The sequence below is a fragment of the Nyctereutes procyonoides genome, unplaced genomic scaffold (genome assembly GCF_905146905.1).
Source record: "Nyctereutes procyonoides isolate TBG_1078 unplaced genomic scaffold, NYPRO_anot_genome, whole genome shotgun sequence".
In the NCBI taxonomy this organism is placed as follows: domain Eukaryota; kingdom Metazoa; phylum Chordata; class Mammalia; order Carnivora; family Canidae; genus Nyctereutes; species Nyctereutes procyonoides.
Genome location: NW_026575043.1, coordinates 19,618,180 through 19,762,358, shown reverse-complemented (window position 1 = coordinate 19,762,358; position 144,179 = coordinate 19,618,180). Strand labels below are relative to the sequence as shown.

At 41.7% G+C, this 144,179-nt stretch overlaps 1 protein-coding gene across 2 annotated transcripts; it reads left to right on the top strand.

Annotated features, from left to right (window-relative positions):
- The first annotated feature begins 34,951 nt into the window (after positions 1 to 34,951).
- On the top strand, positions 34,952 to 107,818 carry LY86 (lymphocyte antigen 86). 2 transcript variants are annotated; one of them, XM_055321881.1, is made up of 6 exons: positions 34,952 to 35,095; positions 66,190 to 66,276; positions 67,861 to 67,989; positions 88,640 to 88,692; positions 106,739 to 106,778; positions 107,720 to 107,818. In XM_055321881.1, the coding sequence occupies exons 1-5, from the start codon at positions 34,966 to 34,968 to the stop codon at positions 106,769 to 106,771; spliced, it is 432 nt and encodes a 143-aa protein (XP_055177856.1). In that variant the 5' UTR covers positions 34,952 to 34,965; the 3' UTR covers positions 106,772 to 106,778; positions 107,720 to 107,818. The 2 variants fall into 2 exon arrangements, with proteins under 2 accessions (XP_055177856.1, XP_055177855.1); XM_055321880.1 differs by lacking the exons at positions 106,739 to 106,778; positions 107,720 to 107,818 and adding an exon at positions 92,670 to 93,080.
- The last annotated feature ends 36,361 nt before the right edge of the window (positions 107,819 to 144,179 follow it).

The window sequence follows — 144,179 nt, the reverse complement described above, 5'->3', positions numbered from 1 at the left end:
AAAGAACGCAGCATAGAAAATGCATATAACATGCAACATATGTTAGTTGACTATGTTATTGATAAGGCTTCTGGTCAACAGTAGGATATTAGCTGGTACATTTGGGAGGAGTCAAAAGTTATACACAAATCTTCAACTGCCAGCACCCCTAACCCTCACATTGTTCAAGGATAAACTGTAGTGTTTCGTAAGGATACATGGAGCATATTGTTTTAGTCTTTGGCAAAGCCAAGATTGTTAGATAACTTTGAAATCTAAGTCCATTCTTTGAAGCAAAATTATATCTGGATAGAGATATTGACTGCTCACCGTATTACCCACATTCTTGTCATTAGGTAGGACCATGTGACGTTATAGCCAATAGGCTATGAATGGAATAGATTTGTGTCCCTTCTGAGTCAAAGCATTTAGGAGCTAGTGCTTAAAGTTTCAGCCCTCTCCTCCCTAGCTTTGGTGATTATTGAGGAGAATATTACAAGATGTTGGCAATATCTTGAGTTGCTGAGTCACCACGTGAAGGATGGTTGCCCTACAAATCACCCATCATTCAGTGGATGTTGTGTAGTTGAAAAACAAACCCTTATTGTTTTAAATGCCTGAGATTTTTTGGCATTTGTGTTAATGAGACCTAACCCAACCTACCCTGACACAATGTTCTCTTGTATTATTTCATTTACTGTATAATTTTAAAATGTGCTATATAGAGAAATAACTTACTGATCTACCATCATAAATCTATCACTAGATGTATTTAGGCCATACTTCTAATAGGAGCAATGGGCTATACTGAGTCCCACACGCTCCCTTATACAAGGATCCTAAGATTACTTTCTTTACAGCAATCACTGGAAAAGAGGAATGCAGCAGGTGGTCACATAACAGACCTCTCCTCCGTATGAGTTTAACTCAACTTTGAGGGAACAGAACCCAGAAATGAATGGCCACTGTGTTTTACCTGACAACTCACTAAGAAAACAGAATGAAAGAGGTTGGGCTGTAGACTGAGTCAAACATTTCAATCAGTCAATGCATCAGTGCAGAGCCTGCTGAGTTAAGTGTGTTGAGCCAAGTACAACATGAGACTGAAAATGAATGGGAGATATATTTATTCCCCCAACACAGGAAAGAAGAAACGCCATGGGAAAGCAACGTTAAACATTTATATGAAACAGCATCTCAACAAATACACAATACTGTACTTCAAATTGCATGCTTGTGCTGGGGCCAAGGCATAAAGGAGATGATAGAAGTCAATCAATGGAGGGTGGTGTTTCCAGCTGGGCTTTGTAGGAGGCAAAGACAAGAATTAGTAGAAAAGTGAAAAGGATATATACCAGATGAAAATATTGGCATATAAGGAGGTACATGGAAGAGCAGGAAATGTGAAAAAGACAAGATCCATGTGGACAGAGGGAGAGTTCCCACAGGGAGACAAGAAAATGATATAGGGGTAAAGAGAAAATAGTGAGGGACTTGGAAAGCCAGTGATACACAAACTGTTAAAAAGCATTGTTTGCATGTCTTGTATTAAATGATCTGGAAAAGAGAGACACTATTGATGGGAAGAGAAGATGTATTAGGATTTAATGCAATGAGTCAACTATGAAATTACGAAATAATAGTTTGGGGTTTAGAAGGGAAGGGAAGAATTCAGAAGACGAACTCTGAAGGATTTGAAGATGGATTCGATGGGAGGGTTAAAGAAAGAGAGGCGATATTCCAAGTTTGCAAGTTTGGGAAAATGGTAAGTGGTCTGCTTTGGCGTAAATAAGGAGCCTCCAAATTCAACACTAGTATTCTCCTAGAATCCCAAGGAGAATAAATTAGACCCAAGGGATAGATAGAAAAGAGCAAGTGGGGAGGAAATGGACCCTAATATCGTTAGCTTTTTGAGGTCAATGATCATGCTTACTTATCTTAGTATCCTCTTCATGTATCTATTACAAGAGCCAGTACCTGAAGCCAACTAAAGACTAGTTAATGAGTGAAAGAATAAATTGGTTTAAAATGTATGCTTTAATTTAGCTTTCCCATATACCAAACATGTCAGCATAATTTCTAACCTCTCACTACACAGCGTGGGTTGAGGTCTCTATTCAGGGATTACCAAAGGATTTCTTACGAGAAACCCGCCCTGGGAAAGGAGCCAGGCTTGCCAAGATTGACCTCATATTAACACCCAAGTAATCAAAGGGAAGTTATGATTCAGGGTAGATGGTTAAGTTGTTTCTTACAATTAGCTGCAGACAGCTCTGAATCCTGGACCTTGAGTGACTGAGAAATGAACTCTTATTGTTTCAAACCCCTTGAGATTTTGGCATATGTGTTTCTGAAACATAACCCAACCTAACTTTATACAATGTGCTCTTGTGTTGTTTCATTTACTACATAATTTTAATACGTGCTATTTATGAGAAATCACTATACCACCATCATAAATCCATCACCAGATGTATTTAGACTGAAAGGGCTATTTCCCCATACAGCATAAATACAGTCTGTGATATTCATGTGTAACTTCAGTGGCTCAAGTCCTGGACTGGCCATCATGGAGGCATGAGAAGCTACAGTACCCAGAAGAGCAACCAAAATGAAAATATTCTGGCCACTTGGAAGAGTAACACATCAGTAGCCTTGTCATGGAAATATGGAGACCATGGGAATATTCATAAATCCATTTGAAAATTCTTCCACGACCTCCCAGAAGTACTTGCAGAGGTGGGAGATCTTGCAAGGAGTTGAGGTCCAAGCATCAGTAAACTGAGGTCGCATTGGACAAAGTCAGGACATAGAGCCTTTGGCCGAAGTTCATGAGACTGTGATGGACGGCTGCAAAGCTAGTGCACATTAAAAACACTTGAAGGCGCATTCCAGCCAAGAGGGGCCCCCTCTGACCTAGGAAAGGAGAGGGATGCATTAATGGCCCTCCAAAGCTTCTGATTGGTAAAAGGTACCCCATACGTCATTGCCAATCTCTTACCAAAATAAAAGGAAATATGCACAGAATTGGAAAACAATGAACTGCACCACACAGAAACTATTGTACAGACTTCTACTCCCACTTCAACTTTAGCCTCTCAACATGCCTTGCACTTTCTTTCCTGTGCCTGTCCCACCATCCAGTCTCAGCCTCTTCTTTACCAATAGAGCCTCTGTTTTGTTCTGGGTGGTAATGTGCACAGCTAGTGCTTCCAGCTCGTGTGGGTGGGAAAGGCTACATTACACATTTCTAGGAGGATGCAGAAGTCTCTGAGTGATGCTTCCTTAGCAGCTTCATAAAAGTGGAGACTCCACTGGTATGTGCCCTTGCCCTTTGTCCTACCCCTTCTTGCTCTGAATGTAGGTCCCCAAGCTCACCTGAAATAATCTTGTGAATGCAAGACTAAAACCCATGAAGACTAAAGCCTTGTGCCTAGGGGGGCTGAATAAAGAGATAGAAGGAGAATAGGACCCCAGTGACACTATAGAGCCACTATATCAACCATGGGTTGTCCACCTCAAGATTCCAGGCTATGAGAGAAAAATAATACTCCAATCAGATTAAGCCACCTGCTGGGTTTCGGTCACACATGGACAACACAGTCCCTAACTTATCACTGCCTTTCCCTCTTTCTTAAGGCAGTCACTCCAACTGTACTGCTCTATTTCCTCTTCTCAACTGATGACTCCTTCATATGCCACTGCAAACCCCCTCCCTCCCTGGCCTTCAGTAGCAGAATGATCTCCCTCTGCACCTGTTCACTGATTGTGGCACATGAGTCGCATTTCTACTTCCCTGTATTTCTATTAACATTTCCTTTGTACATGATGCACCTTCCCAACTACATTCTGATGGCAGAGATTATGTCACACCCGTTATTGTTTCTTTTTGGATTTTTTTTTTGAACTTCTCCTTTTTGGATTTTTAAAACTTTTTTCACTTTACACTTAGCAGAACTTGGTCCAAGTGCTACCCTTATGAAATTCTGGTTAGCAATTTTATACTTGTTTAAGCAGTGTAGAGGGTGGGGGCAGGAGTGGGAAGCTTGTTTAAAATCTTTTAAAAATGTAATTCCAGAGGACTTTTGCACTAAAGTTAGTTCATGGGCTCTTTGGTCTCAACTTCAAATTTATAGTACACTAATTATGATTCATTCAGCATAATAATGCCAGACGCTGGCCCACACACACAGCACTAGACACAGCCAGCTACTACCAAAGCTGCTCAAAACACCATCTCGGGGCGGGCGGGGCGGGGGGCGTCCTTTATTTGAGCACTGCTAACTATTCCTGAGGAAGTGTTGGGTGACTCATCTACTCCCTTCCAACACCTCCACCTCTCCATCCTGTGCCAGGTCCATCTGGCTTCCTATGGTCAAAATAGCATCCTGGGATGACTGTCCTAGAACGCACCAAGATGGATAGACAGAATGGTGAAGCCTCCTCAGAGCCACTCAGGTGGTGTCCTGGAACAGAATCTTTGGTTTGACAGTGTCATAAAGTTTCCCTACTGCCCCCACCAGGTCCTCTCCACTGCATTATTTCTCAGTAACTGTAAAGTCTGTCCAATGTCCATCAAACATATTGGTCAAGAACTTCAATTTGTCTCTTCAGATGTTCCTCTCCAAAGTTGAATGGATTGCCATGGTGCAAGTTGGCGAGGGTATTAGATACCTCCACTCATCTATGCAGCAACACAGCTGCTACTCAACTGAGGAGAATTATATGGGGGCCTCATCAGCCCTGACATGTGCAGCAGCAGTTCCCACTGCCCCAGATGCAGAACAGAGCAGGCTCCCACCTCAGGACATCAGCTAGCAAAGCCAGCCAAGCCTGCCTCTTGGTTCACCCTGGTGTCCCACCCTACTACATTACATTTGGACTCAAGTAGAGCCTGCATTAAAAAGTCTCTAAATTATTCGGTATGTGGCCCTCCAGATATTTAGATTGCTGAGATTCTAGGGGCCTTGCAAGCAGCTGCAGACCACCCAGATAGCCACTAGGGGGTTCCCCACTAGCATCTGCCAGAACCAGAGGGCTGAGTCCCTGGAGCTTTCTGGTATATTAGAACTTACCAAACTGCTATTTTCTCCTTCCATTAAGATTCAGAAAGCAATAAGAATGTGTAGATGCCAAATGTGGAGGAACTTTAATTGTTTTACTTTCATTTGCTCTTGGGAAAAAAAAATTAACTTTGACCAGCAGTATCAAAGCAGGGTGGGGGTAGCAAGAAAGCCACCAGAATGGCCCTCTGATTCTCAAAGTGTAGGGCACAGGGATTTCTCTGTCTTTGAAGAAGCAGGAATCATGTTAGAGCTACCCAAACACAAGATTTTAGTAGGGAAGTCTACATATCCTTTTTTTTCTAATTCAAGTTTTTACTGAGATAATCATAGGTTCACATGCAGTTTCAAGGAATAATACTAAGAGACTTCACGTCTGCTTTACTCCAATGGTAACATTTTTCACAACTATAGTAAACACGACAACCAGTATGCCGACACTAATACAAGCCATTGATCTTATTTAGATATTCCCCAATTTTACCTGTAATCCTGTGTGTGTGAATGTGTGTGCCAGTGGTGGGGGAAGGTGTTTAGTTCTATGCAATTTATCATCCGTAGGTCCATGCATCCATCACCCCAGTTCAAGACACTGAATATTTCCACCACCACAAGGTTCCCTTATGTTGTCTTCTTAAAAGCTCACCCACATCTCTCCTGAGCCCATGACAACCACTAATCTGCCTCCATTTTTAAAAATTTGTCATTTCAAAAATATCATATGAATGGAATAATACAGTTTGTAACTCTTCAGGATTGGATTTTTTTCCCCAGTATAATTCCCTGTAGATTCATCCAAGCCAGTGTGTGTGTGTGTGTGTGTGTGTGTGTGTGTGTGTGTGTGTGTATTCCAGTAAGCTTACTCATTCACTCGTTGAAGTACATCTGGGCTGATTAGAGATTTGGCTATTATAAAACTACTATGAACATTGGTGTTTTTAGCAGAGATGCTAGCTAATGGTGTTAAACATTTTTACATGCTTACTATTTAACTGGACCCCCTCTACAGTGAAATCTCTTCATGTCTCAAGACCATTTTGTAAGTAGATTGTTCATTTTTCGACTGTCTGGTTTCGAGACTTCTTTGTATATTCCGGTTGATAATCATTTGTCAGATATGTCTTTTACAAGTATTTTCTCCCCATCTGTGGTTTATCTTTTCATCTTCTTTATATGGACTTTCCCGTAACAAAAGGTTTTTAAGTTTAATGAGGACTAATTTATCAATATTTCCTTTCATGATTTATGCTTTTAATATCAAGACTAAAAATTCTTTGCCTAGCCCTAGATCCAGAAAATGTTTTCCTGTTTTTTCTAAAGGTTTTATTATTTTATACTTACCTTTAAATGCATGATCCGTTTTGGTTAGCTTTAGGATAACAGATTTAGGTCAGTGTGTGTGTATGTGTGTGTGTGTGTGTGTGCGCGTGCGCGTGCACACACCACGTATGTTGTGCACCTTGTTGAAAAGCTGTCCTTCCTCCACTGAATTGCTATTGTACCTTTTCCAAAACCACTTGGGCATATTTGTGTGGATCTACTTCCAGGTTCTGCACTCTGTTCCGTTGACCTATATGTTGAACTCTTCACCCATTCCACGTGGTCTCGATTATCGTGGCTAGACAGTGAGGCTTACTATCAGAAAGATTGATTCCCCCCTCTTTATTCTTCATCAAAGATGGTTTTACCTAGTTTTCTAAAGTCAGTTGTGCTTTTCCACATAAGTTTTAGAATAAGCCTCTTTGTTTCTATAAAAAGTTACATTGCTGATTTTGATAGTATTTTCAGTTTAAGTAGAATTAACAACCTTGCTCAACCTTGTTGAGTCTTCTAGTTCATGAACTTCTTTCCTTAGCATTTTTTTTAAATTGTCAGCCTTTCCAATAGCATTTTTTAAATTGTCAGCCTACAGATTCTATACTTATTTTTTATCACTAACCATTTCATTTTCTTCCAAATGATTGTAAGTGATACTGTGTTTCTAAGTTCAGTTTACACATGTTCATTGCTAGTATATAGAAATGTGATTGATTTTCATATATTGATCTTATATCTGGTGGCCTTGCTAAATTCACTTATTTGTCTTAGGAGTTTGTTTTTCATAAATTCTCCAGAATTTTCTGCAGAAACAATGATGTCATCTGCAAATAGTTTCTTTTTTTTTTTCAACCTTTTTCCTTTCCCTTCTTTTTCTTGCCTAATTCCAGTGGTTAGAACTCCCAGTACTATGTTAAACACGCATAGTAAGAGCAGACATCTTTACCTCATTTCTGATCCCAGAGGGAAAGCATTCAGTGATTTACCATTAAGTTTGATGCGAGACATCGACTTTTTGTAGATGCCCTTAATCAAGTTGCAATAATTCACCTCCATCCCTACCTTGCTAAGAGGTTTTATCATAAAAGGGGGTCATTTTTTTCTACATCAATTGATGCGATCATATGATTTTTTATCATGGCGTGACAGATTACATGATCGATTTTCAAATGTTGTACCAGCCTTGTGTACCCATAATAAATCCTACTTGGATAGGGTACATAATTCTTTTTCTACATTATTAGATTCAGTTTGCTAATTTTTTGTTAGAATTTTGCATGTAAGTTCATGAGAGACATTGGTCTATAGTTTTATTTCTTTTGTACTATCTCCCTGGTTTGGGTATCAGGAAAATATTCACTACAAAAAAATGAACCAGGAAGTGTTCCTTTCTCTTGTGCTTTTTGGAAGAGATTGTGTAAAATTGGTTTTAATTCTTCTCGGTTGTTTTGTAGAATTCTCCAGCGTGCAGGAAAGAGTTAACATCACATACCTGAGATTGTGTTCCTTAATAAGACCTGCTTGCAAGGTTGACCCTTGACTGGGTCTAGAAACTTGGGTGGTAAATAGTTTCCTAAAGTGATAATACCACTTTCCCTAACTGCTAAGGATGCTACCTAAACTCTTCGTGTGATATGGCTTGTGTTAAACCACTGCTTTCCTTCTGGGCATCTGGAATTTTAGTAACCATGCTCACTCACACAGGCACTATGTGTCTAGATGAGCAACCTCAATAAAAACCTTACTCCTAAGCTCAGATGAACTTCACGTGTGTTGTCATAACTCTTTGTTGGAGGAATTAAAAACTATTTCACTCCACTGAGAAGTGACTCGTGGAAACTTGCATTTGGATTCCTTAAAACTTCACCCCATGTGCCTGTCCTTTTACTGATCTTATTCTATATCCTTTTGCTTCAATAAATCTTAACCATGAGTATAACCAAATGCTGGGCTCCCGGAGTCCTGCTAGAGAACCTGGGGTAGTCCTGAGGATCCTAAATACATGCTGTGAAACCATCTTGGCCTAAGCATTTCTTTTTCAGGATGCTTTTAATAGAAAATTCAATTCATTTAATTATTCTAGGTATATACAAGTTAGCTGTTTTACCTTGGTTGAATTTTGGTAGTTTGTTATTTTCAAGGAAACGATCCACTTAGGCCAGGTTTTCCATTTATGAGCACAATGTGTTCATAGCATTGCCTTGTTATCTTTTCAATGGCTGCTGGATTTATAGTGATGTCTCCCATTTCATTTCCAATGTTGGTTATTCACTCTTTCTATTTTTGCCAATCTTGCTGGAGATTTTTTTTTATTTTATTGAGTCTTTTTAAAAATACTAGTTCTTTTAATTCATAGATTTTCTCTATTATTTTCTTATTTTTTACTTCATTGATTTCTGTTTATTATTTCCTTCATTATGTTTCTTTTGGGTTTGTCTTGCTCTTCTTCTAGTTTCTTAAGGTAGAAATATAGATTATTGTTTCAAGACCTCTCCTTATTTCTAATGTAAATATTTAGTGCTATAATTTCCCTCACAGCGCCATTTTAGCTACATCTCACTTTTCTTTTTTCTTTTTCTTCTTTTGTATCTTGTATTTTCATTTCTACCCAGTTCTGTGTTTCTAAAATTTTCCTTTGGAACTTCCTCTTTGACCTATGGGTTATTTAAAAGTACTGTGTTTAATTTCCATTTTCCAATTTTAGGGATTTTCCTGGTATCATTCTGTTATTGATTTCTAGTTTTATTCAATTGTAGTCAGAGAACTCTATAATTTCTTTTAAATTTGCTGATACATCTTGGTGAATATTCCAAGAGAGTTTTTAAAAAAATGTGTATTCTGTAGTTGTTGTGTGAAATTTTCTATATATGGCACCTAGATTCCGTCGATTGAATACCGTGGTTCAGATGTTCTACATCCCTACTGATTTTCTACTAGTTCTATCAGCTGTTGAGAAGGTGACGTTGAGGTCTCCAACTATAATTGTGTATTTTCTATGTCTCTTTTATCAGTTTTGATTCATGTATTTTGAGGCTTTGTTTTTGGTGCATGCGTATTTAGGATCATTGTGTCTTTTTGGTAGATTGATTATTTCATCATTAATGTCATCTTCTCTAGTAAATTTTTGTTATGAAGTCCACTTTATCAAACAATAACGTAGCCGCTCCTGATTTCTATATTACTGTTTTAATGATGTATCTTTTTCCTATCCTTTTATTTTCAATTTATGTATTGAATTTGAAGAAGTGGCCTTCTCAGAAATAACATATAGATTGGTCATTATTTCTTTCCTTTACTCTACCAACCTCTGTCTTTTGACTGATATGTTTGGACCTTTTACTTTTTTTCTTTTTTTAAAGATTTTATTTATTTATTCATGAGACACACAGAGATACAGGCAGAGGAGAAGCAGGCTCCATGCAGGGAGCCCGACGTGGGACTCGATCCCAGGTCTCCAGGATCACACCCTGGGCCAAAGGCAGCGTTAAACCACTGAGCCACCCGGGGCTCCCTGACCTTTTACATTTATAGTAAATATTTGTATGTTAGTGTATAAGTTTGCCATTTAGTTATTTATCTGTTTGTTTTCTTTGTTTCTTCTCTCTCTCTCTCTCTCTCTCTCTCTCTCTCTCTCTCTCTCTCTCGTTTTCCTGTGGGCTATGTGAACATTTTACAGTTCCATCTTTATTTCTAGTGTCTTTGAGTGCATCTCTTTATCTTGTTTTCATAGTGGTTGCTCTGAGAGTCATACATATATGTCTTATAACAATCTACTGCTGTCAGGATAAACACTTGGAGTGAAATATAGAAACCTCATCACTATTTATGCCCCTCTGTCTTCCTCATTTTTAAATATTATTGTCTTGAGTATCAGATGGTATTATCATTTTTATTTCAACCCTCTACTATGGTTTGCACAGAGTCAGGAGTCCCCATCTTCTCACACTGACTACAAGTTTGGGGATTCCTGAAACCACATTTCCTTATTACACTAACTTCTAGTTTGGGCATCTCCAAGACTGTAGCAGACCTAAAAATTTTCTGGAAAGACTCACAGAACACACTGAAGAAAGACTATTATACTCACAGTTAGTGTTTATCAGAGCAAAAGGATACAAATTAAAATCAGCCAAGAAAAGAGGTATATGAGTGGAGTCCAGGAGAGTTCCATGTGCAGAGTCTAGTTGTCATCTCCCAGTGAAGTCATGGAGAACTCTTAAATTCTCCTAGTAATGATCTGTGTCAACATTCAGAGTATTGCCAGAAAGGAAGGCTCACCTGAGTCTTAGTGTCCAGAGACTTTTTTGGAACTTAGTTATATAAACTGGATGGCTGCCCTCAGTCTCCACCCCTTGCAGAAGTTGAACTAATACCAAATGTCCCAAGGCCTCTGCCACAAATCACTGTGAGCATCGGCTATTTGATGTGAACCAAGGTCCCAGGTAAACAAAAACACTCTTGCTAGTTAGAACATTCCAAAGGCTTAGAGAGTACCTCCAGGGGCCAACTACAAAGGCCAGACTTCTCTTTAGGTAAGGTATATACTTTACCACATAATTTGCAAAACTATATACTAAACCTGTACTAGAAGATTACTACATACTCTTTACTACATAATTTGCAAAACCTTGAGAAAAATAATAGTCTGTGCAAGTATTTATATTTCTACTTTTTCCATTGTTTCCTCTTCCTTCCTGATGATCCATGTTGTTTTTAAATGATTTCTACATGGAGAATTTTCTCCAACCAATCTTTAAAGGTGGGTCCAGTAGCAACACATTCCTTTATCCCTCCTTTGTCTCAGAATATCTTTATTTCTTCTTTATTCCTGAAGGATACTTTCATCAGGTAAAGAATTTGTGATTGACAGTTCTTTCCATTCAGCACTTGAAAAACATTATGCTACTTCTTTCTGGCCTCCAAGGTCTCTGAAAAGAAGTCCACTCTCATTTGAATTGGTGTTCCCTTATAAATAATCTGTTGTTTGGTATGCTTTCAAGATCTTTCCTTTGTCTTTCATTTTCACAGGTTTTAATTATGGCATGTCTTGACATGGATTTCTTTTGGCTTATTCTGTTTGGGGGTTTTCTTATCTTCATGAATCTGTTCCTTTGTGCCCTTTGCCAAATCCGGGACATTTTTAGCCAATATTTCTTCAAATCCTCTTCCAGTCCACTCTCTTTCTCTTCTTCTTCTTCTCAGACTCCAATGGTAAAAATGTTGAATCTTCTTTTAAAGTCCTATACTTGGAATCCCTGGGTGGCTCAGCGGTTTAGCACCTGCCTTCAGCCCAGGGTGTGATCCTGGCGTCTGGGGATCAAGTCCCATGTCAGACTCCCTGCATGGATCCTGTTTCTCCCTCTGCCTATGCCTCCCTCCCTCCCTCTCTCTCTCTCTCTGTGTGTGTGTGTGTTTTTCTCATGAATAAATAAATTTAAAATCTTAAAAAAAATAAAGTCCTATATTCCCTGAGGCTCTGTTCATTTATGTCAGTCTGGTTTTTTTTCTTTGTTGTTTGTATTGGGTGAATTCCGCTTTTCTGTCCTCAAGTTCATTGATTCCATTCTCCATCAAGGAAGAATGTTACCCCTGTCTGCTTATCATAGGTGGAACTCCTAATGGCCAGTAGTATTGAGCACATTGAATCTAGTCAGAGGGACCCTCCTTTGATGTGGGTGAGGAATCAGCTTCCTGAGTTTGCCTTCCATTGCTAGGATGGGGGATAGGAAATGCCAGATCTGGATGGCCTTCTGTTGGCCCAGAGACATAAGATGCTCTGTCTGTTTTGTTTTTCCAATCCTGGGACCTCTAACAAATTCATCTTCTCTCTTTCAAAGTTTTTCACTGGCGATCTTTTGCATTATTTCCAGAGCTTATAATTGTACATCAATGAGGAGGACAGGGAAAAGGGGATTTGATCGATTTTTGACATTCCCTTAAAAACCTAAGAAGGGCTAAGCAGAGATGCCCAGAGACCAGATTGAAGACCTGTTGGTCAGAAGAGTCACTATAATTGTGCTTGTGTAAGAAACCAAACATACAGAAGAAATTTGATTGGGTAAAGAAAGGAATTAGAAGTGACCAAATAGCATAGCATGACCTATGGGTTACTGGGATGTATTTGTGCATAAGGAGACTAGTGGGGAAAACTTATTTGAATGGGAGAAGAGGGGCATCATATTTTTACAGTTAGAAACTTCAAAAGAAATTATTATACTACTTTACTATTTATAAATAGGGAAACTAAGGCTCAGAGAGGTCAGTTAGCACTTCTAAAGAGGCAGAGCTGGACTTTAAAGCCAGGTCTGCCTGTGTCTGGAATGCATACCTCTTTCACTGCACCTTTCCACCTCCCGCGAATGGGTCTAGACCTCTGTTTTTGGAGTCAAAAGGTACTTCTAGAGCTAAATGAGCCTTGGTTCTTACTTTCATTATTCTGTCCCTTATTCAGACTTGGCAGCAGTGAAGCATTTGGGGTAAAACCAGCATAAGGAAACCGTAAACTTTCTTTAAAACAGCAGGGCTGAAGCAATCCACCTGAGCAGTATTGACCCGCAGTCCTTCCTCTCTGCCCATTGTATCCTCTTCTCTTTCAAGCACATGATGGGACCAGTTCTGGAGCAGCATGGGATTCTCTTCACTGTCTGCCTGCCAGCCTTCCTTAGTAAGGACTCTTCACCTTTGGTGCAAGCAAATACAGATAAATAAATGTGTCTCAAATTGGAAAAAAGCTGGATGGGGTGGGGTTGCCATGAGGAAATAGCTTAGACTGGCATGAATACAACCTGGCGAGGAGGAAGGAGAGGCCTGATTCCTTAGGATAATTTGTTTTATTTCTTATAGTTAAAGTCTGAAAAGGCTGAGTTCACTGAGACAAATTCTCCTCCCTTCTCATCTCCACTAAGCCCAAATTGAGACATTTATTAGAACTGAATTTTAAAAAATTTTAAGTCTCTTTCATCCTAGAGAGAAATAATTGTGTGTAGTTTGTGTGCCCTATAATAATAGCTGCAATTAATCTGTTGAAGGTCTGTACAATTCAAAATGCAATAGATGGGAGTTATGGTTGCTCCTTGGTTTTGTAGCCTTTGGCTTTGAAACAAAGACTGCAGGTTTGAGGGGAGATGATACAGCATAAAACCCAAGAGCCACCTCTGTCAGCAACTCTGCTACATCTTCATCCACAATGTCCTGCAGATGTCAACTTTGGGGGGAAATGTTATGGTTTAAAAATCAACTCTCTCAAGTTTGACTATAAATCTCTTATGGAAATTAAAGATGAAAAACACATTTCTTTTTCACTGGTCTCATTTGTCTAATAAATGCCTTAGGGACTCACAGCTCAATCAATGCTTCCAATCTCCTGAATTAAATTATCTTCTTTTCGTGAGCTAGATAAAAATGATTTAAGTAGGTGGAATAATCTGGCTTTTATCTTAGTGTTATTGACTGAATGACAGTATCATCAATGTTTCTTCCCTCCTGTGTTATTTATTTCAAGAACACCCTGGAATTGCTGAGGGGGGGTGGGAGATTGTTTCACTGAAGATTATGTCTCCAAATTAGTCAGACTCAACAAATAAAGAGTGTTCCCATTTACCCTTTGGAGTAAAAGTCCAAACTTGAGGCCAGTGGCCTTCCTCAAACAAAAGAAGATTTAGTGCTCTTCAAATCAGAGCATTCATAATACATTTAAGAGCATTCTTATATAAAACAAGAGAGACACAAATTAGAATTACAGAAGAAACATAGGAAAATGTCTCCATCCTTCAATAAGAATAGTTTATCTTGGTATATTTCACTTATTTGTTTATTATACAAACATTTGTTTAGCAATCATTATGTACTAGACTCAAGACCAGGCTATGTGGGTGTAAAAATGAATAATGCAGGGCCTTGGAATTCATTTACTTTACAGATGGAGAAGAACCCATATAAATAAATGATGTTGATATAGTGTATAAATGCTGTAGCTGAAATATACAACTGTGTCCTATGTGGTTGGGAGTTAGGATAGGAGCAAACCTTCATGACATATAATTTAAAGCAACTCCATTCAATAGAAGTTTCTGTGATGATGGAAATGTTTGATTTTGACAATGTGCAATAGGACAGCCACTAGCGGCATGTGGCTATTGAACATTAGACATTTTTAGTTTTATTTCATTTTAACTACTTTTAATAGGCACATGCAGCTAGTACCTACCATCTTAGATAGCATAATACTAAAGCAGAGTTTCTCAAGCCTTCAGTCTTCAGCAGAACCACCTAAAGACCTCAATTCTAATTCAGTAAGTCTGGGGTAGAATGCAAGAATTTACATCCCCAGAAGCCCAAGTGACCCTGATACTTCAGGTCCATGGATCTCACTCTGGGAAGCACTGTTCTAAAGGACTCGAGTCCCAGGAAATCAGCACAGGGCAACACTTGTCCTTTGCTAGATAGACTTATGAAGTTAATGAGGTGGGTTCTAGGACCCTCACTTTCATGGCCCCTTTCAACACCTATGAGAGGTTTCAGCAGTGTGTCCCTCAGGTCATAATTTATAAAATTTATAAAACCCAGGATTGGTTAAGACCACTCTGACAAACTCTCCACATTACCTTTCCTTTTCTGTTGGGTCATGTGAAGGGCTCAATAGCATTTTGGGGATGGTGCTAAGGGGAGATTGAATTGGACATCTATTTTTTTTCACTAAGAGGAGTATATTTTTGTGGTTTCCAGCCATGTGCATGTATGGAATTACTACAGGTGGTTCTGGAATACAAATTTTATTAAGAGTGCTCCTACCACCCACTCTGCTGACCTGCTGGCACTGAGCAGGAGGCCCAGGCCTATAGGTTGTTGCCTTATGTCATCTTTGCAGCACAAAATAGAAGTATGTGAATCATGGGGGGAAACAGGTTAGAAATAGAATCTGAGAGAAATATTTTCAATCATCAGACATTTATAATTGTAACTGGAGGGTTCAGTTCTTAAAGGCACCTAGTCAAAATGGAAGCTCCCTCCAGAGAAATATATTGATGACTCAGCAAATACAACTAAAAACAAACCATTCTCTTTTGCTTTCTTTTTGAAAAGAAAACAGTATTTTGATAAAGCTTGAAGATACTGTTTTATTTGCATTGTGGCAAGATGTTTTAGGGCAGATCAACAAAACAAGTGAAAAATTAGAGTCCCAATATGGATATACAAAAGGGATATTTGTTTTGGTCATCATCACATTTACTTATTAAGAAACTAAAATCTAAAAATCCAACCAAAAATGAATGTAATGTAAAATTTATAAAGATAAGCAGTGTGTTTAGTAAGGATTATTATGATATTGAGAAGTGATTTGTAGCAAAAAAATATTCCTTATATTAAACCAAAAGTATAAATTCATTTAGAGAAAGCAATACATTTTGAGTGGAAAATCAACTATGAAAGCTAAGAATACCAGACCAAGAAGCTTGGTACCATCCTGAGGGCAGAAAAGGGCACTCAAAGTGTTCTGTGCATTGTTATCATGATACTGAGAAGTAATTTATAGCAAACATACATATATCTCTTATATTAAACCAAAAGTAGTAATTCATTTAGAGAAAGTAATACATTTTTGAGTGGAAGTAAAGTATGGGCTCTTTGGGTTGTTTGATATTCTAATTAATTAAGAAGAGCAAGTCCTACAGAAAAATGGGAAAAGACTGAACTCTTACTGATTTGGCACAAACCATGGATATTACCAACAAGAGCCTAAAACTCATAAGAAGCCACTAAATAAGAACCTTGGTGACAAAATATTCTATGAGTGTTGCCAATTCACAGATTTTTTAAGAGATTAATCTCTGTACCAAAAAGAGTTTAAAATTTCTTACATTTCAGTTATTGTATGAAAAAACCCAATAGACGCTTTTCTAAATTTGACACTAATTCTAAAAATTTGCCAAAACAAATTGGGAAAATAAATAATCTTTCTTTTTTTGGTATACTCTCAATCATTCAAAACAACTTCAATCAACAGTGCTAGAGGAGAGACTGAATTATCTTCCTAGTTTCTTTATAGGAAAATATTACCAAATTGCCATTTGAAGAGACTGAAGCACAAAGAATCTAGGAGAAACAAGTACTAGAGGAGAATCAGCTAATTAATTAAAAAGTTATTTTTATTTTTGTAGTGTTTGTGGTATTTGTCCACATTTTAAATTTAATGATTTTAAATTTAATGGTGCATTATTTCCTTTATCATTTTAAATATTTAATTTAAACATTCATTTTTATTTGCAATTTTGTATTATTTTTTTCTTCAAGCAGACCCATGAATTATAAAAGCTTTAGGCCCCATGAAATCCGAATTTAACCTGCCTTTTCCAAATATCTATGAAATGAGTTGAAATAACACTTCTATGTAAATAGACTTAGGAAGAGCCTTCTTCACTACTTCAATGCTTACCACAGTGCCTATCACACAGTATCACAAAAATTTTTAAAAGAATAAATGAAGAATAAAATTTATGTTCAAATAGTGATAAGCAATTATCTGAGACAGAGCTATGTGCATCGAGAGGGGGATAAGAGATGGGTCAGGGGAAACTTTTTTTTTTAACATCATATTTTGATGCTCTTCGGGAATTCAGACTTAATGATCTTGTGAAGGGGACTCTGCTAAATTTTGTAGGTCTAAAGCTATATTTGACAGTTCCTCAAGGAGCTCTAAGTCCAGATGAGGGAACAGGACCTATGTAAAATAGAACTTACCCTTCATTAAGTGTCATTGGGGTGGTAAGATAGTGCAATGGGTATTAGAGGAGAGAGACCACTGGGAGATGATGTATTTGGGACAAGTTCATGGAGAAGTAGCTCTGAAGCCGAGAAAAGGCGAGGAGGTCAAAGGCTGGGAAAGACAAGTGATGGAGGTGGGAACACATGTGGTCTACTTAGAAGAGGACAGAAGGCAAACCACTTGGTTAATAGGGAGATTAGACAGGAAAGTCCTGAAGGGGAAAGCTGGAGCTATTTTGAGAAAACCAGCTATGAAAGCCAAGAATCCTAGACCAAGAAGCTTGGTACCATTCTGAGGATAGAAATCACACACAAAGGAAAACAAGTGTCTAGTGCAGTTCAGATCACTTTGTTGCTATGGCATAGAGGCGGGCTTGGAAAGAGAGACTCTAGTCATTGAGAAGACCAGGTGGGAGGCGACCCCAGTAGCTCGGGCAGGAGGAAACACAGGCCAGGACTGAAGAGTAACACAGCCAAGGAGGGATGAAACTGAGAAATGGGTCTGGGGGTTTTACAACCCTCACTGAATGTCTAATGCACAGCAGAAGCTTTTTCCTGGACCAGTTCATTTAATTATTAACAACTATCAGAAATAAAGGCCATCATCCCCACGATAGGGGCGAGGACACTGGGGCTCAGTGAGGTGAAGATGCTCATTACTATGTAGGTAGATCAGGCTCTGTATTCCACAAACGTGTCCTTTCCATATACCACATTGCCACAAAAGGAAAGAGGGAGGTAGAGTCAGTCACAGTTTCTAAGTTTGCATCATGGAAACTGGGATGAGTGGAAATAAAGAAGCATCTGTTGGAGAGCTGGTGGGGTTGAGAGAGGAGGAGAGGAATGGCCGGATTTAAAGGAAATCTTTTGTAGGCAACTATTTCTATGATTTCTATTTGAACAGCTGGAGGACAGTTTCTTTCTCCTTGTTCTCCCGGCCTGACAAGTATTTGGAGCCCTGGGACTTTGAGAGAATCACTCTGCAGCTGTCCCTGACATTTGAAAATCTGTTCCCAGTTTGAATTAAGTGGAGTCTTCAGTCTTGGTTATGAAAGCTATTGCAAAAAAAAAATGCGGTAGAGAGCAGTTTATTTAAGCTTTTCTTCCTTGTTGCAACTGACCTTCTAAATAAAAATACGCAATCCAAACAGGCCTCTCTGTCTCTAGGGAGGGAAGGGCTAGGAGGTAAGATCCAGAGCCAACCAAAGTTCAAAGCTTCGTATCTAACTCTGCATTTCTCCCACACCGTGGTCACACTTGAGGTAAAACTAATAATATATGAGTACTGCTTCCATGTTATATCCTCCATTTTCTCTGTCTGAAGCTCTGTCCTTGAGGAGAATTCAAATGCTAGGGTATGCTCATGAGAGATGTGTTCCTTCTGTTCAATAAAGGGGTAGGTATTTATGTATTTCCACAATTTACATTTTAACAAAGACATGTTGATTCATTTGAGTGTTTCCTGACTGGTCAGTTTTCTGTTTATCTTGTGTTCATCTTCCAAGGACAACTCACCATAGCAGCAAAACATCCCCCTCTTAACAGAAATTTTTAAAAAGCTGATCACTTTCAAAGTTCCTCTTGCTACTGAAAGTGTGAAAATCAGAGAGAAACACCAGTGCTTCTACAACAGGAAGCTGAGTTTGAAGACACTGTAGATATCCTCTTTGGTTGGAGGAAAAGATATTAAAAGTGAAAGTAACAATCTCTACTTGCACCAACTAGTCAAACACTGTTTTAAAATGTTCTTCTTAAATTGCACTAGTGCTATGTGGTCACTGTAAAAGACACAAATGTTATAGAAATATTCTCCTAGAATATTCCTTCACTGCTTATCACAGTTGATTAGACTGTTGTGAAAATGACATATACACATTTCAACATAAAATGTATAGTATGTATTCCAGGTATAATGCAAAGAATTCAGACAGTGTTGTAATCCATCACTCTGGGCTCTGTGCTACTATAAAATCACCCTGGAATCATCAGCTCAGCTCAAAAAACCTTTCTGAAGTGATGGGCAAGGATTCTGATATATCTGTTCATAGACATGAGGAAGTGTAGAAAACGAAGCATTTTTTCCAGGCCCAAGCAGAATAAAAATAATATAAAGTCAGTGTGAGGTTGCCAACTGTCTTGATTGTAAAGAGCTCTTTTTAAATCTGCGAATGTGTCTTTCATGTTTTGCTGTTAAAATATCCTTTCTTTGAAATAATTTATACCCATAATAGATGATAATTTGGGATTTTTTCTAATGTCATTTATTACAAAATAAAAAGTTAGCAACATTAGTTCAGTTTTTTAACCATTTTATATTTTTTAAGCGTACAATTAAGTGCCATTAAGTACATTTACAACGTTGTGCAACCATCACCACCATTCCCAGAATTTATCATGCCCCCAAACAGACAGACTGTACCCATTACACAGTAGTTCCCCATTTCCCCCTCCTCAGGGCCCTCGTAACCTCTCTTCTATGTTCAGTTTCCATGAATTTGCCTATATAGGAGACTCATAAAAGTTAAATCACAAATTTGTCCTTTCCTGTCTGACTTATTTCACTGAGCAAAATGTTTTCAAGTTTCATCCATGTTGTAGCCCGTGTCAGAATTTGGTTCCTCCTTTAAACTGAATCATACTCCATTCTACAGATGTTCTAGTTGGTCTGTCTATTCATTTGTTAATAGACCTGTGGGCCGCTGCTCCCTTTTGGCTGTTATAAATAATGCTGCTGCAAACCTTAATATACAAATATTTGTTTGAATCTTTCAAGTCACTGGGCTGTATACCTAGAAGTGACATCACTGGATCATATGGTAATTTTACGTTTAACTTTTCGAAGAAATGCCAAACTGTTTTCCACAGCATCTGCACCATGTTACATTCCTGCTGGTGTGCACAAGGGTTCAAATTTCTCTACATTTTCACCAACACTTGTTATTTTCCACTCTATCATTTTATATATACATAATCTCATCCTAAGTGTGTGAAGTGGTAACTCACTGTGGTTCTGACCTAAATTTTCCTAATGACTAATGATGAGCATCATCTCATGTATGATAGATCTTCTTTGGAGAAACACTTATTCAAGTCCTTTGTCCTTTTTTGAATTGATTTGTATGTTTTGTTGTTGAGTCACAGGAGTTCTTTATATATTTTAGGTAGTATTCCCTTATCAGATATTTGATTTGCAAATATTTTTCTCCCATTCTGTGTGTTGTCTTTTTACTCTATTGTTAGTGTACTTTGATGCACTTTTTTTATTTTGAAGAATTCTATTTGTCTAATTTTTATTCTTACCTGTGCTTTTGATCTTATATCCAAGAAACTATTGCCAAATCCTATGTTATGGAGATTTCCCATCATGTTTTCTTCTAAGAGTTTTATAGGTTTTGACCCTACATTTAAGTCTTTGATCCACTTTGACTCGATTTTTAATTTTTTTTAATTTTTAGTTATTTATGATAGTCACACACAGAGAGAGAGAGAGGCAGAGACATAGGCAGAGGGAGAAGCAGGTTCCATGCACCGGGAGCCCGACGTGGGATTCGATCCCGGGTCTCCAGGATCGCGCCCTGGGCCAAAGGCAGGCGGCAAACCGCTGTGCCACCCAGAGATCCCTCGATTTTTATATATTATATAAGGTAAAGGACCAACTTCATCTTTTTCCATGTGAATATCTACTTTTTCCAGCATAATCTGATGAAAATCCTGTCATTTCCCTATGACTGGTCTTGGCACTCCTGTCAAAATTCACCATGTATGGGAGGGGATTTTTCCTGCAGTCTTTATCCTATTCCACTGGTCTAAATGTTTGTCTTTATACTAGCATCACATTGTTTTGATTACTGTGGCTTTGAAGAAAGTTTTAAAATCACAAAACATGGGATCCCTGGGTGGCGCAGCGGTTTGGCGCCTGCCTTTGGCCCAGGGCGCGATCCTGGGGACCCGGGATCGAGTCCCACGTCGGGCTCCCGGTGCATGGAGCCTGCTTCTCCCTCTGCCTGTGTCTCTGCCTCTCTCTCTCTCTCTCTCTCTGTGTGTGTGCCTATCATAAATAAATAAAAAATAAATAAAATCACAAAACATGAGTCTTTTAGCTTTGTTCTTCCCTTTTAAGATTGTTTGGCTATTTAGGTCTCTTGAGATTCCATATAAATTTTAAGATGGGTTTTCTATTTCTGCTGAATATGTCATTGGGATTTTGACAGGGATTGCATGGAATCTGTAGCTCTGACATCTTAACAATATTAAGTCTTTTAATCCATGAATATAGGATGTCTTTCCATTAATTTATGTCTTCTTTAATTTCTTTTGAAAACTTTTTGGAGTTTTCAGCATACAAGTCTTGCATTTCCTTGGTCAAATTTATTCCTAAGTGTTTTATTCTTTTTATGCTGCTGTAAATGTAATTAATTTTTAATTTTCTTTTCAGGGCATTAATTGTTAGTGTCTAGAAATTAAACTGATATATGTGTGTTGATTTATATCCTGTAACATTGCTGAATTCATTTATTAGTTCTAACAATTTGGGGGGATATATTTGCATGGAATCTTTAGAGTTTTATACACTTAGGAATATTACCTATAAACAGATAATTTTACTCCATCCTTTTCAATTTGAATGACTGTTATTATTTTGTCTAATTACTCTAGCTAGAAGTTTTGGTACAATGTTGGATAGAAGTGGTAAAAAGTGGGAATCCATGCCCTATTCCTGATCTTAGATTAAAAAAAAAAAACTTTCAGTCTTTCACCTTCGAGTATGATGTTACCTATGGAATTTTCATATATTGGCCCCTGATTTTTACAAATTTACTGAGCTATGGAATCTACCATCCTGGAACTACTGGTATAGGGAAAGTACATCAGCTTGGAAGTCAGATAGACTTAGATATAAGTAAGCCAATCTTCCAAAGCTTCTAGGGGCTTTTTGCGTTGATGGAATGATGAACATCAAATTTACCAACTACTCTAAACAATTGTAAAGCTAGATAAGATATATGAACCAATTCTTTTCAGGAATTAGACAACAGGCAGCATGGCACTGTGGTTCTTGAAACAAAGAAAACACAAATAAGATCACATCACTCTGGTTTTCTATTGAGGAGGAAGGGGAATACTTTCTGAATGGTGGCACAAGAGAACAGCACTGAAAACAGAGAAAAACCGTTTCTTTGGCATAAGAAATCAGAAATCAGAATTGGGGCATGCTGAAGTACTAGATTTTCATGGGATCCTCCTAACTTTGTGGCCAAATACAGGGAAAATTTTACAAAGCCTGGCAAAGAAAAGCTAAGGAGAGATTGAGAACTGATACAGATTCTGGTCGTCTCATTGTTTTGGGAGACATTAAAGTTTGACCAGCCAGAGTGGAGAGACTGTTAGAATTCAACTGAAACCCTAAAAAAAAAAAAAAAAAAATGTCAGCGACCAAACTTCCCTAGCCCCTGCAAGCCCACCCTTAAAAAAACCTAAAGCCAAATTTTGACATGATCAAGCTGAGCTGCAGTGAGTTACTTGCTCAACATGGTTTTATTAACAAGTTTCAGTATTATTTGAAGGAGGTCAATGTAATTCAAACTCTCAACAATATAGTAGCCACAATGCCCAGCACAGATTAGAAAGTAATTAAACACTGTAAAGAAGCAGGGAAATAGAACATATATATATATATATATATATATATATATATATATATATATATATATATATCAGTTAGTAGAAACACCTAGAAATGATTCATATATTAGAATTAGCTGGGAAGGACTTTAAAATAGCTATTATAAATATGATTAGGGACTTTAAGGAAATTATTAACATAATGAGATTAACAAGTAGGTAGTCTCACCTGAGAAATGGAAATTGTAAAGAGGACCAATATGGAAATTTTAAAACTGAAAAATATGTTACTGAAAATAAAAAATATTAGATTTTGAATTTCAAATAGAAAATTCCTCAACTAAAAGAGATAAATAAGATGGAAAAAATACACAAAGCCTCAGTGATCTGTGTGGTAATACCAAATAGTCTAACATATAAGTACTCAAAGTACCAAAAAGAGAGGACAGGAGGAAAAAACATAAAAATATTTTTAAAATTAATGGCTTGGGATCCCTGGGTGGCGCAGCGGTTTGGCGCCCGCCTTTGGCCCGGAGCGCGATCCTGGAGACCCGGGATCGAATCCCACGTCGGGCTCCCGGTGCATGGAGCCTGCTTCTCCCTCTGCCTGTGTCTCTGCCTCTCTCTCTGTGTGTGTGACTATCATAAATAAATAAATAAAAAATTAAAAAAACCAAAGATAAACAGGAAATCTTAAGTGCATTCAGAATAAAAGAAACATTACACAAAATGAAACAATAATAAAAATAGTCCCTAACTTTTCATCAGACTCAATGTAAACCAGAGGATAATGGAATGACATCTCTAAAGTGCTATAAGGGTAACTGCTACCTAAAATTCATTTTTTTTAATTTAAGTTCAATTTGCCAACATACAGTATAACACCCAGTGCTCATCACATCACGTGCCCTCATAATGCCCATCACCCAGTTACTCCATCATCCCAGTTCAGGTATCCTTCAAAAATAAGAATGAGGTACACCTGGCTGGCTCAGCCCATAGAGGTTACAACTCTTGATCTCAGGGTTGTAAGTTCAAGCCCCACTTTAGGTGTAGAAATCACTTAAAAATAAAATCTTTAAAAAAAGAAAAGAATGAAATAAAGACATTTTCAGATGAACCAAAACTGAGTGAATTCATTATCAGATCTGCACTTCAGGAAATACTAAAAGAAGTTCTCCAGTTTGAGGTGAAATAATAATAGATGGAATCTAAGATTCTCACAAAAGAAAGAAGAGCACTAAAAATGGTAAATGGGTGGATAAATGTAAAAGATCATTTTTTTTCGCATTTCTTCATCTTTCAAAGACACCTGACTGCTCTTAGAAGAGACAATCTGCCATGGGTTATGAGCACCCATGGAAGTTCCTACTGCATGTGCTAGATGGCAAGGCTTATCTGCCTTCTGATAAGGAGTAGCTAAGGTAGCTAATCAAAAAGGCAAGTAAATAGGTCATGGCAATGGCAGTAAATACCAGAGAATTGCTCACCCTACCAGCAGTAGGAAGACTGGATAATTATGTTTTCTACGTCTTCTGCAATATTTACCTCTTGCTCAAAATGTGCTAGGCCCTTGACCATGGGTCCTCTAGCTGCATCACAAATACTCTGGATGTGTCGCGTGAATCTGGGCTCACCACACTATGTGAGACTTAGGGACAGGAGGAATCAATGAACATATGCTGATGCTAATACCTTATACTATGAGTGATAAAGTCCTAGATCTCTGACCCAGAAGTTTCATGTCTTCTGCCAGCATTCATGAAACAATAGCAGGTTAATTTATTAGCTTGCAAGTAGGGTGATATCTCTGAAACTTCACAGTTCTTAACATCTGTTTAAGCATAAAATAGAGATTATATTATGAGGTTTATAACATATGTAAAAGTTAAATGTGTATTATAGAATAAAGAATGGTAAGGATTGAATGGAAATGCATTAGTGCAAGTTTCTTACAGATGCATACTATAATCCCTAGAGTAGCACACTGTCTAATAGAAATATAGTAAGAACAAATGCAAGCCACATATGTAATTTTAAGTTTTCTAGAAGCCACATTAAAAACATATGATAAATTGAGAAAGCTAATTTTGGTATTTTATTTAACTCAGTATCTTAAAAATATTATCATTTCAACATGTAGTTCAACATAAAAATCATTACTGAAATATTTTACATCCTTTTCTTATATTCATTTTCCAGAATAGTGTGCATATTAAACATCAGCACATCTCAGTTAGTATAGCCACATTTCAGTTGCTGATGGAGGCAATGGCTAGTCTGTTGGATGACGCCAGTCTAGCACAACTACTAACAACACAGACAAGAAGGGATAACTGAAAAGCCAAAATATTAGATAAAATGGAATACTAAAGAAATGCTATTTTAATCCATAAGAAATCAGGAAAGAAAAAAAAGTCAAAGAATAGACAGAACAGAAATCATTCCTAGCTATGGTAGGTTAGTCTCCCATCACCTCCAGCAGGAACAGCGTACAGAAAAGGTAAGCAAGAAAGCTCAGGTAGTGCAAATAGTTTTGGTCCCAAACCCACCATAATAAGCTTTGTGAATTTATTCCTTTACTAGAGAGTTTGTTTATCTGTTTACTGCAGCAGCAGAGTGTTGTAGTTGAAAAGAAAGATTTGGATCTTAGCCCTAGATTTGAGTGTCAGCTCGACCATTATACAAATCTTAGACAAATTACTTGATTGCTCTAAACGTCAGTTTCCTTATCTGCATGATGGATATTATGTGAGAACTACCTTATATCCATGTAAAAAATTTCCTGGAAGCTCTCAAAAATATTAGTTGTACATTGTCATCATTATCCAGGCAGCTAACTCTAAGGACCAAGAACTATGGGCTAGACACCATTCAAGACAGCAAGGATTCAAGGATGAATGGCAAATTGTCTTCTTCAACACAGAAGTGGAACACATGATAGCTGACAGCCTACTTAAATGGCCATCATGAGGTGGAAGTGAGAGGTAGGGGGAAGCAGTAGAGTAAATATACAAATGTTGCTATGTCAGTGCTCACATTATAATGTGTAATGTGTTTTCCTTGACAAAACTCAGTAACCAAGGAGCCTGGAAAAACCATGAGTACAGTTCTGTTACAGTCATCCTTTCCAAAAATTAGCAGGTTTTATTCTACCAATGAATGGAAAATAAATCATTCTCATTTAATTTAAAAGAACAGTTTCTACTTGTTCACCAAAAAGTTCAAATATTAAAAAAAAAGATTCAAATATTTTTTATCTTATTATTAGGAACTAATATTTTATTGATCGTTGTCTCCAATAGAATCTTTTTTCAAAAAATATATTTGTGCGCACTATGACCCAACTCCTAATTTATAGAGGGTTATTCCATAATGAGTACTACTAGGCTTTTAGTGCCAAATGTATAACAAACATTTTCCATGCACATTTAACCTAGTTTTGTGTTCAAGCTGAAACATGGTGTTAGAAAGCTGCATTTTACAGATGACAGTCTGTGATGTGCAAAGGTCACATAGTGGTCAGTGTTGGGGCCAGAATGCAGTTGGTCCATCTTAATCCATTCACATCATACAACCTCTCCCTTATAGAGGTTCCTCTTCTGGTGGGTACTTAGGAGAGAGCAGTTGTTGAACAATAGTATTTCCTATTTGTTCAAAATGTAAGGAATTGGTCACACCTCTTCCACCGTTCTGACACAATTTTCAGAGGCTCTCCAAGGAGACTACACTTTCCAGGTGGGAGCAGCAGCCTGGAATCATGTGTTCACTGTCAAGAATGGCAGCTGAAACAAGGTAGCTGAGAATTCCTCTTTTCTCACATGACTTCTAAGTTAATCATCTACAAATATAAAGAAATTATCTGAGCTAATACAATATCTTATATCAATACTCCTTTTTATGTATTTCTCTTTTTTAATTATTTATTTGTGTGTGTGTGTGTGTGTGTGTGAGAGAGAGAGAGAGAGAGAGAGAGAGAATAAGCCGGGTAGAGGAGAAGAGGGAGAGGGAGAAGCAGGCTCCCCACTGAGCAGGGAGCCTGATCCCAGGACCCTGAGTTCATGACCTGAGCTGAAGGCAGATACTTAACTGTACCACCCAGATGCTCTTGTATTTTTATATTCCAAGCACCGTATATTTTACTAAGTCTGTGTCATCTTCTAAGTAAACTTAAGTCTCCAACAAATCTCATGGCAGGATCTCTACCTATACTATCTCGTAACACAGTTTATTCAAGGATAAAGAGCACCATGCAAAAAGGTACCAATAAATGTCTGTTGATTGGATTTTCACGAAAGCCTAAATTCAACTGTCTCTTACTTTCAGTTTCTTTTGTTTAAATTTGAAATCATAATAGAAAGATAGGCAATAGTCATGTGCAGGCATTTACAAAAGAAGAAATACAAATGACTGATAATAATGTGAAAAACACTCAACTGTATGAACTGAATGAAAGAAACATATAAATACAAGGAAAAACCATTTTTATCTACTCAATTGACAAGAACAATTTTAAATGATACAGCCCAGCTGCTGATAAGATGGTTGTATTGTTCAATGTATCTGAAAAACAATACAGTAGCCTGTATAAAAAGTTTTCAAAATTTGGTAGTTCTTTACACCAAGCATTTCACTTTTAGGAATTTGCCTTAGGGAAGTGATCATGGCTGCACAAAAGTATAACAATAAACAAATTCACTATAGAATTGTCTCCTATTACTTAGCTATTAATAGTCTAAGTGTCTAAAGTATAAATTGATTAAATAAATCATGGTCAATCCATACAGTAGAATATGATGCAGTTTTTAAAAGTTGTGTCTTGGAAAAATTCCAAATGATCAGTATGAGTACTGTAGTATGTGACAGTAGGTATGGTTTGTACAATATGACCGTGTGTGTGTGTGTGGACTCAAAGAAGATCTCACAAATTATCAGTAATGTTTATCTCTGGGTATTGAGATTATGTATGATTATTTTTCCTTTTTCTTTTGCTTTCCTGCCCTATTTCCCTAAAAGGGAGAGTTATCCTTCGTATCCCCAAAGTCCTTCAATTAGAATATATTCCTTTAGGAATGAGAAGCAAAAAGAAAGAAAAGGAAAATGTGATATACTTTTGGAAAAAGATGGCATCATACTTTGCTAACTTCTTGAGGATCATAGCCTCTCAGCGGAGGCACAGAGCTCCTTGCTTTGCCTTACTTGTGAGAGCCCACTAGGTCCAGAAGCCCAATCAGCAAGGCCAAAAGGACAAGCTTTCTGGGCCATCCCCCTCCTCTTCATTTCATCCATTCAGTCTAAAATATTTTACTGAGTCCCTATTACGTACTAAGCCCTAGATGTATTATTATAGCCAAGGGGGAAAAGAGAGAAGGAGAAAGAAGGAAAGATTCACCTACACTGAATGATGGCCTATGAATAGTGCAGTGAAGAGGTGAGGTCCACAGGCTTCAAGAGCCTACCTCAGGGACTTGCAGGAGCAGAGAAACTATCTCCAGGAAGCCAGCATTAAGCTGAGTTCCAAAGGAGGCATAGACATTAATTAATTAATTTAATTTTTAAAGTGGGGGAGGGACAAAGAAAAGGGGAGAGAGACTCTCAAGCAGACTCCCCACTGAGCATGGAGCCCAACATTGGGTGTGCCATCTCAGAACCCTGAGACCATGACCTGAGCTGAAATCAAGAGTTGGAAGCTTAACCAACTGAGCCACCTATGGAGCTCCAGAAGCATAGGCATTAAGACCAGGAAAGGGGTAAGAGAATTCCAGGGCAAGGTAACAGCATGTACTGGAAATGTGGGACAAGAAAGAGCCAGGTTGCTATAGGAACTGAGAGAGAGCAGGGGCTGAGTAAGGAAGACCAAATCAGGCAAGACCTCATGGACATATCCAGGGGGCACCACTGAAGGGCCTTGGCAGGGAGTCTCTTCACAGAATTGCATCTCAGCATGAAAACTGGGGGCCAAATGGAGCATGGATTTGAGGGGGGGCTGGGGTGGAGACCATGAAGAGCCTGTCTAGGGTGGCAGCAGTCAGGATAGACAGATACATATGGGATGAAAGATTCTCATGCAGTCAAATGGAAAGCCCTTGGTGATGGACAGACTATTTTTAAGTGACTTCATCTTTGACTCCCTGATGGGGAGTCTCCAATCTTGTGGTTCAAAAGCTTGAGCAAAGGAAAGACCAGCTTTTTGAACAAAAAGTGACAACTCGGGGCCATGGCTTTTAACACAATTAAATTCCAGGTGTGCAGAGGCCATAGCCATGGAAAGCACTGTTTTGCCTGAAAAGTACAAAGTGCCTTTTCCCCCTGCTTTATTCATCAATAACCTTACAATTGGAGCTGACATATCCAGGCTTCAAAGAAATAGCAAAGACCTCAATTTCTGAATATTAAGGGGCTTGCCATGAAATCATCTGACTCTTTGTTTCAGCAGTGTCCAGTGGAGAGAGGAAAGGTGCCATTCATTAGATTCTTTCAGGAGCTTGCTATTTCACTGGTCACCTTCCATGTCCTCTCTCTTCTGGACTTTGAAGGTCCTGCTTTCTATTGTCATGTCACATTTCTAATGGGAAGATATTCTTCTTATGAGAGATATTTATGTCCCATATAGGTCCATCCATTTAGTCACTGGCCATACAGGATAGGGCCTGGCTTTGGCTGAGGAGCAAAGTCTGCAAGCAGTTTCCAAGTAGTGCAGATCATTTGTTTTGATATCACTAGAGGGAAAGATAAGCAAACATAAAGGCACAATAAATAGTAAAGAGGCCTTTTTCTCAAGGGTCAAGAACTTGGGTTCTGGATCCTGATTGGCTTTCAACTTGGCCCTACACATGTGTGATTTTGAACCAGTTATTCACTATGCCTCAGTTTCTTCTCCAGAGAACAAAGATCATCATAGAACAAGTCCAGAATCCCTTAACTAAAATTTTTGTGTACAGATGTATTTTAAAATTCAGAATTTCTTGTAGAAAAGTAGTAAGATTTATATTTAGGAACACTTTCAGTGGGGTCTGGTCCCTGCACCCATCATACACTAATCAATCACATTAATGTTTCTGCAGTGAAATCCAGGTAGGATAAATTAAGACTTTAAATTAAGACTACTGAACTGATGAGTCTATAAACTCTCAGTTTAGATCAGATATCTTACCAAAAAAATTTAAGAAGTTTTTCAAGACGTTGAGACTTTCAAGTTGTGGATGAGGATCATAGAACTACAGCTACTCCTTAAAGCTGTTATAAGATCAAATAAGTAAGAAGGATCATATATTCAAGTTCTTAGCAGAGTACCTGGCACATAGGAGAGGTCCAGTACATTTGGCTATTTTTATTTGTTCCAGAGGAGAAAAAAAGCACAGGTTATCTTAAAGATTATTATTAAAGTTACTGCTGAGGAAGCTTACTAATTTAGGGAACAGAAAGATCTCCATGATAACTTCTCCAGAAGAATTTTAGGTGCATCTAGCAGCCAGTGCCAGGAGAGAGAAGTCAAGAAAATCTCCAGGGATCTGATACAAAGATAGGCACATTATTTTATTCCTATTACCACCTGCCAGTTCAGCAAAATGTACTCTCAAAGAATTTGGCTTAAATGTAATGAGTGTAAATCCTATAATGATCAGCAGAAAGTTCTAGAACCAGTCACAGTTGGAGGTACATATTGAAACCTGAGCCTAGGGGTCAAGCTGTAGCAGCAAATCAGGACTTCTCTTCATACTAGGTAAAAGAACTCCATCCCTCACCACATATCTGATTTCCTCTCTAATGCTTTTCCTTTGGCTTATTAACGTCACTTCCATCTTAGTAGAATGAAATCTTGAGTGTATTCTCAATTTAAGGACAGTTTTAGCTACAAGCTCTTCATTTATCTCATGCTGTAGAGAATTTAGGGGCAAGGTGCATCAGCCCTTTCAGACTAGACTTGACCTTTGTGGATCTTGGACCAATTTCTTCTGCCTTAAGCAGACATTACAATTTGTTGACCTTTCATTATTGGAAATTGATCAGACTGACCTAGAGAGCCCATCTTTTCCTGCGCCCAATGTACATGTTCCTCAGACAAGCAAAAATCATTTCTGTTTGTACTTTGTCATAGAACTTAAAAACCCATTTAAGAACCAAATGCTTTGTATATTATGTCCTCAGAATAGTTAAATAGTAATAATGATAATACATGGGACAATACCAAGGAAACTAGTGAGGGAAGGGGCAGTATTTCAGATAGGTTTACTACACTTTGTCTGTGGGAACAAACAGTTATTGAAAAGCCTTGATAAGCTGCCTCATTTGTCTGGGGCAAATTAAACAAAAACAAAAAAAAAAACAAGAAAAACACAAGGCTTAATGTATATATATGTAATAGCTGGAAATACTTCAGAAAACTCAATCCATTTTTTTATGTTGAAATCCAAGCGATTTTTCAAGAAGCAAAGTCTCTTTTATTAAACAATAGTACTATATTGTCTCCTTCCACTAGAAAGCAAGCTCACTGATAATAGAGACTGTGTTTGCTACATTCCCAGATCTTAGAACTGTATCTGGGATGCTGGTGTGCTTAATAAATGTTTGCTGAATAAATGAGTGAATGAATCTGAAGCAAGTAGACAAATAGATGAATTTTCCTCTGCTTTCCATAGAAAGCAGGCTGTCTCTATACTTTTCTACCATACACAAAATGCATGAAAATAAAAATCCAATGGGGTTTCATGGGGAATCTCATACTTTCCCTGGGATGAGTCTTCCAGAAGTCCGGGAGACTGTGGAAGACTACCAAAGTTCAGTTGGCTGGAATCAACTCTTCAGCTTTTATGTAGCCCACATAATGATGGGTATGAAAATAGTGAGAGAGTAAGACCTCAGCAGGCAGCTCAGGAGGCTGCTAAGTGGTGTTACACAGGAAGTAGCTTCCCGACTTCTACACACAAGCCATTTCTAGTCTTCGCTCAATCTGGAAGACAAAAGCAAGAAGAGATGAAACCTGACTCGTCCTGCTATAGTGTGGCAGAAACACGGATACAGGCCACAAAGAAGAGGAGCAAAGTGGCAGTGCAATACAATGGGGAATTGTTGCCTAATGGAATGGATATTGGAGGGTCACTGAAGGAGAGCAACCATAGTTGAATACAAGTGTTGATGAAGACACATTTGCCATTGGAGGCAGTGCCACATTATCAGTGCTCAATGGTAAAGGACAGGTAGGGCTCTCTGCCATCTGCTGGCACTTGAAATGTAGACAGAATAGCCCGGGAGCCCTTTCTGTGTACTGTGGAAGTGCAGTGCCCACCCCAAGATTGAATCACTATTCCCGTGTCCTCAGAGTCTTAACTTTTACTCTTCAAATCCCTGCTTAACCATTAAGGGTTTTCTTCGGAAGACCACTTACAGTGATAGCCATCCTAATAATAACATTTTACCTTTCAAGAAAAGAAAAGCATCATCCCTAAGTAAGCCTCTATGAAAAAAAGGAGCTGGAAACACAGAGGAAGAGGATTATTTATTTATTTTTTTTAATTTTTTTTATTTATTTATTTATGATAGTCACACAGAGAGAGAGAGAGGCAGAGACACAGGCAGAGGGAGAAGCAGGCTCCATGCACCAGGAGCCCGACGTGGGATTCAATCCTGGGTCTCCAGGATCGCGCCCTGGGCCAAAGGCAGGCGCCAAACTGCTGCGCCACCCAGGGATCCCCCAAGAGGATTATTTAAAAATAAAAAAAAAGTATAGCTTCTTTAGCTACAATTGATAAGGTGTTGGAAGTCAGTATGAAAGCCTGACAGTATATTTGGTTACCATTTACACATATAAAACCATATTTTACATAACTATCATAAACAGGTTCTAATTTCATTTAATAGTTAGGAAATAAGATATTGTTAACAAGCTCTTTTGTGGTCTTTATAAAGCTTCTAGTTAAAGAATTCCTCATGACATTTTGGATTGCTTGAACTTGGTGAGACAGAGCTGTTGATTTCAGGAAAAGCATTTGATTTCAGGAAAAGCATTTCCTGAAGAGTAGAGTAAGTGGCTCACTCTATGTTGGGTGTAGACTATGTGTTATACAAAATATTGTCTTCCATTTAGCACAAGATTATTTTGATAAGAACTAAGATGATTTTAAAAACAAGGCAAAATTGTATACTCTACAACAGACTAAATCTTATAATCTGGAGTAGCAGCGGTTCTCAGATTATGGCCCCTGGACCAGAAATACTGGCATCACCTTGTTAGAAATGCAGGTTTTCAGGCCTCACCCCAGACTTCCTAAATCTGCAATCTAGAAACCCTGGGGAGGTGTTAACATGCCCCCCAGGTGATGCCCGCTCAGGTCTAGCCTCCACTACTGTAACATTACCATGCCTCAAGAGCCTCGCAGTAATCAATTTGAATATTTCCAAACACCAATACAATTTCTGAATTATGCTTCTTTTCACTGCTAGGTCCTTTTATTCACAATTTAGAGCCAGGTCCTCAGATGCTATGGTTTCCCTGTTGGCAGCCACTCACAACTCTCTGCCAAAATATCTGCTCCCTGCTCTGGGGTCCTCCTGGGTCCTTCCACTGGTATGTTGGTCATGCTGTGCTCTGCAGGGGTGGAAGGGTTTATTCTCAATTACTCTGTTCATTCACTGTTCAGAGCTCTTGACACCTTCTGGGGCACCCAAAGGTCCCTAGAGACAGCTTCCATGTTCCTATCCTAGAATTACCAGTAGGCTTATTAAAATCCAGAGCCAGATCAGGGAAATAAAAATCTAAACCACAATGAAATACCTTATGCCTGTTTCACTTATAAGTGAAATTTAAGAAACAAAAGAGATGAACACAGGGGAAGGGCCTGGGCCCCACTCCAAAGTTTTTGATTCAGTTGGTCTTGTATATAGCCCAAGAACTTGCATTTCTAACAAGCCCCTAGGTGAAGTTGATGCTGTTGTCTGGGGACCACATTTTGGGAATCAGTTGAAGGCCAACATCACTGAACTTATTTGTAGGGGAGTAAAAAAAAAAAAAATCAATCAACCTAGACCTGCCCCTTCCCCCAAATGACCACTCTGTGATGTTTGCTAAGAAATCCTAAGTATTCATCACTTAAGTCAGTTTATTTGCTTTCACTGGTAATTAAGTTCCACTTACTCCAAAAATGTTCTGAGGTAATGAAAGTTACCTCTCAGCAGAAACAGTCAATTTACCCAGTGAGCTCAGAGAAATGCTTTTCCTCCCAGGGGAAATAGTGTTGCTATTCTGTTGTTCCTCCAATCTGCTGCCCTTGGCCCTGACTCTGATTCTCTTAAGCTAAGGTGAAGTGGGGTGGAGGTGGGGAACCAGGGCTGAGAAATTTTGTTTTGTCATGATGCAGGTGACAGAGGTAATGGAATAGGGGGACAGATTCTTAGCTTTGAAAAGCAAGTGGGATGTTAATTAACAATCCTGCCAATGACTAATACAATTAACCCCACACACACATATATACCATCTTAAAAGGGAGTCCCTCACTTCCCCATCCTTCCCCACCCCTTCCACCAAGCCAAGGCAGAAATAGAACACAGCTCTCCTCTCAGGGACATTCTCTCCACCTCAGCTCCAGAGGCCACGTCTGCTGCTCCCAGAACAAGCTCTGTTCTCACAGCTGCACAATTCACTGCTGAAACCCTATTCCTGAGAGTGAAGCTGGAGCCAGACACAAGAATATGCCAATAGGGCAAAAGCCTCATTCCAGATCCCAAATGTTATTCTGTAGCCCTCAAAATGGCAACTGCTGTCTCCTGGCCCCAGCCAGGTCCCTGGTCCACAGCCCACATCAGGAGCCTACAGAGACATGGGGAGCTGCTGATGAAAACCACAGGGTGGCCTATGGTGTTTTGCTTTCCTGAGTTCACGACTCCACCTGGGTGTGGGGGCTCTAAGGAGGCTGTTTGGAGGAGGCCCACGCCATAAGGTCTTGCATCACTTACTGGTTCCTCCCTGTGAAAACAGAAAGTTAACATCAAGCCTGCCCTAGACATAGGCTGTCCTCACCCTACAGATGCAAGGGTCAAAGGTCCTGGGGGAACAATATTCAAATGTTTCTGCTAACTGCCTTTTGCATCTCACAGTGGTTCCTCAGGAGCATAAAATTCAAGAAGTGAAACTGAACATTCACCCCTGTAGCCAGAGGAGAGGAGGAGCCCCGAAGGCCCGTTGTATCGTGCCCATTACTTTTCTGTCAGTCACACACTAGGCCTGGCCATGGAGGGTTTCACGGTGGCCCTCCTCATCTGGACTCTGATTTCTCCCACCAGCAGCAGCAACAGCAAAGCCTGGCCCACACACACGGTCTGCCGGGAAGGGAACTTGGAAGTGTTCTACCAGAGTTGTGGTAAGGTCTTTCAAAATGTGGTCATTTGTGTTTATGGGGAAATGAAGGCCACGGATGGGGGCTGAAACGTTTAGTTGGGGTGAGGAACCGGTGAGAGGACCAGGAGCCAAACACTTTCTCCACTTGCAGTGGGTCTGCAAGGCCATTGAGAGCCCTCAGGAGAAGGAGAAGGAGAGGTACAGGGTGGAGAGTGAGAAGGAGCCTGAAGAGAGCCATAAAGAGGACACGAAAAAGGCATTGAGTCTAAATGGAGCAATTCACTAATACTGCAGTCAGAAAGCCCCCAAAATGACCAGGGAATCTACCAAATCATGACACTTCGTTAGCTCCCAATTAAGGAAAGGTGCTTCCAAAAGTCACCACCTCCCTAAACTGTACACCTGGGCTGCCTTTCCGGGTTACTGAGTTTGCAAATTGAGCGAAAAGTTCATGTATGTCAGGAGAGAAGCTTCCTGTCCTTCCTATGACACTCTTAGGGCGACATTGCTCTTTAATTCAGCACTTACTTTGTGGCTGTCAATGCCAGGGTTGTTTCTAGGGCCAGACATAACCAAAGGGCATAAGCCACGTTATAACCCCAGTGGGCCCAACATCTTTACAACAAACAGTGCGATTAATGAACAGAATGCAGGCAACTTCTATAGTCAGTGTCTGAACCAGCACTTTAGGGTATATATTAGTCTACAAGGGCTGTTAGAGCAGAGTACCACAGACTGGGAACAAAGATATTTATTTTTTTCACAGTTCTAGAGGCTAGAAGTCCATGATCAAGGTGTCGGCAGAGTTGGTGTCTCCTGAGGCCTCTCTCCTTGGCTTGTAGATAGCTGTCTTCTCCCTATGTCCTCACGTGGTCTGTCCTCTGTACCTGGCTGTGTCCTGATCTCTTCTTGTAAACACACCAGTCCTATTGGATTAGGGCGCACCCATAGGACTTCATTTAACCTTAATGACTTCTTTAAAGACCCTATCTTCAAATAAAATCATATTCTAAGGTACTAAGAGTTAGGACTTCAATATATTAATTTGGTTATGGCAAGGGGGGGGGCAGTGGTTTGCACACTTCAGTCCACCACAACGAGGGCCTGCATGGGGAAAAATGGGCTCAGCTTCAGGATCATATCTTGAATGAAGATTAGAGGAATGGCCTCATGGAGAAACATGCCAGTGTGAAATGTGACATTCTGGAGATAGGCAGGAAGCAAAATGCACTTTGGATTGAAGAAGTTGGAAAAGTGATGCCCTTTAAGTATTTAAATTGGCTGCAAGATAAACTGGAGAGCAGTGGAGATATTGCACTTGAGCAGATAGATGACCTTGCAGCTGCCACCCAAGGAGTTGCCTTGGAGAGGCTGGGATGGTCAGGCTGGTCCAGGGCCATTTGTCCAACTTGATTTTACTCTTTTAAAAAGAAGGAACACTGAACATTGAAATGCACAAAAACTTTTTTTTCCTAATGTAAAAGAGAATGAATGGCTAGATGCTGTAGATATTGATCTCATTATTCTTGCTCTTCCCATGGGGATGGGATGCTTTCTGCTGGCATCTATGCATTGTAGGTGCAGGATGAGAAGCAAAAGTTGAGATGAATGGACTGCTCAGGATTTGTTTTTCCAATTCATCCTCCCATAAAAGGTTGCCATGGCTGGTCCCTCCCCCAGACCAGCCTGCAGCCTGCAGCCAAGCCTGGCACAGTCTTTCAAGTTGCTGCCAAGAAAGGCAAGAGAAGCGGATGCATCAGGAGAAGAACAAAAGCATATCACTGCCTCTGGGGCTAGCTCCCTGCTCTGGGTAGCTGCTCCATGGAGTCAACAAATGTCTGCACAAGCTCTGCTCTGGGCACTCAGAGAAAAAGGATAGAGGAGACACAGTTCTCATCGAAGAGTAGTGGGAAGATCAGACAATTGAACAAGGTAAATACTCTGTGAAGGGCTGAAATAGAGCCACATGTCATGCACCAGTGCTCATGGTGGTTGGAAAGGGTGAGGTTGGGGTCTTAACCTACCAAGGGAAGGGTCATAAGGTTGACCTCAACCTCAAAGAAGATAAAAATGGTGGGACACCTGGGTGGCTCAGTGGTTGAGTGTCTGACTTTGGCTCAGGGTGTGATCCCAGGGTACTAAGATCAAGTCCCAGTCGGGCTCCCTGCAAGGAGAATGCTTCTCCCTCTGCCTCTCTCTCTTCTCTGTCTCTCATAAATAAATAAATAAATAAATAAATAAATAAATAAATAAATAAATAAATAATCTTTAAAAAAGAATGATAGAAATGGTAATTATAACACCTTATGCTATGTCCATGGAAGGTTTATATATGCCAGGTGCCATACTAAGTACTTCCTATGCATTATTACTTTATGGATGTCTAAATGGGAGTTAGAGATATCAGGCGACTCTTCTGAGGTCACACAGGTAATAGTAGCAGAATTATATCCTGGGAGTGCAAAGAAGATATGGAGTAAATATCTGTGGAATTGAAATGACTTGATCACAAGGCCCAGCTGACTCCAGAGCCTGTGCTTTAATCTGCTGCTATCTGGAGTTTTGTCAGAAGGCAGGTGGATAGAGGTAAGGAGTGGGGAAGACACCACCAGCACAGAGAATGGGACACACGAGCCTACATAGGGTTCAGGGCGCTGCCGAAAGGCTAGAACACAAGAAATGGATGAGAGATGAGGCAGGGAATGTGAGGAGAGCTCAGGGTGATGGTGAACTTATGTGTCCCTTTGGGCCATAGGATGCTCAGTTAGCTGGTTAGACACTTTCTGGGTGTGACAGTGAGGGTGTTTCTAGAGATTATATTGAATTCAGTGGCCTGAGTAAAAGCAGGTCACCCTCCCCAGTGTGGGTGGTCACCATCCAGTCTGTTGAGGGCCTGAACAGAACAAAAAGGTGGTGGACAAAAGGATTCACTCTCTCAGCCTGACTGTAAGCATGGACTTTGACCTCCTGCTTAGAGTACTCTAGGCCATCTGGCTCTCTCATATCCTCAGACTGTACCACCAGCCTTCCTGGGTCTCCAGTTTGCAAATGGCAGATCATAGGGCTTCTCAGCCTTCATAATCATGTGAGTCAATATTTATGATAAATCTTTTTTTATTATATATATATTTTTTTCTAACATATGTATTTCCATTGGTTCTGTTTTTCTGGAGAACCCTAATTAATACAGTAAGAAACAAGGTTAGGCTGCATGCCTTTGGCAATGAGGAGATTGCATGCGAAGAGATTATCTCAGGGAATGGGTGGAAGCATGGGTATTAGATTGAAAGCTGTTCGAGACCATAGCCAGGGTTTGTAGCCTATAAAATCAATAATCCAGGAAAGAAATGATGGCAGGCCAAACTAGCATCATACCAACAGTCTCAACATCAGAAAGAATCTTTGGTTTTACCTTGGGGTTGGCAGAAAAGAAAGCAGTGGGTGGGTCCTTCTCCAAAGGTGAGTCCTGTCTCATCTTTTGAGAGCCATTGAGTGATCAGGGACTGAATGGTCCTCCCCAGATTGAGGTAGTCCTCCCTGTAGCTGGTAGATTCACAGCAGGTCAGCTCCCCCTCAACCTCCAAGGCTTTCTCATTGATAACATAGAACAAAGGCCATGTGTTGAGACCCTCTATCCGACCCTGGTGTTCGGATTTACTTAGTGCATGTCAGGGACTTCTAGAATCCCAACACGCGCCCAGATATGGGGGCATCATCTGACAAAAATAAAGGATCTGCTGTGTCCTGGGTTTAGTGCTTCATTTTTTCCTTCCTGTGTTGTTTTATAATTTAATGGGAAGGGGAGCTCTTAGACCAGACACTGTTCTAAATAAAACAAAAATCCTGGAGGAGAAAGAAAGAAAGAAAGAAAGAAAGAAAGAAAGAAAGAAAGAAAGAAAGAAACTCACAAGCAGTTGCTGGGCTCTGAATATGGACCAGGAAGTGAGCACAATTTTCTGAAAAAAGCAGAAGTCCTGCTCTGTCCAACTGTTAGTGCTACAGTAAAGAAAAGAGTAACAGTCTTTACAAAAGCAGAAGGGGGAACAAAAGCAGCCTGGGGCCTTTCTTTTGTTAAATCGTAGAACAATTCCCAGGGCTAGCAAAAGCCCAGAGACCTCAACCCTTCACATGACACAAATGTCCAACTTTATATGCTGCCTCTATCACACCAGCTCACAGGGTGGATTACAAAGGTCCACAGGATTGGAGGAGGGAGGAGGTAGTAGGAAAGCAGGGTGAATGGAGGGAGGGGAATAATAAATCCAGGAGAGATCAGGACACGTACAACAGAAGAGCCAGTGTGAGAAATAAGATCTGGGGGTCTGAGGTCAACAAACCTCATTCCAGCCCTTGGACAATATTCTCTGTCTCCTACCCTTGATTGCAAAGTGGGCATATGAGTTTCCTATGGATGCACTAATGGCTACCACTTGATGGCTTAAAATGACACATGTGTATTCTTTTAATGTTCTGGAGGTCAGACATCTAAAGTCAACTTCACTTAGTGAAGGGCCATGCTCCCTTGGGAACTCTAGGAGAGAATCTCTCTTCTAGCTTTCTCCAGCTTCTACAGCTGCATTGCTCGGCTCGTGGCCCCTTCCTTCATCTTCAAGGCCAGCAGCGTAGCATCTTGCTTCAACATCTTGTTATCACGTTGGTTTCTTCTGTGTCTACTCTCCTTCTGCCTCCCTCTGATGAGGACACTAAGATTAGGATAATCTCCCCATCTCAAGATCCTTAACTTGATCCCATCTGCAAATTCCCTCTTGCTATAAAAGGTGACATTTGCAGGTTCTGGGGATCAGGATATGAATATCTTTGTGAGCCATTATTCAGCTCACTATAATAGGAATAATAATTTTACCTACCTCCCAGCACTAAGTAAAAAGGACTGTATGAAAAGTATTTAGTACATACTTAGTATATAAATCTTTACTGCTGAGGACTTGCAAGGTGTTTTCTAGTCAATAGAGATATATTTGACTATGAGCTTCCTTGAAGCCAAATCAAACAAGGAAATTACATTGCTTGCAAAATAAAATCAATTTTTCGGATATCTAGTCTTTCTTAATATTGGGATGAGCCTTGAAAGGAATTTCTCCCTGGAGGGATGTGACTCCCATCCATAGTTTATCATGGAAACAAGGAGCAAGGTTTCACCACCAAAATGCAGCTCAAGGTCAGTTTTGCAAAGGGCTGCAACAAAAACTTCTATGAATGGAGCACTTGCAGGTCTGGATAGCTCAAGGGAAAGTTACATTGCCTATAGGACTGAATGAGTCACATGTACTCCAGGCAGCCATCCATGAATAATGTTGTTACCATTTGCTGTTTTGTTTTGTTTTCTTTTTTTTTTTTTTGATAAGGATTAGAAAGCAGAGATCTAGGTTATATTTTTGACAAGAGCCTTGTGTGAACCTCACTGTTGTCATTTAACATACTTTGATATGTTTCACATGCTTTGACCATCAACCAGGAGTAGAAGAGGGACATAAAAAATAAAAGACCAATGCCACATGCCTAAATGACTTCATGTCTCCCTTTTGATATCTCTGATATTGTCAATCTGCCCTTACCAGTGGAGTAGTCTAGGACAGGCATTGGCAAATGAAGCCCACAGGCCAAATCCCAAATGCGGCCTCGTTTTATATGGCCCATGAGCTAAGAATGGTTTTTACAGTTAGATGGCTAGAAGATTCAAAAGAAAAATTATATTTGTGACATGTAAAAATTACAGGAAATGCAGATTTCTGTATTCTATGAAGTTTTACTGGAACAAGGCCACACTCATTTGTTTCTGTATTGTTTATGGCTTTTCCCATAATTAATTCAATAGTGATTATATGGCCACAGATCCTGAAATACTAACTATTTGGCTCTTTATAAAAAAAGGTTCCTGCTTCCCTGGTCAAGGTTTAGGATAGAATCTCTCAAGCTTTTCACTGGATCAGAGCAGCCAGTTCTGTGTCTTTTGGATGATTCTAGCTATAGACAGGTTGTAATCTTGACACCAAAACTGTCATGAGTACAGGAATTTGTAAGATATCTTTGAGAGCATCATCATTTCCATAATAATCTCCTGCTTCTGCATAACATTTTATAATTTATAATGTCCCTCTGTTTATAAGGCCTCATTCAATAGTCCTATGAGGTGTGTAGAATGTTTATCTCCATGTTCCAGATGTGGAAACTGAAGCACATGCATATTAACTATCTTATCCAGTAACATACCTGAGCCATGATACAGCCCTAAGTGTCTGACTCCATGCCCAGTGACCGAAAACTACATTGTGGAATTCCAGTATGGAGCAACCCAAGCCATCTGTTCCCAGAAACATAGGGTAGGGATAGGGAGAAGAAACAGCTCAAAAACTAAGACTTTGGGTGAAGAAGTGAAAATGCTACACTAGCAAAAGAAACGGGAAGAGGAGGAAGGGAAGAAAGAAGGAATGAAGGAGGAAGAGGAGGAGAAGGCAGAAAGAGATTTGCCTTCTGGTTCAAGGATTGTTCCATCTTCCCACACCCCAGCCTCCTCTCTCTGCATGCATTCAGAGCTGGGCCAGTTTGGTGCCTCCCAAATATCCATCAGGGACCTGTAACCATAGAAGAGAAGGAACACTCACATCTACTTTTTCAGCCATGCGTGCCAAGTTCACCTGGCTGTGAGGTGAACAACAAAGTGAACTGGAAATGACATCTATCAATTTTTTTTAAAAAGCAAATGAAAGGTCATTCTCTTACCAGCGTATTTTTCACCTGGATCCCTCCTGTGCAATTAGCTTACTTATTTTATAGGGAAACCCTATTTCCCCCACATTTGATAGCAATTTTTAGTGTGGAGAAGTTGGTGAGTGGGGAGGGGAGGGCTCCGGAGGGCTGGAGCCCTATATCTCCAACAATAAGTTGAGGGCTTTGGGTGGTTCCAAGAGACCAGGGTCAGCCACCTGGGAGGTTTCAGGGTCAGGGGACCATGGCATCTGGTCACCATGCTTCACACTTAATCAATACTGGCTCTTCTCTCTTTGACAGCAATCAGTCTTGTCCATATCTCTCTGAATAGGTTTTGCATGTGTGCTGAAGTTGGCAGCAGGACAGGCACTTTATCTGACCTCCAAAAAAATCTTTAATTACAAAGTCAAAATCAGGTCACATGCATCTGAATAATCCATCAAGATAGTCAAACAAGACAACTAATCAGACTTTAAAAATGCAAAGCAATGCTGGCAACAACTCCTCCAAAATAAAGCGTAAGCTGCAAATGAACTGGCTGCAGAGCAAAGCATGTTGATAAAATGTTCGTAGAAAAGTTATTTTGAAACTGCCCTTGGAGGAAAGGGAGGGAAGGGAGGGGGAACTGCTTTCCTCAAAGCCTAATAATTCTGAAATAAATGGAGCATAAAACAATACAAAAGAAGAAACATTATTAAAAAAATAATAATAGTAATGGAAAATATCACCCGCCACATAGTCATTTAACAGTACTTTAAAATATTGTACACAGAAAGCAATTTCTCTCTTAGTTTATTTTCCTGGATTCATGGGAATATAAATACTGTGTAATTAGAGAAAAGTAGACAAATAGGCAGGGAGACAAGAATGCCATTTCAAAGGGATAAACGGGCCCGCAAGATTAAACAGTTAGCTGTTAGAGACATAGCGAGGTCTTTTTGCTCATACTTAAAGACAGAAAGTTGATTTTAAAAATATATATTTGTAAAAATATATATTTAATATATATCATATATAAAATATATAAAACATTTTAAATAAATATATATATATGAGTGTCAAAATTGAGACACAGATATTTAAACATGCGAACAGAAAAAAGTTGAAAGTGGACAGCAGCTAGAAGAGTGCTTGTAGGTGTGCTCCTGCCACCAAGCCCCTGAGCTCCCCCCACTGCTGTGAGGTTGTTCTCGCCAGACCTCCCAAGGTGTACTAATTCTCCAAGTACTTTAAAGAGATGCTGAGTCCCTTAGTGAATAGGGACCAATAGAAGGGAAAAAGGCCAAGAGCCTGTAAGTCTTGGAGGCTCTTCTGTGTGGGCAGGAAGTGCCTTCCTGGGGGGTGTTCATTGTTCTTTCCACCTTCAAGCAAAATCATGAGAAGCAGCTTTGCCCACGTTTTGGAGTGGAATCTTTGAAGAGGTAGAGGTAGGGGAAGACTGTCATCCAGCTCTGCAGCTATTTTTGTGCAAACTTCAACACAGACAATATACTCCCAAAGTCCCCACAGTGTGGGGTCCCGGGCAAGGCTTCAGACTCTGGATGGCAGAAGAGGGAGCACAGGGGACCAAAGCAGCTTGTTTGCTCTGGACCAAGGAAGATGAAGGTGAAAGACTCCCTCCCCCCCTTTTCCAGCCCCAAACGGTACAGCTGGAGAACCCGGCAGAGGCCAGCAGGAATCAAGCTCCTGGTGATGAAGGAGCACCCAGCTGGCAAAGCCCTCTGCAACGCAGGTAAAAGCAAGCTAGAAGGCACAACACAGGAGCAGCGCTGGTCACACATGCTGGGGGATCGAGAGGCAGGTGCTCCCTTCCATAACTCAAACAACAGGGCTGGCATTTTAATGGAAAGAGAAGGGTGACCCACACAGGAACTGTGTGTGGTGTGAGTTGGTGTTCGTTCTTTATGGGATGTTTTGTAAAGTAATACTCCGGGCCCCTGATCCAGTAGCTTTGTTCTGGAACCCTAGAGGAGCCAAGTGAGCATTGGAAGAGGTGGCCTGGGGTCCACCAGAAACAGCGCTTTGATCATCCATCTGGGTGCAGCCGATGGATGACTCATGTGCAGTGGACAATGTGCAAGTCGCATCTGCCAGCTTCCTCGTGAGATCCAAGAAGGCATCATTGTGTGTCCCTTCTTGAAATTCTGTACCACTTCCCTCCGTGGCTCTCTGCCTTCAGGACAGAAGTGTGTGGTAACCAGTCCAATGGCTAGCAGGAGAAAGAAAAGATCCTCAGCCCAGAAAATGCTGCTGCGAAGCACAATTTACAGTCGAAGAAGCGCTGCCAATGGGCTCCTTATTTGAAGCCTGACATGTCCCCTTATGGCCAGGTGGGCACTGAGCCAGCCCCAGTGAGAAATCCAGAACAGAATGATTAGCGTTCCCTCTGCTTATTAGCCACTAGAATCTTTCCCCATAGCTGCGATCTTTCCTATTCAAGGGTCCTCCATATACCTTAGTGCTCAATTTAATCTTCCTATACCATATTATAAAATCCCTTTGAGCCATTAAATACTATTTATACAATTAAGTCAAAATTTTGTAAATTAAACAAATTAATTTTATTGCAGACATACATACATTGGTCACACTTTTATTAATCGAATTATCTTGAGCATATAACCTAAAACAGATTTCCTTAAATGCTTTAAAATCTGCAAAAGCAGGCAAAGCAGACACGAATTATCACAATGATTATTCTACTGACTATCCTTTTTTCTTAAACTACAGTATCTTTCAGAACATTGGTAACATGGGTTTACATTTATGTCTTTAACATGGTTACATTGCTGTTTACTCTTTCCTGCATTCTTTTATCTTCCTGGGGTTATAGTCATACTTAATACATCTATTTTCCTAGGTGTCTAGGATGCCCCAGACCAAAGATATCACCTCAGACTAGCCAAGGACACAGGTTCCAAGTTACCAATCCATTGATTCTGGGATTGATGTCTGGTCAGCAAGCCCTCTTTACTTAAACTTGACCTACTACATCCTTAAGCCCCTTCCTTGCACAAAGTTCCCTGTATCCTGGTGCATTTCCCTCAAATGATGTGTGTTTTCCAGGGTCATTGGAATGTTCTCCCTGTCCTAGCATTACTATACATTAATCTAGTCTGTCAGCATTGCAGGAAACTTACACCACCCATGTTAATGTCAAATATATAATTAGAGGGGTTGTTTAGAGGAAATGATGGATTTGGTTTGCACAGTTGAGACTCATCTGCACAATGTTTAGCTGACTCACCAGCTTAGAACATAGCACTGAATTGTCCTTCTACTTGTATCTTCTGTGCTGATTTTGTATCTGGTGCTGATTTGATTGTCGTCCAGCTTTCTATCCAAATTTTATATGAGGCCCCTTGAGCTCATCAGTCCTTCTGTTTCATTTTTTTTTTTCTGGTTCAGTCACAACTCCTGATCCTTACTCTTACCTACTTCCAAAGGTAGAGAAAAGTGCATTGTTTTCTCTAGTTTATCCATATGGGTGGAAACACTGAATCTCCAAAGAACTAAGAATGAGGCTACGTGCTCATCTAGTGCTTGGGATGTGACCCGACTTCCTTCCTGCCATTGTTAGCGCTGCAGCTCCCAGACATGCTTGCTAAGTAATTCTCAAAGACAGAGTCATGAGAGACAAGGTCTTCAAGTGCTCAAAACAACACTCACTGTCTTTCTGCCTCTTCATGGAAACCATCTAGTATTGCTAATTGCGTTTTCCCAACCAGCAGAGAGCAAGTCCTCCCACCCTACCCCCTCCTCAAGGACAAACATGACAGGCCACAGTAGCACTTCCTTGCTGTTTACAGTTCTGTGGCCAGGGTAGCTAATCACAGTTTAAACTAGTGGGACAGCTACAAATAGAAGAGAGGGACATACAGGGTGAGGTTCCTGGAGTGGCTCTACTCCTCTGTGAGGCCAAGGATCAGTTTCTAAGAGTCTGCCTTATGGCATCTACTGTGGTCATGGATGTCATGTGACCATCTATCTCTCCACAAGCCTGGCATTTGCAGGCACAAAGAGAGAGCTCAGCACTTTGCCACTCTTTGTCCACAGGCTCAGGGTAGACTGGGGACCTCTTACAGATTTGGGAAATATCCTGGCCAGACAGAACCCCAGGGCTTCAGTGCAACTGTCTCTTTGTTCGGAATAACTTGAACTAGAGAGGCAATGCATCCTAACCATGGCCACAGAGCTTCATGGCCACTGAACCCAACAGGACCTCCCAGGTCAGCTCTGCTTTCTCTTGCAACATAAAGACCATGATGGGTGAACTCACCCAATTTCAAGTCAAAGATATCACATACAGCAAGATCAGACCTCCCTTTCCTCCTTTCCTATAGATTCCTACCTATATCCCCAAAGTGCAAAAGATTCTCTTCCTATGCAGCCCTTCTCTTAATGCAATTTTTCCACACCCTTTCTTACCCGGGATCCTATAAGACAAGAGACCTATGACCTATGATGGCTCACTTATAATACTAAGACCAATAGCTCCATAAATGTACTCTGGTTGCAGATCCTACATAGAAATGACATGGTTTTATGAAACAGTGAAAGCAAGAGAATGTTTAAAATAGGGCTGCCTTGTTCTGCGGTACGAACCTCATAAGGAATCTAACAACAGTTAGTAAACGAATAACGGGACGGGGTGACATCTGATTAAACTATTATAGATGACTTGGGCCCCCAAAGCCCTAAACCCTGATGCCAGCTTCCTGCTTCTTCCAAGTCTTTACCCATATATAGAAAAACTTGCTAAGTGCAGCTGACTTCAGCCATCAGGCAAATGCCTAACTGCCCAAATCCTTCTGCCCCCATTCCACTGAAGTCAGCTGGTTTGGGTCTGAATCATGAGTAAAGGCTATTCCAAAAGAGATGTCCTAGGAGCCTTCACTTCCCCCAGAGAGTCTCATTTCTAGCCTCTACTACCTCCACTGAGCTGTTTGGGATCCAAGTAGTAAGGAGAGTAGGCAGGAAGATAATTTTTCCAGGGTGAACAATAGCTTTTCTGCCTCACACTTGGCTTTGTTTTTAACTAAAGTAAAGAGCGGTTCTTATGAGTGTGTTCATTGAAAAAGAAAAGAAGAAGAAGAAGAAGAAGAAGAAGAAGAAGAAGAAGAAGAAGAAAAGAAAGAAAAGAGAAAAGAAAGAAAAGAAAGAAAGAAAGAAAGAAAAAAAGAAAAGAAAGAAAGAAAGAAAGAAAGAAAGAAAGAAAGAAAGAAAGAAAGAGGAAGGAGGAGGACGAGGAGGAGGGAGAGGGAGAGGGAAGGGGAGGGGAGGAGGAAAGACTTGAAGAAAACTTGTCAATGGTTCTTAGTTTATTTGAACCAGCAGTTGAACAAAGCACAGGCTTGCTAGCGAGTATCAAATGCTCTGTTTTTTTAATGCATAACTGGTCTTGCAAGAAAATGTGGGAAGTCTCCAGGAATGAAAACAAAGAGAAAGCCCAAATGCAGAGGAAAACCAGCACTGAAGCTATGTCCGCCCTCAGAAAATTTGTCCGTCTCCAGGAACCAGAACTCAGGCTTCCGTGGCTGTGTGGGCGTCTGGCAGCATAGTCCTGTGCTGTACAAGATGGGAAATTGACCCCTCCACGAAGCTTGGTCCTTCAAAAAGTTATATCCACAATTTTAAAAAGTGAGTAAGAAGAATTTCAGGAAAAAGCAGAAGACAAGAAAACTTATCTAACTTACCTGGCCTCTGGAGAAATAATTTTTCCCTGAGAATTAGTAGCTGCAGACCAGAGAGCCTATAGGTTTCGAACCAAAATATATATTATCTTCATGACCCAGGAAACTCTAAGCCTAGAAATTAAATTATAGACTTTTTTTGAACAAACAAAATCTAGAGTTTGCCCCCAAAACAGTCTCAGTAAAGAACCTTTCCAAGGGATACTTCAGAAGGAAATAAAATGATATCTCAGAAGTTAAGTTCGGACATGCAAGATGGAATGGCAAGCAAAGAATTAGTAAATTTGAATAAGCAATGAATGTAAAGATGATGATCATGTCCAATTTGCAAAGGGAATGTATTTGTTTTCCACTGTTGCATAACAAATTACTCTAACACTTAGTGGCTTCAAACAACAAACATTACTAGCTCATGGGTTTTCTCTGCAGGGGTTCAAGTGTGGCTTAGTTGGGTGTCCCTGACATAGGGGTCTCTTGAAAGGCTGAACAAGGTGTTGGTCTGGGCTGCAGCCACCTCAAGGAAGATCTGCTCCTTAACTCCTACGAGTATGCGGCTAGAGTCAGGTCCCAGAAAGGTCACTCCACGCTCACTCACATGGCTGTTAGCAGGATTCAGGTCCACAGTAGCTGTTGGCTGGAAGCTTCGGTTCTTTGGGATGCTCGGAACATGGTGTCAAGCTCCCAAAGAGCAAAGACTCCAAGCAATAGAATAAGAGAGGACAAGAAAGGTGGTTTTTTGTTCTGTTTTTTTTTTGGGGGGGGGTTGTTGGGTGTATTTTTTTTTTTTTGTAGCCTAATTTCAGAAGCAACATCCCAACACATTTGCCATACTCTACTGCTGAGAAGCAAGTTGTTGAGTCTCAGGGGAAAGCTTCACATAATGGCGTGAATTAGGAGCAGAGACCACTGGAGGTGGCATTGGAGGCTGCCTACCACAAAACAATAATTCAGCACATACTCCAGGATAATAATAGCACAGGAAGGAAGGAGCTGGGGATGGGGCAGAAAGCATTCTAATGTCCTTGTCCTCGAATTTCTCAGGGAGAAGATTAAAATCATGTTTACTTTTGCAAAATGAAAAAGTTCTGTTGTCATCTGGTTATACAACAGTGTGAATAGACTTAACATAACTGAACTGTATGCTTCAAAAAGATTAATATAATAAATCTAAAGCCATGTGCTTTTTTTAACCACAATAATGAATGAATGAATGAATGAATGAATGCTAAGAGAAAAAGTAAAAAGAAAAAAAGGTAATGTTTCATTTTAAGCTTTATTAAGTAAAATTTTCATGTTAGAAATTCAAAGGTCACTATTTAAAAACCAAGCAATATAGTATATCACTTCCAAATTAGGAAAAGGAAAAAAAAACATTTAAATACTTGAATCAATTCGAAGGAATGTTGGGAAGAAGGGGGAAAAGGATCATAGAAAGATCAGGGCATTAAGGAAAGAAAACCCAAATATAAATGAGAAATAATTATAAATGCATCAAAGACTCTATTTTATATGAATTGACTAAGGTAAACAGATTTTTTTTAAAAAAAAAAAAGGAATACTAGTCTCAACTTTAAAAATCAGCTTCTCTCTCAGAGCACCTGGATGGCTCAGTCGGTTAAATGTCTGACTCTTGATCTCAGCTCAGGTCTGGATCTCAGGGTTCTGAGTTCAAGCTCCATGTTGGACTCCATGCTGGGCATGGAGGCTACTTAAAATAAATGAATAAAACATGAACCTAAAACATACCTTAAAATATAGACCCACAGCGAACATCACATTTAATGGTGAAACACTGAAAACATTTCCTTTAAAACCAAGGAGACAAGCAAGCCTACCATCCCCACTTCTATTCAGCACTGCACTGAAGGCCCCAACCAGCAGCATCAGACAAGAAAAATAAAATATTTAAGGGCCTAAAAGGAAAAAACAAAAATGTTATTATATGCATACAATAGGACTGGCCATGCAGAAAAACCTAATCTAAAATTATTGGAATTAATAAACGAGTTGCCCGAATGATTTCTTTGGGGACCAATGCATGACATTATTCCAGAGGATAGCTAGCATGTGTAGCTTTGGTTAATTCATTTTCACAGCTGCAGAGTATATAATTATTTGTATAGGCTACAGTTGTATCCATTCTCCTTTTGATTAATATTTTGGTTGCTTCCAATTTTTTATAATTACAAGCTGTTGGCAGCACCTATTATTTATTTCTCTTTGTGTCAGCTTAGGACTTTTCTTTCCACTTCTCGCAGGTTTAAGCCCAGGCAAAGGTATTTGGAATTGCTCTAGGTTCACCAGTCCTGCCTAGCAATGTTACCACACAATAGCGGTTTTCAAATGTTATTTTCTGAAAACACAAGAGCAGATGGCAAGAAAAGGCTGAACACTATCCAAATGGTTACAGCAATGACGTGAAAGAGAAAGGTGAAGTGCTGAGTCAGGGGTCTACTTAAATCATTGCTGTGAGTGATCAACATGTGCCACATTTAACCTGAGTGTTGGGGGTGGGAGGCAGGAAGGCCGTGGGCATGCGGCAGGTGCCCTGTTCTCATTTATTAATCTGAAGTCAGGTTTCTCATCTTATCTTTCTTGTCAGTTTGCTATTTTCCAATATAATTCTTTTTTTTATTTTTAGCAAAAGTATTTTTAATCCTCAAACCAGGAGGGAAGTAATAGGATTGTGTTGATTTGGGAAGCAGAGAAATGAGCCCTTTCTTTGCTTAGGGGGTTTATTGTGCCTGCAGAGGGGCTGCCAAGCCAAAGGCAGCTGGTTCTCTTCTCTTCTGGCATCGACCTGTAAGTGCTTGTAGTCCTATATTATTCATGCCATGGGGTCTTATTCCCAGGGTGGTCTGTGTGACACAAGCGACAAAGTGCTAATGAGAAGTTTCCCATAGAAACGTCTCCCTCCTCCCTCTCAGGGAGAGCTCTATTGCAGAGCTGGGGCGTGCAGCAGACCTATTCTGGCTCTGTCTCACAATGTGGGGGATACAGGAAGAAATGATGAACTGGCTTAGGGGATGGGGAATTCTGCTTTCCCGATTTCAGTACAAGACCCTCTGGTAGAAATGCCAGGACCCACTTTACAATCTCAGGAAATCTCCATGGTATCTTTCGGAAGAGTTGATGCCATGTCCTGGAGACAGTGTGTCTCTTATTCTTTGATGAAGAAGGAGCCGGTGATCCTCCTTGAACACTTCTTCCTTCAGATGCTTCTCTGTGAGGGCACCATTGTCTTCATTCTAAATCAAGGTGGTCACATCTGCAGGCAGTGTCACTGAATGGCTCCTTTGTCAACCTGCTAAGTGAAGAGGAGGGTCTTTACACATGTTATAGATGGAGTGTTTGCGTCTCCTCAAAATTCATAAGCTGAAGCCCTGAACTGCAATGGTATTAGGAGGTGGGGCCTGGGGGAGTTGCTTAGGGTTGGATGAGGGGAGTGCTCCATGATAGGACTAGGGTCATTATAATAGGAAGAGACCAGAGCAAGCTCACTGTCTCTCTGCCACACCAACACACACTGAGAAGGTGGCCATCCGTAAACCAGGAGGAGGACCCTCACCACAAACCGCATCAGCCAGCATCTTGGTCTTGAACATCCAGCCTCCAGAACTGTAAGAAATAAATGTCTGCTGGTTAAGCCACCCGATCTGTGATAGTTTGTTACGGCAGCCCGACAGACCTAAGACAACGCGTCAGCTCTGTCGATAGGCTTGCTTCCTAGGAAAAGTGTAAATTGATTTTTTTTTCTCTTGCGGGTCTGATGGGGGATTGGAGGCAGCATGGACTATTCATTACCACATGTGGGGAGAGCAGTACCTGAGGGGGATGAAAAAATCTATCAAGTTGATCTCATACAAGAAAGCATTAGGGAAACAAATCTCAAGAATTAACACTTGTTCTGCAGACCTCCATATGATGGAGTGTGAGCCAAAACTGCCTCAGGGGTCCTGAGTGTACAGCACTGAGAAGGGAGGCTGCTGGCTAAGGAAGGAAGCTCCTTGCCACAATCATCCAACCCGACCCACCCCATTCAGGCATTAACAATAATTCACCATGGCCACCTGCGCACCTCATGGCTCCTAGTATTTGAACCATTCCTGGGATCATTCTTGTCCTGTCACTGAGGGAGTCTTGTCACACTCTCCAAAGCTGAGGAGGTATAGAGATCATTGACCTCCTACGGGACTACAAGCTCCTCCTCTGATTTTTCCCCCAAGAAACAAGCTTTTCTAGCAAGAATTTTTCTTTAAGAGGACTTGCCTACATTGCTGGAGAGAATGTAAAATGGGCAGCCACTCTGGAAAACAGTGGGTCTGTTTCTTAGAAAACTAAATATTTACTATATTACACGGCCATCCCAGTCCTGGCTATTTATCCCAGAGAAGTGAAAACTGTGTCTATATAAAACCTGTATGTGAAAGATCATAAAGACCTTTATTTGTAATAGCCCCAAACTGGCCAAATGTCCTTCAGCAGGTGAATGGTTAGACAAGCCATGGTTCATCCATACTGCAGAGTACAGCTCCGCAATAAACACAAATGAGCTATTGATACACACCACAGCCTCAATGATCTCAAGGACAGTATGCTGAATAAAAAAAAATACTATCTTAAAAGGTTACAGACTTTTATATTATATATATTTATTTATGTATATATATACATATATAATATATACACATACATATTTATTTATAGAACATTTTCAAGATGACAAAATGATATTGATGGAGAACAGATTAGTGGTTGCTAGGGGTAGGTAGGAGGATAATTTTCAAAGGGAGCATAAGAAAGATCCTTTGTATCTTTTTTTAAAGATTTTATTTATTTATTTATTTATTTATTTATTTATTTATTTATTTATTTATGAGAGACACAGAGAGAGGCAGAGACACAGGCAGAGGGAGAAGCAGATTCCCTGTGGGGAGTCCGATGCGAGACTCGATCCCAGGATTCCAGGATCATGCCCTGGGCTGAAGGCGGTGCTAAGCCGTTGAGCCCCCCAGGCTGCCCTGTCTCTGTATCTTGATCGTGGTGGTGATTACATGAGATAAAATTACATAGAATCCCACAGGCACATGTGTGCACATGGATACACACGTGAGTACCTATAATAATTGGTTACATCTGAGGGTGGTCTGTAGATTGTACGAGTGCTGACACCTTGGCTTTGAGATCCAGTTGTGTAAGATGCCACTGTGAGGGGAAGCAGGTGAAGGATACACGGGACTTCTCTAACTCTTCTTTGCAGCTTCTTATAAATCTATCATTATTGCAATATAAAAAGTTAAAAAAAAAAAAGACCTGGCCTCTAGGTTTGAGCCCAAAGCCCCACATCCCACTTTCATGGGTTCTGTCCGCAGTTGAGATTCCATGGCCCCAGCCTCTAGGGCATCTGAGAAACTGGTACCAGAAGAAAGTGTGAAGCTGAAAATGGAGCCAAGTTACTCCTCCAGGTGAGGAAAGAGAACTCAGTGAGGGGGGTTGATGGCTAGCTGTCACCTTGACTTAAATTCTGAGGTAAGTAGAAATAGCTATTCCTAGTACTTCTAGAAAGAATCCCCTACAACGGTTAGCCTAGGAGGCCAAAGTGATACAGAGATGGGATTTTTGTTTTTGTGGAGTGTATGCATGGGGGGGGGGTGTTTAAGGGCTGCAAAGGGTAAGCCGGTTTTGTGTCAAACTGGACATCCACAGCATCGTCATTTAGTTCCACATGACAGGCAAGTGTCCAGCAAAGTCAGAGAAAGGGTGAAAACTCAGAGATTACCTGCAAGACACAGGCCAGTGATTGACAGTAGCGACTCTTCTTAACCCGAACAACCCCAGAAACATGGGCTTCATTAAGGTTGGCTCCATCTTGGGAATGATATGGGAAGAAGACAGAAGTCTATCTTTCTGGTACCATTCTAAACAGTAGAAGAAAGAAAATTATGTCTTCTGGCCTTGTCAGGATCCTTCCAGAGGTGACTCTAGGATCTTAACGATCTAGAGTGTGCGTCGTGCAAACATCACCCACGTCTGACCTCAAGTCTTCGAAGAACCTAAACAGACTTCATTTACCTTCTTTTAAAGATTTTATTTATTTATTTATTTATTTATTTATTTATTTATTTATTTATTTATTTGAGAGAACAGGGAGAGGAGAAGAGGGAGAGAAACAAGCAGACTCCCCACTGAATGAGGACCCCGCTGTGGGGCTCTATCCTACAACCCCGAGATCATGACCGGAGTGGAAACCAAAAGTCAGATGCTTAACTGACGGAGCCACCCAGGTGCCCCGGATCTGGCTGCATTTATAATATTCAAGGTGAACAGGGGAACAAATGCAGAACAGGCTTGATTACATGAAGGGCTTTGCTGGCAGATGTGACGTTCCCAGAAATCACATGCTCTTTGGGACTTCAGTTTCTATATATGTCATTCTCTCTAGCCCGAGTTTCTTGGAAAAGAGTACCCACAGACAGACAATCTACCTGGGTTCATACTCCAGCCCCTTCCAGATGTGTGACCCTGGACACTTTCCTTAAATCCTCACCTCAGTCCCCTAGACTCTAACATGGAGATTATAAGTCTCTGAATCCTTTGCAAGGATTCAAGCTGACACATATAGTGCTTCGAACAGCACCTCGTGTGGTCAGAGCTACAGAGGGGACCGCTGATGACACTCGCCTTCAGATTCTATGGCTAGTTAGTCTCAGCTCTGACATCATCCCCACTCCATGGCCATCGTTGACCACCCATGCTGGATTACACACACCTCCCTTGTTCTTCATTGCACCTTCTAGCTATGCTGTGTGGAGATTGTCTATTTACCTTTCCTTTCTCCTTCTATACTCTGTGTTCTAAAAAGTTGGGGGTTTTGGGGCAGCCCGGGTGGCTCAGTGGTTTAGCACCACCTTCAGCTCAGGGTGTGATCCTGGAGTCCCGGAATCGAGTCCCTCATCAGGCTCCCTGCATGGAGCCTGCTTCTCCCTCTGCCAGTGTCTCTGCCTTTCTCTGTCTCTCTCTGTGTCTCTCATAAATAAATCAATAAAATATTTAAAAAAATAAAATTTAAAAAGTTGGGTTTATACCTAAAACTAACTTGTCTTTGTATCCCCACTTCTTGCCCAGTGCTCGGCCCATGGTAGGAACCCCAAACATGTTTGTGATTGGACCAACAGATGACTACTATTAGGTTTCATGTCCCCCTGTTGAAGTAGCATGTCTAACTCTATTCTCTGGGCATCCACCAAAAATAAGAAAAGTTCAATTGCTAGCAGGTTCTACTGGCTGCTCTGACTTCAAGTATGTGCCCTGAACACAGTCTCACTGGAGTAATATTTACACCCCAGTTCAAGTACTGAGAACTAAGGGAGGAAAGTGATTTTTATGTCCTTACATTAAGAGAGGATGAACTGAGATTGAGGCTTATTAAAAGGGAAATGTGTTAGCAAAACACTTGAAGATGTAAAGGAGCAGGTGAACCATTTCCAAAATCACTTCGATCCCTTCTTCCCCCTGTCTGATTGTGCATCAACATTCTTTTATTCACTCAACAAACAATTATCCAGTACTTATTACATAGTGCAATCAGATGAACACGTTGTTCTCGGGGTGGGGAATTCAGAAATAGCAAAGGGACTGTGTGTTTGGGTTGTGTCGCTGTGTTCTCAAATTCTTATGGAGATATTGTCTGGAGAGTTTATAACTTAAATACTACGTCTCTTCTGAAAATGAAAAGGCTGTGCTTTCTGTGTAGCCTGCATTTGTGCCTGTGTCCCAAAACACAGGCAGCCTCTTAAGGAGAAAAAAAGTGCTCAGTAAAATGTAAGTGGAGGAGTTGTCATTCCACCCCCAAAGGTCACGGAGGTTTATGGAGAGACACCAAACCTGCACAATGTGACACACTCTGCCCAGAGTGACATTCAAAGCTTCAGAGGCCGACCGTGAACCTTGGTCACCTCTATGGACACAGAGGGCAGAAGAGAGTAATGCCAATCAGGCCACAAAAGACACAGCTGATCTCTTAATCATTTCCTTAATTAAGGCCAGAAAGTCTTTTATTCACATCACAGTCTGGTTTTTGTTTTTTAATTTTGGGGATCGCTTGGATCCCTACCCACGAATGATTGCTCCCACCCCAGTGCAGAGATCTGAGCCCCAGCAGGTGGCCCACCTGTCCTGATGGCCAGGCTTCTCCCAACCCACGCTTCCCACTTCTCCTCATGTGCCCTCCACCTTATGCTCCCTCTTCCCCCAACAGCCCTCCATGTCCACCTTTTTAGCTCTATCCTCTTAGTCCCTGAACTCTCAAGCCTTTCCATGCCTCGGTTAGTGCTTGGCCTTGAGTTGATGTTCCTGAATTAAAATAGAAAAAATTCTCTTAGGGGCTGTTCCAAGATTTCTAACTGAGCAGAGCCCTGCCTTTCTTGAAAGAATTCCTTTACAAGTCACTGGGGTAGCTGCTGAGGCCCGGGGGTGCCTGCTGTGCTTCCAAGACATCAAGACTGAGGTAATGGGAAATATTTTGTTGTTTCTCTAGAGAAAGAAGTTAGAGAGATGAAGACAGGGAGGGAAGTAGGGAGGAAGCCAGGAATATGGTGAAACCCTCCTCCTGCTATTTTCACAAAATCTGTAAAATTTCTTAGGAAATTTTCTTAGGAAATCCATGAAGAGGTTAAATTTTCAGCCTGAAGTGATACATTGTAGATCAAGAAGCCCACCCATGTGATCCTAAGCTCAGGGAATGAGCACAAAACTTGGTGTGGCTTATGACACTGGTTTTCAAACGAGGCTGGACAATAGAATCACCTGAGGAGTATATGACTCGTGATGCCCAGGCAGTATCCAGAATGTCTAGGGCGGGAACCAGGCATCGGCATTTTTACAGAGCTCCCCAGGGGATTCCAATGTGCAGGCAAGTTTGAGAACCCAACGGCTAACCGTGTTCAATGCAATCCTATTAATATCTCAAGGGCTGAGAGGTCCTAGCTGACACCTAGGTTTTATTTCAGAAATATCTATTGAACTTTACTAAATTATTTTAAACCTCGAGTGCTCTTAACATGAAAAAGAAAATTTTAAATAGAAGTTGGTTTCATTTTGTATGGTCACAAAAAGTATAGTCAACATTGCCCTCCTAACAGAATCCACCTTTTTTCCCCTCCAATGATTGAATATCTACCATGTAGCTACCGCTGGTCTAGATGCTTCATGAATTGTGTTTCTTAATTCCTACAAAAACCTTCTAACGCCCTGCTTTGTCATCTGTGCTTTACCAGTGTCCTTTAGGTTGGGAAACAGCCGCCTCTTTGCCAATTAACAGTGACCTAGGCAATCCTAGCAAGCAATCCTTGCAAGCGAGCCTACCCAGCAAGCCCTGCAAAGCTGGAGAGTTTGTCCCCCTTTGCTATCAACCTGAGACATAAGAGGAGCAGGGTCTTGGTGCATGTGTTTGCACTCATTTTGCCTCTGTCCAAAGCTCTCTTTCCTTCTTTTAGTAGTTGACCTTCCTCGCTGTGTGTTTATCTGTCACACGGTGTCAGGACGGAGTCACAGCAGGCTGAGTCTGGAGACTCAGTCACTTTGCTGCCCTCCCTCTCAGCCTCTTCAATCACTAAATGGGGATATTAATACCCGAAGTCCTGGTCATCCACAAGACAGGGGACAGAGTCAATGATTCATATATATCTTAGAACCTCCTGATACTTTGGGTTCAAATCAAATTCTATAAATGAACAAAGACAGGGCTGATGTCAGATGTCACCTCTCAGCCAGTCAGTGAGCCACTACTCACTAATACATCATATTCCACAGCACCAGATACCAGGGACAAACTCCTCAGCTTTTTCTTTTAAACCATACCTAGATCATGACTTCCAGAAGCAGGAGTAAATTCCTCTCCAATGTGCCCAGCATTTAAAAAACAATCCCAGAGTTCATCTTCATAGCCACAGACAATCAGATAAACCACCTGTACATCATGGCCTGGTTATTGTTCCATGTCAGAAAACAGATTTGCAGGAAATGCAGAAATGAAATATGAGGCGTATCCTGGTTGTGTCTCGGTGTTACCGAACACTGCCATGGTTCCCAACTTCCTAAATTAAGGAGTGTGAAGCCTTCTGTGGCCTCCTTCCCTGAGAAGAGGTTTACCTGTAGTGAAATGCAAATCACCACCCTTGCAGTACAGTGGAGATGCATGCTCTGAAGTCTAATTTTCCATTAAAAAAAAAAGAAGAAGAAAGGAAACAATCTAGTTTTTTTTACCTTTCTATCCCATATGGGTTGACTCTACATTAGTAACAGAAAGTTAAATAATTACCCATACCAAATAGAACAGGCAAGTTCTTTAGATACTTCTAGACTTGGGGAAGCCCTGGCAATTTGGTCACTACTCAACAATAGTAGGGCACTGGGTAAACTGACCTGGTCAAAAGCTTCGTACTCCACCCTAGTCCCATAGCAGCTAACAGTGTCCAGCACATATTAAACAGTTAATAAATACTTTTGAAAGAATGAATGGCAACACTACCAGTAAGCCTGAGTTTTAAATGAAGAGGGACCAGGCCAGGTAGTATGGAGTGTGTCCATAGGAGATGTGGTTTGCACACAGAAGACCACAAAATGATGACCATGCATTGACTGTAAAGTAAGAGATTTAGAGTATACGTGTATCTTTTATTGAGGCTATTTGGTCTTGTAGTATTATAATTAGATGCTGGAAGTGTTATCATTCAGATGAGAGCAGAAGCATTTTCTGATTTGCTTTGTATCCTCAAGATCAGGCCCTCTTCCTGCCATATGACAGGTACACAATAAAATGAATGAGAAGCTAAGAAGGAATTCCCATTCTCAAGCCACTAAGATGCACTCTCTGTCAGCTAGGAGGCAGATTCAAGTTCCTCTCATCTTCAGGTTAAGATACTACACTATGGGATGCCATGCATAGCACACAGCAAAACTGTGTATTTAGGGTTCATTGTTGATCTATCCCTAAGATACAGAAGTTCAAGCAGAACAGCTCCAAATTATTTTTGTATGTGTGTGTGACATTGGTCCAGGTCTTTTGGGTCTAAGTTCATCCTCATTACCATTTATCTCTTTACGGGGTAAGATTTCTATTATGGCTCAAAAACCATTGCCTCCTACTGTGACGGAAGCCAACCTCAGGCTATTCCAGGGGAGTGTGATTCAGACATCAAGGCGGCAGTGCAGGTTCACACCCCTTTTCCGTCAATAATGAATTTCCATGTGAGTTTCACAGAAGCACCTAAGTAAGGGACCCAGAGCTTTAAATTTGGCAGCACAAACACATCTTCACACTCAAGAACATAATCACTAAGGTTCCCAGGCAGCTGCAGAGTGTTGCAGTTCTTGGCTTCTTATATTACAGTCGATGTCCCATGATGATGATGCTCATTCCATTTTTGTTATGTTCCATATCAAGAGCCATGTTTAAGCATTTTGAATACACCATCTGCATATCCAAGATAAAACAAGAAGCCAGATCATGTATCTGACCTTGGCATGTGGATCAATTCCCAAGGAAATGCCACCAAAGGCGCTGGAACAGGGTGGACCTGCTATTATTTGAAATAATGTCCTGACATGGGGGCCTCCCTGTGCTGTCCTCTAGTAACAAGATTTGAAAGGCAGAAACCAGAAAAGATCAGGAAATAACAGAGCAACATAGCCAGAATACATTTACCACATTATAAGTCACTTCTTTATCTTCAAAGGCAAGGAAGGAGTCTGAGGGAAGGGGTAGAAGGAAGGCACCACGGTGGCATCAAGGACAGAGAGGAGGAAAGTTAATTTTATGTTGCCATGGTAATGAGTTTCCAGCAAAAGCATCTCTCTTACACATGAAGCCTTACACACCATCCTCTTTTTAGGGATCCCCAGTGACCCCGTGAAAGTTGTCCTACAAATCACATAAGCCTATTAAAACACCCCAATCAAAATATGGCTGTGTAAGAAAAGGAACTCCCAGATCCATGTACAGGTAAGCCTGTATAGTAAGCAGAATACAAACTTGCAGAATTGGTAATCATCTAACTTAAGTGAAGAAGTCAAAAGCAAGGTCGGTTTGTTATTTTGGTTTTTTTTGAGAAAAGAATTTAAAAAGATGACAGAGGAACATCTGTTGCTATTTGGCCTGGGCCTAGATTTTTGACTACACTCAGAAACTCCATCCTAGGGATCCCTGGGTGGTGCAGCGGTTTGGCGCCTGCCTTTGGCCCAGGGCGTGATCCTGGAGACCCCGGATCGAATCCCACGTCGGGCTCCCGGTGCATGGAGCCTGCTTCTCCCTCTGCCTGTGTCTCTGCCTTTCTCTCTCTCTCTCTCTCTCTGTGACTATCATAAATAAATAAAAATTAAAAAAAAAAGAAACTCCATCCTAAGTGCCACAGCAAAATTCCCATTATTGTGATGACCTCCCAAGCGAATCTCCCAGATATAGGGAGAGAGAGAGAGAGATTGATACCACTGGCCTCACAACTCAGACTTACTCAGTAATTGCTGGTTCCCACCAAAGCTGGAAGTAAAAGCTCAACTTTCCTTCTCCTAACATCAAACTATCTTTCTCTCCTTTCCATCTATGTATCCAACCATCTAGTTGGATAGTTATCATGCCCATTAGACTAGATGCTGGTTATCTGATGATGAATAAGCACAGCATAGTTCCTGACCACTCACAGCTTGTACCCTAGTGCAATCTACTAGGTTGCAAACTAGTGACTATTGCCACACTTGCAATGAAGGAGCTACACACAGACTTCCATGAGATACCAGGGAAAGGACAGGTGAGGGAACCTGAGCTGGAATCCTGGGTGGGGTCAGTTGAACTGGATAGTGAAGATACAGGAGACCAAAAGAAAAGGCAATCAAAGGTTTCCTATATGAGGTCTTAACCTCATATATTCATCCCAGAAACATATGGAACCACTCAGAGAAATTTGATTCCCAAGCTAACTACAGACCATATAAGAGCATTGAGGATTGTGAACATACAATTGGAAGGACTATTGAGGATTCCAGCAACACAACACAAAAGGCGCCCTGTGATGATGAATTCTTTGCATTAATTGGCTAGGCTCTGGTGCCCATCTGCTTGGTCAAGATGTTGTGATGAAGGTATTACCTGGATGTGATTAATATTTACTTTGATTAAAGCTGGTTATCCTTCATAATGTGGTGGGATGCATCCAATCAGTTGAAGGCCTTAAGGGAACATACTGAAGTTTCCAGAGGAAGCAATTCAGTTGCAAGACCACACCACAGAAATGCAACATGAGTTTCTAGCATGCTGGCCTTCCTGCAGATTTTAGACATGTCAGCCCACACCCACCCACAGTCACTCAAGGGAGAGAGAGGAAGAGAGACAGAGAAAGAGAGAGAGACATTGCCTTCATGCAGTAGAAAGAACATGGGGAAACCTAGGAATGGGCTTGGCAGAGACATGGCTAGTGGAGGTGAGGCTTGAGGAATGTCAGCTCTGTTTCAGGGCAGCACTGCTGTAAGAGCAGGAAAACCAGTGCTTCACCCATTTTGCAACAGTTTGTAAAATCTTTTTTTTTAAGATTTTATTTATTAATTCATGAGAGACACACACAGAGAGAGAGGCAGAGACATAGGCAGAGGAGAAGCAGGCTCCATGCAGGGAGCCCAACATGGGACTCGATCCATCATGCCCTGGGCTGAAGGCAGGCACTCAACGGCTGAGCCACCCAGAGGTCCCACAGTTTGTAAAATCTAAGCAATCAAACTATAAAGGCATGCACATGCACCCATGCACACACACACACACACACACACACACACACACACGCGTGTATAAAACCTGGTACAGTCTGAATAAGCTCTGTTCACTGGACCAAAGTCGATGTCCTGGTTTTGATATTATACTATATTATACCTGAGATGTTACAATGTGGGAAAGCAAAGTGAAGGCTAAGTGAATCCTCTCTGTATCTTTTTGAACTTCCTGTGAGAATAGAATTATTCAAAATATAAAGTTAAAAAAAAAAACCTCAAGCAGACCCATGAGATACAAAAAATAGTAGCATGAGAGTTGGCCCCTCTGGTAACCCTCAAACCACCCAGCAAACAGGCTGCAGGGTACCTGCCAGGTGATGCCCATGGACTCCAGGATTTAGCAACCCAGTCCTGAGAACACACTAACAGGGAACCAAGCAGAGGCCACCCCTCGACCCGGCAAAACCCATCAAGCTTGTGTCCCCACCACCCTTCAATGAGGAATTACATATTCAGAGCCTGTGCTATTGGGTTTGGCATTCTATTCCCTGGTTCCAGTTGAGGCCCGCAACTGGCTAGAAACTACCAAGACAAGTTTGCCCTCCCCTGGACAACTGCCCAGTTCCAGCCCAGACCAGGAGAGCACAGCCCACTAACAGAGCTTAATGCACAAACATTGCTCTGGAGCTGAGATTCATTAAGACGCTGCCCACACTTAGCCCCACCTGTTCATCTAAGTCTATTCCACCCTATGAATGAGCAAGGAAATAGCTCCAGGATGCACTGGACTGTCACTGCCCTTGATACTGCAAGGCAGATGCAGCTGGCTGCTCCCCTGGATCCTATTCCTCACCCCCAGCATGATTTGCTCTCAGCTGTTTAGAGGAGCCTACCCTCCACACGCACACGTGTCCCAGAGGCAAGGGACTGTGGGGGCAGTTTGGGAGCTTGCTGGGCTCACCCACTGCAATCACTACCCTCCCTTGGTCAGAAGCCATAATGCATGTTGACAGAACAAATAGAAGGGGGTTATAGCACAGAGGCTAAGGAAAAAAAATGTTTAAAATGAAAAGATTGTATATTGCACGATGAAGCTTTATCTTCTTTCCTCAGCTCATTTGCTGCTCGACAATGAAGTGTCTAGAGGAAACATTTATCTCTGCCCTCACAGCCCGGGAACACCAACTCTCATTAACTTTCCAATTTCATTTCTTCAGAAGATCCAAGTTCAGATAATCCAATTTATATGTATTAAAAATTACTTGTGGCCAGTGTCCAAGGGAGTCCCCCCACTCCTCCCCCCTCCAGCAGTTCTCATATTACATAAGAAGGACTACTTAAAAATGCAACCCATCATCTTTTATTTTGGTACAGGAGTCTGAGGCACTTGTCTGGTGATTGAGCAAGTCTTGAAAGCGGCGGCTCTCCACCAGAGACGGGTTGGTCCCCAGGGGGGGCATTTGGCGACATCTGGAGACTTCTTTGGTTGTCACAACTGGATTGTGGGGGAAGGAGGGGTGGCCTGATGGTATTTGGGGGGGAGAGGCCAATGATGCTGTTAACATCCTACAATGCATAGGCCAACCCCCACAAAAAAGAGAATTATCTGCAAAATGTCCATAAGTGCCAAGGTTGAGAAAACCTGCCTTAACGTTCTCTACAATTTTCTCTACAATTTACTATATATGTAACCTTTATCATTGATTCCACAAACAGTCACTTGGAACTTAGCATAATCTTCAGGCATTGTGCTAGGCCCCGAGGCTGGGAGCCTGTCTCACAGCATCTAGTAGAGGAATAGCAAAGGTATAAGGCAAATACAACACAATTTGGAGCCAGAGTGGAAATACGTATTCACACTGGGAAGGACATGACTCTGTGAGGATGGGACTGGGGGACGGGAGGAACAACAACAAACTGCATATTCAGTCCCAAACATAAAATCTGATCTCAAATATGGAATAAAAATAACTGCTAGGAAAGATCACCAAGCCCCAAGCCCTTTGAAGCAATCTGCCTTAATGCTTTTATACGCACACGTATCCTCAGAGAGAAGCAACCTACTGCTTTCTCCGTGACTTTATTCCCTATTAAGATTATTCTCCTAAGAATATTTTCCCAGTACCGATGAGATGTTTTATTTCCTTCTCCTGCCCTTAGTTTATGCTTTCTATCTACACGTTTAAAATATGGATAAACATGCAGTGTGATACTGTAACTGCTAATCAGCTAAGGGATACATATGTAGCCTCCCCTATCTTTCCTCAGACAGCAATCTGAATCGATTCAGAATTCTGAGGATGCACTTTCCTGAATGTCTGTCTAGTTGGCCTCACTTTTTTAATACTGAGTGCCAGATACGTCGCAGGGACCATTGTCTCCAAACCTCCCGCTCCCATTTCCCAAGCTGAAAGAAGCCCGGGACCGCACAGAAGCGCTTATGAAGAAGTAAAATGAGCATACGGGAAAATGGCCTTTCCCCAGGAAAATTAACAGCCAGATCCAAGAGGGTTTGATCAAACAAAAGCACACCTTAGATTAGATTTGCAAGGCAAAATAGGCTAGTGATCATTTCCACGGCAGATACCACAGACAATTGCATATCTTCCAGGTCAGCAATGTGGATGATAAAACTGTCTGGAACACCATCATTGACAAATGTGAGCTCATAGCTAAGCTGAAATTAAAACCAGTTATGAAACAGAATTATCACATGCCATATGCCCGCGCACAAAATATTCCAGGCCATCTTACAAATTAAATCACTAACATACAGCTTTGAGGCTCAACTTTGTGAATACTTCTGCACAATCCTGGGGGGTTAATTTTTGGTCTGTTGGTAAGTCTGGGTTCGAATCTTGACTCTACCACCTTATAGTTCTGGGACCCGGAGAAGTTAATTTAACCTCTTGGAGTCTAAATTTTCCCATCTGTGAAAGGAGGAAAACCATAGCTATCTCTCAAGATTGTCGTTGGTTAAAAAAAAAAAAAAAGATTGTCGTTGGTTGTAGCAGTCTGGGTCCCACAGGGAAAATGCAGACCTTGTCAGTTATTCTAACTGGACAGCGAGGAAGCTGCGACCACACTCAGGGTTAGGAGAGCAGAGGGCAGAGGTTGGACTTCTCAGACCCTGGAGGCTTCAAAGGAGGGCCTTGTGGAGCGAGGCACAGACTGCAGGGGAGAGGAAGACAGTGTCTGTGGCAGAAACTGTCGTAACAGAAGCTTAGGAGCCCACACAGCTTAGCCTCGGCTGATTCTGGGAAGGTGCAGAAGAAAGCTGGACGCTGGAACCAACTGCCACTGCCAGGGTGACAGGCCATCTCCAGGTGACACTCTCAAAGACCAGCAAGCATGCAAGGAGGAGCAGGTTCTCTCCCCTGCTCAGTTTCAGTCTCCCACTGGCACCTCTGCTGGCAGATGGCAAAGGAGAAACGTGATTGCGGAGAGCCCCTGCTGACACAGCAGACTTTGGAGGCTGGATTAGGAGCTGGGGGACAATAGCTTAACCCACTACCCATTCATCCATTCCTTACCTACACGAATGGGGTGCTTTCTGCGTGTCTGACTGCGGGGCTCTGCGCTACACACTGGGGAGTTTGGGGTATTAAGCAGGAAAGTCTTACAAAGCGCACAGCCTGGTGACAAGGCCGCACAGTTAAATATCAGTTCTCTCTCAGGGCCAGTGGGAAACATAAAGGAAAATGAAATAGAGACCAAAACAAACTGAACAAAAACCCAGCTCCTGCCTTTCAAGAGTTTCGTGTTTAGATTAAGTGTTATAGGATGAGTCCAAGAGCAGAGTACAAAGTAATACGTGCTTATTTGCTTTGAAAAAATATTTCAGACGTAATTCTTTTAATAATTCAGGGAAGCCCTGGTGCCCAGGTGGCTCAGTCAGTTAAGCATCTGCCTTTGGATCAGGTCATGATCCCAGAGTCCCAGGATGGGGTCCCAGAGTCTGGCTCCCTGCTTGGCCAGGAGTCTACTTCTCCCTCTACCCCATCCCCACTCGTGCTCACTCTCTGTCTCTCTCTAATAAGTAAATAAATAAAATCTTTTAAAAATAATAATAATTCAGGAAGCCAGAAACTATGCGAGGGGTAATCAGCGAAACCCTCACAAAAAAAAAGATAGGAATGAGCAAAACCTTACTTAATATTTAGTCCATAGCCAAAAGGATAAGACCATTGCACGTTAAAGAAAGTGCATGAGCAAGTAACCATGGTGGGAATTTTCTGGTTGATTACCTGATCTCAAAACATGGAGGATGGATTCATGATGTGGATGATGGATTCATGATGTGGAGTATGGAACATGGGGTCATCAGTAGGACATTTCCTGACTGTATTCTGAGGCATAGATGAGTCACCAAAGCTTTCTGAATGAGCAGAAGGTATGTGTAAAAGGCATTACGTTGCAGTCCTTATCATATCTAGCACAATACCTAGCATATAATGGAATATTTGGGGGAAAAATATTACATTGACTGAGATGGGATGGGATGAAATTATAAAGGCAAGTCTTAACTATGAAAATCTGCATGTATTTCCCTGTTTTAATTATGATAATAAATATTTGTGAAATGTTTTGAATAATCAATAAGCAATGTTAGAGCCAAAAGTTCAGGAACTGAAATAATTCAAGCAATGATAAAAATGTTAAGTAATGGTGTAGCCCACCCATCAAGATGCTGTGCTCATTTCAGATCGAGAGCCTGCCATTAGAACATAGCCTTGACCAGCACTGACTTTGGAGAGACTTGGAAGGAATCTTGATGGCATCATGAATTTATGCAAAAAAAAAGTGCTGGTCAATAAGTTTTTGAATCGATTTTAGTGATTCATGTAGAAAAAAATGATATCGTTGGTATGAATTTTTAATGGAAGTTTCCAGAGCATACAATGTACTCACACCTAATCTGTTGTGTTCTTCTTGGCAGATCCGTTACAAGATTTTGGCTTTTCCGCTGACCAGTGTTCTAAACATTTAAAGCCAAAACTCAACATTAGATTTGGAATGATCCTAAGTAAGTAAAGAGTACTGACATGAAATAAAACATTGCATAATTTCTTCCTGGTCCACACCCCCAAATACTTACATTAGCTACATTAACTGCAGTAGCTGGCTAAGTGGCTGGCTAGGCCACTGTCCCCACCACTCTGTGGAAGCAACTCTATTTCCATCTTCATTTTTACTTCTCTCTTGGTGACATCTGGATACAATGGAACTCTCACTGAATGCTGTGCTCTTATACTAAAAACACTCTAAGCATTCGTTTGGATGATATCAGCACCTGGAATCAGTATATCCAACAACAAAAAGAGATAATATGGCAAGCCTAAATATTGATATCTCTGTGGGAGAGAGCTTTCGCTTTGTTATCTCAGCAACAAACAAGTCTACCACGAGTAGCATGGCTTATCATTTGCTTTATATCATTTCCCAAACAGCTGATGTAAGTTCTTAAACCTTTGACAAAGGCAAAGATATGTAATATCTTCTCCCTCCACCCCAGTCAATGAGGTAGGATGCTGATTGTTTATTTTTATTTGGCCATGCTTTTACAGTCAGTCATTATATAGCTATAGCTACTAGAGTATCTCCCTTCTGAAGCAGTTTTATCGAAACCAGAACTGAAGGATTTAATAGACTTAGCGTGTGGAATCATTCCAGAGAAGTGGAGAGAACACTGCTGGGGACAAAAAAACTCTCATGCATCTTCGTATTTTCAGAACCTTGCCCAATATCTGGATTCTACAGCAGGAGTTGAGTAAAAGGGGAATGAAAAAAGGAGGAAGTGGAACTTGAAAAGGAGGAATAGAGAAAAAGGCAGCGCACCCTAAAGCTTCCTGTGTAATATGATACAACACCTAGCAATTGTGGGGGGCTGACCCCACCCCACCCTCTCAGGGGAAGCATGCAATACTATGCAGCCAAGAAGTTGTAGAACCCAGACTGTAGCCATCACTTCGAGGGGCAAGAGCATCAGGGCAAGGGAGCACAGCAGAGTGTCTACCTTGCTCCAAACAGATAAAGTTCATTAAAAGGGCTACATTCATACCTAGAGCAGTTGCCATTATCCTCTGTAGCACTGCCTAAGTGCTGTTTTACCAAGAAGAAAGAAGAAAGAAGAAGAAAAGAAGAGAAGAAGAAGAAGAAGAAGAAGAAGAAGAAGAAGAAGAAGAAGGAGGAGGAGGAGGAGGAGGAGGAGGAGGAGGAGGAGGAGGAGGAGGAGGAAGAGAGAGTGGGTAGGAAGAAGGAATGAAGGAACAAAGGAGGGATAGAAGAGAAAGAAAAGGGAAAAAAGAAAGAGGAAAGAAAGAAAGAAAGAAAGAAAGAAAGAAAGAAAGAAAGAAAGGAAAGGAAAGGAAAGGAAAGGAAAGGAAAGGAAAGGAAAGGAAAGGAAAGGAAAGGAAAGGAAAGGAAAGGAAAGGAAAGGAAAGGAAAGGAAAGGAAAGGAAAGGAAAGGAAAGGAAAGGAAACTGTCCCCATACAAGGCAGGTTTCTGGAAATAAAAGGCCATTTGGCTCAGGCCTCTATAAATGTTCAGTGCTTTGATACGAGGCAAAATCCACCCCGATAATGAAGCTGATCTTTTCCTTCCCTTTAGGAGAGGACATCAAAGAGCTGTTTCTTGACGTAGCTCTCTTCACTAAAGGATCATCCATTCTGAATTTCTCCTATCCCATCTGTGAAGAGGATCTACCCAAGTTTTCTTTCTGCGGAAGAAGGAAAGGGGGTAAGCTGTCTGTCTTGCTGCTTGTTGAGGTCCAGAGAGGAATGAACAATGGCTTCCAGTTGAGGCGGGAGCCCTGGTTCCATCTCTCACCTTTGGACAAGCTGAACCTTGCTTATCAGCATGTGTCACATAAAATAACCATGAATGGGGCACCTGGGTGGCTCAGAGGTGGAGCATCTGCCTTGGGCCCAGGGCGTGACCCCAGGATCCTGGGATCGAGTCCCCCATCAGTGTCCCCACAGGGAACCTGCTTCTCCCTCTGCCTGTGTCTCTGCCTCTGTCTCTCTCTGTCTCTCAGGAATAAATAGATAAAATCTTTTAAATAAACAAATAAATAAATATAACCATGAAGCCCATTTCCCAGAACCTAACTCCTATAGTATGAAAATCAAAAGAAACATGCACGTGAGGCACTTTACAAACAGAAAAATGTCACTCTTTGTGGTTGGAACCATGTTAAAAAAAATTTTTTTAAAGGCTAGGAGCAGAAAGAACCAACGGCTTCCCCAAATCCACGGAGACTCAAAGTATCTCCAAGTTTCTCCTCTCTAGTGACAGGGTCTACTGGATATAGCAATGGTCCCTGAGGGGGGGAAAAAACTTTCTAAGTGTTTTCTGTGGTCTTGCCCATTGAGTTATTGACAGATGAGGACATTGGTAGCTAGACTCAGAGCACAAAGCGTAAAACCATGACATCATCAGCTCCTTTTTTTCAATTTGCTAACCATGTGCCCCCCTACTACATACACCCCAGGGAGCACAAGAACCCCACTCTAATTGGTCCTCACCTCCCTCACCACCTCTGTGCCTTGTCCTCCTGCAGAATCTTCACCAAGGCCCTGAGACACTCTGCTTATTTAACTCATGGTTCTGATCTGTGACTGTCCCCCCAGAAGTCATTTTCCTCCTCCTTCCCAGGGCCCCCTTCTCTGTCCCAGTGACCAAGGGGCAGTGCACCCCTAGCCCCACACACCAGAAACATCCACTTCCTTATTTCCTCATTCAAGGAAGGCAGAGTGAGATCATCCAATTATGCTTTCTAAACAAAGGATCTAGAAGGAATTGGGGTTCCCTTCCCACAACTAAAGGGTGTAGACAGAGGAAGTTTGTGCAGGAAAAGAAAGCAGGGAATTTAAAAAATCTCAGGTCCCCTGAAACTGAGTGAGCCTTGCTGTGACACATAGATGACAGGCCTCAGCTCAGCCCTCCCTCCTCATCCTCTTCTCTGTTCCTCAAAGTGTGGGGTGCAGTACCATATTGTAGCACTCTTCATATTAGCCTTCAATTATTTACTCCCAGTTGTCATCTCCAGTAGACTATGAGCTTCTTGAGGTTGAGGTAGGAGCATCTTAGTCTTTATGCCCAGGACTTCAAATGTGCTCAGTACTGAGCCCTCCAGCACACATCAGTAAGCACTCATGCCAGGCACTGTTCTAAGAGTTTCACACCCAGTAAGTCATGTATGTACTTTCTACCCCAACCTCATGAGTCCATACCATTAATACTCTAATGCACAGAGAGTTTTAGCAAATTGTGCCAAGTCACAGAGCTGGTGAGGGAGCCATGGCTCAAACCCAGGTGAGCTGGCTCTGGGATCCATAATCTTAGTGGCTGAGGAATGAATAAACAGAAGAAGAAACAAGGAATGGTGCCTTTTGGCCAAGACTTTATTTAAAGTCATCATTTAAGAACTCTTTCTGGCCAGTGATCTGACTTTGTTTCAAGCAGGGACATTTTTTTCTTCCTAGCTAACCTACTATAAACTGATGAGGCAGTTTTCATCTCTGAACTTACTAGAAATATTTTTGATGGATTGGGTGCGTGCAAGTCTTTCCTCAGCATGGTAAATTCTTTGTTATTTGGTCCCTAGTTAACCTTTTCTATAGCCAATATTTACAGTTTTATTGTCTATCGCTTGCTTATCTTTCCATTTTTTCCCCAAAATAAGTGTTCTTGAACCCAAATGTGAAAACAAGTATACTTGGAAGCGCTATGAGCTTAGTAAGAAAGAACATATATGGTGCCAACCTTCATTCCTACTTCCTTGTATTCCCTGAATCAAGTTCTCCCTCGCTCCCTCCTGAATGATAGAAATGGGGTCCTACCTGATTTTCCTGCCTCCTTACGGCTGCCAGGTAGTCTTCTCAAACACAGATATGGTGGGGCTGGAAAAGCAGGCTAGACTCAGCCAAATGAATCACTCCCTCTGGATGTTCCTGGAGCATCACATTCCTGCTTAGTTAGAATCATATCCATGTGTGTGTGTGTGTGTGTGTGTGTGTGTTTCTCCTTCCTTAAACTGAGAACTCCTTGAAGGCAGGGAATATCTCTTGCTCCTTTCTGTTTCTGGAGACTTGACAAAGACAGCCTGGCACAAAATAAAATTGCAATAAATAATTGTTTTATTGGATTTTTATATGACGGATGAACGCACGTACACCAGCTCACCTTAAAAGCAACTCTCTAATGATGCTTCTACATACTACAAAGATACAAGTGCATCCAATCCCAGAAAACAGTGAATTATCTTGGTTCTCCAAGTTCAATAAAACCTGGGGGTTTTCCCCCCATGAATAGTTTTAATAGAATTAATAAAACAGAAGAGATACTATTCCCCCAAACTGAGATATCCAATTCAATTCAGCCGCTCAAAAGGCTGGTGCTTGCCTCATCGGAATGCCAGGCAGCCCTATAGCCATTTATTTGCTTTATTGCTGCAGGGCTAAAACCTGCCGAGGCAGCCCGAGAAGCCGGCACTCAGGGAATTGCCAGGAAATTTCATATTGTATAAAGCAGTCGCAAAACTGATATACAAATGCTGCATGAACAAATAATTATGTAAATTATATAAGCCAGAAAAACCAACATCTTAAATTGAGAGGCTTCTTGGGTTATTGCGTTTTTTGTAACCCACCCATAAACCCATTGCAGGAATGATTCTATTGAAAGAAGTGATTAATTCTAAGCCCGGAGGGGGAGAAAGTGGAGAGCTGTAGCCAGTTCAAACCCAAGCACAAGCTGCTGTTGACATATTCGGCAGGAAGCAGAGCCCCTCTGGGGTTCGCAGGTCCTTCTTAGCAGAGCAGTGAGAAAACTTGGTGTCTACTGCAGGTGGCGCATGAAGGTGTTTCATATCATTCGTTTGATATCATTTCCAAAGCATTACTATGCATTCCCTTGCACTCTGCACCCTGCTGGCTGTTCTCCAAGCAAGACAAACTACAAAATGGGTCAGCCTTAGTGAGGCTGTGTGGATAAAATGTGTCCTCTTGCTTGCAAAGGTGCAGAGGATCTTTCCTCTTAGAGCAAGCTCTAAGTCAAGAGCCCATTGGATTGAAAGACCAAGCAATTTTCTTTTTGACATTAGCACTTATGGTGTGAGTAGCAAGTCTGAGGGCAATAGCCTATGTGTCCAGTTATAGGGCATTGATTAAGCAGATCATTGTTGAGCCAAACACAGTTTCAATATGCTGTGCCTTTAAATGATATTGTAGGAAATTATTAAAGTGCTTGAAAATATACTCAAAAATTTTGTGAAGTGACAAACAAGCTTGCATGAAAGAGTGCTTTACTGGGATCCCTGGGTGGCTCAGCGGTTTAGCGCCTGCTTTGGCCCAGGGTGTAATCCTGGAATCCCGGGATCGAGTCCCACATTGGGCTCCCTGCATGGAGCCTGCTTCTCCCTCTGCCTCTCTCTCTCTCTCTCTCTCTCTCTCTCTCTCTCTCTCTGTCTCTCATGAATAAATAAATAAAATCTTAAAAAAAAAGAAAGAGTACTTACTACTGGTCTATGTTTTTTAGTAAAATGTGTGTGAGTGTATGCACCATAGCATTCTGAAATAGCATTCACGTGGGTGCTAATTGTGGTTATCTCTAAGTGGTGGAACTACAGATCTCTGTTCTCATCTTTTTGGAAATCTCTTTTGCTTTGTAAATAAATTTACAAAGTTATTCTATTAAATGTTAGTGAGTATTGTAGGATGGAACAGAGAGGATGAATTCTCTTCTTCCTCTTTTTGAAAAAAATCATAACCCACTTAATATTCAATGATATTCAGAGTTAGAACATTCTGAGTCAACGTCTGGCATAGGATGTCAAGGGATCTTTCAATATCCATTCCATATTTTTTTCTGGGATACCCACATCCCCTTTTACCTAGCTGTGGGTTCATTGAGAAGGAACCAAACAGGTCACTGTTTTACTTTGTTCTCAGTTATTTTTCCCTTACTGCCTTTCTCGTTCTGGTAACTTTGGGTCATGTAGATTCATTTGCTTTACTTGATCTTGATGCTTTCAAACTGACATCAGTTTTTAAGACTAAACTGGTATTAAATCAAATGTCCTGATGACCATCCCTGATGGCTACCCCTAAGGAAAGAGGAGTAATGTCAGCAGAAGTTCCATAGCTTTGGGGCAGGTCTGCCCTTACCCCAGCAGATCTCAATCTTGGTTGTACATTTTAGTTAGGCCCACACTTATCTTTGTGGTGGCTACACGTGGTGACCCGGCCACGGAAATGTAGCCAGTCTAAACTGAAATGGGCTATAACTCATCAAGTACAGACTTGACTTCAAAGACTAAATATGAAAACAAAGAAAGTGAAATATCTCAATCATTTTTATATTGGTTGTACGTTGAAATTATAATATTTTAGATGTATTATGTTAAAGATATAATTACTACATCATTTATTATTTATCAACAATAAAACATTGTTGTTGACATATTATTAAAATTAATTTCACCTTTTTAAACATGGCTACTAAAAAATGTAAAATTATACATGTGTCTGTCATTATATTTTTATTGGGTGGTGCTCCATTATAATTTCCATTTACAGTTGTGAGGATCCTAACACCCCACACCCCAGACCAGTTAAATCAGAATCTAAAGAGGTATGGCCCAAACCAGGTGATTTCAATGCTCTGTCAAGGTTGAGGTGAACTACCTTAGCCCTGGGTAGGGATGGCTCGATGACAACTGGCATTATTACAGCATTTAATGTATGTCAGGGACCTTTGCGGGTATGTTATGTGTATTAACTAATTTACTGCTTGCACCAACCTTGTGAAGGATTGAAACTATTGCTATGGTCCTTGTGTTAACAAATGAGGAAACCGAGTCCCAAAGGGGTTAAGAAACTTACCCAAGGTCGCAAAGCCAGCAAGTGATAGAGCTAAGTTTCTCTCCAGGAAGCTGAGCTCCAGGAACTTGCTCTAAACCTGTTATATATCCTCTTTGAACATCAAGAAAATACTGCTGGAGAAGTATGACTCATTACAGCCCTCCACTAGAATTGGAAACAAGGATTTTAAAGGCACAACAAAATTATAGGGATCAAATAATCATTTTGGGCACAACCAGTCATTTTATAAGGCAGTGGTTCCCAAAGTGTGTTCCCTAGACCCGCAACATTAACATCATCTAGGGAATTATCAGAAATGCACATTTTTGGTCACCACCCAGATTTATTGAACTAGAAACTCTAGGGTCGGGGCTTAGCACTCTATTTTTACCTTTTGGGGTCACAGGTCAGCAAACTTTTTCTGTAAAGGGTAAAAGGTAGTAAATATTTTAAGCTTTGCAGGTCATATGTTCATATAGTCTCTGCAGCACAAAAGTAGCTATAGACAATATGGAAATGAATGGACATGGCTCTGTGTCAATAAAACTTTATTTATGGATGCTGAAATGTAAACTTGATGTAATTTTTCTGTGTTGTTAAATATTATTCTTCTTTTGATTTTTTTTTATCCGTTTAAAAAATGTTAAAGCCATTCTTAGCTCATGGCTGCTGAAAAACAAGCACTAGGGGTATTTCGCCCACAGACCATAGCTTGCCAGCCCTGCTCTAGATGGTTCTGTTGCATGCTGAGGCTTGAGAATGACTGCTATAAGGAAAAGAAAAATTCAGTGCTCTTCACCAGAATTACTGAGCGCAGGTATACTCTGGCTTTCCCTGTGGTAAATACTCACCTGGGGTTCAGCATAAATTCTGATTAGGTTACTTTGGAAAATGTTAACAACTTTGCTTTACACGGTGCTTTGCCAGTGCCAACAAATGAGATTTGGGGCGATGAAAAGGGACTTAACATAAAGACTGATGTGAGAGGCTGATAGCAGGGAGAAAAGAGCACTGTTTGAAAAAGTCAGAGAGCAGGACTGATGGTCTCCTCCCCTCCCATGGCTGCCATTTACAGGCTGGGGACAGAAGGCCCTTCCTTCTGGAGGATCATGATCTCTCTGGTTCTCAGTTGCTTCATCTATAAAACAGGAGGAACCATACTTCTTTTTTAGGTAATAGTGAATACTAAAAAAGAAAAGATGCATAACATGCCTGGCACATTAGAAAGCAATAACCATGGCAATGACATATCTCTCTGCCTCCTCCCCTACCTGAGGGACCTTGAGGCAGGGGCTGGGGCAACTTGAGGGACCTGCAGCAGTTTTACACACCCAGGCTAGGGTCTCCCACAGAAACAAGCCTAGTGAGGATCTTTACTCAAAGCAGCTTACCCAAAGCTGGGGGCAGCCGACCTAATGCTCTGTCTCCTGCTTGGGATCCCAGGATTTCCTGAGGAGTGAATGAGAAGTCTCCTCTTGCATCTTTCTGTTCTATTTTGTTTTCCTATCTTGGTCTAAGGTCAGCCTCTAAAGTTATCACTTTCTGCCCCTGGTTTGACTTCCTTCCAGAATGAGTGGCAGTGGAAATGTCCACCTCCTTCCTAGAAGTGTGATATCTGTCTACAGAGGTTTGGTTTGTTCCCAGGGCCCCAAAAAGACTATCCCAAGTCGTCTGACATAGAAACTTGTTCCAAAATTTGGATTTGCCGGTGTTAAGCTCCACCACAAACGAGACCTCAGAGTGCTGTCTGGCTTGGAAATGAGTTGGGTTCCCCAAAGTCCCTTTCATTCCCTTCTGATTTATCATGAGGCCAATGTACTTTGATGTCCATTCTCAGCAGATTGGGGTTCATTTTGTTCAGCGCCTTTCCTAGAATATCCTATCTCAGGAAGATGAGGATGAAACAAAAAACAGAGCATAAAACTGATTGTGGGACTTTACTGTTAAACATGAAAGTGAAGCATCAATCTAGGAAGTAGGATGAAGCCCCTTTAGGACACACTCCACCCAAATAGAAAGTGGGGTGGGAGTCCTCAAAGCAACAGATCAACCCATGCTTTGGCTGTCCAGAACATAGTGTGGAGGGCTATGTAGAAACAAGATTCTCAGTTGATAATGAATCTGGAGATTTGGGCAAAACCTAGATTAAGACCATAAGGTAAATAGAATGAACACAGGATTTTCACTCTTGATGACAAAGATACATCAACTGTCAGACTAGATTCTGGGCAAACCTCTAAGAGTTCTGGCCAGCTGTAGGCCAACCCAGGCAAAGGGCATTGGTTTCACAGCCCTTCGCCTGGATTGACCTACATATTTCAATAGGTAATATTTGGCTTTTAAAAATGATTTCTTTGTTGTTTCACAGGTTAACTTGTGAATATTGGTTGTACCCAACCTCTTACCAAAAGCAACTGAAATTAAAATGAAAGCTTGAAAGAGTTAAAGAAGTACATGTCCTCTGTGTGTGTGTGCACGCACGCATGCGCATGCATGTGAGTACACTCAGGATATATGATTTTAAAGTAGGAGACAGTAGGTCAAGGACTTCCCTTTGAGACCTTGGCAGGTAGGATTGACATGGCTGAAACACAGTGAAAAACTGGGAGGACCTGATGTCATATGCATGTCGGAATCCCATGGAGGTACAGAAATCAACAGTCTCTACAAAAGCTGCTAATGATGGTGCACCTGTCTCAGTATGTGTAGCTAACCACCTTGCAGGAGGAGCATAATCTGTTCTGAGATACACACAATAGATACTGACACAGTTCATGCAATATGTGAGCTCTAGAAAAAAATTAGTTGTGGACTTAATTTTAGCTGCATCTGGAAAGCTTGTAATTAAAATAAATATTACAGTGACACCTTTTACAAGCTAAAGAACCCTTTAGTCAAGGAAATAATTGCTCCCTGGCTTATCTTTTATGTAAATCTGAATGTTCCTGCTTTAAGTGTTTGTCCAAAGTGGGGAATGCATTGTAATTAGATGAATTTCAATATACAGCAGAGTAGATCCCCTGGGAACTGTATATAAAGTCTGACATGACATTTCCCACAAGGCAGATATTATCTCTGACAGCAGCTGTGGGACTCTGCTATAATATTCATTGATTTTACACATACAAATAAGACAAAGGCAGAAGCATAGGGGATGCTCATGTTGGCTACCTGTCCTTCCTCCCCTTTGTTATCTCGGGTGTCTGTCATCTGTCCTGGTCTATGCTGAACAAGTGCACCTGGCCATCTTCCAAGCATCATTAATATTAATTGCAAAAACGTCTCATCTCCACTGCCTATAACGATTCAGAATTTGGTCTGAACAGTTTTATCTAGATGAGCAATTCAGATTCCATCAGCTAGATTTCTATTGCCCCAGCGCTCTCTGTTTCTACGTGCTCCTTTTCACATGTCTGTAAAATGGAGGAAATTTGGAAATTGGCTAGTTTTGGAAAAATCCCCATAGATCCTTTCCGCAAAATGCCTATGCCTTGCACTGCTACAGTAGAAGACCTTCCAGGCAAGTGCTACCTTCAAGAGTTGCCACATTAATCTATGCCGATGGTCCTGACAGTCTCTATAAAGCACGCCCACAGCCAGGCACCCCCACCGTGAGCCTCACTTTTCAACTGTTTCACATTCACTACACATGCACAAAGGAACACAAGTCCCAGGAATGCGGTCATTGATTTCTGCTGTAAGGGAAGGGGAACAAGCGGCTTTACCTGAAGACTCAATTTTAAAATATGTCTTCTCTGGGATATGACCTCCGCCCCACTTGTTTTCTTACCTTTGATTTCTGAGCCATTTTAGTCCACCTGCTTCTACGAGTTCCTTTGCTTCAGGCTTTCTGCTATGCTGTCCCTATAACTTCCTTCTCGATCTCTCCCGATCCCAGCTTTTCATCCTCTTTTCCCAGATGACAAAGTGGCTTAGATGGGAACTCATATGTCCTGGTTCCACTTCCATTGGATGAATCAATAGACCCATGGATGGTGTGCTGGTTCTCGGCCACCTGGGAAATTGCAGTTTCTCCTGCCATTACCATCCCCACTATCATTCTGTCGCTGCAGAAACCCAATATTGTTCTCCAAGAAGTTTCTGGAGCCTGCCCCCATCACACTGCCAGTGCTGCTTAGAGAGCAGGAGGCTTAGCTCAATCCAGTGGTTCTCAAACTCAGACATATATCACATCACCTGGAGGACTTGTCAACCTCAGATTGTTGGGCTCACCCCCAATTTTCGATTCGTACATCTAGGGAGGAGGCTTAAAATTTGCATTTCTTACAAGTCCCTGGATGAGGTTGATGCTGATCCAGGGACCATGCTTTGAGAACCACTAGTCTAGTTAGGGATAAGCACAGAGTTTGAGGCTAAACCTGCACAGAGTTGGACGATCACTGCCACTTGTTTTTATGTGACTTCAGGCAAATTACTCAATCTCTCTGAGCATCACTTTCTTGTGTACAATAAGGAAAATACGAGTGACCTTGTGGGACTGCTAGAAGGATGAGATGGGATAATATATGCAAAGCCCTTAGAACAGGGTCTGGCACAGAGTAAGCATTCAATGCATGATAAATGGAAGCTACTCCATGCAGCTGATTAGGGATTTCTCGAGCAAGGGCTCTGGGCCCCTGAGGTCATCCATCTCAGAGTGGAAGTCTGCACTGTAACAAGGCCTGCAGGGGCAGTAGAGCCTTCGAGGCTTGGAAGTTGAAGACCTCTTTCCTCAGAGGTAGCAAGAACATGACTCCAGTCCAAGCTGCATACCCTCTGGTGGCCAACACAGTGGAGTCTCCATGGCCCCCTCACGACTCTCGGGAGAGACTGCCATTTGCATTTCTCCTGGAATTGGACATTTGAAGCATCATCTTCTTAGCCTTTGGCCCTCCTTCTCTTTATGTTTTATTCTTTGTCTGCATCCTTCAAGCAGCTGTGAATTTGTTGTCCAGGCACCACTGCTGTAAACTAATGGAGAGTCACTAAAAACACTGGCACCTTATGGACTAGCAGAAAACCCCCACTCTTAAACCGCAAAAAAAAAAAAAAAGAAGAAGTAGGAACAATGATCAGTAACAACCAAGCAAAGGAGGACTTTTTCTTGAAAAAAAAAAAAGGCAGAAAAAGAAAGGAAACATATTGCTTAGTAAGGAATCTTACAGCCCTGGGAGATTTCTCTCTATCCACAAATTCAAGCCCATCTCTAAGAGGCAATAATGTGTTGGAACTGTCCTTTGACATTAGTCACATTTTTGCTTTAGCTGAACCCAGCATATTTAGATTAATTATGACCTAGGACCAAAGCATTTTTAATTTTCTAAGACAATACAAGCTCCGTTACAAATTCCCAGCCTGTTGTATATTTTCATAAATCTGGCTTAATGACTCCTACCTTTCATGTAATAATCATTTACAAAGCCAATTAAGAAGGCCAGCTCCCAGCTCCCTGGACCACTCCAAAACTCTGATCCCACGGGTTGCTGGTATTTGCATTTTAACAAACATCCTGAGAGTTCTGATGTACATGGACCTCAGAGACCCCGAATCTGAGAAAGGCCACCCTCTGCAATGTCTATTCCATTATTTCCCATCACAATTGCTCTTTCCTGCGTCTGCCCCAGGTTTCTGGAGATCAATTCAATTTCTCCTCTTTCTCTCCAGCACTGTCTTCTTCATTTCCATTTCTGGAAATCCAATCAGCCCACCAATTCACAAGTTATATTTTGAGAGTTACATTAAGTATTTATCCACTGAAATTCAGAAATAAGTTGGTAGAAAAGAAAAAACTTAAATTTTCTTTCCCTCCTCATTGCCAGAAGTTATGTATCTCTTGGAGGGAGCAGCAAAGACTAAAAGGTCTTGCAGGAGGAATAAACTTGGAAACTAATCATTTCACTTTCTAGTCCCCAATTCCTCATCAATGACTTAATAATTGGCACTGTTTCGGGGGCATCTGGTTGGCTCAGTCAGTTAAGCGTCCAAATCTTGATTTGGCTCAGGTCATGATCTCAGGGCTGTGGGATCAGGCCCTACGTTGGGCTCTGTACTCAGGCAGGAGCCTGTTTGGGATTCTCTCTCTCCCTCTCCTCTTGCCCCTCCCCTGATGCATGGGCACACGTGTTCTCACTCTCTTTCCCTAAAACAAATAAATACATCTTTTAAAAAAATAAATAATTGGCACCATTTTGTACAGCAGCCACTAGCCACATGTGGCTATTGAGCACCAGAAATGTGGCCAGTCCAGAGTGAAATGTGTTTTAAGGGTACAATACACACTAAATTTTGAAGACTATGTAAAAAAAGGGGGGGGGGGATGAAAAGAAGATGTCTGAATATCTTGTTAATATTTTTGTTAATATTTTTTATATTGGTTACATAGTAAAATTATAATACTTTAAGATGTGGGTTAAAATATATTTATATTCTTAAACCAATTTCACGTGGTTCTTTGCCCTTTTTGTAAAATGTGGCTACTAGAAAATTTTAAATTATGTATGTGGCTCATGTTATATTTCTATTAGACAGTGCTGACCTAAAACTATCCAATATGGTAGCCAGTAGTCATATGTGGCTATTTAAATCCTTTACATTTAGATGAAATTAAAAATTCAAGTCGTCAGTCACACTAGCCACATTTAGCTAGAGGCTACCATATTTAATGATGCAGATATAAAACATTTCCATCTTTGCAGAACGTCACTAGACATCACTGACCTAATAGTTTCTATATTGCTCTAATTTTGTTTAACAGTCTGTCTTGAATTCATATGAATATTGATGTTGAATGTAAATTGGAAATTTCACTCTCTAGCCCAAGCTGATTACCCAAGTACCTTCTCTTTTGCTAAAATCTTATGCTGGTGTGATGGTTCTGAAGGGCCTTTTGTTGGGAACCCAAATTCAAACAAGCCGTCACTCCTGGCCCCTTCTCAGGTCAATCACCCGGAGCCTCCTCTCTTAATTCAAGACCACCATGTTAGTTTCCTACTGCTGTTATAACAAATGACCACAAATACAGTCACTTACAATACAAATTTATTTCTTTATAGTTTTGGATGTCAGAAGTCTAAAATCAAAGTGTCAGTAGGGCCATTTTCCTTCTGGAGGCCTCAAAGGAGAATCCATTTCCTTGACTTTTTCAGTTTCTAGAAGCATTCCTTGGCTTGTAACCACCTTGTGATCTCACTGACTCACCCAGAAAATCCAGGCTAATCTCCCCATCTCAGAATCCTTAACATAATTACATCAGCAAATTCCCTTTGCCATGGAAGATAACATATTCAGAGGCCCTGGGGATGAAGACATGGTCATCTTGAAGGATGGGCATTAGCAGACTGCACAACTCTCAAATAGAAAACCAATCCCTATCCATCTTGTCTGACCTCTGCATAGCGTGTAAAAAGGCCAAATAATTGTGCATAATCCAAACTCTATGCTTTCAATGAAAATGCCCTCACAAATGTCAAGCAGTTTGGAAAACTTCACAGATGATGCAGTTACTCATTCCTGAGAAGAGATACAAGTTTTTCTGCTAAGGGATCATATCATTGCTCAGAAAATATTTGCCTCGTTGAACCATTACTGTCTGAGACCCATAAAGTTCCCACCTGTTATGGACCCTACTCACAAGAAAAGCTATTTGGCTAGAAGTCAATTCCATGACCCAGGCGTTGGAATCATTCCAGCAGAGAAAGAGGGAAAGATAGCAAAGAGTCTTTTATAAAAGTTTGTTGTAAAGAGGAAGTCAGCATGCTACTGGGGAAAAAAAAAAAGGATAGAGATAACAAGTGCATCTCTGAATCACCAGAGAGGTGTAACTAGAGGGACCATGAAAAAATAAGCCCTGGAAAGATTCTCACTTCATAGTTTTATAAATGCTCCATTGCAATGACACAATGAATGCTTTCAAGTTGTAAATAATATTAAGTTTCTCTAGCAGTCAAAGATCAAAACAAAGATCTCATAAGCCCGTTTGAATGAACAGTGAAAGATAATCAAAATACTTCAGACAAAGCTGAGATGTAGTGATCTAAACTCTAATCGGATACTTATGAGCTCCGAAGTATGGTGGTAATTCTGAAAAGGACCACAGCTTTGATGCCTGGAACGGACCAAAGGGGCCAAACAACATGCTTGACATCTTAAGATACATTTAGGAATAAAATTGAACATGTTCTAACTACTGACCTCCCAGTAGCAAGAGGAAAAATTCTCCCAATGAAAGGGTCATCTGAATAAATAAATAAATAAATAAATAAATAAATAAATAAATAAATAATAAGTCATCTGATATGCCAAGAAATCCCAAAGCTTCAGATCAATTTATAGAATACACTTTATTACAGATTAAATAAAAAAAAAGGGGGTCCCTGGGTGGCGCAGCGGTTTGGCGCCTGCCTTTGGTCCAGGGAGGGATCCTGGAGACCCGGGATCGAATCCCATGTCGGGCTCCCGGTGCATGGAGCCTGCTTCTCCCTCTGCCTGTGTCTCTGCCTCTGTCTCTCTCTCTCTGTGACTATCATAAATAAATAAAATAAAATAAAATAAAATAAAATAAAATAAAATAAAAACAGATTAAATCATATTAGCCCACACTGACCCACTGTTCCGTGATAGTAAGAGTCCGTACACAACTGAATGAAGAAACTAGAAACCAAGAGACCAGCTGTGCACCCCTCCCCCTCCTTCTCTGCCCCCTCTTTCCCAAGTTTGCTGATTCCCTCACAGCCACCCACCCAGTGTGGCCTTCACCTCCTCTCTCAACTCCTGTCTTCTCCAAAGTATGAGGCTCTGGGCCTTCTCAAGGACAATCCAGGACATTCATTTTCTTCCTGCTCTTTGGTGCAGAAGTCAGCTTCCAGGGTGTTCAGATTTATCTTCTAGGCTGCATGGCTCCATGCTCACAATCAAGTCTAAATATATCAGCAGCCAGCTTCCTAGGACCATCACTAGCTCATATGTGGCCTTGGTACAAATTAGGAGAAGGTTCACTTTCTTCTAGGAAGCATTCATAGTGTGAGGTCCCCTTGCAAAGCCAGAGACAAGGACTTGGGGGTGGGTTGTTATTAGGAAGCGATGCCAGAAAGCAGGCATGAGAGGAGCTCAAGGGACTCAGGGCAGGAGGAGAAGCAAGGAAGGGAGAAATGGGCAACCGATTCCAAGAATGGGAACTAGGGCTCGGCCCCACTGGGATCCTTGAGGAACTACAGCATGCAAGTCAGATTTGTCCCTCTGAAGGTCAGAAGGTTGTGGAATTTATACCCAGGATCCAGTCCACCTGGGTTGGGAGCTTGGAGAGGATAACATCCCGGCACTTCCCAATTGTCCTGTGTGGGCCACTGTGCAATGAGAAAATATGGAGAGGTGACAGGCTCTTGACCTGGGACAATGTTCGAGGCATGGCTGATGCTATCAAGGCTGCCCTGATTTCTCTTTTTTTTTTTTAATTTGAATTCAAGTAATTAACATATAACATATTGTTAGTTTCAGAGGTAGAGGTCAGTGATTCATAGTCTTGTGTAACACTCGGTACTCACTACATCACCTGCCCTCCTTAATGTTTATCATCCAATTACCCCATCCCTCCACCCAACTCCCCTTCAGCAATCCTCAGTTTGTTTCCTATGATTGAGTCTCTTTCCTATGATATGAGTCTCTTATGGTTTGTCTCCTTCTCTGATTTCATCTTGTTTTATTTTTTCCTCTCTTCCCCTATGATCCCCTGTTTTGTTTCTTAAATTCCATATATGAGTGAGATCATATGATAATTGTTTTTTCTCTGATCGACTTATTTTACTTAGCATAACATCTAGTTCCATCCATGTCATTGCAAATGGCAAGATTGAATTTTTTGATAGATGAGTAATACTTCATTGTATATCTATACCACATATTCTTTATCCATCATCTGTTGATGGACAGCTGGGCTTTTTCCATAGTTTGACTATTGTGGACATTGTTGCTATAAACATTGGGGTGCAGATGCCCCTTTGGAACACTACATCTGTATCTTTGGGGTAAATACTCAGTAGTGCAATTGCTGGTCATAGGATAGCTCTATTTTCAACTTTTTGAGGAATCTCTATACTGTTTTCCAGTGTAAGGCTGCCCTGATTTCAAAACTGGCAAGGGATGTGGCCAGGACACCAGAAGAATCTGCAGGTGGGACCCAGTCCGGCCTCAGTCTGCAGAGTCTGGCCCTGTGGAGCTGGATTTATGCTCCAACCCACCCACTTGGCCAGTCAGCCTATGCAACTGCACGCAGGAACTCAGATCACTTCCGAGGTGGTACAGGCATACTCACCACACTGAAGTCCTCTGGTGGCCAGCCCTCAGGAGAGACATAAAGAATGCATACACAGGCTCTGGAAAATAGAAATGCCCAGGAGATGGAGAAGCTGACAAAGTTGAACACACACACACACACACACACACACACACACACATAAATATTTGGGCCTGGGCCTAGCCTGGAGCTACCTGCCCACACTGCCTGGAATCCATCCATTGAAACCAAGTTGAAACCTCAAGGCTTTCAGGCCCACGGGGAGTCTGTCTGCAGTCACACTACCCCCAGAGGCAGGGCACACTCCTCTAAGTCCCCACACAGGCAAGCTCATTATGTATTTAAATAAGTGCCCTAACCGGCAACTAGCTCAGTGCCCTGTGGGACCAGGAAGCATTTTCTACACCCTGCAGGGTCAGAGGCTGAAAAAAAGCAGAGCTAAAATCAGGAAAGAGATGAGCAACAATGCCCAGGCCTTTGCCATCTGCCAGACTTGGGTGTCTTAAAGGAAATGCCCAGAGGCAGGGAGATGACTGAAGAGTATATTTAGAGCTCACTAAAATGAAGTAATGTGCTCACTCCCTCTCACTCCAGAGATGAGGCTCTTGGTCTGCTTGGAACACTCTCCCTATTCCATCTTCACTGTGGGACCACTGCCTGGGTCCTCCTAGTTCAACACAGCTCTCAAAGAGCCCCCTCAATTGGGCCTGGCAGGCAGGAAAAAGGCTCAAAGCTGAGAAAATAAATAAATGATCATTTTTTAAAACTTTGTTCTGAATATACTAATTGGCCTATTTATGATAAATTATAACTCTCAGTATTTTTACACTGTTGAGCACCCTCATAGTGCTTAAATATTGATGACATTTTTGTAATAAATTTGGAAGACTGGAGGCAATTGCAGTAAGATACTCGGAAGGGCTAGGAAATGGAGAGAATGCTTCCTCAGAACCCACGCATTCAGGGGGCACCTCCGGACTGGCATCCGCGCTGCTCCCCAGAGGATAAAAGGCTGTAAGAGCAGGAAGGCAGCCCTGAGTCTCACCTCCATCTAATCCAAAACCTTTGGGGACCTTTTATTTCCACATTTTAAAAATCAATTTCCTTTCTGTAAAAGACATTATGTGCCAACCACACAAAGATCTGGGTCAAAACAAAGCCAATTCGCAGAAATGACTTCATGTGTTCAGAACCGGGGAGGTGGATTTCTTTAATCCACAGCACACTAAAAACTGATAAAGATTTCAAATGGAAGAAAGGAAGGAGTGGGTACAGATATACTGGGGCTCTTTTTATAGTACTGGAGTGTGAGAATGTTAATTAAAGGAATCTCAGAATCAGGGAGGATCTAAGAATGGAAGGGGCGAGAATTTAATTTTAGGTGTTATTTCATTAGGTTAAAAAAAATGAAGAAGAAGAAGATAGTTTCATGAGCTACCTGAAGCAGTTCTCAGGAGCTTCATAGACCCCTCCTCCAAAAGGTCCAACTGAAACTGTAAAGTATAAGAGACAGATTGAATGAAAACCTCTCTGCCCACTAAAGAACCTCTTCATTTGAAACAAATTCGCAAATCTTGGAGCATAAAATGAGCATAGTAGAATGTTAGATATCATTCTAATGCTATTCTTCAAAGAGCTATCCTCATCCATTTTTTTAAAACAAAAGACACCAGTAGAACCTACCAGCTGTTGCCTCTGCTCAAAGGTTCCAAAACCTAGACCTGATATGTTCCTCAGCATCCAAGTGGGTCTTCATTACATTAGCCTTCTTCCCATCCACTGGATAATAATACAACTAATAACTACTGGCTCTGCCCTGACTGGGGATGCCACTATTTTCAGCAAGTTTGCATATAGCCCTCTGGTCCTCTCAATGCACTGCAGGAGAGACATTCCCATTTCTATCTTGCAAATGCAGAAATTGAGTTGCAGGATGGACACTCGGCTGGTGAATGGAGAGCTGGGTCATAAACTCAGGTCTTTCTGCTTCCAACGTCAAGGCATTTGCGCTATGCCAGCTTAGAACAATCAGTAGAAGCATGAAGCAGGGGGAAAATGTGCCCAAGGGAACCCACCCACACCCGACATGCACAGACACACTCCCCATTCTTGGGTTCTGCTCCTGAGCCACACTGTGTCCCATACCTTGATGGCCAGCGTGAGTGATTTTGACTGGTTCGTGCCCATAGCATTCAATAGCCCTTGAGTTGTGAGCATCAGAAATCCATTCCTTCCAACGAAAGCAAGGGGATTTTCTGAAAGGCTATCTGAGAGTCACAGAAGCTGCAGCACCACACAGAAAGTGAACAGCCCTAGATACTGATAAGTTGAAATAAAACAAGCCATCTCTTGCCAGAATAGATTGGCCCTGGGTCTCTGTCTTCCTGCTCAAATTGTTCTGGCTTCGGTCAGAGAATATCCACTGGAGAAGACAGAATTTCCTCAAAAGGAATGGTATACTGGTAGCTGGGCCACTGCCTTGCACAGCTCCAGGGGCCACCACTCACATAGATTATAACATGAATGGTATGCCCTTGGGTGGTGCAGCACTCCAGCACTCCAGCTGAACCCCAGGCAGCCCCCTCTGAACTCTCTGCACTTGTTAGGTACACTGCCCGTGGGATGCCTGGGTGGCTCAGCGGTTTAGCGCAACCCTCAGCCCAGGGCATTATCCTGGAGTCCAGGGATCGAGTCCCTCATCGGGCCCCCTGAATGGAGCCTGCTTCTCTCTCTGCCTATGTCTCTGGTTCTCTCTGTGTGTGTCTCATAAATAAATAAATAAATAAATAAATAAATAAATAAATACATAAATACATAAAATATTTTAAAAAAATACATTGCCTGCATACACCACTCACTTACACAGTTAACTTTCTGTATAGCTAGTCACTGGATCTTTCCCAGTGGCACTGGAAGATTCTTAAGGATAAGATCCAGAACTTCAACATGTCTCTTTTTAAAATCACGTCATACAGAAGAATATCTTTGCATTAAACTTTTGCTTCTATCCACAACCAAATATATATTTCCTTTCAAAAATAAATGGATCATTTAGTGCAATGAAATAGGGACGTTGTCCATCTGGCATCCACCATGTTTGCACATTATCCTTGCAAAGTATGAGAAATTGACCATGGGAAGGAAGGATAGATATGTTGGGGGCATGAGCATTTAACAGAAGCCAAAGGCCATGCTAAGGATGGGTCTCCTGGTTAGAAGTTGAGGTTCAGATTGCCTGAAGAGGCCTTTTTCAAAACAGGTTACTGTCACACCCTTGACATGATTCCATGTGGGCAGCTGCTCACTTACTAGCCATGCTGTCCCTGGTCCAAAGGTCCTTTTCATGGAGAGAGTATGGTCAGTCAGTCTCCAAATATTTCTTGAGCAGTGGTTAGATATCAGGAGCTATGTGAGGCAGGAAGTCACTGTACCTTTAAAAGAGCTCAATACTTAATGCCATCAATAAACCAATAAGCATTTATTCAGCTCCATCATCCTCTACCATCCCTCCACCCTCATCACCAGATTGCCACTCCCATGGCTCATTCCCTGCTCCAGGATCTTGTGTCAGCATAACCCAGGCCCAGAGCTTTCCAGCAGGGAGAGGATCCCAGTAGCAGGAGCAGGAATGAAGTTGGTTGGCAAACCCACATCCTGGCTCTGGATCTGCTCATTCTACAACCCCTATAAGAACCCTATATTGCACCCTGCTGTGTGCTAGACTTTGCAATGTACTGGGAGCTATGCAAACAAGAAGGCACAGGCTGCTGAAGGAGGCAGCCTGTAAACAAATGATAACAATTCTGGGCGCCCAAGGATTCAAATGGTTTGTGTAATATTCTCATCTACTGTTGTTACCTAGCACCTGGCACAGCACCTGGCCTGTATTGGGAGGATGCTCCATTGGGTGGACTGGTCAGTGATGTATTAATGGCAAACGCTCATTGACCACTCAGGCTCACCATGTCCCAGGTACTGTGGAAAGAGCTTTACTTGCATTAACTCATTTGATGCTCATGACAACTCTGTGAGGTGAATATTATTATAACGCCCACCTCGCTTCCTGATGAGGAAACTGAGGCACAGAAAGATTATGTGACTTGCCCAACTCATAATAAGAAGAGCCAAAATTCAAACCTAGCTTAAACAGTCTGCCCCCAGAGTCTGTGCTCTTAGGCAGTGTGCTTGTAATGTGTCAAATGTACAGGGCCTGGGAGTCACAAAGATGGCAATCACCATATGAGGAGCTGGGCAAGGTTTCGGTACTCAATGTTGGCATGAATGGTCCATCTATCCCCATAATGTCCCAGCGGCTTGACCTCCACTAATGTTTTACAACATTCCACCTCAACCACGACTCCCACATCAACCCTGTGTGTTGTCACCATCAGTAAATGCACCACTTCTGAAATCTCAGTGTCAAGGCTTCTACCCTCTGGCTTCACCATGACCTTCCAGCACACCCATTCTAGGACCTTGATAGCAATGATGGAATCTCCATTCAACTGACTTTGCCAGTGTTTCTATTATCAACCCACTCCGCCTTCATTTACTTCCTTACCCTCCTCAGATTCCATGATCTGTAATCATAAGCTTTCCTGAATCTATTCCCAACAGCCTGGAGTTTCTCTCCTTATCATTCTTGCCCAGTAAAGCTACCCAATCATCTCCCCTCTCCATTCTCATATCAGAGCTACTAAACATTAGGGATGCCTTCGCTGGCCAGCCACCCAACCAAACATGGCATTTCCTAGTTCGTTATTTTAGCAAATTATTTATTCAGTGCTTTCCAGACATTGTTATTAGTGCTTTACATTGACTAACTCTTTGATTCTTCAGAGCTCGAGGAAGTGGACACTGTTATCGTCATTATTATACCCATTCTAAAAAAGGAAACTGAGCCCAAAGGAGAAATGACTATCCAAGATCAAACAGTTATCATAGGCAGTCACAAGATTTCACCCCACGCAGCCTGGTTCCAGCCTGGCTTCTTAACCATGACACCATCTGCCTCTCACACGGCCTGCATGTCTTCTTCTAGCACTTTCTACAACCCAAGTGACTTATTTAGTTATTTACAGGTTGTCAGTGTCCTCCTTAGAACATGAGCAACTGTGTAGATAGAGACCTTCTTTTCCATCACTGGATTCCTAGCGCATAGCAAGCACCGATAATATGAATAAATCATTTTTGTTCATATGATTGAGTAACATTATGTCTGTTTTGTATGTTTCAGAACAGATCTATTATGCCGGTCCCATCAATAATCCTGGACTTGAAATTTTCGAGGTAAGGTCTTGGCTTTCTGTTTTGCCCTGTTACTTAATTATTGTATTGAGCAGTTTCTTAGAGGAGGAGAGGTGGAGGAAGGAATTAAATTTGCCATCACTAAGAAAACCCTTCTTTTCCATTTGCCATCACTAAGAAAACCCTTCTTCAATAAAGCCATTACCTCATGGTGGCCACTTAAACACTGATTTTCCCATTTTAGTATTTAATATTTTATGTCCCGCTGGATTCTCAGGGAACCTCTGGGCAAACAGCTCCCACAGAGGAGGATGCTCATGTCCCGTCCTGTAGGATTGTTGTGTCTGTGAGGACTACATGGGACTGCCAGGGTGTGGGCTGTCGATGAGGCTGGCTCATCGGAGAAAGGAGGCAACACACACAACTATGAAGGCTTAACAGCACCCAGGTTCCAGCCTTGCACTATTATTCACGGGCTTCCACCATGTGCATAAAATGCCACCATCCTGAGTATTCAAGGGCAAGGCTCACAGCTAAGAGTTGAGTTTTCCACTAATTCCTTCTACGCAAAATAATATGACCTTAGTAAATGGCTGAATTCAAGGAGCTCTGGCATAAGCAATACAAGCATTTTCAATCTGCTACCCCTGAGAAAATCTCATAGGTCATCATAAAAGGAATCACAAAGATGTAATACATTGATATATATCAATATATCTCAGTTTTCAAAAAAAAAAAAAAAACCATGTGACTCTGGAAATGAGTCTCCTTCTGCAAAGAGAATTTGTTTAATTTTGTTTCATTTCTTGTGTGTGTGTGTGTGTGTGTGTGTGTGTGTGTCTGTGTCTGTGTCTGTGAGTTTCCTTTCTATCCAAGCCTCTGGGTTCCTCAGGTGCAAGCCCTTGTGTTTCTAGAACATTCTCTAGTGTTTCTCTTGCAGATGGGAAGTATCCAGCTACACCTTCCCCCTCTGGGGTTCTCCAGCGTCTTCCCTGCAGGCCTTCCAGTAAAATATTAGTCTTGCAAACTCCCTTCATTTCCAGGATGTGGTGCCGAAATTCTCCCAGTTAATTTTTTCTTTAAGTCTTGCTATTTGAATTTTTCTCCTTCCCCACATTCCTTCTGAATCCATCATCCTCCCCTCCCACTGGAAATTGACTTAAAATCTGATTGATTTTCATCTTGCCTTATTGGATTTTTTTTTAAAAGCAGTGCTTTTTAGGAGTTGCTATGAAATATAAGGGAAAAGAATTTCTTAAAGGCACAAAATCCCTTTGAAAGAAAAGTTTCATAGAAATGGGGGGGGGGGAGCTTTATTCCATTCCTCTAGGATGCTTGGGTGAGTGCAGGACCTGCATTCTTTTCAACCAGTGATGGTGCTCTGCGATGTTGCCCAGCTTGAGGGCAAAGCCAGGTTCAGGCATCCCGGCCATGGGCATGGTTGCTTAAGCATCCCCTGGTCCTCTTCGGTTGGTCCTCCTACCTCGTCTCCATCTGTGATTTCAACCTAGGAAGCAGAAACCTGGCCAGGTCTGACTATGCCCAAACTATTGACACCTGGCCAGAATCGACAGGGGACATAACCCAAGTGGGATGCATGCAACCTGTCACGTATGCAGCGGAGGCAGCTGCTGGCCTTAATCTCAACATGAGCTCCCACGCTGGCTGAGGACCAGCTGCAGCCAGCCCAGGCTTCCCTGGCTGACAGCCAGCCAGCAAGGCTCAGAGACTTTGCTTCCTAATATGGGACAGAGACAGTGTGAAGTCTTCTGGTTTTAAAAGACCTGCCCCGGATCCCCTCCTCCCATCAAATCCCCCAGAGATGGGCTCTGTGCTAATTCCATCCTTGCTTGGCTGGAAACTTTTCCACTCAGTAGTCAATCTTCAGTGTCTTGGTGTGACTTTCTTTTTAGCACAGCCAGTCCCTTGGCCCCAACCGAAGTCCTGCCTGGAGCCCTGCATCTCTATGACTGCTGTTTTCTGAATTAGAATTTAGAGATCCTTTGGGCTTCCAAAGTGCTGGACAACAATTTGTAGGTACAGCCTAATCTGTGTAAGTGCCAAGGATACAACTATAAATTCCTGACTCACAAATTCAGCGCTCTCCTCAACAGCAGAGAGGCTGCCGCCGTGTGTCCCTTGTCCCTCCTCCACCCCTCTCATCCTCCTAGCTAGTCCCTCCACCTGACTGCAGGTGAACACAGTTGCCCAAATACTCTTGCCTCCTAAACCAGAGTATGCATATCTTGTACGTATGCAGGTTTGTATGCATGTACGCAATGTAGGTACGGAATTCATAATCTAGAGACCTTCCTGCAAATAACATATTTTCTTAGGCTTCTAAAGCAATAATGAAAAATTCATTAGGTTTTTAGTAATTTTGTAGGGTGTGTGCCTCAAGGCACATGGACCCCGAAAGTGAAGAAGGTGATGATGAAGGGGACATAGGGGGTGCACGTTTGAACTCTATCCTTCATCCTGCTTTGGTTCCTTCCGTTCCTAGACTCCTGAAATCAGAGCTGCTCACGTCTGGGCCATCAGCCTCACAGGAGCCTCTGCTACCACAGATCCTCAAGCTCAACGGTGCCCTAGGGAGCACTCTGAGCACCCGTCTCACCCCAGCTACCGTCCAGAGTGCAGCCTGGCTCTGCCAAATGCAGTTTTCATTGCTGGGGAACCCGCTCGCTCCTGGGCCTCTACTAATTGGTAGAAAGTCATTCTTCTCTCACAAAAACTGCCTCTCATGCAACCTCCATCCAGTGGTCTGATTTATTCCTTCCCTCTGGCTTATACAGATTAAACCCCTTTTCTTCTTTGGGTGACAGGCCCTTCAAAGATGTGCCAGGAATCTCTTGAGATCCTTCCGTCTTGGGCTCTTTGCCTGCTTACCACACCTCCCACCGCTCAGAGCATCTCTCTCCAGACTGGTGAACCCACAGGCATGTCACCCCCACCCCACATGGCCTCTGAGGGCTGGGGCAGGGCTTTGGCACTGAACAAACACATAGGTTTTTCTGCAATTTCCCATTCAGCCCAACCACTAACCACAGACGGAGAGAGTCCTCTGTGGAGTGTTGTTGCCAGAAATGAACTCTACAATGTGGCAATACTTTTTCTGATAGAGCATTTCGGTTTCTTGTTTCAGCAGAGGTCTTGTCCGTCTCAGCAAATGACACTTTATCCTTCCAGTTGCTCGGGCCAGAATCTCCGGTGTCACCCTCAGCCCCTTCCTTTCTCTGCCACCCACATGAGTTTCCTTGGCAAATCATTATTGGCTCTTCCTTCAACCTCCATCCAGAATCTTATCCCTCTCCTCATCTCTGCACCTACTGCAGTCAGGGTGGTCTCCTACCTGGTCTCAAGTGCTTCCACTCTCGGCCCCTACAGCCTCTTTTCAGTGGGCGGCCAGAAGGATCGTAGTCACATGTACGTGTCATCAGGTCATTCCCCTGGGGAAAGTGCTCTCATGACTTGTGTCCCTTTCAGAGTGGAAGCCAGCGTCCTCACCATGGCCCGTGAGGCCATCACTGTCTCATGTCCTTTCTCTCCTCCTGTGGTTCTCTCTCCCTGTAGCCCCATGGGCATCCTCAGTCTTCCTCAAACACAGGGTGCCATCCCTCAGAGCAGCTGGTGTGCTCCCCATCTTCTTCAGGTCTTTGCCCAAAGGCCACCTCTGTAACAGGGACTGACTTGACCAGCCTAGTTGAAACTGCCAACCAGCATTAGACCAGCCCCACCCAGCCCTGCAGGGCCCAGCCCTGTGGCCCCTCCCCTCCCCTCCCCTGTTCTGTTTCTGGCATCAGCATATGCACAGCGCACATCCTGAAGTATCGTGTGCATTGTCTGGCTGCCCCAATGAGCTCATGTAAGCTCCACGAAGTGAGTTTGCTTTGCCTGGTTCTGCTTTATCTCCAGTGTCTAAAACAATGCTGCACATAGAAGGTGTTCGATGACCACCTGTTGAATGATCGATTGCTTTGTGGGCCACACATCTCATGCTTTCCCTGTGTCCCCTCCAGGGAGAATACCAGGTTTTGCTGGAACTGTATAATGAAAACCGCTCCACTGTGGCCTGTGCCAATGCCACCGTCATTTGCTCCTGAACAGCTGAAACTTGGGGCACCCTGTGTCTGGTGGGAACCGAGAGCTGCTCCAGCTGAACCTGCTCTGTAAGAAAAACCAGGTGATCACAGAGAGGCTCACCAGGGGTGCAGATGCAGAGTTTAGCCCCAGGACCAGATGTCCCCAGAGTCCACAGGTGTATATTCTTCTAAGGCATGTCCTGGTAGCCACAACGCCATCCAGCGGGCCCATCCTCCTCCAGATGGCTCACCTGCTCCTCGGCTCCTCGGAAGCCCTTCCCCAGTCACCCAGAATAAAGAATGCTGGCCCACAGTTGTTCCTCATGGTTTGTTCAAAGGCTCTTAGGGAAATATGGTAGTTAAAATGTAATTTCCTCCAGACAGGGTGCCAGGTGCTGGTGCAGCTTAAGTAGTTCTGAGGGATTCGGGAGGATGGCCGCCTGGCTGGAATCAGAGTGCTGGCGAAATGTGCCCCTCATCCTCCTCCTTCTCCTGAGCAAGATCCAGGCCCTTTTGCTCCAAGAGCTGAGGAGCCAATAAAACCCTACAAAGGAGTGGCATCTAAGTCCTGCTTGACCAAGCCTCATTATATCATCATCCCCGAAGCATGGCTGTCCCTCACTCAGCATGCCGTGGCTCTCATTAATTCTCGGGGAGTGCCAGCTGAACACGTAAGTCCCAGGCCCTGTGCTCAGCACCAAGACTACTCCAGGAAGCAAAGCAGACAGCGCTGAGCTCACGGTCCCCTGAAATATTAAAAAGCCATGTCAATCACTGGACACCTTCATTTGCATACAGAAACACCTTCAGTGCCTCTATAAGCTTGCAGGTGGCTGTCCGTTGTCAGAGCCAGTCTGGCAACACTGTCTTTTTCTGTCCCAGGATGTCCAGAATCGCACGGGGGGCTGCACAGCCCTGACGTCATCCCTCCTCCCCATCCCAATCGTTGTAGTGTCCGTGGGCCCAACATCTGGCCCTCTTGCTCCTCCTGGGGGACTGGGGTCAGGTGACTAGGTTGGCTTTATCATTTGCAGGTCTCTATTATCCATAAAAGTGCCACTGTGTTAGCAATTAAAAGGGGAAAAATCCAGAGTTTGAAAATATTCATTGCTATTAATTACCATCAGTACATAAGTAAACTACCCAGAATAGCAGGCTGTAAATGTCTGGTGAATTAAAACTTTCAAACCAGCATCTGAAGATTTTGGGGTTATGGGGAAACAAAATGATAGCAGTGCCATTACCTACACCCATTAATGTTCGAGAAAGAAGGCATAGTGTGGTTATGCCCGGCCGGGGAGCAGACCTCTGAACACATACGAGGGTGATCCTGTTATGCAGACAAACAGCAGAATGAATTTCTGATCCTTTGCCATTCCCTCTAGTGAGACATTCCCCTACTCCCTTTCCCGTGAGTATCCTCACGTGCAGCAAAGGCCGTGCAGAGGTTCCAAGTGCTCATTCGTTCCGACAGCTCAGGACAGCAGCCACAGCCTCCCAGAGGCAGGGACAAGGGATAGGAAATAAGCTTACTTTTTATTCTCCAATTCATCTGTTCCCTTCCCCTTCCTGTTCTTTGTCATCTTCTTGCAGTTCATTGACAATATGTGTACATATGTGCATGTGTGCATGCGTGTGTGTGTGTGTGTGAAAGAGAGAAACGGAGAAAGAGGTTCAAACCTATGGGTTTGGGTTAAGCAGGGATTTCCACGCACAGGGCTGGCCCGAGCCATGACTGAGTACACACAGTACCCAGCAGCTGCACTCAAGGATTGATTTGAGAGGAAAAGAAAGTGTTTCTCTGTCCCAAGGTGTGTTTGTCCTTAATGTCCCATCATGGGCCTTAAATTTCACTATGAGTCTCACTCCTGCAAGTTGAGAATGTTTTTCACTGGCTCCATCCGTCTTGGCAGGAGAAATGCCAGAATCATTCCTGCTACGTGACACTCTGGCAAACACAGTAAAAGAAGATGAAGTTTGGAGCGGCCATCCGGGGAAGGAGAGGCGGGGAAGGGGAGGCAGGGCTGGACACCTCCGGGCGGGGCGGCTTGGCAGGCCAAGTGCGGTGGGTGCATGACAACTTAGATTATGTCTCATTTTCTCATAAGGAGAGTTGCTGCTGTTTCAAAATCACTATAAAATATTCTAGACATTTCTCCTCAATAGATTTCCCTTAAAAACAAAAACAAAAAAAACCAACTCCGTTTGATTCGAGATGATGCTATGTTCCCAAAAATCTCCTGTGGAAATCAGACAGCTCCAGTCATTTGGGCATCCATAGTCCTCTCCTTATTTTTTTAAATATTTTATTTATTTATGAGAGAGATTGAGAGAGAGAGAGGAAGAGACACAGGCAGAGGGAAAAGCAGGCTCCATGAAGGGAGCCCGACGTGGGACTCGATCCTGGGTCTCCAGGATCAGGCTCTGGGCCAAAGGGGGCACTAAACCACTGAGCTACCCAGGGATCCCCCCTCTCCTTATATTGTAGAGGAAACTCCCTGTATCTACATGTACAGTTAACCCTTGAACAACACGGACATTAAAGGCATCAAGCCCTCGTTCAACTGAAAATGCACGTATGACTTTTGACTCTAAAAACCTAACTACAAAAATAAATAAATAAATAAATAAATAAATAAATAAATAAATAAATAAATACATACATACATACTTAACTAAGAGTCTACTGTTGACCAGAAGCCTTTCCAATCACACAGTCAGCTAACACGCATTTTTCATGTTCTATTTATGAAATATTGTTTCTTACAGTAAAGTAAGCTAGAGAAAAGAAAATGTGAAGAAAACATAAGGAAGAGGGAATACATTTACAATACTGCACTGTATTGAAAAACGTCAGCATGTAAGTGGACCCTCACAGTTCAAACCCATGTTGTTCGATGGTTAATTGTGTGTGTGGATGTGTCTGTGTGTATTGTTCCAGGGTCTATATATATATATAAAATATATATATATATATAAAATATATATAAATCTTATATAAATATAAAATATATATAAATCTTATATAAATATAAAATATATATAAATATAAAACATATATAAATATAAAATAATATATATAAATTTATGTAAATTATATCAATATAATACAAATTTATATATTATATAAATATAGTCATATTTATATTTATATTATATTTTAAATATAATATATAATATATAATATATAATATAATATATGATTATTATATATAATATATTTATATTATATATTATACTATATTTATATTATATTGTATAAATGTATATATTATATAAATATTTATACAAATATATATTTTATACATATAACTTTATGTTTATATAAATATAAATTTAAATTTTATATATATATATATATATATATATATATATATATATATATATATGAAGGAAATACCAGTGCCCAAGCCCAAGACTAGATAGGGCCCAGGCAGAAAGCTAAAGATTGACTTGGGCAGTGTGATCACATCAGTTAAAATGTTTGGGCGTAAGGAACAGACCGTCAACCGACATTCCACATACAGGGACCTCCTTGACCTCTGTGATTGCTGAGCTCCCAGACATCTCTGGCATCACCCTCGGTTTGCTACAGAGGTTCACACTTGTCATCAGTGCTTCACCTCTATTTCTCTGTGATTCTTGCACCTCTGGCCTCCCTGAATATTGGTTTCACCCTCTCTCCTGTAAGAGCAAATTGTTTCACACTGGTCCAGCTACCAAAGGAGAGAGACACCTTTGTCCCCAAGCCCTGCATTCATCCTGAGAGCTACGATTGGGTCACATGACACTCCCGACCAGTCCCTTTGGTTCCACACTGATTGGCTTAGCCTAGGTCAGGCAACCCGACCCTGCGTTGGATTGGCATTAGCTCCACTGGAACCACACTTGTCCCTAAGTGGAAACTGGGGGACTTGGAAAGGGAGAAAGGGAGAAAATTGGGAAAGATGATGGGAACATGTCTGGAATTAGACAGGCCAGCCCTGCCTGCAGTTCTAACTCTCCCTCGCTGCGAACAGAGTGACTTGATTCTCTCACCTTGGCTTGTTCACCTGCAGGTGTCCCAGCAATAATACCCTCCTTACAGAAGAAATGAGAATTAAATGAGACGATGCATGGCAAGCACTCAGAACAGTGCCTGGCATACATCTCAATAAAAGTGAGTTATTATTCTGCTGAGGTGGTGCCTAACTCCTCTGGGCTGCAATGACAAGAATACCATGGCCTGAGTGCTTTATAAACAATAGACATTCATTTGCCACAGTTTGGGAGGTTGGGCAGCCCAAAATCAAGGTGCTGGCAGATTCAATGTGTGATGAATCTCTGCTTCCCGGTTTACAGGAGCTCTGTTCTTGCATGTGGAGGAGGTGCAAGGCAGCTCTCCAGGACCTTTGTCATAGAGGCATTAATCTCATCCCAAAGGGCTCCACCCTCATGACCCAATCACCTCCCAAAAGCCTCACGTCCAAATATCATCACACTGGGAGCTAGGATTTCCCCGTGACTTTGGGAGGCTACAGACCACTCTCTCCATGAGAGGTAGGTATTCACCTTGGAGCCAAAGCTCTGTTCTCTAATTTGCTTCTCTGGTCCCTCCTACATTTCAGAGGCCAACGATCTCTGAGCCCTGCCTTCACCCATAAGCCCACATTCCTTTTTAAGTGCTAAAGTGGTTCCTTGGCATCTTGATTTCTTCTAAGGAAGAACGGACGGGGTATGTTCACAGAGCTCCCTACTGGAACCCTGAACTCTGAAGAGGATGTCAGAGAAACGTTCAGATCCAAGTCCCCACCCGCCCCCCACCCCAAACAGAAACATTATAAACCAGGCCAGACAGGCCCTAGGAAAGAAAGTATGTGTCATTGTTAATTAAACTTGTTTCTTATTAAAAAAAAGGGGGGGGAGATACACAACCAAGACGGGAAGAACTAAATGTAACATCTGCACATTTAACAATTACATCTGCTTTCAGCAAAAATAACCCAAAATAGCCGGTGAGAGAAGGAAAGGGCCACATCCTGATTCTAACCCGGATTTGTTAGGGAGGGAGTTTATCATCTCAGTGGTTCAATTTCAGAGTTGAATCAACTGCATTTTTCTCAGTCAGCAAGATGAGTTCCTCTGTCTAATTTCCTGCTCATTTTCTCTGGCAAGTGGTAAGCAGGGGTTTTAGGGGAAATGGGAAAGCACGATTTTACCTCCAATTTGTAAACAGCTCCAGTGGCTCCATTTGGAACTGAAGCCTTGGGCTGCCTTCAGATGTACCAGCCTGAACTTTTTATTTTTTCCCTCTCTCGACCCTCTCACCCAGCTTTCCTTTCAAATGTGTGACAAAACCAAATCTTTTCCTCCAGCATCTTGGTCTCCTCTCTCCTGCGGAAAAGAACATATGCAATGATCTCAGTTCAGCTGAAAACAGTGATTTCTACCCCCTAGTTGATATTTCTACGGATTCCCTGAAACCCAACCTGGGTCTGGACAGAGAAGACATCCATACTACAAAAGGCTGTACCATTCGATCGTGGCTTCCCCTCCTTTTCTTCTATTCAGAAATGGTGGAAGAAAAATTGAGAAGGGTCCAGAGCATATTACTGAAATGATCAAAGGATACGTATAATCAGGTTTCCTCATAAAGGTAAACTATCACTGATTAAAGCGCATGGTTAGAAAGACAACATCTGGGAAGTCAGAACAACAGTGACAACAATAATAATACAGTTGTTTGAAAGCTAACAATTATTTGAGCATTTGCCATGAGCCAGGCATTGACACATACACAGGCACTTTCCCTAACTCAGGAACAGCCCCGTGGATGGGTGATACGGCAACCCAAGAAAGTTGGTGTGACAGATGAGAGGTAACCTGCCCCCAGCTCGTGAGCTCAGTGGGCTGGGATTCAAATCGGTCTGACTCCAAACCTGGCTATTGCTGGTTGACGCTACCCCTGGTAGTCTGGTTGGAGGTCACATAATAGGAAGCACTTTATGGGTGTAATTGCGGGCTTGCATGATTTGTTAAGCAGCAAACAGGCTAAAAACAAAGGTGGGCTAGTAAGGAGTTCGATTAATTCATTGATGAGAGCACAGGAGGAAAGAAAAAAATAAAAGACCATGAATGTTTAAGGAGTATCAGGAACTACTGAGTTTCATGATTTGGAGGAACTCCACTCTGCTCTTCAGCAACAAGAAAAAAAAAAATCCATTGGTCATTCACTTTCAAACCCATCTGGATGCATTGGATGAATAGACCAGGACAGCCTTGCTTTCTCACTTTCTCAATTCCTTTCTTTCCTCTCTTCTTTCCTTCCTTTCTTCCATCAGTAAGTATTTATCCAGCACCAACTACTTGCTGACCACTGTATTAAGCACAGTATGTAAAATATAAAAATGAATAATACATAATTCCTGTCCACCATCAGCTTATATTTTAGGAAAAGAAAAGAAGAAAGGTATCAAAAATATTTTATGATGTGTAGCCCAGGGTAGGTAACGAGACAGAGGAACAAAACACTGTGACTTCATGGGGAGAATGTATGGGTTGGCTTTGTGGTAGAAGAAGTCATGAGCTGGCCCTCAAAGTATGGAGGGGATTACAGACCCTGGTGCTTGTGAAGGAAGCAGTCTCAGCTCTGGTTGCCCGGCTATCAACCTGGTGTTGCATTCCCAAAGGACTGGCACATACTGTATTTCTGCTGTCATTAGGCGATGAATTCAATTTTAGATGAAATAAGGTAGAAAATAAAAGAGAATTTCACCTGAGCACAGGCTTTTCTGTTAATGTTTAGCTGTGATCCCCGAAAATCAATGAGTCAGCAAGGGTTTATTGAAACTGACTGTGAACCCGGATTCCGGCTCGAGCCCATCTCCCCGCCAGAGGGTCCACTTGTCACCCTCCCGAGCAACTCCTTTCCATCCCTCCCAGGTAGGAAGTATGCCCTCACCTCTTTCATATTTGACCTATTGTCAGATTCCCCTTCAGTGGCGAAAGTATGGGACTGGCCCAGTACGGGAGGGTTCTGTGCCAGGTTCCCGCATATGGGATGGATGAAGGAAGGAGAGACAGTGGGTGGCAGCCTGAGAAGGGCCTCTGAACAAGGAAGACAGCATGGAGATCTGAACAAACTCAGTGAGAGAGGACCAGAGATTGGAGAGGCAGGGGGGTGAGGTGTGGGGAGCAGCTGTTTTGAGGATGATGAGCAGCAGGTGCTAGGAAATTTGGGGCAGACATAGTGCCCACAGCAGCCAGGAGGCCCAGACGGGCAGAGCCCAAAGCCACCTGGCTCTGTGCCCTACAGCTTTCTTCTCACATTTGCTTTCCAGAGCCCCAGAGTCATACTCATGTTCCACAGTGTTCACCGGAGCCAAGATCATGGTCTTTGTAACTTCTCCTCCAGTTTCCATCCTTTTGGACTGTAGTAACGAAAATATCATAGAATAAGGAGCTTAGAAGCAACAGAAATGTATTGCTCACAGGTCTGGAGGCTGGGAATTCGAAGATCAAGTTGCCGGCACTTTCAGTGTCTGGTGAGAACCAGCTTCTTGAACCACTGACAGATGTCTCCTCACTGTGTCCTCATGTGGTCGGAGGGGCCAGAGAGCTCTCCAGGGTCCTTTCTATAAGGGCACTAATCCCATTCATGAGGGCTCCACTCTCATGACCTAATTATCTCCCAAATATTCACCTACAAATACCGTCATCCTGGGGGTAGGTGTCAACATGTGAATTGGGGAGGGAGGAAGGGAGACACACAGACCACAGCACATCTTTTCTTTCCTTTTCTTACCTCATTTTTGGTAATGAAATGGAAGTAACTGAAAGCTTAACACAGAAACTCCTCCTACTAATGCTTAATTATACGAACCACTTGGAAGAAAGGATAATTATATGTGATAAAGGAGCTAAATATCATTACCATGGCAATCATATTACAGTATATAAATGTTTCAAGTTAACACATTGTGCATCTTAAACTTATACCATGTTATGTTAATATATTCAACGAGAAAGAAAAGAAATGAAAAGAAGAAAAAAAAGAAAAAAAGAAAAGATAAAAGAAAAGAAGAAAAGGAAAGGAAAGGAAAGGAAAGGAAAGGAAAGGAAAGGAAAGGAAAGGAAAGGAAAGGAAAGGAAAGGAAAGGAAAGGAAAGGAAAGGAAAGAAGAAACTCCCCTATTGGTCACCTGGTGTCAAGCCCAACTTGGCTTACATCTGCAGTTCTTCAGGATGACTCATTGCACCAACCTAGTGGCAAATGTCAAATCTAGAGTCATTGAGAAGAGAAAGGTGATAATCACCCCTGCCTTGTTCCCTGGACATTTTTAATGATCATGTTGGATTTGCCCACTGTTACCTCCTGATGTAGCAAAAAAAATTCATTTGTATTTATGGGTTATTCTTTTTCCATCCCAACCATATCCTGAGGGCTGTCTATCTGCAGTTATTTGTTTTGTAAAATCCTTTAATTGGATTTCATTATCCAATATTCTATTCATTTTGACTTCAATATTTCACAACTACATTCAAAGTGCCCAGAATGTTGGAATCAGAAAGAAGCCACTGAAGTCATCTGCTGAGATGGGTCACACCTGTTCTTGCTCTCAGGGAGCTTGTTCCCAGAGGCCTTTCAAGGCTGGAAAAGCAGCTCTTAAAAAAAGTAATTTAAAAAATCAGCAAACTTTGGAAAGAACCCAATCCTCACCGTACCAAAGGACACCGTACTATCTCTTCCGGATATTTTCAGGGTGGAAGTCATGATGCTGGCATCATGTTGAGGCCAAGGTCTTGAGGGCAAAGACAGAGTCAAAAGGAGGACCTGATGTCCCCTCTCCCCACCCAGCCTCTTGGATTTCTGGCAAAGTGTCAAGGAGAAAGAAGCTGATCCAGAAGCTGACTTTATAGGGGATTCAGGGCATCCGTGGCATTTTTGTAGAGCCCAATGACTGTGTGGTACATGGGCAACTGTGTAGAACACCACATGGCTTGCTCCACAAACTTGAAAGGACCCAATACAAAGTGGGGGAAGAGAGAACCAGGCTTGGGCATGGCACCATGTGCCCCGAAATACACAACAGAAGCTTTAAGAGGTTGGACAACAGTGCCAGTGGAGGGTGGTAAAGAATGAAACAGCAAAGAGTTGCTCTGGAGCTGACACACATAGCACCCAGAAGAAACCAGATTCAGGTAAAAAGAGAATCTGGAGAGGTCTATAACATGCAAGTGGAGCACTGACTGGGTTATATAAGACTGATGAAGCACTGACCTCTACCTCTGAAACCAATAATACATCATATGTTAATTAATTGAATTTAATTTTTTTAAAAAAAACATACAACTGGAATGCTAAGTCAGTCACTGATATTTAATTAAGTCATGTTTCTTAGAGAGTCTTCATATGAGAATCCACAGACTGACATAAGAATTCCAATTTTATTGGTGGGCAGGGTTTCCCTTCCCCAGAACCACATGGGAATCACATCTCCTTACCATGTGATCCCACGCCAGCGCCTTCTGTTTCTCCACTGACATCTGGAACTCCATTTGGATCTACTTGTAGCCTTCGTACCGCCCCCATACTATTGTTTTGCCCTCTGCTGGAAGACAGACAGGTGTATTGTCCCTATTGTGAGTAGAGTTCCTTCTTCACCATCCTCCTGACAGTAGCATCAGAACCTATTGTCTGTTTATGTTCTGGCCGAGGACACACCCCTCAACCGGCATAGCAACCATTTACCTTACTCACAAGGAAAATATGCCATGGCATCTGGAGGAGAAGAAACTCCAAAGTCAGGGAGATTTACAAAGCATTATAATCATGTGTATGACAAGAATGAAGTTTGTGGAGAACCCTGTCCTGGCTGTGCAGATAGTATTTATAATTAACATTTATTATCTGACTGCTTAGAGGCTTATTATGTCCTTTCCTCTTTAGACCCCACAAAAATCAGATATGGTCCCAATATCAGGGGCATGAGCCAGAAGCCATATAGTAAAGGTTCAAACTAGCAAGATAACTGAAAGGTAGTAATTTAGCTAATGAGATGAGAAGACAGAGTTGCTGTGGATCCGGTCTCTAACTGTGTAGCAAGGACTCCTTGGGCAGCCTTCCAGCATGTGCAGCAAGCTTTGTTTCAAAGGAACAGATGCCTTGTCATGTTAGCAAGATCAAATGCTGTGCTTGGGACTACCATGGGGATTGGTGGCATCCATTACATGTGATTATAAAAAATTATATATGATTATATAAAGGTTCCTACTCTGGTGAAACCAGAATCAGTGTCAGATGACTTGGTAAGAAGATGATACTTCTGTGCAAGGCAAAGGAAAGCTCACCTTTTGGGCAGACATAGGTCTATTCCCAAAAACATGGCCTGGTTAGTGGGCACACACAGGATTTCAGTCCTCTGTGTTCTTTTGTGAAGTCCACAACCTATGCAACCTTACCCAGTGGTACAGGCCATGCTTTGGAATCTTTTCCCATTACATGGCATGTGTTGAAGACAGAGAGATAAGTAAAGGGAATATTTTGCCTCACAGAGACATTGGTCTCGGCCTGTTGATTAACGGCGCCTGAATCTCATCATTCCACCCTACCCTAGTCCCCATTCAGCACTACTAATAACCAAACTTAATAAGGAGCCACCCCAGCTGAAAGTTATTCTGGGGGCAAAACTGCTAAGTGAAACAAATACATGGGCTTCCCTCTAATCTTGCTTGTCCCTGTCACTTTTCCTATCAACTTAGAACTGAGATTTTTCCATGATAACAACAAAAAAAGTTGTTGACATCCTCGTTCTGTGACAGCCTTATCCTTATCTAAAATGCCACTATTTCATCATTTTGGGGATATCACTGCCTCCAAGTTTTCCATCTCTGATGCCCAGGCTAGGTTAAAGAGGCTCCTCTAGCACCGTCTCCTTGCCTTGACCATTCTGACCACGTTCTCCTATAATTACTTCTTTACTTTCTGTCTGTCCTAATGAGGTATAAGCAATATGAGAGCAGAAATAAGGACTTATTCGCCTTCGCTTGGCTTAAAATATTCGTAAAATGAAAGGTCTAAGGAAGAAAAATAATGTTGATTGTGCACTGTATCGGTTTGCTAGGCCCGCTCTAACAAAAGTACCACAAGCAACAGAAATGTATTGTCTCACAGTTCTAGAGGCCAAAGGTCCAAAATCAAGATATTGTCAGGGCCGCACTCTCTCTGAAGGTGCTGGGGAAGAGCCAGTCTGTGTTTCTCCTAGCTTCTGGTAGCTCCCAGGCCTTCTCTAGCTTATAGATACATCACTTCAATCCTCTGTCTTCACGGGTCTCTCCCTGCGTGTCTTTCCATCATCTTCCCTCTGTGTCTGTCTCTCTAATCCAAATTTTCCCTTTTATAAGGACATCAATCATTTTGGATTTAGCCCTGCTCTAATGATCACATTTGAATTTGATTCCCTCTGTAAACACCCTATTTCCAAATAACGCCATATTCTAAGGCGCTGGGGTTTTGGATTTCAGCACATCATTTGAGAGGCTACAATTCATGAAATCTGTGATATGTGCCTATTATTTAGCCAACATTTCCATGTGGTAATTTTACTTAATCCTCGTAGAAACCCCATGCAGTAGGTAGTATAATTCCCATTATTCATGATACTGCAAACTTAGACCCTGTGGGAGAGCACAAGGTAGCAATGAGTGAAGCCATGTTTAGTACCTGTGTGTATGTGGCTTCAGTACCAGTCAGGGTGTCAAGGTTAAATAGAGATGATGTTAAATAGAGATGATGACAGAACCAGTGTTTGTGTCATTTGAAGATGTACTACAAGAAAAATGATTATCATATAGTATCTATCTAGTACAGACTGACAAAAATTAGCTAACATCATATCATGATATGACTCTAACTACCTCCTCCTGAGAAGGAGCCTCAGGGACAGCACCAGATTTCACCTAGAAATGAGCCATGAGTCTCCAACTCACCCAGGAGGGTGAAACTTTTCTAGCAAAGTCCACTCATCCTTGTGTTCATGAAGAAGCCATCTGTTTCCTTTCCAGCACCCCTTCCTCCAGCTCTGATATGATATTCTGAGCAAAACAGGAATATCCAGGAGCAGCAGCCCAGCCCAGGCATCCTCCTCTCTGACATACTATTCCACTGCCGCTAGCTTGCTCATCTGTCCCTTCCCCATCTTTGTCCCTATTGTCACCATTTCACAATGACATGTAACAAAGGGGTATGTTACATGTAACCATAAACCACAGAGATCCTCTAGAGATCTTCAATCAAAGGATACCAGGGACAGGAAAAGAGTTGCATCTTGAGTCCTTAAAAATCTCCGACAAAGCAAAATTCACACTTTTTGGAAGGTTCTTTTTTATTTATTTATTTGTTAATTTTTTATAATAAATTTATTTTTTATTGGTGTTCAATTTGCCAACATACAGAATAACACCCAGTGCTCATCCCGTCAAGTGCCCCCCTCAGTGCCCGTCACCCATTCACCCCCACCCCCCGCCCTCCTCCCCTTCCACCACCCCTAGTTCGTTTCCCAGAGGTAGGAGTCTTTATGTTCTGTGTCCCTTTCTGATATTTCCCACACATTTCTTCTCCCTTCCCTTATATTCCCTTTCACTATTATTTATATTCCCCAAATGAATGAGACCATATAATGTTTGTCCTTCTCCGATTGACTTACTTCACTCAGCTAATACCCTCCAGTTCCATCCACGTTGAAGCAAATGGTGGATATTTGTCGTTTCTAATGGCTGAGGAATATTCCATTGTATACATAAACCACAGCTTCTTAATCCATTCATCTTTCGATGGACACCGAGGCTCCTTCCACAGTTTGTTAATTTTAAAGAGAGATGGAGAGGTGGGGAGGGGCAAAGGGAAAGAATCTTAAGCAGGCTCCACCGCCAGTGCAGAGCCCAACAGGAGGTTCAGTCTCACAACCCTGAGATCATGACCTGAGCTGAAGTCAGGAGTCAGTCCTTAACCAATTGAGCCACCCAGGTGACCCTGGAAGGATCTTTTAACAACTAGAAACTTAACAACAGTCCCACGTCTGCATCTTACCCAAACCCCTTTCCTTCTTTCCTTTGTGCTTAAGATGATCTAAACTTGAGAACGTGGTACCAGAAAACAGATCAGGATTAAGCACCAGCAGCAGCATTTCCGGGCTATGTGACCTTGGGCAAGCTACTTAATTTTTCTGTCTCCCCTTCTGCAAAATGGGGTATCAATTTCTGCTTCACAGGTCCTTGTGTGGAATACGCAACATGTAGGGCTTAGTAGGCATTCAATACATATTTTCTCTTCTCTTCCCATCTTTCTTTGCGTCATTTGTAACTGTTCATATGCAAACACATATTTATATAGAATATTAGAACAATTCTATGTACAGACTGGGAGATAATATGGACGCTAAATCCACTGATGCAACTTGTATCTTAAAATCCAAAAGTGTGTTTGGTTAAAAAAATTCTAGAGATGGACAGTGGTAATGGTTATACAACAAAGTGAATGTAGTTAATGCCACTGAAACTTAAAAATGGCTAAAAGTGTATATTATGTATTGTTCACCACATTTTTTAATTTGAAAAAAAATTAAAATGAGTTTATTCTGAGTCTATTTCCCTTAGTGGGCAAGAAAAAAAGAATGGAACCATAAATGTTTAATACTTGACATGGCTTCTCCATTAACTAACATTTTTCACAAAGTTTTCACCGTCGTATAAATCTTTTCAGATTTCTTTGATCCTGAAATTTTGGCAGACATTAGCACGACAATAATGTGTTCAAAGGCATTGTTTAAATTTTTTCTCAAGATGCTTTGTTCTTTGTAAGGGTAGCAGTCCCTTTAACTGAAGCTGGGAACAGATTCAAACTCTGGTAATGGGACAGGAAAATATCTCTTATCAGTGAAATGCAGAAAGGGAAGATCTTGGCCCTCTTGAACTTCATATTCCTAAAATGATTTGCCACCCACCTCTCCCTCTCTTTCTCTTTTTCCAAAGGAAAGAAAACAGAGAAGGAAGATCCCTGACTGATGGCAAAGTAAGTAAACAAATGTGTTCAAATATCCCAAAAAGAGTGAAAAAGGGAGAATATTTCACTGAGAGTCAGTGGCCTTGAGCACGTTGACTTTGGATTTATCTGAAATGGTTTTTTCAGGCCTTATTATAGGCTTGCTTTTAAGACGACTGTGCTACATAATTTCTTATGAATTAGATCCTTTAAAAGTCACCTTGACCCTGTGAACTAATACTATCCCTGTTTAAAAGACTTTTTAAATCAAGTACAAAGAGGTTAAAATCAATTATCCAATTATGATGACTGAAACTGGTACCCAGTCAGTAATTTCAGATAGCTATTCTTAGCAGAACTACATTTTTTATAAAGTATGGAGACCAGGCATATTAAGTGGGGCAGGATGTCAGCCTCCAACCAGGGCTGTTGCCCAAATTCCTGAAGCTCCGTGAGGGTACAGCCTTACTGCCTTCATGCTTTGGGGGCAGCGTGGAGTCCTGCCTGGGCCTGGCTTGCCCTTCCTCCTATTCTGCTGACATACTTGTAACCTATTCAGCTGTGTTTCTTCACCGAGTGTTCATCATGCCTCTCCCACCAGGCCCTGGGATAGAGGCAGGATCACTGCATGAACAAGGTGGGTGCAGTGTTTGCTCTCAGGGCACTTCTGGTTTATAGGCAAGAACAACAGGAAAAGGACAAACATGTGAACACAGGACCCTACGGTCCACGCCTGTATTAGTCTCCTGCCTCTGCTGTGCTAAATCACCACAAACATACTGGTTTACACAACCCTAATGTACTATCTTCCAGTTCCAGAGGTCAAAAGTCAGTAATGGGCCTCCAGGTCTAAAACCAAGGTGAATACAGCCTTGTGTTCCTTCTGCAGGTTCCAGGGAAGAATGTATTCCCTGGCTCACAAATGTCTCTCTATCCATCTTTAAAATGTTGCCTCTGTGTCATTCTTCCAGAATCACATCTTCCTTGGAGTTCCTCCTACTTCTCTTGTCCACTTTAAGGGACTCCCGTGATCACATTGGACCCACCTGGATAATCTAGGATGATCTCTACATCTCAAGGTTCTTTTTTTTTCCTTTTTTTTTTTTTAATTTTCATCTCAAGGTCCTTAATCACACCTACAAAGTCCTTTTTGCCATATAACACAACAGATTCTGGGGATTAAGACAGAGACGTCTTTGGGGATTCTTACTCTGTCTTCCTCATCAAACCAGACTGAAGGACACACCCAAGCTCCCAAAGGAGGGGCTGACTTCAGAAAGACCCTTTCCATGAAAAAAAAAATAAAAAATTAAATAAACCCTATGCCAAATCAAAATATTCAAACCCAGCACTACCAAGTAATAGCAAAACCCTAATAATCTTGAATCATTCATAGTTAGTTACAGAGAGATAATGAGCTTGTCTGAGCCAGCAGGGTCAGTGTAAAAGTATTTATGCATCCTAGAGCAGTTCCTCAAAAAATCAAAAACCAGAATTACCACATGATCCAGCAATTTCCTTCCTAGATGTGTACTAAAAAAAATTGAAAGCAGGGATTCAAACAGATATGTGTAAACCCATATTCATTGCAGCATTATTCACAACAGCCAAAAGGTGGAAAAAACCCAAGTGTCCATTGATGGATGAATGGATGAAAAAGTGTGGTCTATACATACAAAGGATTCTTCAACCTTAAAAAGAAGGGAATCTTGACACAGGCTATAACATGGATGAACCTTGAAGATATGTGAAGTGAAATAAGCCAGTTACAAGAGGATGAATACTGCATGATTCCACTTATATGCAGTACTTAGAGTTGTCAATTCTTAGAGACAGAAAATGGAATAGTGGTTGACAAGGGCTGGTGGCAGGTGAAATGAGTTAGTGTTTCACAGGGACAAAGCTTCAGTTTCAGGGAAAGTGACAAAGTTCTGGAGATGGATGGTGGTGATGGCTGCACAACAGTGTGAAGGTACTTAATGCCATTGAACGAGCAGTTAAGATGACAAATTTTATGTTATGTATATTTTACCACAGTTTAAAACAAAGGTCTTTGTGGATTTTTATAAAGTTCCAATCATGAAAAAATGAAACAGAAATACCAACCAGAGAACCTCTGATGAAAGTGTACAGTGTTTTGCTCAATTCTTTGCATTTATCAGCTCTCCTAGTTCCCAAGCTTGTATTTATCTAAACGGTGTCAGACCAGGGAGAGACAGCACAAAGGGGCCAGGCTGTCTCCAGCATTCCATCCCAGGCTATCCCCGGCATGCCGTCCTCTTTCTTGGAGTCCAGGCCAGGATGTTCTTCCTTTTTATTTTGTCACATCCCCTCACCCTCACCCCACATCTCCCATTCTAATCAGCTTGTCAGAAGTTCTTTGATGGCCAACTGCCCAATAAGTACCAGTTGCCATAGCTTCTCCATACCACCAGCCCACCTTTCTCAGAATCCAGGGCAACACAAGATTTGCCTGCCATTTGTTTTTGTGAAGGGACCACGCAGGTGTAGACTATAACTCTCAACCACTTATGTGCGCTTCTCTGTAATGTGTTTGTATCTCTAGAAGATTTCATTTCTCTTAAACGTTTCCAATTCTTTGTGCCTTTATTCTTCCCTTCTTGTTGAAAACGAAACACACATCTCTCTCAAGCAGCTCACCAACCTTGCATATAAGCTGACAGGGAGAATCGAACCCTTGTAAAAAAGAAATTATGTGCTGGACAGAGTTCAGGTCTGCCCCCCAAGAATTCCAAAGGCTCTCAAAGCCCTCCAAGACACAGGCGTGTAGGGTCCCTGGGGGGTAGAAGAGAAGAGATGGCATATTGAGGGAGCCACACAGAGCATGGCAGATGATGGTGGCCCATCAGCCACACAGTTCCACACAGGCCATAGGGGCCCATGTGGGGGGAAAAAACACATTATAAGGTAGAAACTAGTAAACCCTTAGAGCTGCTGTAAAGTCTGTCAATAAAAAGGTAACACCTGTAAAGTACTAAATGCCCATACTTGATGTGTATACAGCAAATGCCCAATAACGAGACCTATCACCACCCATTATAATTGTTACTACAAGACTTGGGATACATTTTGATCCAGTCATAACTGTGTATTGGGCTTAGCATGTCGCTCAAAGATAATATGGCCTAACTAACTGTTTATGGCCTGAGGAAAGACCTAAGGGTCTTTTTTCATGGAGTGTAGAAAAAAAGAAGCAGAGAATCAGCATCTGTGTATCTGAAAGATGGGCCCACGGGAGATTCCCACGTGTTCGGCAAGTGGAATGAGGCTCTTGTTCTAACTGCAGGACTGTTAAGCAGTGTTCCAACTGTGATGTGGTTCTTCACATAGACTTTTCTGCACAAGTAGAAGTGGAGTAGAATCCTGGAGTCCTTACATAAAATGGGAGTGAGGTCAGAGTTTGAGTTCCAACCAGACCACGGATGATGGACAAGCTGCCTCATTTATTGAGTATGTGTTTTTAGCTTTCTGGATCACAGTTTCCTGGACTAAATGATCTCAGCTATCTTTCTGGCTCTAATAACCTATGTGTTGGGGCACTCTAGCCCACTGGCAGTTACGTTTTTCAAGGCAACTAAATAAACTCAGTATATTTTACAAATTCATCTCTCCTGAGTTGAAAATAAACCACTTCCTCTGATCCTGGTTATTCCATGGATAAATGATAAAAATTTGGTTTCTGGATTTACCAGCCTGACAGCAAAGCCCCACATCATGGAGAGGGACCCAAGATAAAGTCTGTCTTCAAATCTCTCAACTGTAATATGCTCTAGCCTCCTCTTTTCCAACTACAAAATAAAGGTGAAGTCAAACCTCAGTTTGCAAAGAATGATTGAGCTTTAAAAATAAAAAAATCATGAATTATACATTTGGATACACACAAGCCATGCTATTCATTTATTTTCCAAGTGTTGCTCGGTAGCAAATTTACACTACCAGTCAAATAGGAAGAAAAAATGTGGTCTGTTTCTTTTGGATCTATACTTGATTCTGTTTTCCTCCTGAGAGCTCCCACCTACCATGTAGCAGAGGAAAGATAATTAATTATGACTGATTTTCCATCTTAGTTAGATGTACTGACTTAAACAGTCTCCTTGGTATTCATTCATGGGGGATTTATATCTCAGTCCCTCTCCTGCCACACCCACCTCTTTCAAGTGGTACCTGGTATATGGGGGAGGAGGCCTCCTGTGACCTCATGGTGGCAGAGTAAAGGGATACAGGGATCCAGGAACTACTCAGCCCCATTCTATCTTGGATAATATGGCATTAAGGTGGTTTTATCTTCTCTGTTGGATCTGCCAGTCTGCTGATGACTTCTGTGCCTCATAACCCTGTGGTCCATTCCATTTCTGTAATCCTCCCACTGACTCAGCCTCCTTTCAGTCTGAGTTCCCTCCCCAGGCTCTGTGGTGGGGACCAACCAGCCCATGACTTTCAGAGTAGTACTTATGCTGTTTGAAAGACTAGTTTGGGTTGAGAGTGTCAACCAGATTTTTTTCCCTGTCCAACCATGTCATACCACCATGCTGGATCACACTCTGCTAGTATAATCCCTGCATGGCATTCTCCTCCAGGTTTCAAATGGCCCCACCCTCTGCCCCCCATATTCCTTTGATCTATCTAAGTACTATACTGGTAATTTAACAACAAGCTCTCCAGGAATTTGAAGTATTTGCCAATTATCATGGTACAGATATCCTTATCATGTCCAATTTCAAGCTGCAAACTATTTTAACAATCAACTTTGCAAAATTCCTGAAATTTTTTTTAAGATTTTGTTTATTTATTCATGAGAGACACAGAGAGAAAGAGAGGCAGAGACATAGGCAGAGGGAGAAACAGGCTCCCTGCGGGGAGCCCAATGTGAGACTTGATCCCAAGATCCTGGGATCACGACCTAAGCCACCCAGGCACCCATGCAAAATTCCTGAAATTTTAACAGTTAGCTCTAAAGAGCTGATACAAAACCAGATCCAATCCACCTCTGACACTCTAACACTCTACATACTCCCCAGCATAAGTAGAGAAAATTGCAACATACTTCCTGCCTCCTTTTCACTATTTTTTCTTTCATCATCTTCCAGGATAGAGAGGAATGGATTTTCCCTCATTCTGCTACCCAGAGCAGTAAGCTGTGCAAACCAAAGCAACAGCAAGCACAGGATGCACAATTAATGCATCTTTTCTAAACTATGGAATGAATGGAACCCCTCCCAACCAGGCATGGTTCTTGAGATGCTAAAAAAAATATATCATTTTTTCCTTTACCAAAACCTATTGTCAGGCTGGAGATATCAATTTTGAATGTCAGAAGCTGAAAATTCAGCTATTCAGACATTTCTATCCATCTGTCTTCAAGTTCATTGGCTCTTTTCTCTCATTTCCATGAAGCCCACTTAGTTTTTAAAATTTTGGTTACTGTATTTTTCATTTTTGTAATTCCCATTTGTTTCTTTTCACTATTTAGTATTTTTTGTTTGCTGAGACTTTCTACCCTTTCACTCATTTCAAGAGGGTTTGCCATTACTTCTTGGAGCATTCTTATAATTGCTGCTTTAAAGTCTGTGAGATAATTCCAGTATCTGTGACATCATGGCTTTGGCACCTGTTGGATCTTCTCCCATGCAAGTTAAAATTTTCCCAGTTCTTTGTATGCTAAGTAATTTTAGATTATTTCCTGAATATTTTGGGTTTTATGTTATAAGACTCCAGTCTTATTTCAAACCTATGGGGAATGTTGATGGCTTTGTTTAAGCAGGGAAACTGTTTAGCAGGCTTTGTTGGGTTCAGGCTACAATTTTGGAGCAGCCTCTGCCCATGTGGTTTAAGGATCAGTACCATTGTCAAAGCTTTTGAAGCATTATTCAGATGTTTCCCACATGTGTGTCATCCAGTAGGCAGTCTGAGTGCTGGGCTGTGGTGTATCCAAAGGGTCAATTCTCAAAGTCTGTGACATTCTGTTTAGGTTCAGAGCCATTCATGTGCAGCCCAGGGGTGAGTCCAGCAGTTCAAAAACAACTTTATAAAATTGCTTTCCTGAGCTCCTTCCTCTCCATGATCTCCCCAATATTTTCTGGTCTTTTCAGTCTCCAGCCAGAATGTGGGGATTTATTTACTCAATCTAACACACAGTTGGTGCAACTGAAGTTATGCCTGTGACCAAGCAATGACAGAAAGTTTAAAAAACAATAACAATAGTTCAGCACACCTTCTTGGGACCACAACTTTTCCCTACTGGTGAGGAAGTTTTCCCCTCCCACACAGTTTTGGGGCTCCCATTGTTATCACTGTTCCTATTTGCTTAAACTCTGAAATGAAAAAGAATGGAGAAAAGAGGGAAAATATGGGGATTTTCCCACTTCCTGTTAGCATTAGGAGATCCCTTATCCACTCCTCAAATCTGAACCAGAGAGCTTCTTCTGGATTTTTCTTTGTATTCGTGCCACCTTCCAGGTTTCAGGTTGTGCTGAATCCAGGAAATATTGAAAGGGAAAAAATGTAAACTCACCACTGGCTTAGTGGTGCTTCAAATGTTGATCTTCTCTGATCCACTTACTACTGTTTACCTTCAGAGTCCTTAAATAGCTGCCCCATGCATTCTGTCTGGGTTTTATACCTGATTTAAGGAGGAGAGACTGGATGGGGTGTGTTTGACTCATCTTATCTGAAACTAGAACCCTCACAATATAGTCAGAGAAATCTTTCTAAAGCACAAATCTGGTTAAATCACTCCTGTGCTTAAAGTTCTATAAAGTCCCCTGCCTTGTGCCCTGTGATGCCATCTGCTCTGTGATCTGGCCTCTCGTCCTCTCTCCAGATTCCAGCCACTCCACCTTTCAGTCTACTCTGAAACAACTGAGCACTTGCAACTCCTGGAGTGCTCTCCTGACCTCCTTAGCCTTTGCCTATGTTGCTCCCTTACCTAGAATCTCCTTCTCCTTTCCTGGATACTTCCCCATAAATCTCAATTGAGTTGTTGCTTTCTCTAGAAAAATGTCTCTTACTCACAAGGAATGGATTAGTTTTTTCTACAACAAGCTCCCATTGTATTTTGTCACAGTACTTCACCACTCTGTGCCACAGTTACCTGTTTGCATATCTGTCTTTCCCAATAGACTGTGAGCACCTTGTAGGCAAGCATAATGTTTTCATGAGTTTCTAATAAAGGTCTAGCATATGGTAGGTTCTAATCAATATCTGGGGAAATGAATCGTGTCTGTATCAGCTATGCCCCTGAGAAGTGGACTTTCCACCCCTGAACTGCTGCCTCCTTGGCATTTGGTGCTCTGTCAACAATGTGCTCTACCCTGGATCTTAGACTCCACCCCAGATCCTGGTTTGCACCTCTCCAAACTTCCATTGTCTGAACTCCCATGTTTTTGGGCCCATCTTTAGATTCAGGTAACTGAGTGCTGCTCACTCATATGATCACTCCTTGACCTCAGTCAGTATCTATAGACTTGATTAGTATAAGTATTCACCATGCCCTAAGAAGTAGATTTCCTCTGCTGGACCTTTGTCCAAGCCCCTGTTAGCTACCAGATACTAATCACATGGACCATGATTTTTGAGCTCACTTTACTACCCCACCCCATCTGCTTACCTAGGCCTGCACTGTGCAAAAGAAATCCGGTATGCAAGCCACAGGTATAATTTTAAATTTTCTAGTAGCCACATTTTATTTATTTTTTTTTCTGTTTTGCTTTTTTTTAATTTTTTTTAATAAATTAATTTTTATTGGTGTTCAATTTACCAACATACAGAATAACACCCAGTGCTCATCCCGTCAAGTGTCCCCCTCCGTGAGCCACATTTTAAAAAAGGAAAAATAAACAGGTGAGATAACTTTCAATAATATATTTTATTTAACACAATGTATCCAAAATTTATCATTCCAACATTTAATCAGTATTTTAAAAATTATCTAGGAAGTATTTCATATTCTTGTGTTCATACTAAGAATCCAAAATCTAGTTTGTATTTTATACTCACAGCACATCTCAAATTGGGATAGCCTTATTTCAAGTGTTTAATGGCTACCCATGACCAGTGGATGCTATATTGGACAACTTGTGACTGAAGACTTAATACTAAGTTGTTAGCAATAGCTAATGTTTATTGTGTACTTACAACATGATCAGCACTCTGTACTGAGCCTCTAAGATTTTTCATGCATTGTCTAATTTAATTGTCATAGCAATCCTATAAACTAGGGACTATCACAAATAAGGAACAATCCAAGAAATTAAGGCCAAGGTGACACAAGTGGTTCAGTGGCAGAGCCAAAGCTAGAACCAGACTGGTGTGTCCAGAAGATGCCCCTGTCCTCTTCTACTGCCTCCTAACTTGTGGGACACTTAGTAAACACAGAATTTGCTAACCTTCAGATTGTCACACATTGAAAAAACACTTAAGAGTCAAAAATGCTATGGGTAATATAGCTAAAAACTTTAGATGGGAAAATTCATGTTTTGAAAGTCAGAGAATAGCCATATCCTTCCAGAAAACATCCCATGTGCCATTACAAAGAATGGTACCAGGTTAAATGAATAACAAGCTGGGTGAGGGGTAACATTTATTATGTTCTCAAGCTTTGAAAGCTTCAAAAGGAATTAGTTTAGAAAAAGTTAATTTTTAGCAGATTTGACAGACAATTAAAATCAAGCTGGTTTCCTTCTTGGTCCCTTCATTCAGCAAACTGTTAGCCTGGAACACAGTGGGGGGGTTTAAGCTGTTTTCTCACATGCTGTTTTCAAAGACTTCTCCCTGATGAACATCAGTGGTTTCCTTCTCTTATCCCTGCTAACTAATAGAGTGCTGTCCTAGCAATAGGAAGGTGGGATCTGCTAGTTCCCCCAGCCTATGGAATATATTCTATCTCCCAGTCACAGTCCTGGGTGATTAAGCTTTTCTTTGTCCCATCATTTAGCCCATGGGAAATATTTACTCCTTTCACCTTCAAACCTTATATACAAAATATAGATCTTTTTCATTTAGGATTAATTCTGTGTTGAGGGACAGAAAATCAAGCAGTAATTTACACAAGTTAGACATTTATTTTTCTCTCCCATGAACTTAGGTTGTCCATGATCAGTGGGGCTTGAATTTCTTTCATTTTGTGGCTTCATCATCTTCCCATAGAGAGCTCCTGTCTCATGGTCCAAAATGGCTGTTCAGATCTAGTCATCTCATAATGATCCATCCAGCGAGAGGGGAGAAAGAGCAAGGAAGGGGTGTACAATCCTCTTCTTTTAAGAGCCATTTCTGAAAGTTGTTTATGCACCTTACACACATACCATTTTGGCCAGAACTCAAGAGATAAGACAAGAAGTATAATCTTTGCTCTAGGTGTCTGCAGGAGCAATGAGAATGTGCCTCTTGGATCTGTGATGGCAGGAAGCACAATTGTCCAAGGGGTCCCAGCTGCTACACTATGAAATCCATCACCACATTTGCAGCGAGGCCATGTTTCCCACAGGCTGCTCCTGGCCAATGATTGGGTACATCAGGGATACCAAGGCAGGCTTATTTCTAGGAGTCATAAGACTTATCAGTTGGGTGACATTGGCTGGAGAAATGTACTACTTATCTGTTGCTGCACAACAAACTACTTCAAAACATAGTGGGTCCAAACAACACACATTTATCTCACAGTTTCTGGGAACCTGGAATTCAAACATAGTTCAGCTGGGAGCTCTGCTTCAAGACCTCACACAAGGATGAAGTCCAAGTGTCAGCCAGGGCTGTGGTCTCATCTGAGGCGTGGCTGGTGAAGATCTGCTCCTAAGCTCATCTAGCAGTTGTGGTCACAATTCAGCATCTCACAGGCTGTTGAACTGAGGGCCTCAGCTCTTTCCTAGCTGTTACTTGTTACACAGGACTTTGCAACATGGCAGTTTGATTCATCAAAATCAGCAAGAGAGGGAGTCCAGGGAGATGGAAGTAACAGCATCATGGAAGTAACATCCATCACTTTGTCATATTCTTTTAATTAGAAGCTACTCACTAGATCCAGTCCACCCTCAAAGAGAGCGGATTTCACAAGGACAGACACACCAGGAGGCAGAAGTCACTGGGAGTCATTTCTGGAATTTGCCTGTCACAAAGATCTCCTATAGCTTTGCCTGACATTCCTTAGAACTGCACTTTAGTCTAAGATGCTCCCAGCCAGCCAGCCTGCCTTCCCCTTCCTTTCTTCCTTCCCTCCTTCCTTTTTCCTCTCCTTCTCCTCCTCTCCACTTCCTTCTTTCTGCCTCCTTCCTTCCTTCCCTCTTCCCTTCTTTTTCCCCTTTCTTCCTTCCCCTGCCCTCCCTCTCTTCTTCTCTTTCTGCCCTTTCTTCCACTTATTTCCTTCCCTCCTTCCTTCTTCCCTCTTTCTTCCTTCCCTCTTCTTCCTTTCCTTTGTCTTTCTTCCTTCTTTCTCCCTTCCTACTTCCCCTTTCCCTACATCCTTCCATTTTCCTTCCTTCCTTCCTTCTCTCCTTCCTTGCTTCCTTCCTTCTCTCTTTCCTTCTTTCTCTCCTTCCTTCCTTCCCTCCCTCCTTCCTTCCTTCTCTCCTGCACTTGGAGTCAGACCTGCATTGTGGTCTGGTGGCCCCCCAAGACTTCCTCTACCTCCCTTCCCATCTTCTCTAACAGGTGTTCTCCTTAACAAATCCCTTCTTGGCATCTGCTTCTCAGAACACCTGGAATAACACAGTAGCCCCAGGTCAGCTAGAATCCTGCCATTTCTGCTGTTGAGGAAGAAGGGGAGGGAGGATTCTGAGAAGGCTCTGCCAGCAGCCTTAATTCTACTTATCAAATCACCCATCTGTGGACCCTAGCACATTCCATATTAAAGGTAAACTACAACCTCCCCCTCACCACCCTGCAAATAAAATCTAAACACTGGAAAACTTATCTCTACTTCTGTCAATATATGTGTATTGTGTGCTTTGATAAACTTTCACCTAACTTAGAATTTAAATTTCTAAAATTAAGATCCTAAGAATAATACCCGATGAAATAATGAGGACAGATATCAAACTTAGTATTTGTTATTGTACAGAGAGGGGAAGATGAAGGCAGAGTAGGAGGACCCTAGACTTGCTTTGTCCCATGAACACAACTAGATAACTAGTAAATTATTTTTTTTAAGATTTTATATATTTATTCATGAGAGACACACAGAGAGAGGCAGAGACACAGCAGAGGGAGAAGCAGGCTCCCTGCAGGGAGCCCAATGGGGGGTTCGATCCCAGGACCCCAATATCATGCCCCTAGCCAAAGGCAGACACTCAACCACTGAGCCACCCAGCGTCCCAGGCGCTGGAGTTTCCCAGACACCCAGGCGTCCCCTAGTAAATTATTCTAAATGCCCCAGAAACCGACTTAAATACTGGCAGAACAAACTCCACAACTAAAGGTAGAGAAGAGGTCACATTGAAGTTGGTAGGAAGTGCAGGGTCAGGGCTCGGGGAGAAATGGATCTTGACTGTTTGGTGGGGAGAGAGCTTCCATCACATAGAAGGGCCAGAGACACACTAATACACAGAGAAGCACACAGGAAAAATGAATTCCCATAGCAATTGCCCATGCTCACTTCAGAGCATGTCCCAGAGAGGCAGCACTCACAGAGAGACCCCTCTGGAGAAAAAGGGAGTGGCAGGTGCCATTTCCTTCCTGCACTGTTTAGTATAAACACTAGGCCACCTGTGAGAATCAGCACAGCACTAACACTTCCTAACTAACTTGCTTACACCCCCGTACCCCAGGGTAACCACCCTTCTCAGTCATGCTTGCCTCAGTCCTGGTGTGTCAGGTCCTTTCCCCTAGAAGACCAGCCCAAACCTCTGCCAACACTGTCTCTTGGGCCAGCATTGGTTGTAGTGGTGGCAGCAACAGGTCTCATTTCACAAGCAAACCAGAGCACATCTAGATAAAACATGCAACATTCGGGCCAGCGACCAAACACTGCCCGAAACAGGCAAAGAGAGTCGATACAGATGACTGGCCTAAAGGATAAAGTAGCCCGGATACAATAGCAGAGCATATGCAGCACACATTGGAGACTGTCCTGGAAGTGCCAGGTCCAGCGGAATGGGACATTACTACATTGTAGGGTGGCATAGGATGTCTTCATAAGACCATTACCCTCAGGAACAGGAGTTATGGCTGACTTTCCTAACACAGAGACTTAGACAAAATGAAAAGACAGAGAATCTTATTCCAAATGAAAGAACCAGACAAGGCCATGATCAGGAATCTAAGCAAAATAGATATAAGTAACATGCCTGATGGAGAATTTATAGCAAAATCATACGGATACTCACTGGATTTAAGAAAATCATGGAGGACATCAAAAAGACCATTAACACAGAGATAAGGAATAACACAGAAGAGATAAAAGACCCAATAAGTGAAATGAGAAACATGGTTGATGGAATGAACAACAGGGTTACAGAAGCAGAGGAATGAATTAATGACCTAAAAGAGTAATGAAAAGTAATCAAGCTGAAAAAAATGAACTATGCAAAATGAGAACAGACTTAACTCAGTGACTCCATCAAATGTAATAACATCTGTATCATAGGAGCCCAGAAGAGAAGAGACAGAAAAGGAGGCAGAGAATTTATTTGAAGAAATAATAGCTGAAAACTTCCCTAATCTGGGAAAGGAAAGAGATATCCAGATCCAGGAGGTATGGAGAACCCCAGTAAAGTCAACAAGAGCAGATCCCCACCAAGACATACTGTAATTAAAATGGCAAAATAATATGAATAATAGCGAAAGGGAATATAAGGGAAGGGAGAAGAAATGTGTGAGAAATATCAGAAAGGGAGACAGAACATAAAGACTCCTAACTCTGGGAAATGAGCTAGGGGTGGTGGAGGGGGAGGAGGGCGGGGGTGGGGGTGAATGGGTGACGGGCACTGAGGGGTACACTTGACGGGATGAGCACTGGGTGTTATTCTGTATGTTGGTAAATTGAACACCAATAAAAATTAATTTATAAAAAAAAATAAAAAATAAAAAATTGTGAAAATTAAAAAAAAAATAAAAATAAAATGGCAAAATATTGTGATATAGAAAAAATATTAAAACCAAGACAAAAGAAGATAGTTATATACAAAGGAAAAACCATAGACCATCAGGGGATTTTTCAGCAGAAAATTTCCAGTCTGGAAAGTCATGGCATGATATATTCAAAGAGTTGAATTCAAAGGAAAAATCTACAAAGGAATACTCTATCCAGCAAGGCTATCATTCAGAATAGAAGAAGAGATAAAGAGTTTCCCAGACAAAGAAAAACTAAAGGAGTTTGTGACTACTAACCAGCCCCACAAAAAATATTAAAGGGCCCCTTTGAGTGTAAAAGAAGGACCAAAAAATGAGAGTATGAAGGTAAGAAACTCAGACATTAAAATGAATATTTCTGTAAAAAAATAAGTCAGAGAACTCATAAAATAAAATAATGTAAAATATGACACCATATATATAAATGTGGGAAGGAGAGGAGTAAAGGATGGATTCAAACTTAAATGTCCACCAACTTAATATAGACTGCTATATGCAGAAGAGGTTATATACAAACCTAATGCCATAAATTTAAAAACTTCTTGTAAATTTGCAAAGAAAAAAGAGGAAGAATTCCAAACATATCATTTAAAAACCCAGCAAACAGTGAAAGAGAGAAAGACAATAAAGGATCAGAGGAAACTTTCAGAAACAACCACAAAACAGGTAATAAAATAGCAATAAATAAATATCTATCAATAATTACTTTGAATTAAATGGACTAAACATACAAAAGACATTGGGTGACAGAATGGATAAAAAACAAGACTCATCTACATGCTGCCTACAAGAGACTCATTTTAGACCTAAGATTACCTGCAGATTGAAGTGAGAGGATGGAGAAATGTCTATCATACAAATGAATGTCAAAAGAAAGAGTAGCAATATTTATAACAAACAAAATAGACTTTAAGACAAAGATTATAACAAAACACAAAGTAAAACACTATATAATCATAGAAGGGATGATCCAAAAAAAGATATAATCGTTGCAAATATTTATGCACCCAACATGGGAACACTCAAATACATAAAACAATTAATAACGAACATAATGGAACCAACTGGTAATAATACAATAATATTGGGGGACTTTAAAATCCCACCTACATCAAAGGACAGATCATCTAAATAGAATATCAATAAGGAAATGATGGCTTTGAATGACACACTGGGCCAGATGGATTTAACAGATATATTCAGAACATTTCATTCTAAAACAGCAGAATACACATTCTTTTCAAGTGCACATGAAACATTCTCAGAATAGATCACATTTTAGGCCACAAAACAGCCTTGATAAATTAGAAAGATCAAAATCAGACCATGCATCTTTTCTGGCCACAATTCTATGAAACCAGAAATTGACCACAAGAAAAAAATCTGTAAAGACTACAAAAACATGGAGGTTAGGTAACATGCTACTAAGCAATGAATGCATCAACTAGAAAGTAAAGGAAAAAATTAAAAAAGTACATGGAAACAAATGAAGATGAAAACACAATGGCTCAAAACCTTTGGGATGCAGCAAAAGCAGTTCTGAGAGGAAAGCTTATAGCAATACAGGCCTATCTCAAGAAGCAAGAAAAATCTCAAATAAACAACATAATATTATGTGTAAAGGAGTTTAAAAAAGAATATCAAACAAAACCTAGAGCCAACAGAAGGAAGGAAATAACAAAGAGCAAAGCAGAAATAAATGATACAGAAACAAACAACAATAAGAAGAAACCCAGTAGAACTAATCAATGAAACTAGGGGCTGTTTCTTTGAAAAAATCAACAAGGTTGATAAACCTCTGGCCAGAATTAATAAGAAAAATAAGAGAAAGGACCCAAATAAATAAAATTACAAATGAGAGAGGAGAAATAACCAACATCACAGAAATATAAAGTTATAAGAGAATATTATGAAAAACTATCTGCCAACAAACTGGACAACCTAGAAGAAATGGATAAATTCCCAGAAACATATAAATTACCAAAACTGAAACAGGAAGAAATAGAAAACTTGAGCAGACTGATTACCAGCAAAAAAAATTGAATCAGTGATCAAAACCCTCAACAAAGCAAAGTCCAGATGGCTTCACAGGCAAATTCTACCAAACATCTAAAGAATAGTTAATACCTATTATTCTCAAACTATTCCAAAAAAATAGAAGAGGGAAGAAAACTTCCAAATTCATCCTATGAGGACAGCATTAACCTAATACCAAAAACAGATTTAAAAAAAAAACACTAAGAGAGAGAGATAACTATAGCCCAATATCTCTGATGAACGTGGATGTAAAAATATTCAACAAAATACTAGCAAACTGAACCCAACAATATATTTTTAAAAAATCATTCACCACAATCAACTGGGATTCACTCCTAGCTGGCAAAGGTGGTTCAATATTTACAAAGTAGTCAGTGTGATGCATCACACAATAAGAGATAGGACAAGAACCAGATGATCGTTTCAATAGACAAAAACAAGCATTTGGCAAAGTATATGACATCCATTCACGATAAAAATCATCAACAAAGTTGGTTTAGAAGAAACATACCTCAATATAATAAAGACCAAACATGAAAAACATATCTAACATCATCCTCAATGGGGAAAAACCGAAAGCCTTTCCCCCCAAGATCAAGAATAAGACAAGAGTGTCCATTCTCATCACTTTCATTACAACACATTACTGGAAGTCTTAGCCACAGCAATAAGACAACAAAAAGAAATAAAAGACATCCAAATCTGTAAAGGGGAAGTAAATTTTTTCCTATTTGCCAATGACATCATATTATATATGTAAAAAACCCAAAGACTCCACCAAAAAACTGCAACAACTGATAAATGAATTCAGTAAACAGAGGATACAAAATCAATGCACAGAAATCTGTTGTGTTTCTATACACTAATAATGAAGCAGTACAAAGAGAAATTAAGAAAATAATCCCAATTACAATTGCACCAAAAATAATAAGATACCTAGGAATAAACCCAACCAAAGAGGCCAAAGACCTGTACTCTGAAAACTGTAAACATTAATGAATGAAATTGAAAATGACACAAAGAGATAAAAACATTTCATGCTCATAGATTGAAAGAACAAATGTTGTTAAAATGTTTATACTACCCAAACCAATCTATATATTCCATGCAATCCCTATCAAAATACCAACAGCATTTTTTACAGAACTAGAACAAACAATTCTAAAATTTATATGGAACCAAAAAGACCCCAAATAGCCAAAGCAATTTTGAAAAAGAAAAGCAAAGCTGAAAAAAAAAAAAAAAAAGCAAAGCTGGAGGCATCACAATTCTGGACGTCAAGTTATATTACAGAGCTGCAGTCATCAAGGCAGTGTTGCAGTAGCACAAAAATAGACACATAGAACAATAGAACAGAATAGAAAATCCAGAAATAAACGCATAATTATATTGTAAATTTATTTTTGACAAAGTAGGAAAGAATATCCAATGGGAAAAAGACGTTCTCTTCAACAAATGGTGTTGGGGAAACTGGACAGTAACATGCGAAAGAATGAAACTGGACCACTTCTTTACGTCATAGACAAAAATAAATTCAAAATGGATTAAAGACCTAAATGTGAGACCTGAAACCATAAAAAGTAATTTTTCTGACAACCGCCACAGCAACTTTTTTCTAGATAGGTCCCCTGAGGCAAGGGAAATGAAAGCAAAAATAAGCTATTGGGACTATATCAAAATAAAAAGCTTCTGGTCAGCAAAGGAAACAAACAATAAAACTAAAAGGCAACCTACAGAATGGAAGGAGATATTTTAAATGATATATCTGATAAAGGGTTAGCATCCAAAATATATAAAGAACTTACACAAATCAACACCCCAAAACCAAATAATCCAATTTAAAAAGGGGCGTAAGAAATGGACATTTCTCTAAAGACAGTCAGATGGCCAATAGACACATGAAAAGATCCTCAACACCGCTGATCATCAGGGAAATGCAAATCAAAGCTGTAATGAGATATCACCTTATACCCGTCAGAATAGCTAAAATCAAAAACACAAGAAACAAGATACTGGCAAGCATGAGGAGAAAAAGGAACCCTCTCACACCACTGGGGGGAATGCAAACTGGTGCAGCCACAGTGGAAAACAGTATGGAGGTTCCTGTAAAAGTTAAAAATAGAACCACCCCATGATCACATTACTGAGTATTTACCCAAATACAAAAACACTAATTCAAAGGAATACGTGCACCCCTATGTTCATAGTGGCAATGTCCACAATAGCCAACATATGGAAAGAGCCCAGATGTCCATCGACAGATGACTGGATAAAGGAGATGTGGTGTATATATATATACAATGGAATATTTCTCAGCCATAAAAAATAATGAAATCATACCATTTGCAATGACATGGATGGAGCTAACTGAAATGAGTGAGTCAGAGAAAGATAAATACCATATGACTTCACTCATATGTGGAATTTAAGAAACAAAACAAATGAGCAAAACGGGAAAAAAAGAGAGAAAGAGAAGCAAACCAAGAAACAGACTCTTAACTCTAGAGAACAAACTAGATGATGACCAGGGGGGTGGTGGGTGGGGAGATGGATTAACAAGTGCACTGGTCATGATGAGCACCAGTCTGATTAAAATAAAAACTTTCAAAAGATTGATGTTTGCTATTGTATGATTAAAGACGTGTATTACACCCAAATTTTTTTTAGTAGGTAGCAATTTTCACTTAGGTCCCTAATTTTATGATGATTTTCCAAAATGATTGATAGATTAACAGAACTTTGCTAAGATATCAGCTTTAGAGAGTGGGCAGGAGGTCTTGGAAACTCCAATAAGGGCTAATCACCCTTATGTTAAATAATGACTGCTGATTCGGAAGGTATAATAAATTGCTTTTACCTATTCTTTTCCCTATTGCCTTAAATGCAATTCACTATATTTTTTATTTTTTGTATTTTTATATGTATTTTTATATTTTTTTTATTTTTTATTTTTATGTCATGCTTCTGTCTGCTTTGCCATTGTTGCTAATATGAAATACAATATACCAATAAAGAATCTATTTAAAGAATAATTCTATTTCCCTTTTGCGCCACACGGAGCTTATAAAATGGGGATGCTGGGCAAAGTAAGCTTTCCTCATACAGCCCCTGCTGTGTCGTTCACAAGATAAGCCAGAAGGTGGCAGGAGTGACCAATGAGAAAATCCTGATGTTCAGCCTCTTTCAGCTTTTCATTGTCCTGGGGATGCTTCCTGGATCTAATCTGATGCTTATGAAACCGATTTCCTTCTTACAAAACACCAGGCCCAAAAGAAACTAACCTCATCCTGCAGATAAAGAATGTTTGTGCCTTACAAGTTGTCAGACCCTCTCAGCTACAGCCAGACCTTCAATAAATATTTTCCCAGCAGCAAAAGGCAGCTGTGCATTTTAGGAAGCAGAGTGGGACACACACAGTCTGCACTGAAGGCCCAGCCCTTATCAGATGGGCCCTCTGGGTGGTGGGAAGGTGCATAAAGAGGAAGACCCGGCCAAGCAGCCAGACCCAGCCCGACCCCAGGCAGGCTGAGCCTGGTGAAGGGATCCTGCAGGAAATAACCAGAAACGACTCTGTTGAGGTGGGAGTGCCGTTCCCAAGTTCTGAGTCACTCACACTGAGGGTTTTCCCACCAGCAACACCCAGGTGTCTTTCTTGTACAAACACGAGCCTGATAGTTTTCTTGAGAGATATTTAATTGAAATGGAGTGATTGCTACAAACCATAGTGCACCTGCCCAGAAGACAAAGGGTTCCAGAGGATTTGGGAAGCTGCTTACGGGCTTAAGATCTGACCCCCTGAGGGTACCAGGTGCTACTCAAAGTTCTTTTTTTTTTTTTTTTTTTTAGTTTATTTATTTATGATAGTCACACACAGAGAGAGAGAGAGAGAGGCAGAGACACAGGCAGAGGGAGAAGCAGGCTCCATGCAGGGAGCCCGACATGGGATTCGATCCCAGGTCTCCAGGATCGCGCCCTGGGCCAAAGGCAGGCACCAAACCGCTGTGCCACCCAGTGATCCCCTACTCAAAGTTCTTAAGCAGAGCAGGAGAGTGGCTAACTGAATTTATTTTTTTTTTAAGATTAAGATCTAAGATTTAAGATTTTAGTTATTTATTCATGAAAGACACAGAAAGAGAGAGGCGGAAGGAGAAGCAGGCTCCCTGCAGGGAGCCCAGTCTGGGCCTCGATCCCAGGACTCCAGGGTCACACCTGGGCTGAAGGAAGACGTTCAACCGCTGAGCCACCCAAGAGTCCCTGGAATTTAGAAGTAGCAAGAAAAGCAGCGGGTGACAAGTCAGGAAACAGGTTTTATGTCCCTGAATCCCCTAATCTCCTATCCCTACTGCACCCTTGGAAAGCAAGCGGTCCCCACTTCTGTATAATCCCCATGGAGACAAATGATGGCGGAAGAGCTCATGGGCTGTGGTATCAGAGGGACCCACCTTCCGGATTTGAAAAAGTAGCACAAGTTCTCCAACTGGTTTCCTCATGTGTTAAATAAAGATAACAATACTGCAGGATTGTTAGGAGGATGAAATGAGGGCAAATATGCAAATCCTCAGAGCAGTGCTCGAGCCAGAGTAAGTTCTGGATAAGCAGTAGTTATCATGGACAGAGACTTGGCCTGGGGAGTGGCCATAAAATAGAGCAAGCTTGCTCACCAGCAGAGGCTAGCAAGCTCTGAGGTTCACCATATCCAACAATCTATAAAGATCCTTGCAAGCACACGTGCACACACACAGTCACACACACACACACACTCACACACACACAACAGGTCTGCCTACAGTCACTGCTTTCTTCAGCCAAGAAGCCCTGGGGTTAGTCCTTCCTCCACCTGCATGAAAACACTTCTGGAAGGCCCACCCTGCAGCTGAGCCTGCTCAGGTTCTGCATCCCTGGCCCACCACCCAAGGCTTACCTGAGCAGGCCTCTGCTTTCACTCTGGCCAGAGAAAAGTCACCTGCTGATTTTGATAAGAATAACAGAAATGTTTGCTTATATGGCATCAGAAACCTTGACACCAAGCCAAAGGTCTGGCGCATATTTGAACTACAGGGAAGGGAAGGTGTCCTGCGGAGGTTACAAAGAAGGTGGGAACTCGCAGAAGTCCCACAGTGAAAAGCCACAGTGATCAGTACAGACTTCACCTCTACTAACCCCTGAGAATGAGCTTGCAGTAGTCCCAGGTATTTTTTTGCAAAAGAGCTAAATGTACCACTTCCCGTTGTGGTGAGATCCTCAGGTGCTGGCTCTCCTGGCCCTGCAGTCCCCTGAGAACCTGGACTACTTACCAGAGCTGCCTTGGTGGCCAGCATCCTATTCTAGCTAGTTCTATTCCAAATGCCCTTACGTGCCATGCAGGGCGGGTACAGAATGGGTCAGCCTTCCGAGTGGAAGCTTCCAAAAGTCTAGAAAGGCTTCTTACTGAGGGAGGTCATTGGCCCCCAGGCCCCGCTCTTCTAATGTAACTTGATTGGCCAACAAAATCCGTGTAGCCCCCGCTTAAAGCCAACCTTGTTCCACACGTTTGTTTGAAAATTGATTCGGTATGTGTTTTTCCATTAAAACAAGGAGACTCATGGCAGCGCATTTACAGGACTCCCTAAAACCGGTTGAGCCCGCTCTGGGCTTTGCGCAGAGACCAGGGAGCCAGGGAGAGGATGGCAAGCTAGGGGAGACTGACCAGGGTCAGAGTCGGGGAGCACTGAGGTGGAGGATCAGGAATGGAGAGTGACACAGAGGAAGGTGCCCTGAAGCCCAGGAGATGATGAGGGATTTTAGAAGCCAACTTAGGAGTTGGGACTTTATCCTGAAGGCAATGGGACACCATCAAAAGGTTCTCAACAAGGACCCACTTTATCAGAAGAGCTGAAGCCCTCCTCCCCCTCAGGATATTGGGACCATAGGAGCAAATGCCGGCCCCAGATCTGGGGCCACAGAGGCTCTGGGACTGCAGGTTGGAGAACATATGTGGAAGGAACAGCCTGGGCCTTCATCACAGTGGGCAGGCAAGGGGACACTAAGGATCTTGGCTTCTGTGTTGGGGGACAGGGAGAGGGAGAAGGATTGCTCCTTCAAAAGGCCAACAGGGCACCAAATCTTGGACACCTGGGATCGAGTCCCACGTCGGGCTCCCTGCATGGAGCCTGCTTCTGCCTCTGCCTGTGTCTCTGCCTCTCTCTCTCTCTCTCTCTCTGTGCCTCTCATGAATAAATAAAATAAAATCTTTAAAAAAAAGAATTACTTTACCAAATCCCAGATCAGGGGGCCGGTATTAGGTGGGGGCAATATCTAGTGTAGGTGTGCATAAACCGGGGGATGTCTGCATTCTGCTTTCTTGGAAATGCAATTCCCTCCAAGCCTAGAAACTGCTATCAGCCCAGACATGACTGCACAGCAGTGCCAGGACTCAAAGAATGGTGCAAAATGGAAAGACCGGACCTACTTTATGTGGAGCATTTGTTATCTGAAAGTGTGACAAGAACCAAAGTCCATTGCCCTTCAAGTCACAGTATATTGATCTCTTTTTATGCCCAGATAGGAACCACATGAAACTTGAGGCTTGTGGGAAGTAATTTAAGGCTAAAATATTTTATGATATAATAGGGTTTTCTAAAAGCAAGATAATGTAAATAAATACACCTGCAGCACCAATGATAAGGTTAAATTTTTCAATTTAAACCTACCAATAAATAAATTCATGGGGCACCACCAAGGGACCTCAAGGACACACATATCCCTAATCATAGTGAGCCAATGCAGGAGCAAACAAACGAGCCTTTCAAACTGAAATGTTTTACCCAATCCACAGGAACTTTGCACAACTGACTTTGTGTTCCCCAGATTGCACATTTTGTATAATGAAAGCATTTTTATTTAACTCATCTTCATTTATTATGATGACTTTTTTTTTTTTTGCTTTAGAAAAAATGCCAGGATTAACAAAAACCTGACCAAAAATATATCTAGAAACATAGCCCGGGTTCCAACAATATTGGAACTTCGCCTTCCAAAAGCAAGAGAGTTTTTTAGCTAAATAATGAAAATACTGGCAGGTTTCCAAGAGATTTTGAAAATAGTTTAATGGGAAGATGGCTCACATATTTTTCCATGAATACATTAGAAACAGATTGATGAGTATTAAAATATAAAACATAAATACTACCGTATACCATGGAATCTGAAACTGTTGGCATACCAGATACTTAGCAAAGCACTGAGAAAGGAAAAACACTCATATCTAACTATATGTGACACAATGCTGTCCTGGCACTTAGAGTTTTTAAACCAATTTTTTAAAGTCCTTCTAGACCTCTTTGAACATAGAATTTCAAAAATCTTTTTTTTTGAATTTCAAAAATCTTATATCAGCATTCTGCATACACAAAAAGGGAAACACAAGCTAAATAAGTTAGTTATGCCTAAAATTTTTTCCACAGATAGAATCTACCTCTTTGGAATCATTTTTTGATGCAGGACCTTGGAAATCCCAATTTTCTCACCCACAGTTGTCCTATAAGCCATCCAGAGCTTTCAGGAGAGTTCTGGTAAGGCTGTTATTTCTTCCAAAAGTGTTCCACAATTGTCCAGGATTTTCCTCCAAGTCTCTGACACCTGTTCTCTGAGCTTTGATGCTCATACACTGGCAATGAGAATGATGCCACACGCTGCCTCCCTGACAGTGAGCACTAGGCATGGGGCTTTTGGGTGGCTGAAGTGTGAGAAAGTGCGCATATTGGAATCAGTGAAATGGGGGGCCTATGTCCCCTCGCAACTCATGTGTGAAATCTAACCCCCAAGGGGATGGTATTAGGAGGTGAGCCTTTGGGAGCTGATTAGGTCTTGAGGGTGGAGCCCTCTTGAATGAGATCAGTGCCCTTATATTAGGGACCCCAGAGATCTCCTTGACCCTTTCCACCAGGTGAAGATTCAAAGAGGAGATAGCTGGAAAAGCCTGGTCGGGAAGTGGACTCTCACCAGACACCAAATCTGCTGGTGTCTTGATCCCTTCATTGTGGGCTTCTGAACTGTGAGAAATAAATATCTGTTGTTTATAAGCCACCCAGTCTGCGGTACTTTGTTATAGAAGCCCTAACTGACTAAGACATACTGAAACTTAACATGTACTTTTTCTGCCTCTCCTCTCCACTCCCCTCTACCCAGATATAAGGCTGTGTGTGTATAAAGATAATTTTTAGGGAAGGAGGAAAATCTGACATCCATAATAAAAAGCAGGAAAAATCACAGTTGAAAAAAAAAATGACAATTCCATGATTTGGGCTTACTACGGCAGTGGACTTTCCAGAATGCCTCCAGCTCATCCGCACTGTGAATCAGCAGCGCAGGAAGCTAGGCTGTGTGTGTAGAAACAGCACAGGCTTTGGAGTCAGGCACACCTGGGCTTGGATGCTGATTTTCTCATTTAACCTGGTCAGTGATGGCTCACGGCATGGGGCCTCTCTAAGCTCTGGGTCACTCTTCTGTACTATATGTCTCACGGGGCTGTCATAAGGAATAGAGTAACCTATGTAAATGCCATTAATAAATGCCAAATATGTTTCGTCCCCCTCATTTGTCCCTCCCTTAATATACAGACCCAGAAATTACCCCAAAAGCCGAAAATAAATGAGAACTACCATTAAACACACACACACACAAAGCTGAAACATTTTTGTCTGTATTTCAACTGAGAAATATACATAATTTCTCCTGAAAATTGTATTTTTTCCACTAGCATATGAAAATAACAGCTAAATGTTGGGGGCAATTATTTTTTTGCATTCAACTACAGATGGTGATCTTTCAAAGAATACTTGTCGTCGTGACTCAAGTTTGTAGAGAAATGAGTTCTGTTCTGTCCTTTGGTGTCCATGGATGGAGTCAGAGAGACTCTTCTCTGGCACTGGCAAGTTGGTGATGGCACTGGTTGGTGATGACACAGCCCAATCCTAAGCCTGGCTTGCTCAGAACATTTTCTCTCCCCTCCCTTTCCTTAGGCGTACCAACTGCAACGTTGTTCTGGCTACACCCAGTCAAAAACCCCAGCACAGGGCATGCAAATGCAAACCTCTGCCTTCCAGGAAACCCAGCAAATCTTCTTCCCTGGGGTTGGTTCCAGTAAAAGGTGGGGCTCAGCTGCAATGGGAAGGAAACCCAAAACATAATCCCAAACTCAGCAGTGGCTTTCTTTTATGGCTTTGGGTGATAATTAATCACTTTGCCTTGGTTTCCCATCTGTATAATGAGAATAATAGTCTTACCTCCTCCACAAATAGGTTCTGATAACTAAGAATTTGGGAAATGTGACTGTTTTGTCTCTTTTAATGGGGGGGGGGGCATAGAATGCTAACTACCACTATGACATACTTGTGAGTAAACTTCCAGCCTGACCATTTAGTAAACCTTATTTCTAAAAATCCAGTTTCTACTGCTACTCAAGGCCATGATATACATAGTGGATAATCTTCTCTCTCATTCTCTCTTTTACCTGCTATTAGTCTCAGGAACTTATTTCCTCCTTGCTTTGAAAACAGTACTCCTTTCTATTGGGCATCTGTGCTTTCCCCACCTCCATACCACATCCCATCCCATTCTGCTGTTCTTTGGGGTCCCAGGCAAAGACCCCAGGACTCAGGTCTGGCTAGTTAGAAGGCCCCATCTGCCTTAGCCTGGATTTTCCCAAAAGCAGAGCATTACATGCAATTACATGCAAAGAGGGCCCAGGGAGCAGGAATGAGGGAAGGAGGAAATGTCAGTGAAGGATGTATTATGAGTTAACCCTGAAGATGGATGCCTGGAGAAAGATTTTGCTAGGACTTTTGAAGCAATCTATATAGTATATCTCAGAATCATCTACCTGAGGCATAAGGGACAAGAGCATTTAAACATTGGCCTCTGCCCCCAGCTCCACTGGCCTCTATTTCCAGGTTGAGCATATGTGAGAGTTGGAGGAAGTCCTGCAGATGTCCCTCACCAGGGTTTAGAACTGTGATAGGAAGCTAGAGGCATCCAAAGTTGAGATGAGACACCTGTGCAACCCAAAGAATCCTGACTGATGGAGTGTAGATTTCGCACCAAGCAGCCCTGCAAAGGAAAGAACATCACAAGAGAAAGGGCCCACCCTCATTGTAAAGGACCATTTTGCAATTGACAGCAACTAAGGAGTCCCTCTTCAATTTGAACTTAGAGGGCAAGAGTTTAAATCTCTGATAATTGTGGTAAATTTTCTATAAACATATTTAGACAGTCAGGAGTCCAAAACAAAATCTTTTAGGAGATACGTTTCTCTATATTAGACAAAAATACATGAGTTGTTGCCTACAGTCTCTTTACCAGCCAACTTCAACATTTTATATTAACTGTGATCACTAGAATACAACCTCAGTGAGATGATTTATGAAAGAAGTGTGCCAATGTCAAGTAAATTTGACAAATAATGTATAAACATTTCCTTGATTCTAACACTCATTCTTACCAAGTTTTCCACATTTCTAAACTCAGAATTCATCTCATAATTAATGTGCAGCATTTCCTTACTTCCTCTTATGGACTGAATTTCATTGAATGAAATTCATATGTTGAAGCCCTGACCCCCAGTACATTAGGATGTGGCTCGGTTTAGAGACAGGACCTTTACAGAGCTGACTAAGTTAAAATGAGGCTGTTTGTGCGGGCTCTAATACAGTCTGCTTCGTGTCTTTGTAGGAGTAAGACATTTGGACACACAAAAAAATGTGCATGCCTGACGGAAGATCATGCGAGCACATAGGAAGAAGTCACTATCTTCATTCAGGACAAGAACAGAGGCCTCCATAGGAACCAACCTGTTGACACCTGGATCTTGGACTTTTTAGCCTTCAGAAGTGTCAAAAAATAAACTTCTGTTGTTGAACTCACCCAGTGTGTAGAACTCTACAGTAGCCCTAGCAGGCCAAGACACTTTCTATAAAACTGTTACTAACCCAATGACACTTTTTAAAACATAGCAGCTCCAAATCCAAGAAACATGATATATCTAGAGATTCACAGAGTGCATAGACATATTAAATTCCCCAAGAAAGCCTGCAACTTCTTTAACACTAACTCTTGTTCCCCATGCTTAATCACCATAATCTGGGTACCACAGCATGGAAGCCACCACTATACAAAGCATCAAGAAAATCTCCCTCAAATATGTATGGAACAATGGATTCAAAGAGGAAAACTGGGAACGCTATTTTTGGAGGAGGAAAGCCCATTCACACATTAGCAATGGGATACCTTCAACAAGGATCTCTATAAATTGACAGTCAAAAATAACAAAAACCATTCAGTGACAATTATGCCTGTATTGTCAGGCACACCTCACATTGTGGACCATGCAGGCAGCAGCAGCCCTTCCTTGCATATTTCCCATATGCACAGATTCCAGTTACCCTGTACTAACCAAAGTAAACTAATAATACCAGTCCCCCAACAGCACAGTTCCAATTTCAGTCATCACAGTATATTAACTGTGAGTAATTATGTCACATGCAAACTCTGTTGCTTGTGCATCAGCCCACAGGTCATGACATAAATTACAGATGTGCATCATAATTGGTGACCCACCATGACTCTTTCTTCACAGCCTGCCGGTGACTGATCACTGTGCATCTGGTATCAGGTCACGCACGGACAGCAAAGCGTGCAGTGGTGTGGCCTCCTTATCTCCCAGGGATAAACCCACATGACATTTTACAGAAATGGAGACTCCCTAGAGAGAATTAGCCAACAAAATCAAAAGTGTAGGAAAAAAACTGAGAGTGATGGTGCAGGAAGTAAAAGTTCAACCAGATGTAAGCAGAGTTCTAGAAAAAATACCTGAAGGATGTTGGGTGGGAAGGATAGGAAGGATGGTGCTGCGGTTCCCTGAGAGATTCTAGATATGCAACTAGAGGAATATAGTAAACTTGTGGAAATAAATGTGGAAAATGATTGTGGAAAGAAAAAAAGATGAAAATACTGGCCAAAAAAAAAGCCATCTTAAGGGAACCCTTGGGGGATATTTCATGGCATTCAAGGTAAAAGACAGTATGTTAGAAGCTGAGTCAAATTTAGAAAGTATAATTCACCAAGGCATAAAAAGGATGTTTGGTCCATTTTTCACTATTGAAAACTCTTTCAAAAATGTGTATAAAGAAATCAAATATTATTTCTCAGTATTTCTGTTTTAAATTATAGTATGCTGGGAGGAGGGGCAAGATGGCGGAGGAGTAGGGTCCCCAAATCACCTGTCCCCAACAAATTACCTAGATAACCTTCAAACCATCCTGAAAATCTACGAATTCGGCCTGAGATTTAAAGAGAGACCAGCTGGAATGCTACAGTGAGAGGAGTTCACGCTTCTATCAAGGTAGGAAGACGGGGAAAGAGAAATAAAGGAACAAAAGGCCTCCGAGGGGGAGGGGCCCCGCGAGGAGCTGGGCTAAGGCCGGGGCGAGTGTCCCCAGGACAGGAGAGCCCCGTCCCGGAGGAGCAGGAGCTGCACCAACCTTCCCGGGCGGGCGGAAAGGGGCTCGCAGGGAGTTGGAGCAGGACCCAGGAGGGCGGGGATGCCCTCGGGCTCCCGGGGACACTAACAGACACCTGCGAGCGCAGGAGAGTGCCCCGAGCTCCCTAAGGGCTGCAGCACGCACCGGAGCAGTTCGGAGCAGCTCGGAGGGGCTCGGGAGCAGCTCCAGGGAGGGAGCTGCGGGGCGGGAGCGCAAATCCAACAACACAGGCCCGGGAGCACAGGGCGCCGGGACACAGCCCAGGATCCGGCCTCCCCCCGGGACAGGCAGAGGCCGGGAGGGCCCAGGACAGCGAGGACGCTCCTGCCCCGAGCTGAGCAGATCAGCGGCCCCGCCCCGGAGCCTCCAGGCCCTGCCGAGAGCCCCGAGCCCCGTAGTTCCTGCGGAGGCTGAATCCAGGCTTCCAGAGTTGCCATAGCAACTGCGGCTGATCCTCCTGAGACCTCACCGGGTAAACAACCCCCGCTGAGCCCTGCAGCAGGCAGGGGCAGAGCAGCTCCCCCAAGTGCTAACACCTGAAAATCAGCGCAACAGGCCCCTCCCCCAGAAGACCAGCTGGACGGACCAGTTCCAGGGGAAGTCAAGGGACTTAAACTCTACAGAAATACTCCCCCGTGTTTTTTTTTTCTTTTCTTTCTTCTTTTCTTTTTGATTTCTGATTGCTTCCCCCACCCCCCCTTTTTTTTTCACCTTTCTTTCTTTTTCTTTCCCTTTTTCTTCTCTTCTTTCCTTTTTCTTTTCTTTTTCTTTTTTCTTTTTCTCTTTTCTTTCCTTCTCTCTCTTTCTCTCATTTTCCCAATACAACTTGTTTTTGGCCACTCCGCACTGAGCAAAATGACTAGAAGGAAAACCTCACCTCAAAAGAAAGAATCAGAAACAGCCCTCTCTCCCACAGAGCTACAAAATCTGGATTACAATTCAATGTCAGAAAGCCAATTCAGAAGCACTATTATACAGCTACTGGTGGCTCTAGAAAAAAGCATTAAGGACTCACGAGACTTCATGACTGCAGAATTTAGATCCAATCAGGCAGAAATTAAAAATCAACTGAATGAGATGCAATCCAAACTAGAAGTCCTAACGACGAGGGTTAACGAGGTGGAAGAACGAGTGAGTGACATAGAAGACAAGTTAATGGCAAAGAGGGAAACTGAGGAAAAAAGAGATAAACAATTAAAGAACCATGAAGACAGATTAAGGGAAATAAATGACACTCTAAGGAAGAAAAATCTACGTTTAATTGGGGTTCCCGAGGGCGCCGAAAGGGACAGAGGGCCAGAATATGTATTTGAACAAATCCTAGCTGAAAACTTTCCCAATCTGGGAAGGGAAACAGGCATTCAGATCCAGGAAATAGAGAGATCCCCCCCTAAAATCAATAAAAACCGTTCAACACCTCGACATCTAATAGTGAAGCTTGCAAATTCCAAAGATAAAGAGAAGATCCTTAAAGCAGCAAGAGACAAGAAGTCCCTGACTTTCATGGGGAGGAATATTAGGGTAACAGCAGACCTCTCCACAGAGACCTGGCAGGCCAGAAAGGGCTGGCAGGATATATTCAGGGTCCTAAATGAGAAGAACATGCAACCAAGAATACTTTATCCAGCAAGGCTCTCATTCAAAATGGAAGGAGAGATAAAGAGCTTCCAAGACAGACAGGAACTGAAAGAATATGTGACCTCCAAACCAGCTCTGCAAGAAATTTTAAGGGGGACTCTTAAAATTCCCCTTTAAGAAGAAGTTCAGTGGAACAATCCACAAAAACAAGGACTAAATAGATATCATGATGACACTAAACTCATATCTGTCAATAGTAACTCTGAACGTGAACGGGCTTAATGACCCCATCAAAAGGCGCAGGGTTTCAGACTGGATAAAAAAGCAGGACCCATCTATTTGCTGTCTACAAGAGACTCATTTTAGACAGAAGGACACCTACAACCTGAAAATAAAAGGTTGGAGAACCATTTACCATTCAAATGGTTCTCAAAAGAAAGCAGGGGTAGCCATCCTTATATCAGATAAACTAAAATTCACTCCGAAGACAGTAGTGAGAGACGAAGAGGGACACTATATCATACTTAAAGGATCTATCCAACAAGAGGACTTAACAATCCTCAATATATATGCCCCGAATGTGGGAGCTGCCAAATACTTAAACGAATTATTAACCAAAGTAAAGAAATACTTAGATAATAATACACTTATACTTGGTGACTTCAATCTAGCTCTCTCTACCCTTGATAGGTCTTCTAAACACAACATCTCCAAAGAAACGAGAGCTTTAAATGATACACTGGACCAGATAGATTTCACAGATATCTACAGAACTTTACATCCAAACTCAACTGAATACACATTCTTCTCAAGTGCACATGGAACTTTTTCCAGAATAGACCACATACTGGGTCACAAATCGGGTCTGAACCGATACCAAAAGATTGGGATCGTCCCCTGCATATTCTCAGACCATAACGCCTTGAAATTAGAACTCAATCACAAGAAGAAGTTTGGAAGGACCTCAAACACGTGGAGGTTAAGGACCATCCTGCTAAAAGATAAAAGGGTCAACCAGGAAATTAAGGAAGAATTAAAAAGATTCATGGAAACTAATGAGAATGAAGATACAACTGTTCAAAATCTTTGGGATGCAGCAAAAGCAGTCCTGAGGGGGAAATACATCGCAATACAAGCATCCATTCAAAAACTGGAAAGAACTCAAATACAAAAGCTAACCTTACACATAAAGGAGCTAGAGAAGAAGCAGCAAATCGACCCGACGCCCAGCAGAAGAAGAGAGTTAATTAAAATTCGAGCAGAACTCAACGAAATTGAGACCAGAAGAACTGTGGAACAGATCAATAGAACCAGGAGTTGGTTCTTTGAAAGAATTAATAAGATAGATAAACCATTAGCCAACATTATTAAAAAGAAGAGAGAGAAGACTCAAATTAATAAAATCATGAATGAGAAAGGAGAGATCACTACCAACACCAAGGAAATACAAACGATTTTAAAAACATATTATGAACAGCTCTACGCCAATAAATTAGGCAATCTAGAAGAAATGGACGCATTCCTGGAAAGCCACAAACTACCAAAACTGGAGCAGGAAGAAATAGAAAACCTGAACAGGCCAATAACCAGGGAGGAAATTGAAGCAGTCATCAAAAACCTCCCAAGACACAAGAGTCCAGGGCCAGATGGCTTCCCAGGGGAATTCTATCAAACGTTTAAAGAAGAAATCATACCTATTCTACTAAAGCTGTTTGGAAAGATAGAAAGAGATGGAGTACTTCCAAACTCATTCTATGAGGCCAGCATCACCTTAATTCCAAAACCAGACAAAGACCCCACCAAAAAGGAGAATTACAGACCAATATCCCTGATGAACATGGATGCAAAAATTCTCAACAAGATACTAGCCAATAGGATCCAACAACACATTAAGAAAATTATTCACCATGACCAAGTAGGATTTATCCCCGGGATGCAAGGCTGGTTCAACACTCGTAAAACAATCAATGTGATTCATCATATCAGCAAGAGAAAAACCAAGAACCATATGATCCTCTCATTAGATGCAGAGAAAGCATTTGACAAAATACAGCATCCATTCCTGATCAAAACTCTTCAGAGTGTAGGGATAGAGGGAACTTTCCTCGATATCTTAAAAGCCATCTACGAAAAGCCCACAGCAAATATCATTCTCAATGGGGAAGCACTGGGAGCCTTTCCCCTAAGATCAGGAACCAGACAGGGATGTCCACTCTCACCACTGCTATTCAACATAGTATTGGAAGTCCTAGCCTCAGCAATCAGACAACAAAAAGACATTAAAGGCATTCAAATTGGCAAAGAAGAAGTCAAACTCTCCCTCTTCGCCGATGACATGATACTCTACATAGAAAACCCAAAAGCCTCCACCCCAAGATTGCTAGAACTCATACAGCAATTTGGTAGCGTGGCAGGATACAAAATCAATGCCCAGAAATCAATGGCATTCCTATACACTAACAATGAGACTGAAGAAAGAGAAATTAAGGAGTCAATCCCATTTACAATTGCACCCAAAAGCATAAGATACCTAGGAATAAACCTAACCAAAGAGGTAAAGGATCTATACCCTAAAAACTACAGAACACTTCTGAAAGAAATTGAGGAAGACACAAAGAGATGGAAAAATATTCCATGCTCATGGATTGGCAGAATTAATATTGTGAAAATGTCAATGCTACCCAGGGCAATTTACACGTTCAATGCAATCCCTATCAAAATACCATGGACTTTTTTCAGAGACTTAGAACAAATTATTTTAAGATTTGTGTGGAATCAGAAAAGACCCCGAATAGCCAGGGGAATTTTAAAAAAGAAAACCATAGCTGGGGGCATCACAATGCCAGATTTCAGGTTGTACTACAAAGCTGTGGTCATCAAGACAGTGTGGTACTGGCACAAAAACAGACACATAGACCAATGGAACAGAATAGAGAATCCAGAAATGGACCCTGAACTTTATGGTCAACTAATATTCGACAAAGGAGGAAAGACGATCCACTGGAAGAAAGACAGTCTCTTCAATAAATGGTGCTGGGAAAATTGGTCATCCACATGCAGAAGAATGAAACTAGACCACTCTCTTGCACCATACACAAAGATAAACTCAAAATGGATGAAAGATTTAAATGTGAGACAAGACTCCATCAAAATCCTAGAGGGGAACACAGGCAACACCCTTTTTGAACTTGGCCACAGTAACTTCTTGCAAGATACATCCACGAAAACAAAAGAAACAAAAGCAAAAATGAACTATTGGGACTTCATCAAGATAAGAAGCTTTTGCACAGCAAAGGATACAGTCAACAAAACTCAAAGACAACCTACAGAATGGGAGAAGATATTTGCAAATAACATATCAGATAAAGGGCTAGTTTCCAAAATCTATAAAGAACTTATTAAACTCAACACCAAAGAAACAAACAATCCAATCATGAAATGGGCAAAAGACATGAAGAGAAATCTCACAGAGGAAGACATAGACATGGCCAACACCCACATGAGAAAATGCTCTGCATCACTTGCCATCAGGGAAATACAAATCAAAACCACAATGAGATACCACCTCACACCAGTGAGAATGGGGAAAATTAATAAGGCAGGAAACAACAAATGTTGGAGAGGATGCGGAGAAAAGGGAACCCTCTTACACTGTTGGTGGGAATGTGAACTGGTGCAGCCACTCTGGAAAACTGTGTGGAGGTTCCTCAAAGAATTAAAAATAGACCTGCCCTACGACCCAGCAATTGCACTGTTAGGGATTTACCCCGAAGATTCAGATGCAATGAAACGCCGGGGCACCTGCACCCCGATGTTTCTAGCAGCCATGTCCACAATAGCCAAACTGTGGAAGGAGCCTCGGTGCCCATCGAAAGATGAATGGATAAAGAAGATGTGGTTTATGTATACAATGGAATATTACTCAGCCATTAGAAAAAACAAATACCCACCATTTGCTTCAACGTGGATGGAACTGGAGGGTATTATGCTGAGTGAAGTAAGTCAATCGGAGAAGGACAAACAGTGTATGTTCTCACTCATTTGGGGAATATGAATAATAGTGAAGGGGAATATAAGGGAAGGGAGAAGAAATGTGTGGGAGATATCAGAAAGGGACACAGAACATAAAGACTTCTAACTCTGGGAAATGAACTAGGGGTGGTGGAAGGGGAGGAGGGCGGGGGGTGGGGGTGAATGGGTGACGGGCACGGAGGGGGACACTTGACGGGATGAGCACTGGGTGTTATTCTGTATGTTGGTAATTTGAACACCAATAAAAATTAATTTATAAAAAAAAAAAAAAAAATAATAAATTATAGTATGCTAAATGTTAGTTTTGTTATGTTTAAAATTTTGTTTTACATTTATAATTAATAGTAAGAAAGTCCTTAATGTTTTGACAAAAATTTTATAGGTCATGAAACAATCTCATGGATTATTGATCATTGATTATTCTTATTGATTATTGAGATTGCTTCACACAGTTTCAACTTGCTTGGCCATTTCTATAGTCCTACTGTGCAAGGCAAAGACTATATGTAAAGCCCTGATGTTAAGAAGAAAATTGAGGGCACCTGGGTGGCTCAGTTGGCTAAGTGTCTGCTTGGGTCATGATCCCAGGGCCTTGGGTTGGAGTTCCATATCAGGGTCTCAACTCAGCAGGGAGCCTACTTCTCCACCCTCTGCCTGTGTCTCCTCTCTCTACCTGATGCTCTGCCTACCTGTTCATGCTCGCTTGCTCTCTGTTTCTCTCTCTCTCTCTGCCTAATAAATAAATAAAATCTTCAAAAAAAAAAGAAGAAAATTTATGTGGCCCTACTCTTCATCATTTGACAAATGTTATTGAACCTACTATGACTGAATCATGTAAGGGACTCAAATACCAGGATATTGGAAGCTTTCCCTCACATAGCTTGCAGCTGAGAAAGAAGGGTTGCAAGAATATAACGATAATGGTTAATGCTAACATGGGTTAAATTGCTCTCTGTGTGCTGGGTACAGCATTAAGTCCCTTTCTTACAGTGGCTTGCCTCCTACTAACCTCAGCACAAATGGAAATTTCCAAGGATAAGCTGGAAACACAAACAGCACAAGGATGAGCTCTGATGGCTCAGAAGAGAAGGAAGATCAGTGAGCTCTTTAGGGACAATGGAGATGTCACCCTTTTGAGTTCAGTGTCTGCATGTGCACAGTGCCATGTGCTCGTGTGTCAAGATAGGCCTGGCCAATAGCACAGTGCCCATCTTTCCTTTCCACACTTAAAGGCCCTCAAGGCATGACCCCAGGAGGATAGGAGGCACAAGTCAGGGCAGTTTGGATGAGCACTTGCCAGAGCAGTCCTTATCAGAATGAGGAGGGAAGATGGCAAATCTCTTTGTGTCCACCACTGCTTTTTCATCATCACAACAGGTGCAAGCGTTCTGGGATTTTTCTAACATGAACATCAGGCAGGTATAATTTGTGTCTTTCCTTGTTTATCTAATTTCATGAGAGCACACTCAGGGAGTGAATTGTTGCATAGGAGATATATCTACCATACTTTGTAATCTGTTCAATAGGCCTTGGGGAATGCCTTGGGTGTGAAAACTATCAATGGGTCATCTCAATTTCCTTCATATTCAGAAAATCATCAGTTGCAGGGCATCTAGGTGGCACAGTCAGTTAAATGTCTGACTCTTGATTTCAGCTCAGGTCATGATCTCAGGGTCGTAAGATCAAGCTCCATATTGGGCTCCATGGTCAGGGGGAGTCTGCTTGACATTCTCTCTCTCCTTCTGCCTTTACCCCTCCCCCATTCAAGCTAAATAAATAATTTTTTTTTAAATCATCACTGTTAATATGATGTGTCCTTGTTAGGTCACTTGCCTCCAGGCAGTCCCTCCGGACTGTGCTATTTAGTGTCCTCTCCATCTATACTACAAGGTGGTTTTGGTTTTGTTGTAGGCAAAAAGATTTTCTATATATGTACATACATTCACACTTGTATATGGATATATATGGACATGGATATGTCATTCATTTTCTCAGGTGGCCATAACAAATACCACAGACTGAGTGGCCTAAACAACTTACTTCCTCACAGTTCTAGAGACTGGGCATCCAAGATCAAGGTGTGGGCAGAGTTGGTGTCTTCTGAGGCCTCTGTCCTTGGCTTGTAGACTCCACCTCTTCCTGTGTCTTCATACAGTCTTCCCTCTAGGTTGTGTGCCCCCTTGTGTCTCTTTGCACATCTAAAGCTTTTCTTTCTCATAAAGACATAAGTCGTCTGGATTGGAGCCCACTCTAACAGCTTCCTATTAATTTAAGAATGTCTTTAGAACCCAACTCTAAATATAGTCACTTTCTGAGGTTGTAGAGGTTAGGATTCCAAAGTATAAATGTGATGGGGGACACAATTTAGCTCATGACAGATGTAGACAAATGATAGATGAGAGAGAGATAGACACAGAGAGAGAGAGACAGAGAGACTCAACAAATTAACTCTGTAGCTTACGATACAGATCTATGTCCCACAAATGAAAATGTCAAGATGGACTTCAGAGTTTAAATTTGGCTATTAATCATGATCCCTCAAAGGTCTCATTTCCTTTTATAGTTGCCATCTTCACCTCTAAGTGGATGTCCCAAGTATGTGCATCTTAAATCTAAATCCTTCTGCTGAAGGTCTGACACATTTGCCATGACAGATTGGATGTTTCCTCCTAGGCATTCTGCAGGCACTTTCAGCTCTGTGTCCAAAACAAAAGTCATCCCCATCCACACAAAATCTCTTCTTCCCCATGACCATCCTCCTTCTCCAATGCCCTGCCACCTTCCAGATCTCACCCTCCTAACTCCAGAGGGACTACTTCTGTCTCCTCCCTCTTCCTTGATTCCTGATCCATTGAGTGGGTATGTACAGACCTCTGAAATGTCCTTCCCATTTATCTGCTCTGCTGCATTCCTGCCACCCCCTCACCACAGTGCAAGCTTGTCTTCCTTTGTGTGAGGAATTCCAACAGCTGCCCGTGCACCTCCCACACCCAGGCTCCCCCTACTGTAGTCCAGTCTGCACATGGCACTCCCTGGCACACAAAGTTTCAATCTCTCTTCAGTAACCATTATATGCAAACCTCTTCTACTACCATTCAGAGTCCTCTGTAATTGGACAACTCTACTAACTGCATAGGCAAACAACCATACCTGCCTATTCCAACAAAGCACCGCCTTAGAAAATCCTGCCCAGATTTATTCATCCATAACAGTAGCAGACATTGCCAGTCCAGCAGGGATTGTGCCTTTATTTCTTGCCCTATATTTGCTCTCCTTTCCCTCCTTTCTTCCATCCTTTCCCTTCCCAACACATATACACAAACACATGCACACATACACACACAGATGCAAAACAATTAACTCCTTAAATAAAGAAAGACCTTCATCTGAAGTAATCATCAAAAATCAGGCATAATGCACACGTTGCACAAGGAGCAAGGGAAAAAAATAGCTTAAGGAGAATATAGATATCCCAAAGTTGAACCAGTAACCATCCTGACCTCTTATAGTCTACACTATAGACTACACTTATAGACTTATAGTCTACACTAACAGAGGCATCCATAACAAATTCTTCCTCAGAAAGATGCATCAGGGCCAGCAAGAAACTTTCCTGAGGCTATCCAAAGGCAAGAAGGATTCATTTTCAGTGTCAATAGGCCTAGAGATAGAAGTATATATGCTTTAAATATATAAAAATTCTCTTTCCTTAACTACAAGGAGTTCAACAGAAAAAATGTACATGTAGACAGAAATTAGAAGAAAGAAGAAGAGAATATAGCCTCCCTCAATCAAAAAGAAAATAATTAGAACACTGAGAAGATGGTGTCATTACCAGATGTGTGTGTGTGTGTGTGTGTGTGTGTGTGTGTGTGTGTGTGTGTGTTGGCTGGTAAGTTCTTAGCATATGGCATACCCTGGAGCTTTTCTAACCATGGAAATATGTACTGTCTCCTTGCAGCAGCGCCTCTTGTGTGAACACCACTGAAGGTATTGGTGGTGATCATATGTGTGAATGTATGTCTCAATAGAATCCAACGCAGGCTGCTTTGAGGAGAACCCATTTCCATTCCACTCGGTGCTGCCCAAGGCAATCTCATTAGTTGAGAGACTGAAAGGAAAAGTAGCAGACCCATCATCACTCTTCCCTCTGCTCCCAAATATAGGAGACTTTGGAGTTGAGCACCAT

Coding starts and splice junctions, on each gene's coding strand:
- LY86 (XM_055321880.1), top strand. CDS start 34,966: ATGGAGGGTTTCACGGTGGCCCTCCTCATCTGGACTCTGATTTCTCCC. Junction 35,096..66,189: donor AGTGTTCTACCAGAGTTGTG/GTAAGGTCTTTC, acceptor TCTTCTTGGCAG/ATCCGTTACAAGATTTTGGC. Junction 88,693..92,669: donor CTGGACTTGAAATTTTCGAG/GTAAGGTCTTGG, acceptor TGTCCCCTCCAG/GGAGAATACCAGGTTTTGCT.